Genomic DNA, 144,179 nt, shown 5'->3' with positions numbered 1-144,179 from the left:
AAAATGACCTCATCAGGTGGAAAATAGTCAAAATGACAAATTCAGAGTCAAAAGCCCAGAATGACACCCAGAAATAATACAAGTCCTGTTTTTCTGCTCTGATGGCTGTGGGATCAAAAATGTCAGTTTGAATGGGTTTCAATGGAGCATTTTTGGACCTGAACAGTCTGAATGTAACTATTTAGTTTCCACAGTGTATTTTAGACTTATTGTAGGAGCTGAGCTGCAAATTCACTGATTACACTCAAATACACAATCTGGACTACATTTAGGACACATGCATCAACACACACACAATTATCACAACCCTGAGGGGTTAAAGTAAAGATGGTCATTCTTCCTCCAGCAGCGTTAAAAAGCTCCGTAAAGCTGCAGCGTTCGATGATTTATGTCATTGGATTGATTGCTAATATAAAGTATTGATTGGTGCCATCTTTCAGTCGTATGTGTTCCTGCTCTGCATGCTGTTGGCGTGTTAATCACATGACCCCACCGTGAGTCCGTGTTCCCGTCACACTGACCGCTGCTCTCTAATCACACTGACGCTGATGTGCAAACATCTGGCTGCTTCACTTAATCCCCACAGCCTCTAATCACAGTCAGATAAGTAGCACTCTTGATTTTATCTCCATTTGTCTGATTGTTTAATCACCTCGATTGCGATTAAAGCATTAACAGGTTCGAAACGCTCGGCCTCGCTCTGAGGTGATTAAAGGGACATTTCACCGCGCTGCACAGCTGCTGCGATCTGAGAGGAAATAACTCATCAGGACGAAGCCGCGACTGTTGGTGTTTTTTTCTTGTTTGAAAATTTTAGCAAATTTAAACAGAAAAAAAATGGCAACTTTATCTTTTTCTTTAAATTTTTTTTCCTTTAAAAAGTTTTTTTCAACTTTTATTTTGAAATGTTTATGTTTTCCGCTTTAAAATTTTAAAAGTCAAATACCTTCAGTATGTACTTCAATAAAGTACTTGAGTAATCCTACTTAGTCATAATCCACATCAAGAAAATGCATCATGTGATTGAGGGTCCTCACAATGATAGAGGTACGAACAACACGTGTGTGAAGATGCTAAATCTTCTGAATGCACGTCTGATGGTCGTGTGACAGAACAGGTGATATTTACGCAGGAAGAGAAAAAAAATGGCAAAAATCCATTTCTGCCAATCGAGTAAACAGCAAACACCCAGAGCTGCTGCCTCGCTTTAAATGAAGACTGACACCTCTGCTGGCAGCCAAACGCCAAGTGGCTGCAGACCAAGAACTGTGTGTGGCGCGCGCGCGCACACACACACACACACACACACACACACACACACACACACACACACACACACACACACACACACAGCTCCCAAATACCAGATGGTGTTTCTGGATTCTGTTTCCATTTTTTTTCTTCTTTTTTTGTTTCTGTTACAATCACAAAAGAGCGAGGCTGTAAAACCACAGACACGCAAATCAACAACACACACACACACACACACACACACACACACACACACACACACACACACACAAATATCTGATCGGACAGGTGTAACAAACAACGTCGTCAAAATGTGTTTTTGTTGGAGTGATTCACTTTCAACGTTTTTTTCTTTTTTTTAATGTGAGTCAGTTTCAGAGTTGCAGGTGAAAACTCAGCCCTTGTCAGAGAAGTACTACTTAAAGATTACTTAAAGAAAGCATTCAACTCTACCAACTGAGCCAGCCACCACCCAGAATTATTATATTTTTTAAGCACTTTTTTTTGCTTTTTTTAAATTGCTATTTTTATTTCATTTTATTTATTTACTTTTATTATTATTACTATTTTTTTTCTTCTTAATTTTCAGGTAAATTTCTTGTATTTATTACTAATATCTTTCTATTTGTTTGGGTCACTTCTTCTTTGTTTGCTCATCACCTTTTTTCCATGTCTTTGAAAGAATTCCAGCCAGTTTGCTCAGGTTTCAAAGGGTTAATGAATGTTTACATGCAGCATACAAATACTGAACACGCGTTGGGGGCTGAAGTCAGTACAAACTCTGCTGACCTGCCGTGCACTACGACTACAGCGTTCGGTTAAAATGAGTCCGCCGTGACGCTTCAGAAACGGGACAGAAACTCCTGCAAACAGCAGCTGCTCCCAAAAACCTGTCAGCCAAAAACCACTGAGACCGTGTGCAGAGAACGACGCTCTCGCTTAAAGAAATCCAGTTCTGCTGCCTCCCTGTTTCCACGAGAGAGGGGGAGGAGGAGAGGGGGAGAGGAGGAGAGGGAGAGAGGAGGAGAGAGAGAGGAGGAGGAGGAGAGGGGGAGAGGAGGAGAGGGAGGAGGAGGAGGAGAGGGACAGAGGAGGAGAGAGAGAGGAGGAGGAGGAGAGGGAGAGAGGAGGAGAGAGAGAGGAGGAGGAGGAGAGGGAGAGAGGAGGGGAGAGAGAGGAGGAGGAGGAGAGGGGGAGAGGAGGAGAGGAAGAGGAGGAGGAGGAGAGGGAGAGAGGAGGAGGAGAGAGAGGAGGAGGAGAGGGAGAGAGAGGGGGAGGAGAGGGAGAGTAAAGTGAGGAGGAGAAGGAGAGAGGAGGAGGAGAGGGGGAGAGGAAGAGAGGGAGAGAGTAAAGAGAGGAGGAGAGGAGAGACAGAGGGAGAGAGAGAGAGAAAGAGAGAGAGGAAAAAGAGAGAGAGCTCATATGTAGAAACCTGCAGCGTTTGATTCACTGACTAACAGCCTCGACTCAGAGCACAGAAACAAAGCTCACTTTGTTTAACAGGATCCTTCAGGTTCAGAGAGAGAGACTTCTGTCCATACACCTGTCCCCCCCCCCCACACACACACACACACCCCCACACACACACAGAATATTCAAATATTAAATATATAAAGTATAATGTTTCTTCTTCCTCTGTGCTGTTGTTAAAAACACGAGTGAACCAAACTGTGTCACATACAGGTGTATCTCCAAAAAATTACAATATTGTGAGAAAGTTCAATTTTCTTCCTACTTTAATTCAAAAAGGTAAACTTTAATATATATTGTATATTCATTACACATACATCAAAATATTTTAAGCCTTTTTTTGTTGTAATTTTGATGATTACGTCTTATAGCTCATGAGAATCAGAAATCCAGAATCTCAGATTATTAGAATATTTCCTAAAATCATTCAAAAAGTGATTTACAGCACAGAAACGTCCAACAGTGAAAAGTCTGTTCATTTGTTTGTTATGTTATTTATATTCAGCCCTCAGCTCCTCTGTGTTTTTGGCGTAATTTTATCTTAACTCTCGTGTTAAATAGGACTGTTTGGCTTTCCGTTGTTGTGTTGACGTTTATTTATCCCATTCCTGCTTTGCTTTGTTTGTCAGAAACTTTGTAAACTCTGTTTTTAAAGGTGTTATATGAATAAAGTTATTATTATTATTATTATTATTATTATTATGTGATGGCGGAAGGTCGGAGTTTCCATGTTGATGAGCTTTGAGCTGCTGAAGTGGAACAACATGAAGCTTTTTATTTATTTTAAATATTTTATATATATATATAAATATATATTGTTTTAGGTGACTATGCATGGACAGCAGCAACATTATACCGTATTACACTTTACATTTGATCAAAAATTGATCGTCAGATTGTCAAAATTGTCAGTGTTAGTTTTCTGGCTGCTGCAGAGTTCACAGTTTGCTGCAGCTAACAGACGCACAAACTCAAATGTGACTAAAAGTCACTGAGAGCTACGAGGAACAAAACAACCAAATATATCATTTTTAGCGTCAGTTGTTGACACTGTTAACATGATTTCTGACATTTCTGACTCTGCAATATATGTATGTATGTATGTATGTTTGTATGTATGTATGTATGTATATGTCAAATTAATGAATTAGACTGTTTTGCTTTTTTAATTTGAGATTCCTTCTCACCACTAGAGGGAGCATATCGCAGTTTGAAAACCAGCATTACAGCAGCAAACGAGGGTTAATCTGCCACTGAAAAACAGTCCAAACGAAGACACTTTTTCCTCCTGTTTGTTTGACAAAACTACGATGAAACGCTGTTTGAAGAAGTTACTGATGACGCTTTTTATTTTTTTGTTTTTAAAGATCTTCAGGAGGAACCGATGGGCTCGGAGCCGAGAGACAGACAGGGAGACAGTTATCAGACAGCTATCAGAGTTTGAGTCTGAATGTCGGGAATATCAATGACATCATCATCATCATCATCATCATCATCATCATCATCGTCATCACTGTCCTATTGTTTCTCTTCCCAGCAGGGCGCACACACACACACACACACACACACAGAAACACACGCACAAACAACAACGGAGCGGCCTGAAGAAGAAGCAGCTGTCTTGGCTGGTAGCCATGTTACTCCAGGGAGGAACAGACACGGAGCAGGAGGAGGAGGAGGAGGAGGAGGAGGAGGAGGACAGCGATAGAGGGGGTGATGAAGAGGAGGGAGTTGGAGACGGATGAGGAGAGTGACAAAAAAAGGAGGAAGAGTCAGGAGGAAGAAGGAGAAAAAGGAAACATCCTTTCCCTAACTTACTGTGAAAGGAATCAGACAAAATATTCAAAAACAAAAGTACTCGGCCCAACATTTTCAAGAAGTATTATCTGTATATAGTTACTGCTCTGTGTGTGTGTGTGTATGTGTGTGTGTGTGTGTGTGTGTAGAGAGAGAGGGAGTATCTTGTATCTGTGTTTGTCTCGGTTGAGTCAGGTTGATGCTGAGGTGTCAGCGGCGGGTCAGAGGCCAGAGAGGCAGATGATCCTCTGGATACAGTAACACACACACACAGTCAACAGTAAACACACACACACACACACACACACACACACACACACACACACACACACACACACACAACTTTAGCTCTACTTGTTAACATCTATGAAGTTTTTTTTTTATCTGTTGAGTCAAAATGTCTCTTAAAATCTCCTAAAAATGTACTAAACTGTATTATTTTCAGGTATTTTTATATTAAATTTTATATACACTCTCAGTGTTGAGCTAATTTCCTTTTTACTTTTGCTAAGGATGAAGGTGTCGAATAGATCACACTCTCCAATCCAACTCACTATGAACATTGTCTTTCTATCGTCTTTAAAAAGGCTGTTTGAATACATTTGGATTTAGAATTAAAATAAACAAACGCACTGTGAGTATATTTTCATCGACTGATTTCTATTTCTAGTTTGATATATATTTAAAATACACCATACGATGAGATACAATGCGATAAGATACAAAACGATACGATACGATATAATACGATTCGATATAATACGATTCGATATAATACGATGCGATGCGATATGATGCGATACAATACAATATGATAATTATCCAGTGGGAAATTGCTGTGCAGAAGTTACAAAGCAAAGTTAGATGAGTGCAGATACAAAGCATGCAACATGCAAGGACTAAAATAATATATCAGAAAAAGCAAATGTATAGCAAAAATAAAATACAATATACAGCAAATATAAAGTAAATATTAAAAAATAAACATATACAATAAAAAATGAAGAAATAAAAATGCTATATTTATATAAATGTGAGGTTTTTTGGAAGTTTTTTTAAGAAAAGAACTCAATTACAATTATTTTTCCTTTAAATATTTGCCAATTTTAAAGCCAAACTTTTTTGCAACTTTTTTCTTAAAAAAATGGTTTTTTGTTTTTTGTTTTTTTAAAAATTATTTTTAGTTATTATTTCAGAAAACACGCCTTTAAAAATCAAAAATTTCCCATGCTGGAAATTGCACGTTCCATGACTTTTCCTTGTATTTCATGACCATACGAACTTTGAAGAGTGCATGGTTACACACAAATCAACACTAAACAGACTAAAAACAAAAACAGATAAATTCCAGGATAAAAATACTACTATTTGTGTCAGAATTTTCTGATCATCAGTGTAATCGACGCTCATACATCCATCATTTTTATACAGTCCACGGTCCAGACCAAAATGAGTCCTCTAGTATGTAAAGAAGGCTCAGTCCTGGTTTGGGAATCTGTCTCTCTGACACAGTAATCAGCTGAATTCGTTCCTGCCCCCCTCCTCATCCGTCTGGACTGACTCCAGACCAGTTTGTCTGTTTTCTCACACAAAGCTCCTCCAGCTCTTCCTCCATCTCTGCTGCTCAGCGGCCAGAGAGCCACGCTGCTGCCAACAACCCCCCCGAGCAGGAACAAAAAACCATCAGTGCTCAGGATTCACCTGCTAACTGCTTCATTCAGCTCACACAAATGAAGTTAAAGTCACATTTTACAAAGATATCCAACTGTCAGATAAACTCTTCTGACGGCAGTTTGATGCTGCAGGATACACACTCATGTTATTTTGTGTTTGTCCCTTTCCTGTTTTAATATGATGCAAAGTCAGCTCCACACCAGACCGACTAACCAGACGTGGACTGCGGCTATAAACCGACCATCGGGCTGCTGATTTTGGCCGACATTATTTCACACGGACCAGTCCACACTACATCAAGGGCAGTGCATTCTGGTAGTTGTAGGTTTTCTATCTCTTGAGCAGAATTGTCCTTTTTCTCAGTTTTCTTTGGTGATTTAGCACCAATTTCAAAAGTATTTGTGTCTTTCTGTTGCAGAGACAGAACAGTTTACTGTGAGGAGACTCTTTATATCTTTGAAATACTTCTTTAGGGACTATGTGGAGCGTTTTAGGCGCTTTTCATTCAATTTTTTTGACAATTTGTCTGTGTTCATGCATATGTCCTAAATGTAGTCCAGATTGTGTATTTGAGTGTAATCAGTGAGTTTCCAGCTCAGCTCCTACAATAAGTCTAAAATACACTGTGGAAACTAAATAGTTACATTCAGACTGTTCAGGTCAAAAAATGCTCCACTGAAACCCATTCAAACTGACATTTTTGATCCCACAGCCATCAGAGCAGAAAAACAGGACTTGATTTATTCTCGGTGTGATTCTGAAAAAATAAAAAATAAACTGAAAATAGAAAATCATATTAATGTATAATATTTTTTATGGCCTGATTTTGTGTGCAGAGCGGTATCAGGGTGTGTCACATTAAAGCTGTGTGAGCGGGTGTCAGAATCACGTCTACTGTTCAGGTGTCTACATACTTTTGTCCATGTAATACAGTATCTTTGGACTTTTAGGTCGACACTTTGGGCCACAGCGTCGCTGCTTCACCTTTTTCTCTCCACCAGTGATTCAATCACTAAAAACCACGAAGTTACAAAACTACGAACGTATGAAATAAGCAGACAGGATCCTCAGCTCGTCCTCGGGTCGGCCGGGTTTCCCTGCAGCCGCCTCGGGCTCGGCTTTCTCTCACTAAGTCCAGCAGCAGAGCAGCGGATATTACAGCCCCGAGCCTCCACTCACTTTATTGGAGCTGAAAACAGGAATAAACAAGCTGCAGAGCCGAGCAGGTTAACGCACCGAACCAACACTAAGACCTCTGACACTCATGAACAAAAATATTTCACTGATTCTGATTCAAACACAAACCAGCCCACTGCTCAGTTTCAGTTTGTTTATCAGATAACTTCATGCATCCATCTGACCACACTGGAGAGGACAAGAGAGAGACGGGAAGGATAAAAATATAAAAAGGACAGACAGATGGAAAAGAGAAGAAAATAAGTTGGAAAAGAGGAAAATCAAAAGAAAGAAAACTGTAGGGAAAAGGAAAACAGGCAAAATAAAGGGAAGGAAAGATGAAGAGTGGAAAAAAACTGAAGATAAGAAACTATAGAGAAAGAAAAAAGAACAGATGAAAGGAAAGAATGGAAAAGGAAACGGAGGGTATGAGAAGGCATGTCAAAAAAGAAAACGGAAGAGAAAGAAAAAAGAAAGAAGTGACAAAGAAACAGAAAGATTACAATGAAGATGCAATGGACGAGAAATAAGATTAAAGGAAAGATAACAAGAAAGGAAAACCAGGAGAATGAAAGGAAAGAATAAAAGGAAAAAAGGTGGGAAAAGAAAGACAAAAAGAAAGTGATGTTTAAAAAAGGAAGAAAGGCCAAAGGTTAAAAAGACAAAATGAAGAGAAGGAAATCTAAAGGAATGACAAAGGGAGAGAAAAGGAAAATAAAGATAAAAGAAATGGAAAAGGACAGAAATATTGTAAAGGAAAATAAGTACCATACTGCATCGTAACGCATCGTAACGTAACGTATCGTATCGTATCGTATCGTATCGTATCGTATCGTATCGTATGGTGTTGTATGACAGGGAAAGGAAAGTAAAGATACAATGAAGGAAAGATAAAATGAAAGATTAGGAAAGATGAAGAGGAAAGATGAAGAGAAGAAAGGAAGCAAAAAGGAAAGGAAAAAGGAAAGCAAAACAAAGCAGAGCAAAGGAAAGGAAAAGAAGATTAAAAAAAAAAAAGAAAATGGGGAACAAACAGAAAGATGTGTTGAGAAGTAAACCAAGTTAGAATACAGAGATATTAAAGAAAATTTAAAGAAAAGAAAAAAAACAGAGAAAAGCAATAGGAACAAAGAAGACAAGATAAAAGGACAGGAAAGACGTAGAGAAGGAAACCAAACTAGAATGAAGAGGAAAAAAGAAAGTTAGAATAGAAAAAACAGAAAAAGGACAAAACAAACAGAAAAAACGATGATGTACAGAACATAAAAAGAAAAACAAAGAGAAAAGAAAGGAAATACAAAAGCATAGAGGGAAAGATAAGAGGGGAAAATATTCAAGTTAAGGAAAGATGGAGAGAAGGAAACAAAGATTGACTGAAAGGATGGAAAAGAAAGTTACAAGACAGAAAAGATGAAGAGCAGAATATAAAGAAATAAAAGAAAAGGAAGGATGAAAGTAAAGAAAGGAAAAGAAAGGAATGATGGATGGAAGAAATTAATCGAGAAAAGATGAGAAAACAAGAAAATGGGAAGATGCAGAGAAACAAATCAGGGAAAGAAACACAAAAAACAAAGGACAGAGAAGAAAAGATAAACGGACAGGAGAGACGTAAAAAGATTGAATGAAGGGAAAAAGAAACAGAAAGACAAAGAGAAAAGAAAGCAAGTACAAAAGCGAAGAAAAAGGAAAGATACAACGAAGGAAAAAAATAATCAAGGAAAGATGGAAAGAATGAAAAAAGATTGAAAGGAGGAAAAAAGGAACGTTAGAACAGAAAAGTTAAGACAAAACGAAAAATATGAAGGAGAGAACCTAAAAAGACAGAAAAGAAATGATGCATAAAAATGCAAATAAAAGAAATCAAATGACAAAAAGAAAGGAAAGGGAGGGAGGAAATGAGGGAAGGAGGGATGAAGGAAAAGACGAGGAAAGGTAAAAGGTGAGCGGAGGAGTGAGTCATGTCCGTTGGACAGTGACAGCCTGAGACACACCGGGAGCTCCAGGACTCAATGTGTCCTCACACTTTCCACACCACAGGAGGACGAGAGACTGCCAGGACGAGTGGACGGACAGAGAGAGAGAGAGAGAGAGAGAGAGAGAGAGAGAGAGAGAGAGAGAGAGAGAGAGAGAGAGAGAGAGAGAGAGAGAGAGAGACACAGTGGACTCAGGAAGTTCAAGCAGACAATTCTAATCCCCCAATTTCCTCCTCTCTAATCATCTCTACCGCTCATGGCCGTCTCCAAATTGGAAACATCTTCTGCACAATATGACACTCCCTCTGCAACACACACACACGCACGCACGCACGCACGCACACACGCACGCACGCACGCACACACACACACACGCACACACACACGCACACACAAGCACACGCACACAAGCACACGCACACACACAGAGACGTGGACTCTGCGGTGCTGAAAAGGTAAAATTAGTGTGAAAATGTGACTCATTTCCATCAGCTGATCAAACTACAACTAACAGCAAGGTCACGTCTTTTTTCTTTTAAATTAAAGGAAAAGTTCCACTTTTTCTTGTCCTCTCAGACATCAGAGACTGTCCAAACGTCAGTCGGATGTGTGAGAGGACTCCTCTGCGTGTCTGAGTGTGTCGTTGATGAGTTCAGGTTGTAGAAAGTCGTCTTGACAAACAGATTTATTTAGTTTTATGCACGGAGAACAAAAACCAGTGTGATGGTTCAACCAGACTGACAAGATACAAAGATCCGAAGAAATCAGCAGTCGTTGGTTAAAGAAACTGTGCAGATTTAAACAGGCTCCAATAACGTCTCAAACAAGCTGGATTCACTTCAGCAAAGCTCTTCTTCAAACTCCACAACAGACACAGGAGGTTAGTCTACGGCAGTGATACTCAACTCACGGCCCCCCTATAGGGCCCCTGGTGGCCCCCCAACCATTTTCTAATTCACAGTAAAAATAAAATAATTCACACTGGGAATTGTTTTTGTACTTTTAGTATCCATGAGGTACGTAAAACAACATCAAAATAGAGCCTGTTGACCTAAAATCCTAAAAACATCCTAAAATCTTAAAAGATCCTAAAGTCCAAGAAATGTCCTAAAATACTACAAATTACCTAAAATCATAGAAGCTTACTAAAATTGTAGCAATGTCCTTATATCTAAGAAACATCCTAAAACAAAAAACAAACAAGGCATTAAAACATGTTTCTGAAACAAATGTAGGCTCACCATGATGCCAGCTCTCATGCTGCATCATGTTAGTTGTACTATTTGTGTAGTTAAACACCCTTTGACAATATTTGCAGACAGTTTTTTTCTCATCTTTACTTCTGACTTCAGGAAGCTCAAATGCCGCCACACTTTGATTTGAAATTTTGACTCTTTAGCTTAAATCCGCTAACATCTGACTTTTTAATGCACTGGGAATATGTACAATCAGCATTCACAACCAGGTCAAATGACTCTGCAGTAGTCACGAATATTCATCACCTCTGGCTGCGATCGGCATTGATGGAAACAAAACAACCAGATCGACACACTAATTTTAGCCCCTTTACCTGCGAGATGCAGTGACACACTGACACAAGTTACCGTCCGTCTGTATCTAAGCAGCTCAAACTCTGATCCAAACACATCTGCACCGAGTCTGAAAAACACACTGAACCAGTGAGAGAGATATTCATAGAGAAGTAACCACTGTAAAGCTTTCACTGACCTCTGTACATGCTGTTTTCTACCATTTACCCATGATGTAAAACAACATACTCGTCTGCTGCAGAGCTGTGTACACAGTTCTGCTCCACTGACAATGGACAATGTAAAAGGTCGCCTATTTTCAGTGGGTTTATCCGTGTAACAGTAAACCCTGTAAATGCACTTGTTGCTGCTGCTCTGCTGGACATGCAGTGTGTGTTACTGGAGGTTACTTTGGGACTTGTACTCTGCAGGTGCTCTAGACTGTAGTATATAATGCATGACTCTTAGTCTAAGGTGATCAAATAATATTGCTCTTTCCTGCCCTCTTTTACGCCAAATTTAGATTCAGATTCAAATTCAGACTGCGTGTTAAAACTTCTGCTTCCTGTTTTGCTCCATGTAAAATAAAAATCAGACTTTAAGGTGAGTGCTCCCAGGGTCTCCTCTGCTCTGCTGCGAGTTTCTGTCAGTCGTCCTCCAGCTAGCTCATTAATGTCGTGTTTCTGTCAGACTCGGGGGAGCAGTCCGACCCTCCTCGGAGAGTCTGGCTAATGAACTGGACCTCACACAGACCACAAACACAGAGCCCAGCCGCCGTCAGTCCGCCACGATCCGCTGGTTTCACAGAGGCCAGATTCACCTCTGCTCGCCTCCTCACAATCAGACTGACCAGAGGAGATAAACTCAGATACAACAGGCCGACGAGGAACAGCTCTGATCATCTGCAAGTCCCACACAAGTAACCAGAGTCCAACGTTTTTATCTTGAGATTTCATATTGTGATCAGCTGCCAAGAACCCAAAAACATGCATCCAAACCTATGACCTGTTAGATTTCTGTTCATTAACCCTGTGAAACGCATGCAAATTGGTTTGACAACCACGAAATTAACAAAAAATTTGCTTAAAAAAATGAAAAGAAAATTACCTAAAAACAAGCAAAAAAAATAAAATAAATAACATTATAAAAGTCCTGCAAATACAAATAATTAACTAACTTACTTACTTACTAAATAAATATTATTTGTTAATTTATTTATTTATGTGACATTTAAAATACCACCTCGTGAGCGTAAAAACTATTCTGGAATAAATGCGGAGTTATTTCCATTAGGCGTTTTTTACATTCACAATTTCAATTAGCACAGTTTGAAGGTGAATGGAAACCCGCCTAATAACTGGGCCGGGGCTGGACTCGCTGTTACGCAGCGGACTCACAGTGACTGAATCATCTGTCCTCCACACTAAACAATATATGATGTCGAGTTAGATCAGCGTAAACTAGCTGGTTAATGTGAGAGAAAGATGGCGGTTTAGAGAAAAGCGAGAAACTGAAAAGAAGCAGTGACCTCTGACACTTTACTGACCCTCTGATTCACCTCCCCGACAGATTAAATATCACAACAATCCGAATCTGCAACACCACAACAAGAGGTTACCTGTCAGGTAAATATAAACACAAACAACCAATGCAGTCAGCACACCGGGACTGCACCAAACACATTTGTACCCAAAAATTTTGAATAAAAAAACACTTTTTTCCTCTTCTCGGATACAACGTTACAGCCACACATGTGGTCTCATCCATGAAATGTTAGTAAATCTGAAACCAACACTGAATTTTTCACTAACACTGCCGTCACTCTGATTTGATGCTGGGCAGGTGTGTTTGTACATGAATGCCAATCAAACGGAAACTGACGGTCCGCTGATCAGCAAACATCCTCACCCATGAAGAGCCAGTCAGCGCCATATAGGGAGGTGATAATTACTGCGGATAGGTGCATCCTGTCCACCTGCAAACTTGCCACAAACAGAAAAAGAAAAACTTCAAGTAAATTTGAGTGAAGTGGAGTTGGAGAGAAAAAACTTAATGTTTTCTCTTAATGGTGGTGTGACAGTGACAGGTGAATCAAACACCTGGAAGGAGGTAACAGATGCCGTTACAGCCATGTCCTATATGTTGTTGGTTAGAGTTAAATAAAAACGGCTCGATATGAAACTTGATGCATAAAATGCTCAAGTGCACACACACACACACATGCACGCACACACACACACACACACACACGCACGCACGCGCACGCACGCACGCTCACGCGCACACACGCACGCTCGCGCGCGCACACACACACACACACACGCAAAAAAAAAAAACAGCTGTAGGAGGAGGCTTCTCCATCACAGCTGTCTGCTGCAGACCAGCATCCATTGGAGCAGCCAGCAAAAGTTGGATTTAAATCACCCAGTCACATTTTTGATAAACCTCAGCTGAAGCTTAAATCTGCTAACTGCCAACTGATTCAGCTGAATGTGTGTTGTGTTAATCTTTTGTCATGTTTAACTTTCCTGTTTCAGAGGCATGTGCATATTGTGAACATGCCAGAACAAAATCAGAATAAATATTGTAATTTCCTAAAATATCAAGCAATATTTGTGCATATTTCTTATTTACACTAGCACTACGAGCAGTCAGAGGCAGGTGCGGATTTTGTTGGTGCCTACGAAAAAAAATCTGAGCCACTAACATATCAATGAATACAAGTAAACATCCTGCTGCAAACAGTTTACACACAAATGATTTCTGCTCACGTTACATAAATTACACCTCTGGTATTTAACACGAATATTAATATTTATGTGTTAAGCACAAATGAAGAAGACTGCGTGATGATTCGAGTGAAGGAACTACACGTGAAGAGGATGCTGGTTTTTTAACGAACCCGCTCCACCTTGTACCTTTTTGTTACTGAGCTATTTACCCACATTTTCATTCTTGGGGCTTTGTATTTAATGTTTAATATAATATTTTTTCGGTCTGTCTTTACTGTCATCAGTATTAAAAGGACACCTGGTTAATGTGGTGTCACATGGGACAAATATTATAACGTCACAGAGTCGTTAAGGGACATAAAATAAAAGGTGAGATTTCTGGCAATTTAAGAATGCATATATATCTAAACACTTAATAAGACAATCAAGTGCAATATAAGCAAAACAAGATTTTTGTAGAGATTAACTGTTCAACAATTTTTTTTTTGTTTCTGTCTCATTACTGATTATTTTAATGTGCAAAGAAAACTTCACACGCTGTGGGGGGGGGGGGTCTGCTTACTGACAAATGGATTATGGGGCCATCACTTGTAGTGCCGCAGAAATCCCATTAACCCCTGTGGTGAACCAACACACACACACACACACACACACACACACACACACACACACACACACACACACACACACACACAGATAGAGAGAGAAAGTCAGCGCAGTTACCAGCTTCAAGGTTCGTTACTCTATCTCTGAAATAAGTTTATTTTTCTTCTTTATTTTCACAAATTTTTCTTTTAATTTTTAGTTTTAAATTGAATTTGAATATTTGTCACAGGAGGTCCACATGGACTACATGCCAATCTTAATGTAATTACAAGCTGTTTATTTATTTATTATTTAAAAATATATAAAATTTCCAGAAAAATGTCCACACAGGCTCAAACAGGCTGAGGTTGTATTATTTTATTTTTTTTAATTATTCTCTTCTAGCTGTTTCTAAGTGGGTCTGCTGGGCTCTCTGACTTCACACTGAACACATTAAATGTTAATATTAATAAGATCTGATTACACTGGAGTGTGTTTACTGTAGCGGAGCTGCAGACGAGTCGTCGGCGTGCGAAACTGGTTTCACAGCCATTTCACTGTAAGCCTGAAATTCAGGCGCAACATATACAAACTGGCAGAGATTCAAGTGTGATTATTAATGTGTTTGATTTTAATATGATTGTGCTAGTTGTGTAGTGATGCAGAGAGGCGGGAAAACATGGAGGGATTAAATGTAAATGTGATGATGCATTGATGTAAACAGAACGGACGGATAATGAAACGATAAAACCCAAAAACAGACTTAAGAAATGCAGAGAGAAGGCAGAAATTTACAACGGATTTCCTGATTAAATTTAAATTGAAATGTGATCACCCAGGTGCTATAAAACATACCTTAATACTTAATTTTTAATTTTTTATAGAAGCTAATTTTAAATTTTTGTTTAAGTCACTTGCAGCTTTTTAAAATAACAGCGCAGAGAATTAAAGAATAATGTGAAAAATGTGAAAATTTGACTAATGAGAGAATTATATACTATTAATATATTTAATTATTTAAATGAATGCAACATAATGTGTTTTTTTTAAGCCAGAATGACAAACCTGCTCCCATTTGGCACCATTAATTACGACACACATATTAATAAATCAACAGAGGAAACAAATTAAATCATCAAACATCAGGTTTTCACCGCAGTTTGTGGAATTAGAAAATATTTAAACATAAATGAGATTAAAAAAGTAAAATCCATTGAAACACTAAATTAAAAAATGGATCCGTTTCCCTGAAACGACCCGACAGAAATCATCACAGCTGCTTTTCAGATTTTAAGCAGATAATCCTCTTTGTGCTTTTAACCTTTTCTGCTGCTGCAGACTGGGACGTCCGAGCGCGCACGGATTTCTGTCCGACTAATTAGCCGCTACGGTCATTCAACAGAGGAGCGCCAGTGACATCTTAATAAAATAATACAACATGTTTTTATGGTACTGATAAATTATTTCATTTTTTGAATGAGAGAGGAGATTTTTTTTTATTTAGATTGGGAGAATTTTCTTGCACAGATCTCTGGAGAGAAATGTAGCCCGCAAAAAACTAATTAATTTAATTAATTTGACAGGAAAATGAAACTCTTTGTTTTACTTTTATATTTTAATGTCATATTTGCTTAAATCTGACAGTATTTTCTATATTATAGCTTTTTTGTGCAGCAGTTTATATCTATTTCATTAATAAAGTCCATCATTTTGTGTGAGGCTTTAAAACACTAGAAAATTGAGAAGTACAAATAACCAGAAAAAAAAAAATCAGGCTGTTTAACTTACAAGCTAAGATCACTTTTAAAATTCATATTTTTATAAAAATGCAAGACAAGTTTTTGTACACAAAGAATATAAATGTATGAATTGTAGTGCATTTAAGAAAAATGTTCAAAACACTGTGTGGCCAAAAGTAAAAACAGACTTTTAAATTTAAATTCTGCAGACAGAAAATCGTCACTGCTGCAGCTTAATGTGATTAAACATCCTATTTGAGACACATTATGGGACAGACACAACAAAGCGACGTTTACAACAACAGCTCAGCCACAGAAGACGTACTGTGGCTCCTTAAATCCTAATTATTTTGGGCTCAAAAAGGCACATCATTGCTGTGAAATTTTACTCAACCAAAGAGACTTTTCACCCACAAACAGCACAAAAAAAAGAAAGTTTTCTGCTTCTGACAGAGTGCAAATCCTCAGATTTTAAACACTAAATCAATTTTACAAAAATCAGTTTAAAAGGAATAAAACCACCAAACAAACAAATCAGTTTCAACACAAAATTCTCCGACAGCCGAGCCGGACGGCACATTCAGACCCCCCGCCCGCCCGCACACACACACACACACACTCGCGAACAAAACTCTCCCACCCACCAACTGAGCTTCCACACACACACACACACACACACACACACACACACACACACACACACACACACACACACACACACACACACACACACACTCCTCGGACCCTGAGCAGACAACCACAGCGGCCAGCAGAGTACAAAAACACCCCCATCAACATCCACGGGCTGCCCGCCGCCGTCCTGCTGCTGCGCGGAGAAAGTGTGTGTGTGTGTGTGTGTGTGTGTGTGTGTGTGTGTGTGTGTGGAGGGGGGGTGTTGGTGGTTTTGGTTTGACCGAGAGGAATTCACAAAGTTCACGGTCCTGTTACGGAGAGGATAAAGCCGCCTTTGTCTCTTTGGCAACACAACTCTTTTTCGGGAGGCTGGAGGAGGAGAGGAACCTGCACCGAAAGCGTCCGCAGCATCAGTGACGCTGGTAATAAAGTGTTAAATGTGACGGTGACAGTAATAATGAGCTGTCCTCTAACGAACCCGCAGCACTGGGAGCTCTTTCATCTCTCTGGCTCATTTGGACGAGCCGGCCACAATAGACTATTGTGAGGCATCAAAAACTCCCCCCGACCCCCTCCCCGCCTCTCAGCGGAGTCACCAAACTGCCCCTCAAACCCCCGTCTGCCTGCCAGCTTCTCCCTGCTCGGACTTCACCTCGCCCCCCTCCCGCTGCTCTCCACTTCAGCCACCGCCACGGCGACGGGGGTGTCAAAGGTCGGCTGGCCTCGCTGACCACGACAAGCTGCTAAATGTGGCCCCGGCGCTGCGGCCGGAGCCCCGGCGTGTCCTGGGACACCACCGCTGAGACGGGTGTGAGAGCGTTTGTTCCCTGGTGCGATGTAATTGCCACAGCGGCGGAGCGTCAGAGCGGCGTGATGTTCAGTTTTCGGGTGTTTTTTTCCCGCAGAAGTTTTTCTGTTAATTAGATGGACGGAGAGCAAAGAACAAAACTCCAGTCGCGGCTGCAGACCTGAGCTGGCACCCGTCCGCTAACGGGACGAGACAAGAGAGCACAGCGAGGGGGGGCGGCGACGGAGACGGGACGCTGACAGATAAGAGACAACAAACAGTCCGAGCCGGTCACAAAATCCAGGAGCTCTTTTTTTGGAAATAAAACACAAAGCTGCTGTGCAGGGCTGCCTTTTCTGAAAGCGAAGGAAGACAAGAAAGAGGAGGAGGGGAAGGTTCCTCTTTTTGGTTTTTAAGGAAAAGGGAGGAAGGAGAGGAAAGCACGAAAAAAAAAGAAAACATTGTGCCAACTTACCATCCACCAGGTCCTGGCTGAGATGTCGTAGCAGAGCTGCCATTTGATGGAGCCTTCCGAGGTTTTCCCTGCCATTACGCTGTCAGCAAGCTTCATCTGATGCGAGCGCGCTCACCGGAGATAAGACACCTAATTGAGAAAACATTTGCACTGGCATGTTGGGCAACATGTAGCCCGCTCCATACCATATGGAATCATGGGTCAAAAAAAAAAAAAAAAAAAAAAGCTCCTTGACAATGAACCAATCTCATGCAGACCCCGTGGCAAGGTGAGCGGCAGTCATCTGCTCAGAGAGGGAAAACACACACCCCCTCACACACTGAAATGCACCACACACACACACACACACACACACACAGCCGAGCAGAATGATGAGCCTTTTTTCCGCATCGCCGTACGCCTCGGGTCGCTTCTCCCTGCTTTTTTTTGCTTTTTTTTTTTCCTCGGGTATAATTAGGGCTTCATCATCATCATCACCAAGAGCAGGAGAGGAAGAGGAGGCAGCCCAGGCGAAACTCAACTGACTCCAAACTACTTTTTTATGGTCACTTTAACGGACGCAGGTAGAGAGAGAGAGAGAGAGGGAGAGAGAGAGAGGGAGAGAGAGAAAGAGAGAAAGAGGGAGAGAGCGCGCTCCGGACACATGGAACTGCTTACACACTATCATGCTATGTTTTGTTTTGGGTTTCCATCCTTTCCTCCCCCCTTTTTTTTCTCCCTCCATCCCTCCTTCAGCAGAAAACTCGTGTGTTTTGGCATAAATACCTCCAGACCGAAGGATCCAGTGAAAGCCCGGAGAGAGTGAGAGCGGACCATCACGCTCGATGAAGGGTGGACGCTGCCCGCCGTCCGTCCGCCTGAAAAAACACCACACATCAGTAAGTCTGCTTTTAAACTTCACTTACAGTTTACTTTTCTGCCTCTAGAAGAAGTAAAAGTAGCCATAGGACGGTGAGAAAACACTTCTGAACAAGAAAAACTGCATACAATAAATAAAAGTACTTATAATTCAGGAAAAATGGCTTAACATTACAAATAAAAGCACTTTTATTGACTTATAACCTGTATTTTAATCTTGTAGCTGGTGAAAACTGCTTTATGTATATTCCGGTTGGTAGTTTCAAAGTAAATCTAGTGGAGAAAAAGTCATCTTTTGAGTGTCGCTGCATTTAAATCACACTTGTTTTTGTTGGCTTTTATGTCGTTCTGACACAATAATGGTGAAAAATGTAGATATGAAAGATGATTGTCAAACTAAACTATCACTGTTTGTGGTGAACTTTTTAAAGACTGAGATCAAAACCTTTATGCTGACTGTATATTGTGACTCTGATTCTGCTCTATCGACTTTGTTTCTTCTTTAAAGAAAAAATAATAGAAAAAGTCTAATATTTGGAAGCATTTAATAATAAGAGTTTATTAATGTTGTAATGCAAAGTTATTATTTAGGGAGAGTACCTACACAAACCATAAATCCATGTTTGAATAAATTTTATTTCAGGCTGTCAAATGATTTATTTTTAGTTTTTTATCAAAATTAATAGCTAAATTTTAACAGTTAATCACGATTAATTAAATTATTTGATCACGTTTTCAATTCCATTATTCTGCATTTCAAAACAGTTTTGAAGTCCACGTTGATGAGGCGAAGCACTTCTCACCAGATTGTCTTAATTAGGAATCTTGAGGTCAGAGGTCGAGGGAGCCCCGTGAATTGGCCGTACTGTTTTTCCATCTCCAAAATTTAGCTCTAGAGCTTCATTTATCCCATTTTCCTGAGAAGCTAGTACGACATAATTTGTGTCACTGGATTCCTCAGGTCGTCTACTTTCATTTGATACCAGTTTTAAAACTCAGCCTCTTAAAGACAGAATGACAGCCTGCAATTAACACTTTTTTTAAATACGGGTAATGTACGGACCTTTACTGCATCGTGATCAACACGTTAACACCGACAGCGTTCGTTCAAATGAGACAAATAGTTAAAGAGCTTATTTTCCATTTTCTTACAATCAGATGCCTTTTTTAATGATTATTATATTACGTATGGTGCTTGTACAACATATTAAATATCCCTAGTCTTGGGTCAATAAACCTAAATTTGACCAAATATCTAAAAATACTGGTTCAAATGTTATGTTACTAAACAGTAAGTGGCCAAATGTGCACTAAATGAGTCTTCCTGAAACATTAAAAATTAAAGATGTAGCTAAAAGGCAACACAGAGGTGGTTGGTATTAATGGATTTTCAGTGATCTATAAAGCATTAGTAAATTATTTATCGATTTCTTGGTACTCAAATATTTCCTCTTGATATGTAGTGAAGTATAAAGCAGTATAATAAGTCCATGAAACTGTACTTCAAGTCAAAATTTAGTAAATGTAGTAAGTTAGAATCCACTGATGCTATCAGAGTCAAAACAAAATGTTCTGGTCCATTAATTATTAAGAATACTACATTCTAGCACTTTTTAGCGCATGCAATCATTTGTTTAATTTTTCTGTTTACCCATTTATAAAATCTCATGTCACATCAGTGTGCACATTGGGGGAAATGTTTATAAAATAATAATAACAGTGTCTTTATTTTTGTGATGTGTATTCATATAATATTATAATAATATTTATGTTAAATTGTCACACACTGCAGGAAAAATGTTTGAATTTTTCATCCAGATCAACATTATTAAGATGACAATTTGTTGGGTAAACAGCAGGGCTGAAGAGTGTAATACGTTTTTAATGAGAATGGTTTTATTTGCATACTACTACTGTCCGGTGGAAAAAAAAACACATTCATCCTCCATAAAACAGTGTTTCTTATGAGGTATATATGATCAAACACCATAAAAGATTTTATGTGCATTCTGTCCGTCTGTGCATCTCCTCCTTTCTAATGTTTGTGGAAATGCAGTTAAAGTTTAGATTATTTAAAAACGGGTTCATCTCACAGCCCACACACAGAATCCAGCCTGTAAATGCAGCTCTGTTTTGGATGTTTCATTTAGTCTTGAGAGGCTTTCTCATAAAACAGTTTGTGGTTAACCTCTTAAACTCTGCTGAATCAATCACTGACTCCTGAACGTTGCTCAAATCCATTTAACAGAATTTTAAATTCTATTGGAGACTTTCCAAAGCTGGAAAATTGGGAATTTCCACCAAAATGTTGGTAAAATGCTATAAACCTTAAAATGTATTGTGAAAACTGGTGGTTTTGTGGGTTAAAACTATCAAAACATTTATTTCACTGTTTTTCCAGAATAAACCAACTTGTTAACATTTTGCAGAACCGCAGTCATAACAACAGCTACTCATATACTCGTCCAATACCATCATTTATACCCAAAATGCTTTGTTAACATAATATTTTGGGACTAAATAACTTGTTAGGATGGATAGTTTGGCTGTTAACAAACAACTGTTGTTATTTTGGTTTTACAAAATTGTAAACGAGTTTTTACAAGAAAATAATAAAATTATTAGTGTTTAGCTAAAGTTTTAACAACAACTGATTTTCACAACAAATCTAACATTTCGCTAACATGTTGGTGGAAATTCACATTTTCCTATTGAAGTAGTTTTTGAAAGTCTGAGATCTCCCATAGAATAAAAATTTGTTTCGGTGGATTTGAGCGACATATAGCCGAAACAATGGAGCCAGCAATGGTCGAGCAGACTTTAAGAGGTTAAAGTTTCTCAAGTTAAACAGAAGTGTGAGATCCTTTTCAGACCACAACTGGTGTCATGATGTTTTCCATTTTGGTTTTTTTCAGGACAGATAAAAGCAGCGGGGCTCGTCCGAAGTGTCCCATCGTGTCGCACATCAAACATGTGCTCCAGCCTGTGAGATCATTTCACTGTCTGTTTGTGCTGCAGTTTGGGGGGGTGAGGGCGGGTGAGGGGGTAATAAAGGGCTCTGAGGGAGGTGCGGGGGGTCTGTGAAGCTCGGGTTCCTAATCAGAGGGGGAATACCTGAACCAGAGCAAAGCCGCCATCAAACAGTTCGCCCATTGTGGCGGCCAAACGGAGGAATGCGATTCAGCCGGAGATACGGAGGGACATTCGGGTTGTCGGGGGGTAAGGTACACCGGGCCAGGAGGTGAGGAAGAGGAAGAGGAGGAGGAGGGGAGGGGCTGTCTACACGTGATCACCTGAAGAATCGCACCGCTTCATCCACTGTTTTCTCGCAGTGATGCCAGCTGCATAAAATTGCTGCACAGTTCAACTTAGCCGAACTCTCAAGCAACAGGTACAAAAAGTTACAGGAAGTAACTTTTTTTCTCTTTTTCTGGCTGTATTTTGTGTTTAAAGGAAACATGCTTCAGAGGCAATTTGGGCCTTTTTTTTCTTCATTTTGGGCTATTTTTTTAAAGGAAACATTTTGGTGATTTTGTTATTCTTTAAATGTTATCAATGTTTTTTTAAGAAAAAAAAGATGACTTTTTCCCCATAAAAATTCTTGGCTATTCTCTTTTGTTCTTTAAAGATTTTTGTTTGATTTTTCAATAAAACACACCTTCCAAATCTGGTGGTTTACAAGGCAAGTTTTCTTTGAAAAAAAAAAAAACAAAAAACATTTATCATGGCCAGAAAATGTAAAAACAGAAATTATTGTCAGATTTCTGATGGTCCTAACACATCATGGGTTATTATAGAGGTTTGTGAAACAAAATTCCATTACTTTTCCAAAACTTTCATCTACATTTAGTTTTCAAAACTTTCAAAACTTTGTTGACCGTACAAACCCTGGCGTTTTTTTTACAGAGTGCACTGACCAAGAAGCTTAACCATAAAGTGTCTCACCTTCCATAAAATATAGCATTAATCTGATTTAAAATTAAATGTGTTTTTGTTTATTTACTCCCATCAGTACTACTATAAATTATACGGTGACTACTCAGCAAAGCTAACTGAGCTAAGTCCTTTGCACTGAGTTTGCACCGATCCAGTGCACCTGTACACCGCTTGAGAATATATGTTTTTAGGCCATATTTCCACTGCACAAAAACCTGCAAACACTGGCTACCATCTGGCTTTTTAATGTAATGGTAATGTGTACGATCAGCAGTCACATCCGCATGAACTTGCTTATTTTAGCCCCTAAACCAGCGAGATGTAATGACGCACCACCAGTAATTACCATTTGTCTCCTTGTACGCAGCTCGAAAAAAATCGATCCAAATTTGTCTGCACTGAGTTTAAAATAGAAACTGACGAAATCAGACATTTATATAGAGAAGAAACCACTGTTCATGCAGCTTTCTAGTGTTTACCTGTTTGCCGGCCAATACTTTATGTTTACTGTGACAGACACGCACATCAAGGCATACTCGGCTGCTGCAGAGCCGTGTACACAGCTCTTCTCTACTGGCGATGGGAAAGAAGTCTATAGACAATTTTTAGCACTTAAAAAACCTGTGCACACCTGCCAATTTTGGTGGGAAAGAGGTATTTAAACATAAATAATGTGTTTTGAACGGGAAAAGTGAAAGAAATGGGTTTTATTAAGTTGGAGGAGCAGCTGGTGTACAACCCACAACTTAAGTTGGGCTATTTTAATATTGCGTGCACTGATCAATGATAATAGTTTGGGGAAGGAATCATATAGTACATATAGTACTATAGTACAATATTATCACAATACTTAAATCATGATGCAATATTATTCCCATTTTGAACATTTTGCGATCTAATAACCAGCTAGCCAGAACTTAAATGTTTTAACTAACAACTAAATTGCTGAAACTGAAACTCAACTGTAAGGTATTCACTGCCTCGTAAAAACTGAAAACTGCTGCTTTCAGTTTTACATCGGGAACCCATATCAGTCAGACATGTAGTTTATGTGCCGAAATGAAGCTGCAGCGAATGCAAACCCCAGAACTCAAACTCATGCAAAGTCGATTGTAGATTACCTGGTTTCAGTGTGTGTAACTCCTGAACGTTTTTAATTAAAAAACATTTACATTTCACCAGGTTAATCAGACTTAATGCAACAATGGCGAATCATAAGCCCATATTCTTTAATAACATTTTATTTTATTGCTTTGTGTCAGCTTCACCCTAATGTGCAAAAAGAACAAATAAAACCTTCAAGAATGACATGCAGGTGTATATGTGTGTTTTTTATGCTGCTGTATTAACCCCTTAAAACCTGGGAAAATAGGCTTGATTTCTCTAAAAAAAAAAAAACATGTGAAGGCAAAGAGAAACTTAAGACGAAATGACCTAGAACTTTTCAAGGAATTAGTAAAAAGTAGACAAAACATTACCTGAAAATTAGGAATAAACACATGAAAGCAAAAAAACAACAAATAATAATAACAATAATAAAATAATAATAATATTTTTTATTAAAAGAAAGAAAATGACCTTAAAAAGTGCTCAACATTATTATATTTCTGTAAGATAATTTAAAATATAACTGTGATAATTACAAATTCATTGTTCTCATTTGCCTCTAGCTTTTCTAAAAATATTTTTCTAAATCTACTAATTTCTTGAAATTTGCGGGACATTTCTTGCCAAGTTGCTCTTTGCCTTTTTTCCCACTTTTGTGAAAGAAATTAATAAATTTAGTTTAAATATTTGTGAAAGGTGCCTGAATGCAACACTAGAAAAGTGATGTTGATCCAGCTTTTTAACGGTTGACAGAGGAGCTGTGTGTGCTTCCTACATGTCTGCATGTAAAATAATCAGGGATTTTGGACATTTAAGATACGTAAACGTGACACGACAACTGCTGGGAGTTGTTGTGTCACATGTTTATGTATCTTTTATTTTCCAGAGGAGACAAAGTTATGAAGTGTTGAGTTAAAATATCCAAATGTCAAAGCAAAATGTGTGACACTTACCTTTCAGTGTGTCACTTTAATGTGTAAAATAAATGATTTTATCGCATGTGTTGCAGGTCATACTATTCCTACATATAAAAACTCAATTCTCAGTGAAAATGCTGTTTCAGATTATTCATTCATCTCCCAGTAGGAGGCAGCGTTGTTTTTCTGGGTTTTATCTTCAATTTTAACTTGAAAAGGAAAGTTGAGTGAAACCAGGATGAATGTCTGTTTTTTATATTTTAACTCTGATTCTACTGAAGGTTTCTACTCACCTGCTCCCTGACTGTAGCTGACTCGTCCTGCTTTCCCAGGGAAGGAGTCTGTGTTCCTGCTGCAAAAAACCAAAAACATATAGAAGTCAGACAAGAAGTCAGAGTGAACTACCAAATTTGACCATAATTGACCCATTTGAACATAACTTGATTTAAATAACTTGTGCTCCATGTTAAGACAGAAGGTAAAAATGAGATTTATTGATTTGTTTATTTTGTTGACTTTTACACTTTACACATTAAATTCCATCTGCAATTACATGTAAAACCACAAAATGAAAACAAATGTTGCCATTTTGTCTATATGTGCAGATTGATCTGAATTTTCATCCGTATTCAAGACTTCAAACTTAACTTTATTCCTCTGAAGCCTAAACAAATGTTGGATTTCTTTCAAAAACATGAGAAGTCCATGAGCAAATTAACAAGACATGGCCCAAAAAATTGCAAGAAATCTGTAAAATCTGAAGAAAATGCACCTTAAATTGAGAAAAAAAAGAAACACACAAACAAAAAAGAAAAGACTGAAGAAAGTGCTAAGAAATGTATAAACATCCTAAGAACGTAGAAACATGTATGTGGCTGCAGCGACTGGCTCCTGGCCTCCTGTCATTTGTGGCCCTAAAGCAGAGCACGTTTAGTCTCCCTGCTGTATGTGCTCAGAAATCTTTTGTTTTTTTGTTTCAACATGATTACAGAAATAAATGCATTCAAAAATGTGAGCGGCGCGAACAAGAAGCTTGTAAAAGCATCTCATGAGGACCAAACAAAGGACACAAACTCCTGTCAGCATGTTGATGCTTCAGTCAGTTAAACTCCAGCAGTTTCCTGTCAGCAGAACAAGCCCCGACACGTTTCTCCAATTTATCCCCAAAATCCAATAACTTACCCAAATATGTGCATTTCACTTCCTTCCTCTCACTAACCGGAGAGACAGAGAGAGAGAAAAAGACCTGATTGTCAACATCTGTTTCCTCTTTTGCCCCTCTTTGTGGAGCTCGGCGGCGCCCCTGGGCGTCACAGCAGCAGCAGCGGCGGCACCCTGCCACCCAGCACCGCATCCATCCACCCATCCATCCATCCACCCATCCATCCATCCACCCGCCTGGCTGTCCCGCTGAAGCTCAGTGAAGCTAAAGTGTCCATATGAAGACACATTAACGGGGACGCCAGCTGTCCTTCAACTGCCACAGTCACCACATCAGCCATATTAAATGATCCTCTGTGTTCTCCTCCTCCTCACTCCGTCCAAAAGATCTTGTTCGCCTTGTCTCCCGTGTATTCTCCGGTTGTTCTTCCCCTAATTTTAAATGTTTAGCTCCGCAGCATCTGCACTTGCAGAACATTAGAGGATTTGGAGCACGGAGCATTTGACAAAAGCCAGGAAGCCTGCGCTCCAAACAAGAGTGTTTGTTTTCATGCATTTTTCCCCTCGTCCTGATTGCTGTCAGATGCCTTTGTGTTCCAGGTGGTTGAGACTGCAGAGGGAGAACCACACAGAGAAATAAACACCACACATCCTCCTTCATTTCTGCTGCTGTCGACGTATACATTGTACTCAGAGTGAAGTGTAAATAGGCCAAACGGCTTTGAAATCCACAACAGGAACTGATTACTCTCTCCAGGGGCCGGTGAGGAATCAGGACCATCTGACATACTGTAGGAGGTGAATGAGATCACAGAGGATTCACTGATTCACTGGGCTCGAGCTGTTTAACCTGTCCGACTCAAAATGTCTATTCGAAATACATCCATAAGCGCTTTAATGAGCTCCAGCTCTCATCTAAGGAAACAACCTAAAATCCTAGAAACGCCCTTAAATCCTAAAAACATCCTAAAATCCTAGAAACGTCCTAAAATCCTAAAAACATCCTACAAGCCTAGAAACATCCAAAAATCCTAAAAATGTCCTTAAATCCTATACATGTCCAGAAATTGTAGAATTGTCCTTAAATCCTAAAAAACATCCTTTAATCTTATAAAGGTCCTTAAATCCTAAAAACGTGCTAAAATCCTAAAAAACCTCCTGAAATCCTAAAAAGGTCCTGAAATCCCAGAGACGACACAAAATCCCTGACCCTGCATGGAAGTATTCAGGCTAGAGCAGTGGTTCCCAACAGGTGGTTCACGGTCCAAAAGTGGATTTCGGGTCCACTCTGAATGGCACCTGACTTGCAAACCTGTCAAGTTTCTTAAAAAAAAATAACCAAAACACTCTTTTTTAAAAATAAAGTGAATTTCCAATACAGAGAATTTTTTAGGTGCCATTTTCTGCTGTAGAGCGATCTCTACCTACTGCGAACATACATTTTTTTTTGTAATTTTCTAATAATTGTCACTGCATTTTAAAAACTGATTTTTCTTTGCCACCTTTTACTTATTTCTTGCAATTTGTGGGACATTTCTTACCAACTTGGTTACTGCATTTTTCTCCATGTTTCTGAAAGGTTTCAAAGGGTCTTTAAGCTTGCAAAAGGCATCTAAGGACCGCACAAGAAAACTGATATCAAGCATGGCTTTAAAGGGTTAATTATGTTCTGGGGACGAATGCTCCAGTGTACGTATTTTTCCCGTGTGCCCTGAATGCAGCGTGAGGACAGTAATACGGACCTGCTGGACACGTGCTCCGGCGATTAGAAACACACCACAGATGATCCAGCATCTGGTTCACCGAGCAGAAGAAACAAATCAGCGCAATAATGACTTCATTGTTCTCCAGCAGAGACGCTCTCCGACCGCACCTTCAGCTGAAAAATCAACCAAAATGACGAGTCGTCAAATGTTAAAAATTGTTTCAACAAGCGGTCGTGTCTCCCTGATCCAGGACCGTCATTATTCGTGTCACACTCCTTAATAAAGATGAAACGAAAAAAAAAGGTTCCAGGTTTTCTTGAAGTATTTTCTTGGGATCTAAAGGAGATTTCATAGGTTCCAGGGGTCCTTGAGGAGGTTCCTACGGTCCTGGGAGAAGTTTCAGTGATCCTTGAAGAGGCTGGGTTAGGGTTAGTTGAAAGATAACATTACCAGAGATCCCTGAGAAGAGTCAGAATTTCCTTGAGGAAGTTCCACAGGTTATTGTTGGGGCTTCAGGGGTCCTTAAAAAGCTTCAGGAGTCCTTGAGAGGTTACAGGGTCCTTGAAAATGCATAAGAGACCTTTGCATGATCTTTGAAGTGTCCCAAGGATTCTTTAGGAGTGGTTACAGGATCCTTAAGAAGGTACCAGAAGTCAAAAGGACATTTTAAATTGTCACTGGGGAAGTTTGTGAGGGGTACTTGAAGAGGTTCTTGGAGTCCTTGAAGAGGTTCCAAGGGAGGATCCAGCGGTAATGAGTCCAAGAGGGGTTACAAAGTCCTTGAGACTGTACATGATGTCCTGGAACAACCCTTAAAATTTTTCTTAGTATGCTCAAGGGATTCTTCAGGGGGCTCCTTAAAAGGGTTCCTGAAGTCATTGAAAATGTTGGAGGCCTCATTTAGAAAGTAACAGAGGTCCTTGATAAGACTCCTTTTGTCCTTGAGGATGTTCTAAGGATCCTTGCTGGAGATTGAGAGGTTTTCAAAGATGTTCATAGAGATCCTCGAGGGTTCAAGGGAATTTACAAAAAAAGACAAGATATCTTTAAGAAAGCTGAAAACATCCTTGATGAGTTTTGGGGGTTCTTCAAGGGATCTCTGAAAGAATCCTGGAGTCATGCTGGGATTCCAGGGTCCTTGAAAAGGTATCCACTGGAGACAAGTCAGGAGGAGTCAGTTACACAATTTAAATATGAGGGTTTTAAAGTGTCCTTCAAGAGGTCATGGATAACCTTTAGCAGGCTGGAAACATCATTCAATAGTTTCAGCAGTTCTTTGAGAATCCTTGAAGAGCATCCTGGAATCATGCAGGGATTCCAGGGTCCTTGAAAAGGTACCGGGCATCCAGTAAAGACTTACATTGACAATTGTGAAGATCAAGTGATCAATATGAGTGTTTTGAGGGGTCCTTGAAGGTGTTCCTGGAGACCTTTGTGGATTATAGAGAATTTAGAAAGAGGTACCAGATATCTTTAAGCAGATTGAAAACATCCTTCAGGAGTTTTAGTGGTTGTTCCAAGGATCCTTGAAGAGAATCCTGGAGTCATGGCGAGATTCCAGGGTCCTTGACAAGGTACCTTGGGTCCAGTAAAGACTTACATTGACATTTCTGAAGTTCAAAAGGACAATATGAGGGTTTTGAAGGGTACTTGAAGATGTTCCTGGAGTTACTGAGGGAGTAAACTGGTGCACGGCATCATTACTGTTGCTACGGTTACCTGCAGTTTGTTACCTCGAGTTTTGGTTGAGATCAGCTGACCAGGCTGTGAGATAACAGACAGCTGACAGCCAATCAGAGAGCAGGATTGTCCCTGGCTCTCGGCTGAAGTGGCCGCAGCGCTGAAGACTAACAGTCTGTCTGAGCAGAGACTCTGAGGAATAAACTGAACCGCTGAGGTTAATTTATTCTCCTGGAGAGTCTCCACACAACAGAGCTGACACCTCCACTGTACAACCAGCTGCTGCTGCACCATCTATACACTCCCTCTGTGTGTGTGTGTGTGTGTGTGTGTGTGTGTGTGTTTCCAAACATATTGAATGGTGAATGTAGAGGCAGCCACAGAACCCAGAGGGCTGGCAGACAACACGTACTTGAGTGTGTGTGTGTGTGTGTGTGTGTGTGTGTGTGTGTGTGTGTAGGGTTTTTTGAGCGTCGGCCATGAGCACCATCTGCCTCTCTGTCACTCAGAGCCAAGATGTTCGGTCAAACTGCTCGCCGGTGAGTTTGGACGTGGTTGTGAAGCTCGGCTCGTTATGTTCAGTTTGTTGTTTTTGTTTTTTTTCTCAGAAACAGTCGATTATCAAAAAAACGCACTTCATTCATCTGAGCGCGAGTCTCCGTCCAACAGCAGACACGCTGATGAAACACCTCAGTCAGTCAGTGTCTTAACTAAACTAAATAAATCTTTAAGCTGATTTTTTTTTGACCACAGAAGTGTCACATATGCTCATTTTAAATAACTGAAATTTTTTAATTAAAGCTGTAAAATGCGCATTTTATGAACTTTCCGTTTCCACAGACGACACTGATGTAAACAGCCCTTTCTCTGCAGCAGGGAATCAGTTACTTTGCAATTATTGTTTTTATTTTCCATTTAAAGAAAACAAATATATTTTGACAAACTGAGCCTGTTTGTGGCAGAGACGTGTACTCTGTTAACACCTGGGGACTGTTTGGCACTTATTTTGATCATTTTGGCTGTGTTCATGCATTTGGCATATATTTTGGCAAGATTGTGTATTTTTGCTCAGTCTCAGAATATCCAGCTCAGCTCCTTCAATAAGTCTAAAATACACTGTGGTCACAAAATAAGAAAAAATAAAAATAAGACTTTTATCGTCGATATTGTTGAGCTTCCGTTAATCAATATTCATTTAAATACAGAGATCGTCGCTTTGCAACCTACTTTCTCCATAGCAATCAATATATACATTATCATTTTTGAAGAAAAAAAAACAAATAATAATAAAAAAACATCTGAAAAGGACTCTAATTGGCAAAGACAATTTGACAAAAAGACCTTTTTTTCAGTTATGCAGTCTTCATGTTTATCTTTTTCTTTTTTTATGAATGATTATAGTTGTTTAATAGGGCAGAGATCTCCATAAGCTACACTTGGCTTCGGACCTCTTCTGCTTAGTGTTTTAACTTTTTAATTTTCTTTTTTGTCTTTTCTATACATGTGCAAGTACATATAAAATTAAACTAAATTAGCACCCCTGTGTCTCCTTTGTCTTTCATAAACTAAATTATGTTGGCAAAGAAGAAAACAGATAAAACAGACAGGCAAAGATAGATGGATAAAGAATTTAAAGATAAAGTATTGATTAAGATAATATTGATGAATAAATATTAATAAAAATAAAATTTCTCACTTAATCATTATTGCAGCAATATATAAATATGGTTCATTTAAAAAGCAACTGATTTTATTAAAGTAGTAGGCTACCAAAAGTTTAATTTGTATGTGCAATAATAATATTAATTAAAACACTGACACAATGCTTTATGCATGTCCCTGTACTCCTGTAAAAGACGATATTTAAAAAGGACTGAAATATGTCTGTTTCTATTTAATACATTTGGAGCTCCTCTGTGGAAATGAAAACTGAGTCACACGATTTAAAAACTTTCTAATTAAGAAGACTTGTTCTGTAAAATTTAAGGAGCTTTGAATGAGGTCACGGGCAGGAAAAGGTCACAGGGTGCTGTTTTTTTTGTCTGTTTATCTCCACCGGACGAACAAATGTCACAGGCCACCTGACAAAGATGTTTAATAACAGACAAACACCTCGGCGTTCCAGATTAATGAGGAGTTTCATGTGTCCTCTTCAGTTTTATTTCCCTCAGACGACTCCGCATGGCGCCCTTGAAGGCTATTTATACCCTGCGACCTTTAGCCGTGTCTTAATGGATTATCAGAAGGCACTCATCAATTCTGCTGGGTGAGGGCTGACGGTCACGTTGGCACCGAACATTAAAGTTTTGGAGTGATTTGTTCGGCGCTTTTTCCCGATAAAAAAAAAACAACAACACAGAGGCGGAGCGGTTCCCTCCAAACAGGCCCCGAAGACACGAGAGCGGCAGCCAAATGACACAGAGGCAGACGCCCGATGCCAAAAGTGCCGCGCTTCCTCCCCTAAAACAAGATATTGTGCAGTTCGTGCTGGCATGCGAGCGGACAGGCGGGGCTGGTAGCCAGAGAGACCCCGGCTGTGCTGATGTCCATCTTGGCACATCACAGCCGATCAGGAAGAGTGGCGGTGAGTGGCAGCCAAGCCTGTCATCCTCATGTCCTCTGACAGCCAGGATCCACCCCCGCCCCCCCCAAACCACCACCCCCCAAACCCCGCTCTCAAAACACTCAAACCTCCACGCCGCCTCCTCCTCCTCCGCAGGACCGACAGGGATTCTCTGGTATCAGCGCCAAACAGCACGCACAAACACACAGACGAGCGCGGAGGCTGAAAATAGCAGCCAAATGTAATTTGTGACTTCAGCGCCACGAGTCAGTTTTCACTTTAAAGTTTTATAGACGATATGACGTCGCGTAAATATCGAGTGTCTTCGTGTTGCAGCAACAAACTGAGAATATTTGACCCTCACATCAATTGAAAAACACGAAATACCGGGGAGACTCAACTTTCTTAGTTTGGGGGCCACTTTTGTAAAATGACAGGAGGCCAGGGGCCAGTCACAGCAGCCCAGAACATGTTTTAGGACTTAAGGACATTTATAGGATTTAAGGAGATTTCTTCAGTTAAGGGACATTTCTCTGATGTTATGAATTTTTTAGGATTTTAAGGAAGTTGCTATGATTTAGGTACATTTCTAGGAATTTAGGACTTTTTATTTTAGCGCAATTATTGGATTTTAGGACATTTCTTGGAAAAAAGGAAAATTCTTAAATTTGGGGGGATTTCTAGGATTTTAGGACATTTCTTATATTTTTTTGGCATTTATATGGTTTAAAGATATTTCTAGGATTTAAGTACATTTCTAGGAATTTAGAACTTTTCTTTGAGGGCATTCCTAGGAGTTTTTAACATTTCTAGGATTTTAGGATGTTTCTCAGATTTTATGACATTTCTGGGATTTTAGGGCGTTGGTATGTCATTGCTTTCTTTCCTTGCTTTTGCAAGAAACCATGCCAGTTTGCTTAGGCAAAGGGTGCTAATTGGCTATCTAGTGTCATAATGCTTTTCCTGTTTCCCTTTTTGAATGCAGATAATAAACGACAGTCGCCTGCTGGTTTGCAAATTTTTTTCCACTCACACAGATGCAGAACATACATGCTGGTTGGCTGTTGGCTGTAGTTTTTGCGGTGTGTTCAGGAACAACTTTTTGGCCGAGACGGGCATCATAAGGTTGGTTTTTAAATTGCCTCTGCTCTGGTTTTATTTCTGTCTGTTTGGTGTATCTGGGCCATTACGGGTTTAATGCACACCTGCTCTGTGTAATTACTTAACAACGTCAGTTACCAGGAACCATCAATAAGAAACCAAACTGCAGCTGATGTAAGAATCTATTCAAAAGACAGACAATGAGTCACTATCATCAACCTCCATTTCTGCTGGATGAATAAAGTTATATCAGTGTAAAATATCAACAAACTACATTTGAATTTCTGCATCTACTGCATGATGCACACCTCTGTGAAAGATGCAAGACTGGTGCACTTTGTAATGAAACACAGAGAGCATGAGACATCAATTAAAAAGCACCCTCAATCAATATTGATTGAGTGCTTTTGAGGTTCTTACCCTCTCGGCAGGCCGGAGCAGCCTCTCTAGCTGGCAGCTCCTCTCGTCCTGGCAGCTCTGCAGGGTTTCTCCAGCCAGCACAGACGAGCTGCAGCCAGCGGCAACACAACAAACATTTTTCCATGGTTTCTCTCTGTAAAGTGGAGGGTTCACCTGCATCAAGACAAAGAAAATCACTTCAATAAATAGTCCAAAAACACCATATTGTTTTACAGTGATACTAGCTAGGTTAAACTGGTAAGAAGCAACTATAAAACTATAACAGTATGTTTAGACGCACACTAATATTCCACTATCACAGAGAATATGGCAATATTTTAAATTTGATGTGGGTTGTGTAAACAGCAAATTCTGTTTGATTATCAAAATTAAGGTCGTTTTCCATTTTAGCATTTTCTAATGGAGACATGCAGGAAATGTAAGTATTTCTCAGGTTTTAGGATCATTCTTTGGTGAAGTATACAGCACATTAAGAATATGAGACTCAACTGGGGTTGAGACACACACACACACACACACACACACACACACATATATATACAAACACACACATACATTTTCCCCCTCCAAAAATAAGAGAAGGGCTCAGGGATGTTCTTAATTTATAACAGCGGGGGGTGGCTTTATCCTCCCCAAAGCTACAAATATTTTCCTTTAAGCACGCTTCTGGCTGTGATAAATTGTGTAGTTTTGGCATTTTTTATTTTGGCAGGCCCATGGGTTTAGATGGCACGTTTTCATTAAAAAACTGTCAAAATTAAAAATAATAATAATATTTCCTTAAAAACCCTAACCCTAACCCAGAAAGAAACAAATATTTTTAAGCAAATAAAAAATCTGAATTTTTTTAAATCACTAAACATTTTTCAAGAAAATAATAATGATATAAATGTTTTAAGGAGAAAAAAACAACTTTAAATTTTTTTGCAAAATCACCCACATTTTAAAAATGAAAACATGCCTGGTTTAAGCTGCCTAGTGAGTAACTCTGGACAGTTGCTACGTTATAAACGGAATAAACTAACAAAACTATGCAAGCTTCACAAAGCACAGCAAACTAGCTCCCGTGTGTGGCTAATATTAGTTGGCTAGCTAGTGAGTAAGACTGTTGAAAGATAATGTCAGCTAGAAAGTTGTGCCGCTATTTTAATAATATAACTTTGCTATCATTAGCTACTCAAGGTAGCCCTATAAGCTAGCTAGCTAGCTCCGTTGGTGTAGCTAGTCTTTGCGATAGGCTAGCTACTGAACAAATCCGGACAGCTGCAAGGTTAAACCTAATAACTCTAGACAACTGAAAAGTTAAACATACTAGCTAAAAAGTTGTGCAGCTAGCATTAGCCAAATAAGTATGCTAGCTGACTGGCTTATGTGGCTAATATTTGTTAGCCAGCTAATGAGTGAGGCTGAGTAAAGCTGTGTTTTTGCTCTGCTAGCTTGGTTTGCCTTAGCTAGCGCGTCACTGAAACCCGATGAAAGCTGTCATTTCAACACAGACGTTAGCTCGGAACTTGTGAAGCACCTTGAATTCGACTAACCGGAGTTACGACGGCCGTCTGACTGAAGCCCAAGCAGTCCGAAAAAAGTCCCACCGGACCAGAGGTCCATTAGCGACAAACTGCCGTCGTTACGCCAAACAGAAGCGCGTGGCTAATTAATATGTAGAACGTTCCCTCAGGGAAAGTTCCACGATGGAATGTTCCGAAGAACACGTGACCGCCCTACTCTGCCTCTGATTGGCTGCTATCGTCCAGTCAATTTCACTCAAAAAAGACTAGAGTGAGGCGAAATCACAGCAGTGATGCTGTTTTTCCTGAAGGATATTGAAATTACATTAAACTGCTCATTAATTTGACTAACTCTTAAGGCCACTTTAATATTACACGCACTCATACAGCTCTGTTCACAAATACGCTTTTTTAAAATTAAACTCTAAGAAACAGTATACACGAATATGATTTTCTAATTTCATTGAGTTTATTTTTTGCCCAACACCAGTCCTTATCATAAATATCAAATGTATCTATTTATTAATTTTAAGAATTTTAACCCCTTAAATGCCAGGGTTTTGTCATGATGCCACTATGTTTATAAATGAAAAAAAAAGATTATTTTCAATATACTACAAGCTAAGTTGTTGTTGTTTTGGGATATGTCAGAAAATAAGATTATTTTTTAAGCAACATCAATCATAATAATAAATATCAAATATTCATCAATTTTCAGAATTTGCCAGGTTGATGGTGCCACTATGTTTTTAAATGAAAAGAAACCCAAAACAAAATAAGATTGATAATTTTCAGTATGCTACTGTGAACTATTTTATTGTATGAAAGCGTAAAGCTGGTTGAATTTGTGTCTCGTACTATTAACAATTTTATATCCGGAAGGCTTTTATTTTGAAGGGTGATACCGGAAGTACAGTCTTTTTGTACTGTTGCGCATTTGTGCCAAATTAAGTTTGGATTGTCTCCGTCGCATACCGTTATTCCGTGTTATTATTTTCTTATGTTTTATTAAGTATAGGCGCAACAAACCCCTCGGCTACATTGGTGGCAGCGGTGGGAGTGCTTCCTGCTTTTACCGACAGCGACATAAGTGAGTATTAAGAGTTATAGAGGCAGTTTGTCAAAGTAGCAGCGTGTCAGCTAATGTTAGCACCCTGCTAACTCCGCTTAGCCCAGCTTTGTAGTGTAGTTAACATGAGTTGGAGAGTTTCAGAAATGGCAAATTCGACACTTTGAAACGTTTCAATACTTTTAAACCATTGCTTTGAAACCTTTTGAAATGCTTCAAAACTGGTTCCCTCTACATTGGCATCTGATGGTAGAAGCTTGCATTGCACCCATTTATTATTGTTTTTGTTGAAAGATCCCTTTTCCCCAACCCAAAAGCCTGTATAGCTATAATAACATATAGTTATATGTAGCTATATAAATCTATGCATATGTGTGTGTGTGTGTGTGTGTGTGTGTGTGTGGATCTATTTATATATAATAGTATATTATATGTATGTATTTATGTATCTGTCAATCTGTCTATCTTTCTATCCATCAATCTACTAACAACTCAGCTCAGTTTGCACAGATCTCCCTCTACTTCTTCGCCACAACACAACACCTCAAACGCCTGCATTTTCGGCGGTCTTTTAAAACTCTCTGCTGGGGTTTGCTACATGGATCTATTATAAATCTGTTTGGTACTGATCATGTGGCGTTTCGAGCTACGTGCTGAACCCAAGAAGCTAAAGATCCGTTCGACTCCACAGAGTGACGCGGGGAAAGACCGTTCGCCAGCAATGTGAGGATTGAGCTCCCGCCATCATTCACTGGGGAGGAAAAACAGAGTTTGGGCCAGGCAGTATGAAGTAGCTGTGAAAGTGCTCGTCAGAGGCAATGGAGGTGACTATGACTATAAAGTGGTCAGGATTTTGCCAACACGTCTAGCTAAAGCTGCTTTCCTCTTGTGACAGCCTGCCAGCCGCCATACAGTCTGATTATTCTGCCGTCAAAGAAAAGCTGCAGGAGGCTTTTGGACAAAAACATTTTCTCCAGTGTTTCAGAGCTAACCTTGCTGCTCGTCTCCATGCTCCATGTGAGAGTTTGGAAGTAAATGCAGCAGAAATAAGCAAACTAGTTCAAGATGCATTTCCCGGCTATGGTGACATAGCTCAGTAAGAAGAGAAGTTTTGCAGATTCTTGGCCGGGCTCGACCCTGCTTTGAGAGGTAAATGTCATGAGCAGGGGGCTACTGATTTAGAGGAGGCCCTGACTATAGCTGGCAGATGCAAAATGGCTAGAGAGACTTTAAAGATGGACTATATCAACCCCCATGTACGCCAACCTCACAATGGAAGTGAGGCTTCAACCATGGTGCACTCCATATCCGATGGAGGCGGATTATATAAAGCCATGGACAGGTTTACTGAGGACATGAGAGAAATGAGGATGGAAATAAGACGACTAACTGGGGAAAACAACCGACTCAGAGCCAGTGACTGGAAAGCTTCTCACCCCATACCTGCAGGTCAGTGTCGCTGTTCTTGTGGGGAGCAGGGCTGCCCGTCACACCAGCTATGACATCTACGGGCTCTTGTAAGGAAGAACTGTTTACCCCAGAAGCATGTGAGGTAAAAATGCATAAAATATCCAAGCTTCAGCGTACCTCATATGTAAGAGGGAGTACTGAAGGGACAGAAATCTCCATATTAGTGGACTCAGGTGCAACAGAGTCCTTTATCAGCTCTGATTTCAGCATGTCAGTTCCTGTCCTGTGCCATAGGCCCCTAAACACTGACTTCATCGCTGCGCATGCTGTAAATGCTGAGATGCTAGGGGGATGGTCAGGATGGTAGATGGATCCAACAAACCCTGGACTTTCATGCAGCAGTCCGGTGTTCTCGTCCTGTCTGAATGTGATATTTTTTTCTCCTCCTTCCATTCCTCTCATTCCTCTAATCCTAACCATCTGTGCCAGCATGTGCATTTGTTGACGTTCCAGCGTTGGTTGCCAAGTGCTTTCGTGCTTTTGTTGCCTGAACATAACCACGTGCAGCGTCATCCCTCCATGTGCTTCTGTTGACATCACGGTTGCGGCATCTGAAGAACATCCACAGCCGGAGAATACATAAAGCATGATATGTAGAGGCAGGAGTCCACTGCAAAGCGGCGACATGTGACGACTTTGAATGACATGTTGTATTTTGACTTCTCACTGAGTCATCAAATGACATATTTTAGCAAACTGTGTGTCAACCAAAAATAATCCTTTTGAAGGATATTTATAGTAAATCTCCTCAGAGGGAATCACTGGATCATTGAGGTTGACAGCGAACATCCCTGAGTCGTGTAAAAGCATCTGCATGTCTAAACTTGTGGTCATGCATGATTTGAGTTGGTGTTCCGCAGACGGACCGCAGGATGCTTCTGTTGAAACACTTTCATCCCCGGTGAAACCGGCAGAGTTTATCTGCGGATCAGAGCAGGAATGTCTTATTTACTGTCAACTGTATTGAGTGCGGAAGGCCGGCCACTTTCTACCTCCTGTAATGAGGAAGGCCAATCATTTGAAATGGTGGTTTTGGGATGTGTGTGTGTGTGTGTGTGTGTGTGTGTGTGTGTGTGTGTGTGTTCAGGGGAGGGTTGGGTGAAAGCTGGATCTAAGATTTCCCCTTCTTCGTATAATGCCTCCTTTGTTGTGACTGCAGATTAGAGACTGGAACTAAAGTTCACAGAATACCTGCTTCCCCCTGAGTGCGCTGCCTGAAAGCTCACTTTTATTCCTCCTTACCTTTTCAGAGTTTTTCTCCAGGCGGCCTCGGCGGCCGGCCCGGGCCAGGTGGCTTTCATCTGCAGATTCGGTGGAAGCCGGCGGCTCGCACTACGCCGCCTGAATTAGCCCGTCCATCTTGCAGACAATACTGCAGAATCTTCTTTGATATACGATCGGTTGCCTGTCGTGACAGGAAATGTTCAGCTGTGTTAAATAAACTCAGGTTTGAACAATCCTTCTTCTCCGAGCCCGACTTAAAGCCCAAATCTGAGATTTGTTTTCTGCAACATTTCGAAATACGTATTCATATCCTTAAGTAGACATACCACAGCATAAAAATACTTTTAGAAATTTAGGACATTTCTCAGATTTTAAGATATTTCTAGAATTTAAGGACATTTTCAGAATTTTAGGATATTTTTAGAAGTTTAGGACATTTCTAGAAATTTATGTTTCTCAGATTTTAGTACATTTCTAAAATTTAAGAACGTTTTTAGAATTTTAGGACTTTTCTTGGATTTTAGGACATTCTCAGATTTTAGGACATTTCTAGAATTTTAGGATGTTTGTCAGATTTTAGGATTTTTGGACGCTCTGGTAAACATCAGCACAGATCAAATAAAAGTGATATAAATACACATGGAGAACATAAAATAGGAGTACGTTTATTTATGAAATAGTACAACATTTCCTTTTTTGGCCACAGGAGGAGAAGTTTGTCCCAAAGTTTGCTGCTGTATTTATACCTGTCACCCTGATGGAGGGAGCGTCATTCAGCTGTGAAGGTGACTACAAACAAAGTTACACTCTGAGACATTTAGGGTCCGGTTCCTGTGGATCAGAGATCGGTGGAAGACCGGACCCATTTCAATCATTCAGGCCGAAACCAAACTCTCTGATCTCCTTTATATCTGCCTGAGCTGCAGAGAAGAGTTTTCTCTGTCTATCTGGAGAAATCGTCTTCAAAACTGAAATCTGTATCAGAGCGGGGCGGTGAGTGCGCCTCCTGCTCAGAGGAGCTGCTCCTTCCAGAATTAGACTGCTCCCTGCTGATGAATGAAGACATTAATTGAAAATGGTCGCTATAGGAGATCCCAACATGAGGCGGAGGGCCGTGCCAGCCCGATAAAGTGCTGAAAGAAAAATGAGACGCTGGGAGGAAAAATGGAGGTGAGGGGAGGACGGGAGGGAGGAGAGGGACACAAAGGACAATGTGGGAACTGAAGGTGATCTCTCTCCGTTGACTGTCTTTCTCCAAATTTTAGCACAGGGACTCACAACCTGCTCTGTTTGGGGGCCACTTTTGCAAAATGACAGGAGGCCAGGGGCCAGTTACAGCAGCCCCATACATGTTTCTCAGACTTAAGGACATTTTAGCACATTTTTTGGATTTTAGGACATTTCTAGAATTGAAGGATGATTCTCAGATTCTAGGACATTTCTCAGATTTTAGGAATCGTCAGGACGATTTGAGGATTTAAGGACATTTTTAGGATTTCAGAAAGTTTCTAGAAATTTAAGACATTTTTCAGATTTTAAGAAGTTGCTTGGATTTTAGGACATTTTTAGAATTTGAAGACATTTCAAGGGTTTCAGAACAATTTTAGGATTTTAGCACATTTAGAGAATTTTAGGACTATAAGGGTTTTTTGTAGAGTTTTAGGACATTTCTAGTATTTTAGGACAGTCTTTAGGATTTTAGGACTTTCCTAGGATTTTGGAAGGCTTCTGGGTTTTTAGGGCATTTCTTGGTTATAAAAATGTCCAAACAACTGTTTCACAACAGGGATTGTATGTGCACAGCATATTCCTTCATGAAAATGTTTTGTCCAGCAATTGTAGTTGTGTTTTGTTTTCCATGATGAGACAAATGGATACGAGACAGCGGTGTAAATTCCCGCTGGTCTCTTCCTGTCTCACCTATCGGAAGCAGCGTCTGTATGAACCCCGACAGAAACACGTTGTTTACCATGTTGTTGTTATTTCATGGAACAAGCTGGAACGTGCCACAACACTTTGCTTCATGATTCATGATAATGTTTCTGCCCTTCAGCCCTGTTTTTTAAAGAACTGGACCTGAGCTCTGACCGTCTCGTGCGGTCGTCACGGCTGACTGCAGGCTGCGATCTGTGAACGCCACCGGCCCGTCCGTTTATTTCTCAGGGAAACAATGTGGCTCAGTGCCCCCCTCCTCCCCCGGCCTCCTGCTTTAACTGCTGTTTAACATAATTAATATGATCGGCCCACAGCGAGGCTCAGTGCGCTCGAGCCTCCTGCCACTGGGAATCACATCCGCGTGCTAACCAGTTTAACGCCGGCGTGGCCGAGCAGCTCGCCGTGCATGATGAGAAACACTGAGAAGACACATCTGAACACATTATACCAGCTGCATGCTGCTGCACTCAACATGGAAAATTAACATGCATTTGAATCTGACTTTAATTTTAATGCACCTCATGGCCAAAAGTGTGTGGACACCCAAACACTGCATTGTGATTGTTAAACAAAAGCCACGTTTGTTATTGTGCTGCTGCAACAGCCTCCGCTCCTATGAACCTGCTGCTGGGGTTTGATCCCGGCCAGACACAGAAGCATCAAATGTCCTAAAATCCCAGAAATGTCCTAAAATCTAAGAAGTGTCTTAAAATACTATACATGTCCTAAAGTCTAAGAAGTGTCCTGAAAACCTGGAAATGTAGGCTACCATGATCCAAGAAAAGTCCTAACATCCTGCCAATGTCCTAATCCTAGAAATGTCAGAAAATCTAAGAAATGTCCTGAAATCCCAGAAATGTGCTAAAAGCCAATGTCCGAATATCCTATCAGTGTCCTAAAATCCAAAAAATATCCAATAATCCTGAAATCTTTCAAATGTATTAAAGTTTAGAAATCAAAATCAATTTTCCATTATTTCTTTTTTTTTTTACAGAAATCTATTAACAAATAGCATATTTTTTGCAGAATTAACTCTGAAATTCACTAAAAGCATTAAAATAAAGACATTTTTGAGTCAGCTGGCAGACAAAATGATACAGAAGCATGAAGCTGTTTGTCACAGAGGAAACCGTTTTCATTTGTCTTGTGCTCAAAGGAGGACACGCTGCAGTGGATGTGGACTCGTCCACAGCTGGAGAGATCTGATGGAGAGTCTGCTGGTGTCATAAATATAAACTCAGTGGAAACAGGACGACAGGGTGACCTCGGAGCCTCCTCCTCCTCCAGCAGCACATCAAAACTCTAAACAACTACACATCAATACTCTGTATGTCGTGCTTTTATTTTTTCCACGCTGCATTATTTTCAAGGTTTTTTTTTTAATTGCAGGGACACAAGATTGTCGTCTTTGTGGGAAGACAGCGCGGTGGAAACATATGTTGACCAACCCCCCCAGCAGATGTCCGACTCCAGGCTCCAACATGCCACTTCTGCTGCTGCTGCTGCTGCTGCTGCTGTGAGTCCAGCCTCAGCCGCCTCTTCCTGGTTCACAACACACAACAGCACGGATACTTTTAATCTGAATCTGAAAATCTGAATTTTATGTCTTTAATGAGATATTTAGACCTTTTCTTTCAAACGCAGGTGTGTGCAAAGTATCTTCAGAGATCCTTCAGTTGTTCATGAAGATCAGAAATACTGAAATGCGACTGTTCTGCACAAAATGTCCCAGATAGGATGAACGGACTGTTGAGATGTATTCCTAAAAATCACATTTGTCAAAGAAATTAGAGGCAAGAAACAACAGATTTTAAAACTTGATTTAATATCTTTATGCTTATTAATCCCTTATTGATTCCCCAATTGATTACTGATCAGTTGAACCCCCTGTCTGTTCCAGTTTCAAGCTGTAGCTATCCAGTTAAATCAAGGTAATAAACCCTATATATAATCTTTAAAGAATTAAGAGAAATTACCAACCAAACACGTGCTAATAGACCTCTGAGAATTAAAAAAAAATAAATCTGCATTAAGTCTCATAACTTGACCTTCAATTGCCATATTCTAATCAGTTCATTATTGAGTCGAAATTTACAGAAATTTCCTAGTAGTATTTTGAGATATTGCATTCATGAGAATTAATGGATACAAGGTCACCGTGACTTTTGGCCTTTGACCACCAAAATCCAGTAAGTTCATCATTTAGTCCATGTGGATGTTTTTGGCAAATTTGAAAAAATTCCCTCGAGCTACTCATGAGGTATCACATTCACAAGAAGGAGACAGAAGGGGACACCTTATACCTTAACCACCAAAGTCCACTTAGTTCATTGTTCAGTCCAAGTGGATGTTTGTGCCAAAATTTAGGATATTCCCTTGGGCTGTTCTTAACTTTGTGGCAAATTTGAGGAAATTTCCTCAAAGCATTCATAAGATAAATAACTGTGACGAGAATAAGATGGAAACTAGATCAGGCTGACCTTGATGTTTGACCAGCAAAATCTAATCAGTTCATTCTTAGGTCCAAGAAGATTTTTTGGGCCAAAATTGAAGAAATTAAGTCCTGGACCTCTTGTGATATTACGACCTTAAACTGCGACAACCAAAATCTAATCAGTTCATCTTTGAAGAAAAGTGGATGTTTGTGCCAAATTTGAGAAGATTCCCTTGAAGCATTCTCGAGATTTGAAAATGAGATGGACACAAGGTCACAGTAACCTTGCAATTTGACTAGTGATCATCAAGCTTTTTTTCAAATTTGAAAAAAATTCTTTCAGGCACTCTTGAGATATTGTGTTACGAGAATTAGATAGATGTAAGATCAAAGTGACCTTTGATACAAAAGTCCAGTCTGCTCATCATTATGTTGAAGTGGATGTTTGTGCCAAATTTGAGGAAATTTTTTTCAAAGCATTCATTAGATATTATGTACAAAAGAATTAGATTGAATGAGATCGTTGCAAGATCACAGCGACCTTTGACTACCAAAATCTAATCAGTTCATCATTGAGTAGAAGTTAGTATTTGTGCCAAATTTGAGGACAATTTTTCAAAACATTCTTGAGTTTATGAGATTAAGATAAAATCGGATGGATGCAAGATCACAGTGACCTTGACCTCTGAGTACCAAAATCTAATCATTTCATCATTGAGTAAAAGTGGACATTTGTGCCAAATTTTAAGGAATTCCCTTGAAGCATTCTTGAGATATCGCATTAAAAAATTAGATGGACGCAAGATTACAGTGACCTTAAACTTTGACCGTCAAAATCTAATCAAAATCTTGATAAGTCCAAGAAAAATTAAGAATTAGAAGAATAAGAATTTGTGCCAAATTAAAAAAATGTTCCCTCAATACTTTATTAAGATATTGTGCTCAAGAAAGAGATGGATGCAATGGATAAACTTTGACCGCCAAAATCTCATCAGTTCATTAGAGTATAAATAGACATTTGTGCCAAAGTATTTTTGAGATATTGGGTTAACGAGAGTCGGACGGAAGGACAGCCTAACAACACAATATTCCCAGCAAAGCTATCAGCAGCATGGAAGCATAAAAAATGAAGTATTTGAGTCCTTTCTGCAGACTTGTTTGTTCAAAGAAAACATTTTTATTTGGATGTAGAGACTTCACCTCTTTAGCAAAGGCTGAGCAGTGGGAGAGAAACGAGGACAAAGCCTGACTTCAGAGGGAAAGAGATCAGACAGAAGCAGCCGAGTGTTGCAGGAGGAACATGCAGTGACGTGCGGTGGTGAAGTGTTGCCATCTGCAGCCTGCCGGCCCGCTCTTGGCATCGTGTCCGTCAGCCTTTCCCGTTCCCGGCGAGCGCAGATTAACAGACAAGCTGAGCAGGCTGGCAGCCGCCTCCACCGTCCCCCCACCCACCTCCCCCATGAGAGAGAGGGAGCATTATCCCGGCCCTCTGCAGGCCCCGATACCAACGCCACTCCAACAAAACAGCTTTTCACACCCAAACACCCAGAGGAGGATGCTCCTCGTAACACTGCAGCACAGAGGACGACCATCTCCGCCCCGTCCCCGCTGCCAGAGAGCTGGGGACAAATCCAGCCCTCCACGAGGCCCATCGTACCTCGTTGTCTTTATCTCTCCTCTCCTGCTGCTGTCACCTCTCCAGCTTTCAAACCCGCAACCCCGAAACACCGTCAGCTACAGCGGAGACGATTCGGAGGTGGCTGCGGCTCAAAGTGAGGAGGCGTCTGAGGGTCAGTGGCCTGAAAACAAAGCTTGGCTCGGCCCGGGACGCCTGGCTCCGTCCTCGTGGTCTCGTCCCCCCAGGTCAGAGGGGACGACAGGGGGTGGGGGGACGGTGGAGGGGTCTTCATTACAGCCTGGCTCTGCTCCTCCTCTGGCTCTGCTGCTGAAATCTGATCCTGTAACTGTTCCCACAGCGGCCAGGTCTGGTTTTACCCCCGTTTGAACATGAAATTAAGCTGTGAGGCCACATCAAAATACACAGTTTGTATCTGGGAACGAAAAAATGTATTAACCCTTTCCTAATCAACTTGATTTTAAAGCTGGACTGAGAAGCGGCCCCCAAACAAAGCAGGTTGAGTCTGCCTGTCCGACACTCTGCTGTACGTTTACGCTTTATCAAGACGTTTAGTGCTGATTTTCACTGAGTAGTTAACGGAAAACCTTTGAATCATCGAACAAGAGATTTATATTGAAGAAAAAAAATCCATGATTCCAGACAAGATTAAAATATTCATGTGAACATATTTTCATAATCTGGTTATCTTGTGCTCGTCATTTAAATTCAGATTTTGATGAATGTTTGCACATTAAAGTGTGAGGCGGCCGCTGCTCAGCTGAGAGGAAACAGAAAATATGTCGAGTGTTAATGTTAAGCAATTCCTGGCTGCGGGCGGGCGGCCGGACCTGCTCTAAAATATTTAAATTGAATCTGGATCGGAGCCAGCGGGGCTTGTTTTGAAATCGGTGTCTGCCCTGCAGGTTTGTCACGGAGTTACCAGCCTCGGCAGCTTCAGGTCAAACATTTTCCAAAATGTAAAACTGGATGTAAATCGGTTTTGTTTGAGCGGTTAGAGGCTGCGGCGCTCGGTGATGTGCTGCCTGTGGGGCCGGCCGTGCACGTGAGAGTCATCAGTCATCGCCTGTGACGAGCACCACCTGCTCGCTGGGGACGACAATATGGAGGCCCTCGGTGATTAGCACCCCATGCTAACTGCTGTGACAGAGGGGCCCGTTCAGGGGACGAGGAGGGGGGTGTCCTGCCAGGCGACAGCGCTGATTAGTGCAGATTAATAGCAGTTAATATCATCAGGGACTTTCCTCTGCGTCGCCAGAGAACACACACTCATTAATAAGTGCTTTTAATTAGCGTCATTAGCCCGAGTTTGTCCTCTTCTAAACACTTCAGTTTGTTTCCTTCTGCATGACAGAGACGTCCCCGAGCAGCACGGAGACAAAACACCTCACATGAGCTGTCAGAGCGACTTCAGAGGTTTGTCTTCATTTCAAGTCTTAAACACAAACAGAGACGGAGGACGTCCTTACAGTTCGTCTTCTCCAAAACTTTTTACCACTGAAGTTAGAAAAAGTCGCTCCCAGGGACAAAAGTTTTAGAAAATTCTTTGAATTATGACATTTCTTATAATTTCTCCTTAAAGGTCTGTCCTAAAATCCTAGAATTGTCCTAAAATCCGTCCAAACGTCCAAAAAAATCCAGGAAACCTTTTAAAGTCTGACAAATCTCCTAAAATATAAGAAATGTCTTAAAATCCTAGAAACATCCTAAGATCCAAAAATGTCCTAAAACCATGAAAAAGTCCTACAATTATAAAAATGTCCTTAAATACAAGAAACGTCCTAAAATCTGAGAAACACTCTACAATACAATCCAAGAAATGTCCTGAAATCCTAAAAATGTCCTTAAAATATAGAAATGTCTAAAAATCCTGGAAATGTCCTAAAACCACAGAAATGTCCTCTTGGTAAAGATAAAAGTTATTCTTAAAACATCTGGGCCCTTAAGTGACTTCTGAGGTGAAAAGCTGTTAGGAATAAGGAGGAGGACTTTCGAGAGTTTCTTAACCCTTTAACACCTGGATCTCCCTCACATTTCTTTCAAAAACACGGGAACAGAAAGGAATATTCTAAGATTTATTTTTTTTATTTATTTCGCAGTTTGCCGGACTTTTCTTGCCAAGTTGCTCATTCAGTTTGGGTTTTTTAAAGAAATTTAACTTTTTACTAAAGTAAGACTTTGAATCCAGAAGTTTTACTTGAATCACAACATTTCTGCAATGTGATTTTGCTGCTGTATTTATAATTTAAAGGCACTCCTCTTGTGAAAATGATGCAGTTTGACGACACTGAGAGCCACATGTCACACTCGTGAACCACCAACATACTTCACATTTCAGACTCTCTCTTTTGGCTCTTTTGTGAGGCTCGTGTGAGGCCGTCTGACAGCTTCTGGGTGTCTCTCAGAGAGTCTTTGTCCCCCCTGTTGCTCACAGAAGTTGACAGCTGCTGGGTAATAAGTGTTTGAATGAGATAATTAACAAGGCTGTCAAACGAGCGCAGGCAGCTCTATCAGGGCTGAGAGAGACGCCGTCCTGTTAGGACCGAGCTGCACGCTGACGGAGGAAGTACTCGCATACTTTGCGCAGACCCTTGTCCTTGTCCCTTGTCCGGGCTGCGGACATGTTCGCTCTGGAGTGGGCTGTTGGAGATTTTTAGGCACTGGAACAGACTGTGGACTTGTCCACACGCTGGAGCGGGCTGTCGGACATGTTCGCTCTGGAGCGGGCTGTCGGACATGTTCGCTCTGGAGCGGGCTGTCGGACATGTAATATCATAATGAAATTAAATCACAGTAATTATGTGAACATTAAATTTGTTGTGGTCTTGACCAGACTCGAAAATCTAGAGTCCACTTTGTCCAAGACCGAGACAAGACAGAGTCATAATGGGTTTGATTCCAAGACCGAGACCCTCTAAACGTGAGACCGATCTCGAACACTACAACACTATCTAATCTAATCTAATCTGGCAAACAGCCAGAGTTCAGACGGATTTGAGGAATGCTTAGAAGACAAAAAAAAGGACAAAATTAGACAGAAATGACTTTTGTTCACTAAAACTAATAAAAAGTGACTAAAAATAAAAATCATAACCTTTGACTCCAGAGAGGACGCTGTGTCCTCCTCTCACTGAGTTACGGGTCATTTTGCGACATAATAAACTGTAATCCATGTTTAATATCTGGTTTCACACTGATGCCAGTTAAGTAAACAGACTGGAGCTGACTGGGAGAGATGGTTCAGATGAAAACCAAAGAAATCAACACCAGTTTGTCTGGCTGTAACGATGATGTCACCACTTTAGCAGCATCAGAAATATAAACGAGCCGGACGAGGAGCATCTGCTGCGTCCGTCCACGGCCAGCACGAGGAAGAGCGAGCACGTCATCATCATCATCACCACCATTACTCATCCTTCAATAATTCATGCTCACGCGGTGCCGCAGCCGAGCCGTCCTCCTGCCAGCAGAGCCCGCCGCCGTGAGCCGTGAGCCCGGGCCTGATTGAGTTTTGGCTCCGGCTGCGTTTGGGAGGATCCTCTTTCGGGAACGCCATCCAACATGTTTCTTGCCCATCAATGGAAACATTTGGAAGCATGACCAAAGGCGTCGTCCCGGTCCAAGTCGCTCCCGGCAGGGGGGTCCGCGGGGGCCCCTCAGGAGCCGCTGTAGCATCTCTGCTGTACGTTTACGCTTTATCAAGACGTTTAGTGCTGATTTTCACTGAGTAGTTAACCCTTTAGGGACTGTTTGTCTCATTTATTCATTCTTCATATTTTGATAATTGTGTGTGTGTTGATGCATGTGTCCTAAATGTAGTCCAGATTGTGTATTTGAGTGTAATCAGTGAATTTGCAGCTCAGCTCCTACAATAAGTCTAAAATACACTGTGGAAACTAAATAGTTACATTCAGACTGTTCAGGTCCAAAAATGCTCCATTGAAACCCATTCAAACTGACATTTTTGATCCCACAGCCATCAGAGCAGAAAAACAGGACTTGTATTATTTCTGGGTGTCATTCTGGGCTTTTGACTCTGAATTTGTCATTTTGACTATTTTCCACCTGATGAGGTCATTTTGACCATATTTGGCATATGGAGGAAATACATGCTATTTCCACTAGGTGACCTGTCACAGTCAATGTAGCTGCTGATCACTGACATATCCCAGACTGTCAGCAGCTACACTCACACACTGACATATCCCAGACTGTCAGCAGCTACACTCACACACTGACATATCCCAGACTGTCAGCAGCTACACTCACACACTGAGGAGGAGGAGACTGAAAATATTTTTTTTTTAAATCTAAAACTTAGTGGCATCATGACAAAAACCTGACATTTAAAGGGTTAAAATTCTGAAAATAAGATATTTGATTTTAGGATTATTAATATATATTAATAATATATATTAATATATAATAGTTTTTAAAGCCTGATTTTGAAAAGCACTTTTCATGTGCAGAACGTTGAGTGTATTTGATACTGAAAAATCACACATTACGTGGTGCTTACTGAACACTACAAGACTATAAGCAACTTAACAAGAAATGATCCAAAAATTAGCAAGAAATTGGTAAAATGCTACCAGAATATTGCCTGAAAAATAACACAAAAAAAAAGACCTGGAAAAAGTGCTAAAATTAAAATAAAAAAAGAAAGTCTATTCTACTTTGAATATAAAATTCTAATAATTATAAATATATTTTCTGGATATTTTCCCAGTTTAAAAAAAAAACACACTATTTTCTGTGTTGTTTTCTTGTCACCTTTTACGAATTTCTCGCAGTTTTTTCATTTTCTTTTCCTGTGTTTTTGAAGAGAATTAAATCTTTTTGCTCAGGTTTCATTAGTTTAAATACCTCTTAAAGGTGTGTGAACGCAGCACAACAAAAACTCATGTCCCTCCAGGTTTCAAAGGGTTAAACATCCCTTACAATATATTTAGTAAACCCCTTTTTTTCTACGCCTTACCATGTACATGCCCCAGGTGTGGTTTCCATGTGCTGTTGTGCCTAAACATGACAACGTACAGCGTCATGCCACCAAGTGCTTATGTTGTCACGGTAGCGGCGTTCTGGAATGTCAACAGCAGACGCAGAAGGATACTGAGAGCGTGATATGTAGACGTGGGCGTCCCCTGCAAAGCGGTAACGTGATGAGTTGGGATGAAACATGTTCTTGTATATTTGTTGTGCGCGTCTGAAGATTCTGTTTGTGTTTTGGGGTCACAGTTTGGACGCTCTCAGCTTTTTCGGAGAGTTTTCGTTGTTTATTTCCTGCTGAAAGTCGTCAGCCGTCGTCAGTTTGAATCATAGTGAGCAAAACATCAGATTTGCCTCCCGCTGTCTGCCGAGAGTTTGCTGTCAGAGGTCGGAGTCCCCGTCTCAGCTGCAGTGTCAGACTCTCACTGTCTCCGTCACAAGGGGACAATGTGAGTGACTGATGTGTCTGTTACTGGGGGACAGTGATGTCTCTGCAGACAGCTCCCAGTCTGACGCTGATGTTCTCCTGCAGGCTGCGATGAATGGGAGGTGCTGGGAAGATGGCTGACCCTCGGCCTGCACCGAGAGTGTGGTGTGTGTGTGTGTGTGTGTGAGAGAGAGAGAGATGAGCAGCCACACACACACACACTCACACACACACACTCACAGTTCTCCCAGTTGGTTTCCATTTGTGAATGATAGAAAAACAAAAATACCACCAACAAAATGGATTTCAGCTGTCTGGTTGGCAGCCGCTGGCACTTGGCAACGTGTGTGTGTGTGTGTGTGTGTGTGTGTCTGTGTCTGTGTCTGTGTCTGTGTGAGTGTGTGTGTCTGTTTCTGTCAAACGGTCTGAAATGATTCCTATTGTGATATTTTTTTATATTTTGTTCAGACACCTTTAACAAGTATTTAAACCTTTGAAAAAAAATTTTGATGACACTGGAGATGCTGAGTTGTGACGTTTGCGTGACGTTTTAGCAGAAATGTCAGAAATCATGTTAACAGCATCAACAACTGACGGTAAAAAATGTTATATTTGGTTGTTTTGTTCCTCGTAGCTCTCAGTGACTTTTAGTAGAGTCACATTTGAGTTTGTGCGTCTGTTAGCTGCAGCAAACTGTGAACTCTGCAGCAGCCAGAAAACTAACACTGACAACACGCTGAGTTTACAGCACGAGGCGCCGACGCCACGTCACAAACGCACAAACACGGAGGGAAAAGTCAATGTGTGGTCAATGGGAAGAAACTTTTGAGTTCATGTATTAAATATCTGTATAAAAATATATGTAAAATAAATATATGTATTTTTATCACATGTAAAGTGTAATACGGTGTTAATGTTAACTGCTGTCCATGCATAGTCACCTAGTATAAAAATATAATGTATGAAATAAATCAAAAATAATATAAAATGTAAATAAAGTGGAAACAGCTGTCAGCCTCTTGTTTAAACGCTCTCAGCATTAAAAGTCAGCCCGTCTTCTTTATAGCTTCGTGTTGTTCCACTTTATGACCTCAAAGTTCATCAACACAAACAAGTCGGAAGAACGACTTCCAAACTGGGAAACGCCGACCTTCAGACGTCACCTGAACGCAGCGTTTGTCTCCTGAAAGAATTCACGTGCAGCGAATCTGCATCAGAAGCTACGAGCAAATTTTGTTTAAACCAATGTATAAAACATCAAGTTTATATTTAACGCTTCTGCAAACAGTAACACGTCTCCATGCAATACATGTCCATATGTTCCAGATCTGTGTGTGTGTGTGTGTGTGTGTGTGTGCGCGCGCGCAGCAGCAGCAGTGTTTGCATGCCATCCAGCTCTGCACCAGCAGATCAATTAAAAATGGTGAATGAATAAATGAACGATGTTTGGGGCCGTTTAGGCTGAGTTGTCCATTCAGCTGAAAACAGAGACCAGGCTCTCTGGCAACATCTGGACTCTCCCCCGTCCTCCCCCGTCCTCCCCCCTCATGCATGTATAATAGATGTGTTGGCCCTGTGAGCGTCCTCAGGTGAGAACAGTCAGCTCGCTTCACTGTGACACTCAGCTTCTTTGACATTTTTTAAAAGACTGTAATGACACATGGCTGTCTGACAGAAAGGAGCGGTCAGTTTGAAATACAGGCTTCGTTTAAACAGATTTTTTTAGGTGTCTAAGATACACCATCCACAGCAGTACATTTTTTAGTGTCTGTGTTGCTGTCTGCTTCTCTAAACTGGGCACGCCGACCGGCATCAGGTAATACACTCTGTATGTTTATATGATGTTAGAGAATGTTGAATAATTCTGACTAAAACTGGATTTTAAAAGTAGTCCGACTGAAATTTTACTATTTCTGGCAGTGAGACAAACACACCTCGATGATGCTGCTGGGGGTCGATTTCCTCTTTCATGTAAATTTCCATAGACTGTATATAAGTGTGTCCCTGCTTATACAATTACTTACAAAATATCCCAGATACAGCCATGTCATTCGGAGACAGCGTCTGCGCAGTAGTGTTATCTGTGGTGGAAACACCTGTCTGACCAATCATGAGCAGGCCCGTTAAATGTGAGCGCACGGATTGGCTGTCACAGCTGTCAGTCGAGGCAGAAAATCCCCTTTTTGTAGAATTTAATAACTCATTAAAACCAAAATTATCGTCAAAATGATCACTTTATCAAGCATCGGGGTGATGAGGGCCACCTTCAGTGACAGAAACCATTTTTGAGAAAGAAAGGTTGGAGTGTACTTTGAGTTTTTAGTTTTATGTCCCATTCACCAACATGGGGGGCGGGCTTTATGACCTGTACTGCAGACTGACACCATGAGGCAATCTGGATTGAAAAGTTAGAGTTTGGGGGAGCCATCATGTCGTCCATGTTTATATACAGTCTGTGGTCGGTACTTCTGTCTGCTTCTCCAAACTGGGGGCGTGCTGACTGATGCGTGTGAGCTTCCAATGACAGCGCGGGAAGCCATCTACGTGACGTGCTTTGCGTTCAAGTTGCACGGAAACATGGACGATAAAGTCAGCGTTTAAATGCCACCGAGACTAACAACTGAGCAAGCTGGTTAGATATACACATCACATACTGCAGGTAATGCAAAGGCAGAGCGTCCGAAGAAAAAGATCAGGCCACTGGGAATAACAACATTTTATTTACATAAATATTATAAAATCGCGAAGAACGACTCCATACAGCTGAAATACAAATATGTTAACTTGCTGCTCATTCTGAAGTTGTCAGAGGCCGCCGTTTTTGTAGTGAGTGAAGCCTCACTTAAAATGCTGGTGTTTTTTGGGGGCACATCTCGTAATGTAAAGACAGTTTGTAAGATAGATTTTCACCAGGAGACCAGTCCCAGCTGATCAGGCTGTGTCCTTTTTAAAACCTTTTTAAAAACTAAATGATAAAGTAAAAGAATCTGTGTGTTTTCTGCACTCTGATTAAAGATCTCTTCCAACACTTTTTTATTTTTTGGGGTATTTTAGGATCCAGATGAAGCGGCCTCGGGCTGATCTGTGACATCGAAAACGTGAAGCTGAAACCAGAATCAGCTGCTGGTTCACACTGACTGGTGAGTCTGAAAATTTAACTTACAAATGAAACTCGAGGAATCAGAGATGCATCTTGAACTCTGTGTGTCCGTGTGTGTGTGTGTGTGTGTGTGTGTGTGTGTGGCAGCTCCCACCCTGATCATACTGAGTGTCCTCGCTGTCATCTGAAACTTCACCAGCAGGGGGAGAGCTCTGCCCTTAATGCTGCAGGGCAGCACACATACACACACACACACACACACACACACACACACACACACACACACACATACATACACACACACAGAGGTACAGCTGTGTTTCCAGTGTGTAGTTTGATGCTGAAGCTCTGCAGAAAATCTGAAACTTTTTAATTATCATTTTAATCATTTGCCCCATTTGTTTGTGTTTTTTTAACTTTCTTTTTCTTTCCGCTCTGACTTATTTGTTTTCAGTCGTTTTCAGGTTGTATTCTTGTACTTTTTTCTTTTTTTTAAATTCCAATTTTTTGCAAACTTTTGGGTAATTTGTTCTTGTGTTGCTCATTTTCTTCTTCTTGTGTTTTTTTTTCTTCTTTTTTTTAAAGAAATGAAGCCAATTTGTTTAGGTTCCAAGGGATTAAATAATCAAATGAGGAATAACCTAATTAAATCTGCACTATTTACATACATTTTCAGAACAGAGATCTGGACTAAAATAAACTTCTGCATGTGTATGTTGGATGTTGTTTTTTTTTTCCACAAATTTAAAAGAAAACATAGAAAACTATATTCTTCATGCGTTACAGAAACTTTGTTGAAGGTTTTGATTTAAAAATGGCAAACTGTAAGTGTGAGAGTAGTTTAAAGGTTAAATGATGAAACAAAGAGCGTCTCCGCTCGGCTCGGGGTCACAGAGCTGCTGATGAACAGCCACCAGTAATTGATTAAATTAAGGACTACATTAACATAATTTAACTGTTTTTATATTGTGAGGCCCAGAGCTAATACCCTCTCTCTGTGTCTGTGAACACCATCCATCCATCCATCCATCCATCCTGTCCGTCAGTCAGGCCGTCCGCCCTGTCAGTCTCCATCAGTCTCCTTGACGACGGGATGCTGGTGGTAACCCGCGGTGATGGGAGGCCACTCTAATATGTAAAGCAGGCCGTCTGGACGCGGGCCGAGCTGTCAGGCGTCCCGGCTGCCTGTAGCTGCGAGGGAGGCCGCCGCTCGGGTCAACCCAAATCTATGCTAATTTGACATTTCCAAACTCATTTGCATATGTACACATCAAAGTTTTTTTTTCCTCTCTCTGTAATCTCCTCGTTTTTTTTAACCTCCCTCTTCTGTTAAAGGCGTTCACACGCGTGTAAAAACGTTGTTAAGTTAAGTTGTTTTGAAAAACGTCACTCAGACTGTCCGACACAAACCATCTACAGATTTTTGATTCATCAAAAGCTGAGCCTACAGTGCATCAAAATGTAAGTGCCACCATAAACATAAACTTGCAAATTCTTACCACATAAATCTTCAAGTTTCATGAAAAAAAGACAAAATTTTGCTTTCACGGTAGATAAAGTGTGAAACATTTCAGAATTATATCTGAGAAACTGAATTTTTGACAGTATGTTGAATTCTGCCCTCATGTAAACTGTTGCAGTCTGTGGGAAAATGGCATCTTTAAACATCAGTTTTTCACTTATGGAGCAAATCAATCTTTGTAAAAGCTCTCTGGGTGGATCAAGAATATTTGATTTAAGAATTTTTTTTTGTCAAAAACTGAATTTTTGACAGCATTTTGAATTCTGCCATCTTTAAGGATACATTTTTCAATCAATCTTTGAAAAAAATACATTTACAATAACAGAGTTTAGACTTGATAAGTGAATTTTTGGCAGCAGTTTGAAATCTGCCTTTCTATGCACAGACAGCTGATATCCTGCCCCCTGCTGGTCGGCTCCGTCATAGCCGTCGCTGGTTTCTCTCTCTGTATGGAGATCACTGGGAAAGTGACTTGGTGTCTGAGGTCATGAGTTCAAGGCTCGTGATGCAAAACGCCCGTTCTCAATTGTTTGTTGTCTTCGAATTCGTCTGCTGCTCACTGTTGAAAATACCTGACCCATTGCTGCGCAGCAGCTACAAATGAATTTGTGTTATCACACACAAAAACATGGAGCCGACTGTCGTCACCCTTTACTGGCCGAGTGCACAGCTCCTGCACATGGAAGAAAAGTGCAAAGAATAAATTCTGTCTTCTGTTATTAATATAAAAACGTGTTATTTCTTTTACTTTGTATTGGCTGTCAGATGAAAATATGCTCTTTATATAAAACACCAGAATTATCCTTTATTCTGCAGCACGCCTCCCTTCACAATAAAAGGCCGGCCGATTTGAATATGACCTGAAAACATCCTGATAATGTTTCCTTTAACCTCTGCTGTGATGTGGTGCGCTACAGTGGACAGCGCTGCATAATGAGCCTGTGAGTAAACAGTCGGGGGCTTCGCCGCTTTAATCCTGCGTGCTCGTGTTCGACCTCCGCGCGGTTACAAACATGATCACGGCTCCGTCGTCATGTCTGTTTGACATTCAGAGGTTCATTCAGCTGCACGCCGCCTCAGGGCGACCAGCTCACCACAGTCAGTGCGTTAGCATTCATTAAGATCAGCACAGTGCCGACAGAGGCGCTTCAGCGGGCCCCGGTGAGTGCGGGCCCCCAAATACCAAAACTGACTCTGTGATCTGCTGTTTCTGTGGAGTCAGCGGGGTTAATCTGACACAATCAGCGGTGGAAGTAGCCTAAACGGAGCAGTACCACAGTGTACAAATACTTTGTTAAAAGTCCTGCATCCAAACTCGGAAATCAAACTGTGTCTCTTACTGTGCTGGACAGTTTCAGTTTTTTTTTCTTCATTGTTTAATTTTGTCTTCTGTTTTTCTTTTCTTTTGGTTTGCTTTTCTTCTGTTTTTCTTTTGTTTTTTTGTCTCATGAATTTGTTTTTTTTTTGTTTGTTGTTTTTTTATCTTTTGTTTGTTCTTCATTTGTTTATACTTTTTTTGTTTTTCCCTTTGATTTTCCTTTGTTTTGGTTTTTGTTGTCTATTTTGTTTTTATATTTTGGGCCGTCATTTTTGTCATTTCTTTTGTTGTTTTTTTTCATTATTCCTTTATTTTCACTTTTTTCGGTTTAGTTTTGCCATTATTATCACTTTATAAAGTCAGACTGGTGATCAGCTGATTAATAATATTTACTCTCCTTTCAGCTTTTGTTTTGTCTCTGAGGTCTCGGTAATATTAAATGTAGATGGTTTTTTAAACACTGTAAGTTGATGCATATTTTGTAAAACATCAAATAAAAAACACACACACACACACACACACACACACACACACATATATATATATATATAATTTTTTAAATTTTATTTCATTTTCTCCTGTATTCGAAATATTTTATGAATGGTCTGGATGATGTTTCCTCTCGGACACAAAGCTGCCGATTTAACAACAAGAGAATCACAGAATCACTGGGGATGTAAATGTGACGTCGTGCAGCTGCTGCGTTTTACCGGCCAAACTGTCATCATGAGATGTTTTCACACCTTAAAGATCCTGTTCACACACACACACACACACGCTGGCACAGAGCTGCTGTTTGCGGCTGCAGAGTGTCTGGGGAGAGGCGGTGGACGGACGGGTCACCCAGCTCGGTTGGCAGCTCGGCTCCGGCCTTGGCTCGTATCGTCAGCGCCGTCTGCAGCACTCATGGTGTTGGCAGGTCACACTCAAACCGCCACCGCCGCCGCCACCACCCTCTCCTGGCTGCAGATTACACACCTACATGCTGGACGGGAGGTGAGGGGTGGAGGAGGAGGGAGGGAAGCCCCAACTCCCCCAGCACCTCCCCCCTCTCCTCCCCACACACAGTCCTGATGTCAGCTGGCTGTGAAAGGCGGAGGCTGACCGCTCGCTGTGATTAAGCACCAACTGGGCTCCGGCCAGCGGACTGGAGGCTCGCCATGCTGCCCCGTCCCGCTCCTCCACCAGCCAACATCCTCCTCCTCCATCTCCTCCTCCTCGTCGTCTCTGAGGACATGTCCACGCTCAGCTGGCTGAGTCTGAAAACTCATCTTTTCTTCTCTGCTACGACCTCACCGAGTGTTTCACACCCAAGAGGAAGAGGTTTCTGCTCCTCAGGGTGTATTTAGAAAGTGATGGTCACCGTGTGAAGAGGGCAACTCTCTGTCTCTAACCCCCCCCCCCGGTGATGACTCATCTTTGAGACCATCATAGTTTTTACACAGATGGTGCCATGGAGCTGCTATTAAGTCCTGTCTTTATGCCTCCTTTGCATTATTACCAGAACAAAACGGCGACGGCATCATGACACTCCAGTGTGTGATTTTTAGACAACATACCGGCATCACAGACACAAAATAGGCTTGACCTTTAACCCTACGAAACCTCTTTATTTCTTTAAAACAGGTAGAGGGCAACAAGCAACTTAACAAGACATGACAAATAAATGAGCAAATGAACTGTAAAAAGTAAAAAGAAAATTACCTGAAAATAAGCACAAAAAAATAAAGCTGCTCCCTCCCGGCTTCCTTGTAACTTTAAGTAACTCCAATGCTACACTTCACTCTGACACTGATTAACAGACTTTGAACAGCCGTGACGCGGAGTGATACATGGAGAGTTAAAAGTTAACAGTCCCAGTGATGTTGTACTGTATATCAGCACTCATGCTATAACTTGACCAATCAAATTGCTTGGTCGGAACTAACTGTTTATTATTTTAATGTGCGAGAGTTGGTTATGATTGGGAAACAGTTTTTGACCCATTTATCAACCCCAACTCCTCTCTTTGCCGATTACGTCGCTCTCTAACGTCGCCGAACTTCCTCTTCTGCTCCGTTACGCGACCATGAGACCTGAACGTAAACATCTGCTAAAACTAATGATGCTGTTCAGTCTCTAAATTAAATTAAACCAGAACTAACGTTTATATCCAGGCAGAGAAATATGATCAGAGCTTCACTCTGATGACCAGAGTCACTGATCTATTATTCAATCAATATGAGATCAATCAATATGCATCAGATCAGATCAGAGGTGAAATATGAGAGAGAGAAAGATGGCTTCCTGTTCAAAGCACAAACACTGAGGACTTTAGCCCAGCTCCAAAGATAGAACACACACACACCCACACACACCCACACACACACACACACACACACACACACACACACACACACTCTCAGCTGGACAGGACTCTGGCTGATGATGCATGAAGTCCGGACTGCAGCCAACTCCTCTCCAGCCTCAGCGGGCTAATCTGAAGCTACTGCTCGCCTGCTGCTTCACTGAGCGCGCTCCGTGGGATGCACGCCATCCAGCCCACTGCCGCTGCCGCTCCGCCTCGCCCAGCCCGTAGCCTCCAGTCCATCCCTCCATCCCTCCATCCCTCCATCCATCCATCCATCTATCCATCCGTCTATCTGGGCCGGGTTAGCCTGAGCCCTCGCCACCTCCAAACACGCACAATGGCCGGGGACTCAGCAGGACCCCTGGGGACGGATGGAGATCACGGAGACGTCACGTCAGAAGGAGTTTGTGGTGAAATCGACTTGAGACTGACGAGTGAATCATTTGTGAGGAGATGACATGAGGTGAAGAGTTTTTAACATCAAATAGTTCACAGCAGGGACCCTAAACCTGCTTCACAGGGGGCCACTCTTAACAAAGTGACAGCAGGCCGGGGGCTGCAGCAGCAGGTGGAGAATGAAAGCTGAGGAGACATTTGGACACACCGGTGGGGACAGTGGTGGGGACACCGGTGGAGAATATGAGCGAAATGGACACTGGTGGAGGCACCTTTGGAGACACCGGCTGAGAAAGAGGATGGACTGACACTGGCGGAGACACCGGTGGACAATGGGAGCGAAGCGGACATTCAGAGACACTGGCGGAGAATGAGAGCGGAGTGGACACCGGCGGAGCAGACAGTGGTGGACAATGAGAGCGGAGTGGACACCGGCGGAGCAGACAGTGGGGGACAATGAGAGCGGAGTGGACATTCCGAGACACCCGCGGAGATACTGACAGAAAATGACACTGATGGAGAAACTGGCGGAGAATGACAGCGAAGCAGGCATTTGGAGACACCAGCAGGGACACCGGTGGAGGATGAGGGCGAAATGGACACCTGTGGAGAATGAGAGCTGAGTGGACATTTGGAGACACCGGCGGAAAATGAAAGCGGAGCGTACATTCGGAGACACTGGCAGAGACACCATCGGATAATGAGAGTGGATCAGACACCCCTGGAGACACTGGTGGAGAATGAGGGCGGAGCGGACATTCAGAGACACCGGCGGAGACACTGTTGGACAATGAGAGCAGAGCGGATCAGTCAGCTTCAGTATCTCGTCCCTGACTTTGTCTCTCAGTCCGCAGCGCCGTCAGGTCTCAGGGTGCAGGCTGGTCAGAAACAACAGGGGCGCTGAGTTTCGGATTATTTCTCTCCTGATTTGTTCATTTGTTATTTTCACGGCAGAACATGAAGAAAGGGCGCGAACGGGCGCAGCTAATTATCTTTTTTTTGTTGCTGTTTTTTGAGCGCGACCAGCGGCTCCTCCAGCGTGTGGCGCTCTACAACACACTCTGATATTAACCCCTGCGTGGTGATGGTGAGCGCGCCCTAACCTAAACTCTGAGCGTGGAGCCGCAGTGTAATGACACCGTGGAAAATGAAAAAATAAAGACTTAAAAATAAAGAACAATTAATAAATTTGACTTGTTATTCTGTTTTCATTTCCTTGTTTATTTGATTTTTCCTTTTAGGCAAAAAATGCGAAAATACACATTTTTCCAATATTCGGTTTATACAGAAAAAACGAATAAACGAAATTCTCTCTTGTTTTTTGGGTTTTTTTCCAGGCGGAACTGAATCACTGAATGAACGGATGAGACACGGACCGTGCTCTCAGTCCACCGGTTTTCCAGAGTTTCCAGGAAGTGTTATTATTTCGGAGTGTCCCTGAATGCACCAACAGGAAGAGTTTCGTGTCTCCACCTGCAGCACGTGGACAAACGTCAGAGTCTCATGTGACTGCGAGGGACAACCTGCAGGACTCAGTCTCTGCTGAGCGGGACGATTTGGAGCGTCAACAGGAAGTAAGTCCGTCTTCATGAGTTTGATATTTTGAGTGATCGGATCAAACGCAGCTGGTTGAAATCTGACTTCAGCAGGTGTGCACATCCTGCAGAGCAACGCTGACTGAGCTCTCTGACCGTCTCCTGACGTCTTTAAACGTTTTCACCGTGTTAGCAGACGTGCATCTCTTTGATCCGCGTTTCGTCCTCAGTTTGGTTCATTCATTTGTTTGTTTTGTCCTGTTTAGCTTTTGTTTTCCTCACAGAGAAAGACGTTTTTTAAAATCCCTCTTTTGTCACAAAGTGTTTGGCTCTTCAGATGTTGTGTTTCTGCAGCTGAAGTTGTTGTTTTTTAACATTATTAAGGCTCATAATGCTTCAGTATTAAATTTTAAAACTGGTAGTTTAGTAACATAGAAAAGCCAACTATTTTATTAAAGCAGTTTGTACCAACGCAGAAGTGAAAATGAATCTGTACAAAAGACTTTTTAAAATATTTTTCAAAAAAATAATCTTTTTCAGAGGAAAATGTGAAAAAGGATGAAATGTAAAAGTGAAAAAAAAATCTTCAAAAACAAACAAACAAAAAACACCCCAAAAACTAAAAATTTTGAAAAAAATAGACAAAAACATCCCCCCAAAATGATTCAAGAGAAAATAGAAAAGTACCCCAAACCTTAAAATTATAGAAAAGAAAAAAACACCCTCAAACTCAAAGTCATTACAAAAGAAAGAAAAAACCAAAAACAAAAAAACCCACAAAATCTCAATATTATAGAAAAGTAAAAAACACCCCAAAACCCCAAATTATTACAAAAGAGGCAAAAAATCAAGATGATAAAGAAAAAAACACCCAAATGTCAAAATTCTAAAAAAGAACAAAAACAAAACACAAACTCAAAATTATTTGAAAACAATAATATTTTTTTTTACATTTTTTTTTATCTGTAGGCCATAATTAAAAATTTGAATAGAAAAATGCTTGAACATTTTTGTGTGTAGAATATATTAATATTTCCCTTTCTGAAATAACTGATGGAAACTCTTGAACTTTGTCACAATATTCAGATTATTTTTAGATGCGGCTGTATTAACTTTCGTTAATAAAAAACGCAGATACAGATAAAAGTCAATTATGTGCTTCAATAATCGGCCGATGATCTGTGGACCCCTGCGGGGCAGCGGCTTCAGACTCCACTCACCTCTCTAACCTGCCGCCGTGGTCGACCCCTCTGCTCTGCGCTGGTATCAGATTCAGAGTTTTGGCGCCTCGTCGGGTCTCAGCGGGTCTCTAAAGGCCTTCAGCTACAGGATCACGACCCAAAACCACTTTAACATCGTGTGTGTTTGGTTTTGTGCCCAGGTTATCCTGAGAGCGGGCCGCCAGAGGGCCCCTGGAGGCCCCTGAAGGCTCCTGGTAGCTCTCACTAACCCGCTCTCATGTTAATCAGATCCGTGGACTCCGTCAGAGGTCGATGACTGGAGCTCTGTGTGTGTGTGTGTGTGTGTGTGTGTGTGTGTGTGTGTGTGTGTGTGTGTGTGTGTGATGTGAGAGGAAAGGTCAGAGGTCGTCACTCAGAGAAAGAGGAGGAGGAGGACGAGAGGCCGGCTGTCCTCGCGGCAGTGAACGCGCCGTCGAGCCGCTTCCTCATTTCATGTGGAAAAACCAACTAATTACGTGGAAATATGATAATGTATAACGCTGGGGGAGCCCCCCCGCCCGGCGCCGCTCATTACCCAGACTCCCCTGCTCCTTCCCTCCCGCCCTCTCTCTCTCCTGGTATTTCTCCCAGGGAGTCTCGCCCTTTCACGACTGGAGAAACATCAGCGGCCAGTCCGGCTTGTTTTGCATCAAGACGACGGCTCATTTGCATAATCTGAGGATGAGCTCCGCCCTCCTCATCGCTGCCAGGGAAGGTCACCCCCTCCCATAAAAACACTCCCCTCAACACCCCCCCCATAAAAAACACTCCCCCAAAACACTCCTGTAACACCCACAAACTTAATTAACCACAAACGTATTACAGATCTGCAGCTTTTAATGTAATAATCCCAAAAACGGTACTCACAATTTCAGATACAAATGACCCCTAACCCTGCAGAAAAAGACACGTATGTGACGTCCAGAAAAGACATCTGTGTGACGTCCAGAAAAGACGTGTGTGTGATGTCCAGAAAAGACGTGTGTGACAGACATAAGTAATACGCAGGTCATAAACATGTCTTTTCAGGACGCGATAAAGGTGTCTTTTCTGGACATTAGTAGGAAATTTCGTTTTACTGCTGTTATGTTTGTGGTTTATTACGTTTTCGGGTTATAAAACTCCCTCCTCCTCTTCCTCCTCCTCCTCCTCCTCCTCTCTTCATCGTCTCGTCCATCACGTCCTCTGGCCTCACCTGATACTGCCAGCCCGGCCTCAGGCAGGTGTGTGTGTGTGATCTATTTCCTGTTGTTGCCCCCCCGCCCCTCCAGCTGACATCACTCCCTGCTCTCCTGGGGGGCGACAGGAGGAGGAGGAGGAGGAGGAGGCGGCTGTCAGTCACTCAGTGATTCTGACTGATTGAAGCTGACAGATTCCCAGTGACTCTGAACCTTCACTGGTCACCAGTATGAGTCTTTAATGGGACCAATGAGCCCCAGAGCTGATCGAGCTCAACTACACACACACACACACACACACACACACACACACACACACACACACACACACACACACACACTCACTCACACTCTTAGGGGTTGTTTACACGGCAACAGTTCTCGTATAAAGCGTAAAACTTTTGTTGCGGTTTGGCGTTTTTCGGGGTCTTTTGAAAACGCTGCCCCTCCTGTTGCCGTGGGAACTGGGTAATCCTGTGAGAACGTTGACATCACGGCTGCACTTCACGCAGGCGCGTGCTTTTCTTCTAAGGTGTGTCATTTCAAAGTTACACCGCCAACTACTGGCTTGGCGTGCATACTGCAGCGTTTTCGGTTGTTTTTGTGGACGCGTGTGTGCGAGGACCGTTTCCACAGCGTTATCACATGAGCGCAGATTTTTTTTGTAAGTGCAAAGGAAAAAATTGAAATGGATGCATTTTGAGAGTTAATGGAAACTCACCTAAAGAAGCAGAATGTTAAAGATGTTTTCGGATTTCACGCTGTAGACTGTTATTAGTATGCTGATTATTGTTTTTTCTATTTATGGGTTAATTTTGTCAGTAAATGCACATCGTCTTTTTCGTGCCACCACTTTGGCGATAGTATTGGGCAGAATGTTTTCTGTCCGGTTCTCGTGAATGTGATATCTCAACACCTTTAGGGAATTTCATCAAATTTTGGCTCAAACATCCACTTGAATTTTGAGCGATGAAACAATAACATTTTTCTGGTGGAGGTCGTGAGTGAGTTGGCACAATCGTCCACTTGGACTCAAGGACGATCTGATTCGATTTTGGTGGTCATAGGTCAAAGATCAAGGTTGCCGGGACCTCATCTGTCCCATTCTTGTGAACGTGATATCTCAAGCACTCCTGTAGGGAGTTTCTTCAAAATTTGGCTCAAACATCCATTTTATATCAACGATGAAATTATCCGATTTTTGTGGTCATAGGTCAACGTGTCTGTGACCTTGTGGTTGTCTCATGTCTTCATTGTCTTCATTTTCATGAAGGCCTTGAGTGAGTCTCCTCAAATTTGGCACAATCGTCCACTTGGACTCAAGGATGATCTGATTCAATTTTGGTGGTCAAAGGTCAAAGATCAAGAGAGAGATGAGATGATGAGAAAGATGAAAAATATAGATAATAGTGATAATCATAATATTGTTAATAATAATGATAATAATGATCAAATTATGTAAATAAATAAGAAAAAATATTTAAAAAAAAATAAAATAAATGAAGGAAGAGAAAGAATATTTTGACCGCTTTGATGGTTTTTAGTTGCGTAAGTCATGAAAATATCAGCTGTAGAAAGGAGCGTGGTTATTTGTTGTGCGATGAAAAAGGCGATGATGTTGCATAAACTCCAAAAACCTGATCGTAACCGTTTGGATGTGAAGAAACCTGAAATCATTTGTCTTCTTCTTTGCTGCGGACAGGAAGTGTAACTGTGCACTTTGTGTTGTTTTGGCGCACACAGACCCTGAGCAGGCGCTAATGATGGAGGAATATTCGAGTTTCACTGTGAATCTCTGAATAAAGACGTCCTCCTCTCGCTGTCGGAGGGAGGGAGGGAGGGAGGGAGGCAGGGGGACGCTGCCGGTGGACTCTGGATCTTCGTGGGCTGGTGCCACCGAGCTGAACGAGTGCCACGAGGCTGGCAGCGGCCCGGCGCTCTGATTCTGCTGCCAACACGGCGCCGGTGGAAAGGCTTCAGTGGACGGAGCTGCTGCTTTAATCTCTCGCTGCAGAAACCGTCGGCTTCGACAGGGAGGGAGTCGTACCTGATAATTACTCATCTCCAGAAAACTGTCTTTCAGAGCGGCGCGGGCCGATCCTCCTCACTTTCTCGGCCAACAGATCTGTTCAAAGGCGCCAGCAGAGGGACGGCCTGTAGTCTCCGGCTCCACCTCTGCAGATTCAACACCCAGAGAATCCGGCGCTCCGTCAGCACGAGCACAAAACGTCCTCCAAGTTCAGGCCGACAACAAGAATCTTCTGGTTTCTCTCCTGCCTCCGCTCGTCAGCACAGGCTGTTCCAGGATTTAATTATGGGTCAGTGAGAAAGGGAAATTAATTTCAGGCGGTGGAGGAGTCACGGCGTCAGGCTGACAGGGGCCCCCGGGGGCCGAGTAGGAGTTGGGCAGGGGGCCAAACGCCACGGCAAAGTCTCGAGTCACCACGCAAAGGGTAGCAGTCAGAAGTGATCAGAGAACGCCGGACGGTCGGCTGGAAGTCAGTCAGAGCCGCAGCGACGTTTCTGGCACCGAAGCCTCCGAATGAAGCTAAATGCAGAGTGACAGACGGCCTCAACTTCACACAACTTTCTTTAAGTGACCTCTGACTGCTCAGGTCACAGCACACAGACGCCTTTTTCATTTCTGCCTCTCTGCCGTTTTATTTTCTGCACAACAGAGTCACAGTGAAGTCGTCCTTTCAAGTGTAAAGCTGATGTTGTTGTACGTAAATACATCTATGTAGAGTTCTCAAAAATTACAACACAAACCCATCTGACACACGTGAGTTGAAGCCCGAATCTGGCCCGTCTGAGATCATCACATAAAACACTAAACCCGAGCCAGACCACCCAAAAAAGGCACGAGTCGGCTTCTTACGCCCAGGACACATCGGCCGTGTGGCGCTGCGAGCCATGCGTGCCTCCTGCAGAAAATGGACCAGGTCTCCCTCAGCAGCCATACAGTCATACGTTTTTCCCCGTTTCCCCAGAGAGATATCGGAATAAATGATTGAAGATCTCCCGATAACAACTTAAAAGTGACAGGCCTGAGATTTCCGTCACGCGTAACGTGTCATGCTGACTGATGGATGCCCTGGACAGATGTAGATAGTTGCTTTGTGCTTTTGTGCTTTATTTTCTAAATATGTTTTAAAGAAATGAATGAGTGATTGTTACAGCACGAATATTAACGTTAGGGCAGCTGTCTGTTGAGCTAACTTGACGGCTCGGGAGCTCATGATGCGAATCAGTCTGCTCCTCTCACTCAGTTTGTCAAAACTGCTCACAAACAGCCACCACGCCGTCCCTCCACATGCTACACTGAACGATAAAAAAAAAAAATCTTTCAGTGAATAATCCACTACTGCCGTATTGTTTTGTTGTCTAAACCTCTTAAATGAATTCTGTTGTTGTCTCGGGAACACACGGTGAGTTATCCTGAGATCTCAAGTCCAAAACTGATGACTTTTGATACAGGACGTCAACAAAAGCACATGCTTAGAATGAGGCAGCAAAGCGTGTGAACACGTCCGGTGCCATCCAGCCGTCCGGTGCTGAATAATAACTTTAGGCGTCTATTCGTTGACCCTTAAATTAAGAAAACTGAAATTGCAAATATAAAATACTCCTAATGGAAACACATCAGTTAAAAAAAAAAACCTCACATTTGATACAGCTGTTTTGCTCCACTGCTGAGGTAGCGCAACTCCGTAACAAGAGGCTGTTGGTGCCTAAAGTCCCGTGTGCTGCAGATTAAACATGCTTTTGCCATCCAGCAGACTTGCTTCCTCCCGGATGGATTTCCCAGCGATGTTCAGACCCTCCACAGATAACATGTGTTTAAACACTCAGACTCCGAGGAGGCTCTCTGACTGCTGATCTGCACGCTGCAGCTCAGAGAGGAAGACACTCTTATCAAACCTCATCCAGATCTATCAAAAAAATCTACTGACCACATTCCCAGAAAAAAACCCTCCGACCCCCGACTTTTCCTCTGGTGTTGAATTCGCAAGAATGATCAAAATCTCCTGCCACCTTTTCACAGGCTTTCCCCTCCAGAAAAAACACGCTCTTTAGGCAGGATGTTAAAGCTGTGCACAAGCGGGATGTCCACGTTTGCAAGGCAGTTTTTTGATATTTTAATTTTGACTTTTGACCACCAAAATCGGATCAATGGAGTCCACATGAATGTTTGTGCCAAATTTGAAGAAATTCCCCTTAAGGTGTTTCAGGGATATTGTGTTCACAAGAATGTGACAGACGAGGTCACAATGACCTTAAACTTTGACCTTTGACCTCCAAACTATAAGGAGTTCATCATTTAGTCCAAGTGGATGTTTGTGACAAATTTGATGAAATTCCCTCAAGCTCTTCCTGAGATAACATGTTAACAAGAACAAGATGGATACAGTGTCACAATAACCTTGACCTTTGATCACCAAAATCTGATCACTTTATCGATGAGTCCATGTGAACGTTTGTGCCACATTTAATGAAATTCCCTTAAGGCGATCTTGAGATATCACGTTCACAAGAATGGGATGGGACAGACTGATCAAAAGCCCAAAAACGTCATAAATTTAAGAGCGAAAATAAGATTTCTCATTCAACCGGGAACTGAGGAAATTCTGCTTTCTGTGAATGGAAACACTAAAGGCGGGATAAAACCTAAAGATAAAAGATAAAAAGAAGAAAGAACTGATATAATATTAATCATAATTAAAATAAATTAATAAATAAATAGATTTTTTTTAAAAAAGAAAAACATAACAAATAATAGATAAAAATGTTAAAATAAAAAAAAACACAGCATCTAGTTTAACAGACTAAAATTTCTAAATAGATAGTTGATAAATAAATAGGTAAAGTTCAGTTAAAAGCCAAATTAAAAAGGTAGATCTGGACTTTTCTAAAAAAAAAAAAAAAAAAAAAAAGAAGCTTAATGGAAACGCGTCATAAGAGATAATGCAGTCGCCTGCGCAGAGGCAAAACGAAGGCATCAGTTAGGTGCAAAAACTTTTAGGACAGCAGCGATTATAGCTCTCTTAATCAGAGACGTGATGGTGAGTTTATGGAAGAAACAAAGTTACGATGATGTTAAGAAATTAGGGCTGTCAAAATAACTTGTTAATTTTGATTAATTAATGACAGAAAAAATAACTTATAACTAATTGTGCTCCGTGGTGTGCTTTGACCTGCTGCATCATTTAGGGCCACAGTGGTTTTGTAAGATGAGTTTTTGTACCATCCGAGTACTTCAAGCCTGAAATATTATTAAGTGTTTGCAACACTGCCATGTCAAATTCGTCTTGTGTCATGCTACCTCCCACTGTCTGTAAACAACCAATAAATACGTGATCACAAAAAACAACTTTCACAGCAAAAATTGATGCAGGCAATTCATTTCAATTAATTAAGCAGAGCATGTAATTAATTCAATTTTTTTAAATTGCTTGACAGCCCTGAAATAAACACGTTGTAGCATCATGTGACCCGTAAAAGCCAAAAAAAAAGTCTTTTCCTTGCAGTTTTGTGAAATACGGCTTTCTCAAATCGCCTGAAATGCCACTTCATACGAGCGTAAAAACGTATTTGCAATACATGCACATTTTTCTCAAAATTGACGTGCTCCCAACTGACATATTTGATGTTCGCAATTTCAATTTGTGCAGTTTTATGGTTAATGGAAACTCGCCTGCCGTGCGTACAACTGTGTGTGCATGACGTCCTCAGGCAGTTCAGGTCTAGTGGGTCAAAAATGAGAACAAAATCTGGATTTTCACAGTTTTCACAGAGGAAGAAATAATGACAGAGAGAGCGAGAGGCAGTGAGCGAGGGGGGCTGTAAAAATAAAACTCCTGGAAACCTCTCAGCACATTTCCTGTCTCTGTCTCTCTGTCTCTGTCTCTCTGTCTCTGTCTCTGTCTCTCTGTCTCTGTCTCTCTCTCTCTCTCTGTCTCTCTCTCTCTGTCTCTCTCTCTCTGTCTCTGTCTCTGTCTCTCTCTGTCTCTCTCTCTGTCTCTGTCTCTCTCTCTGTCTCTCTCTCTCTCTCTCTGTCTCTGTCTCTGTCTCTGTCTCTCTCTCTGTCTCTCTCTCTCTCTCTCTGTCTCTCTCTCTGTCTCTGTCTCTCTCTCTGTCTCTGTCTCTGTCTCTCTCTCTGTCTCTGTCTCTCTGTCTCTCTCTCTCTGTCTCTGTCTCTGTCTCTGTCTCTCTCCGTCTCTCTGTCTCTGTCTCTCTCTGTCTCTCTCTCTGTCTCTGTCTCTGTCTCCCTCTGTCTCTCTGTCTCTCTGTCTCTCTCTCTCTCTCTCTCTGTCTCTCTCTGTCTCTGTCTCTCTCTGTCTCTGTCTCTGTCTCTCTCTGTCTCTGTCTCTGTCTCTGTCTCTCTGTCTCTCTCTGTCTCTGTCTCTGTCTCTCTGTCTCTGTCTCTCTGTCTCTGTGTCTCTCTTTCTGTCTCTGTCTCTCTGTCTCTGTCTCTCTGTCTCTGTGTCTCTCTTTCTGTCTCTGTGTCTCTCTGTCTCTGTCTCTCTGTCTCTGTCTCTCTCTTTCTGTCTCTGTCTCTCTGTCTCTCTGTCTCTCTGTCTCTGTCTCTGTCTCTCTGTCTCTGTCTTTCTGTCTCTGTCTGTCTGTCTCTGTCCTTGTCTCTGTCTCTCTGGTTTTTGGTTTTAGGACAGACTGAAGGAAACTCGCTCACCCTTTGTTCTCGCTATCTCACAGTTTACCCTCTCTCTCTCTCTCTCTCTCTCTCTCTCTGTCTGTCTGTCTGTCTGTGTGTGTGTGTGTGTGTGTGTGTGTGTGTGTGTGTGTGTGTGTGTGTGTGTGTGTGTGTTGTTGGATGCCAGACGTCTCGGGTTGATGGCGAGCTGTGGAATTGAAGGGGGGGTGCAGTGTGTGTGTGTGTGTGTGTGTGACAGCATTCCTCGTCCTTTGAGCGTGTGCAGAAGGTGAAGAAGACGAACAGAGAAGCTCCAGCAACTTTGAGGTAGGTGCCAACCAGCTTTCACACACTCGTGGTTTGTTGCTCTCTCGTGCCGACACACACACACACACACACACCTCCAACAGGCCTCAACCAACACGCACACACACGCGCGCACACACACACACACACACACACACACACACAAGAAAGACAAAGTGCAGGAAAAAGAGGGGATTTCCTTCCTCTTCATCCTCTTGTTCTTCTGTCTTTTGGCGTCTTTCTGATCTAAAACTACTCGTAAACACAGTCATTCATGGAAGTGTGTCCCGTCAGTTTTACAGGCTGAGGATGTGATTAGAGCAGCAGGAGTTTGGTGGAAACTTTCTCTGCAGTGTTTTCTTGCAGCGTGTCGAGCTCCTGCAGGGCTGAAGCTGCTACCTGCTGCAACGACACAAAGCTGCTGCAGACAAATAAGCTTTCTTTGTGGGCACAAACGCATTTTATGGACATTACAACTCACAAATAAGTCGTTGGACCAGCAAACATTTAAATGTATGAACAGATAAATTCACATAAGTTAAACAGATGAAGTTACAAACAGAAAGATAAACTCTTGAAGGAACAGACGACCACACATACGAACATAAACTCACGTTTGGACAGAAACAAAAAACAAAATCACGTACGAACAGATGAACTCCTGTATGAACATAAAGATATAAACTTACTTCTGAACAGATACACTCACATACGAACAGACAGATAAACTCACACAGGAACAGATACATTTAGGTACGGGGAGATAAACTCATAACAACAGATGAACACTAAAACTTCATATGGGCAGAAACACTCATAACTTACGTACGTATGGATCAATTCACGTAGGAACAAACTTGCGTATGAACATGAAACCTTATGTACAAACACTTCAAACAAACAATTCATACTAAAACAAACATAAGGTACACGGTAGATTTATATGTCTGTTATTATTATGTTTAGTTAAACTATGTTTTAAAAAACTGAAATTAAAAATGTAGATAAATATATAAACACATAAAGATATAAACTTGTGCATATAAATAAACCTTAGATATGAACAGATAAACTTTTGCACAAACATAAACTTGCGTATGAACCGATAAAGTTATGTACAAACATAAACTCACATGCGCACAGATAAATGTGTCGACACAGATAATGTACAAATAGAAAGTTTTGTGTGGATATATAAACTCACAACTGAACAGACAATCTCAGTTACGTATAAACACATGTACAAAACACAAAGTTATGTGCGAACATAAAGTATGTACAGACAGAGAAACCTCATCCGGAAAGACAAACTCATGAAGAACAGAAACGATCAAACAGAAAAACTCACGTGGGCGCGGACAAACTTGCCTATGAACGAATATACTCATGTAGAACAAAAAATATATGTATAGAAATATGAATTCAAGTAGGAACAAACAGACACACACGAACAAATATCCTAATGTACGAACAGATAAACTCTCATCGGATCAGATAAACTTACTTGTAAACAAATGACGTCATTTACAAACAGATAAATTTATGTTCGGACAGATCAACTAAAGATAAGCTGTCGCATGAACACATAAACTCACGTATGAAAATGTAACCTTGTGTAAGCGCAGAAAGACTAACGTATGAACAGATTAAGTTACATCTGACATTCTCCGCCTCCGCCACGCCTCTGCAAAACGCCGCTCCTCTCTGCACATGACGTAAACAGTCTCGTTGACAACACATTTAATTGTCGATTATAACCGATTTTATCGCTTCGTTGTTGCAGCCCTACAGAAAACCATGAAGATAAACAGATAAACTTCCGCATACAGATAAAAGTTCGTACGGACAGATTAACTCATGTAAGAACAGATGAACGTATGAACAGATAGCAGTGTGTACGGACTGATAAACGTACTCAGGAACAGAAAACGATACGTGTGAACAGATAAAGTCACATAGGAGCAGATGCACGTATATATAAACAGATAAACGTAGTGCGAATATAACTTTTCGTACGTACATATAAGCTTGCCTACGAACAGTTTAACTTGAGTATGAACTAATAAATTCTCTGTTCAGATAAGCAGATTTTCTCAAAATAGAGGAATTAATTAGCAAAATAAGCCGCTAATACAACAATATTAGTTCAATGGCCCGGACCACCAAATAATATTTTTATAAAGCATCTGACATTCAAGACCATCCTTTGATTCATTTATTTGTGTTATGTTTGTCCACTGTCGGTGAAATCAGACAAAAGTTAATTTAGTTAAGTTCATTCCTGCATCATTTTCTTTTGTGGCTCATTTTCGATGTAGATAGTCGTAGTAAAAGTCGTAGTAATCAGTTATTAAGTGGTAGTCCCTAACACAACAGTAGTATTGGTAGTGGTTGTAGCATGTGTTACTGTGGTATTTCCAGTAGTTGTAGTATTGTTATTCGGTGTTTTACTGGAGACTCCTGTGCTGCATTTGTGAATAAAACATGGAAATCTGAAGGAAACACTCGGTATGTTTGGAATGAAATGTGGGCAGTTACCAGCCAAAGACTGTCAGCATCGTGTTCGGAGGCCTGCGTGGGTCCGCCTGTGGTCGGATCTGAGCTTAATGATCACGTTTCGTGTCGGTTCACCTCAGAGCTGCAGAGTGTTTCCCACTCAGCAGCGGTGAGTCACTTCCAGCCGTCGCAGCAGCTGGCGGATCATTTAACAGACGTCCTGCCTCCTCGGCTTCAGTCCTGCTGTTTGGATCAGTCATTTCTGCAGAGACAAGAACGCCAGATCCTCAGGCCGCGAGGCATTCCTCCGTTATCTGCCTGAAGAACTTTTGGTAAAAGACTTTATTTTTAAGGCTTTACTTGAAGGGGCCTATTGTAAAGATGTGCACTCTGAAAATAACAGCAACATTTCTCCACATTTAGCTCCAAAACATATTTTCAAAAGAGGTGTGAATTTTGAAACTTAGTATTAAATGTTAAATCTAAATGTTAACTATTATATCTAAATGTTAAAACTTAATATTGAATGTTAAATATAAATGTAAACTGTTATATCTAAATGTTAAAACTTAATATTAAACATTGAAAATTAAATGTTTAAATTTAATATTAAATGTTAAATCTACATGTGAACTGTTATATCTAAATGTTGAATATTAAATCTAAATGCAAAATAATTAATCTAGGCTAAATGTTAAATGTTGATTCTAAATGTTTAATGTTAAATCTAAATGTTTAATGGATTTTAGGATGTTTAGGATCTTTTTTGATCATCCAGCTCTATTTTGATGTTGCTGACACCTTATGGAGACCAAAAGGACAAAAACAATTCACAGTGTCAATCACTTTATTTTTACTGGGAATTGGTTTGGGGGCCACCAGGGGTACAGTAAAACATACAAAAAATATGGCACATATAAATATGGCAGAAGACATAACGCAAAAGTCCACCACAATGACAATAGTAAAATACCAAAAGTATTTACTACCTCCAAAAATGAAATAAAAAGAAAATGATATAAAATAAATAAATAAAACCCATACAATTTAGTGCATCCGTCACTGTATGGGGAACAAAAGGTTAAGAGAAATAAATAAAAACCCAAATCCAAGACAAAACCAGCTCCTGAAAGTTTTCAGAGAGCTGTGGTCTTTTCTGTAGCAGCCTGATGAAGATCACACCCGTCCAGCTCCATGTAAGGTCCGATTATTCACGTCGCGCTGAAACCTCAAACTAACGAACCGACACTCGTCTGGCACGATGGGAAGTGACACGCCGGCTCCAGTTGGTGCCCTGCTTTGATCCTGAAAACACCCCCCCTGCCCCTGCTCTCCTCCCCCTGCTCCTCCTGTCCCATGCCTTTTCCAGCACCTCTGCAGGGTCACGCTGATTAACCCCTTGTTTCCTGCAGTGTAGCTTTGGTTTTGAAGTGAAATGGAGGGTGAAAGCGTTTTCCGGCTGGGAGTGTGGAGCGGTGGAGGGGGGAGCGGGGCCGGCCAGCTGCATGCTGGGAGTTTTTTTGGAGGATTTGGAGGAGTTTCAGGGCAGCTGCAGGGATTTAGAGCGGAGCAGCTGATCGTTTTTAGCATTTTTTGAGGAATCAGCGGTGACGCAGGAGAAATTTTGGAGCTGATCAGGAGTTTGTGAGTATTTTGAACATCGTCAGATTCATTAGAGGAGTTTATGTGTGAAGAGGTCAAAGGTCACAGCTGTTTGTTTACTTTTTACTGTCACTTTAAGGTCCAGGCTGTTCAAATTTAGGGGGATTGAGTGTCGTCTAGCGGTGAGGGTTGCAACCAACTGAAACATCTCCCGGTTAAAAATCCCTCAGTTTTTATCGTTCAGGAGGTTTTTAGCGGGAGCTGAACCATCCAAAACAAACAGACCGGATATTTTAACCCTTTGAAACCTGAGCAAATTAGTTTGATTAACACGGAAAAAGGCAATGAGCACATTAACAAGAAATGACCCAAAAATTAGGAGGAAATTACTGAAAACTACCCAAAAAATAAACCAGAACCAGACCAAAAAAAAAGTTTAAAAAAAATAAAAAAAGACAGAAACAAACATTAAGTGCAAAGAAGAAGAAGATATTAATAAAATAAAATATTCTGTCTGCAACATAATTTGAAATACATAATTATTATAATTAGACCAACAGTTTTTTGGGCATTTCTTTTCTTTCTTTTTAGTTTTTTTGGTGGTTTTTAAACAATATTTTTATCTCTCTATAACCCAAAAATATGGAAGAAATTATTAACCCTTTATAACCAGGATCTAAATCAGTTTTCCTGTGCTGCATTTAGACGCCTCTCACAAGCATTTAAACCTCTGAAACGTGAGCAGATTGGTTTGATTTCTTCTAAAAACAACAATTTGGCAAGAAATGTCCTGCAAAAATGCAAAAAATTTGTAAAAGGTGAAACAATAAATATCTAATTTTATTATTATTACTCTTTTTTGTTTTTTTTCTTTTTAACTTTTCCCCATGACATTTCCTTTTTTGTGTGTGTCAAAATTTATTTTATTTTTTGGATATTTTTTTATAGGGTTAAAAATAGGAAAAAAGGTATTGAGCAACTCAACAAGAAATGTTGGGAAAAAAATTTAAAAAGGGAGGAAAAAAGAAAACAAAAGTAAATTTAACATTATTGAAATTATTTATTAAGCAGGAAGTAAATTCTTGTAATTTCAGGTTTAAGTTCCTCATTGCCTCCTTGCAATGTTTTTGGAGGAATTGAAGCCAGTTTGCTCAGGTTTGAAAGAGTTAATGACAGTTTGGTAGCAGTTGAGTTGTATTTTTGTTTTTAGTGAATTTAATTTAACCCCTCCTGCAGGTTGAGACACCGGACCGCAGACGAGGATGTGGGTGGAGGCAGACTGAATGGAAAACACGTCAGTCTTTGCTTCCAAACTTTTCGGCTGAACCTGAGCGACGAGGAAACTGCTGATCCCACATGGCTGCTGTCGGCGTGCTGCTGCTGCTGGCGGCGGCGACGGTCTGCGGCGGCAGTCTGGTGGCGGTGAACTCGGGCGTGGAGGTCACCAGGGGTCGGTCGGTGTTCGTCACACAGAGGGAGCTGAGGATCAGCGTGGGTCCAGGCGCGGACTGTAAGGTGGAGGTGGTGATGAACGAGCCCGTTACTCAGAGGGCGGGGAGGCTGACTCCGCAGGTGAGCACACACACCTGCGGTACGCGGACAGGTGTAAACAAACAGGACGTGTGTGAGGGTTTTACTGGTGTTTGGTTCCCTGCAGGTGTTTGACTGCAGCTTCCTGGAGGACGAGGTGAAATACGTCCACAATGGGAGTCCTCTGCTGGACGAGGACACGGTGATGCTGAGAGTCTACAGGTCAGTGGACACACGGTTAACATCAGTAACAGTAACAACAGCAATTTCTCACCAAAAACAACAACAAAAAACTGTCAGATGTTGACAGTGAAGTAATTATGTGGAGTAATAATAATATTAATAAAGTTTTTAAGAGTAGGAGCACTTTTCCACAGCAGTCAGTGTTTTAAAGTAAAACAAAGCTAGAAGAGAAACAGTTAAATTTGCTGAAATAATCACAAAACAAAATAAGATAAAAAAATGTAAAATGTTTATTTTTTATTTAAACAAAATGATACAAAGGAAAAAGTAAACACAAACACAAGAAAAAAATGTAAAAATTAAACAATTAAGACTTAAAAAATTCAATGAAAAATAGATTCCAGTCCATTAGACTCGACATGATGGGAACTAAGGCAGTGAAATCCCACATGCCAACTCAAAAAACGCCCAAAACACAAATATCAAAAAATAAATAAATTGGTCTTTTTGGATGAAAAGAAAACCCCTAAAAATGAATGATGTTGAGTGTCCTCCTCCTCAGTGTGTGAGTGTAGCTGCTGACAGTCTGGGATATGTCAGTGTGTGAGTGTAGCTGCTGACAGTCTGGGATATGTCAGTGATCAGCAGCTACATTGACTGTGACAGGTCACCTAGTGGAAATAGCATGTATTTCCTCCATATGCCAAATATGGTCAAAATGACCTCATCAGGTGGAAAATAGTCAAAATGACAAATTCAGAGTCAAAAGCCCAGAATGACACCCAGAAATAATACAAGTCCTGTTTTTCTGCTCTGATGGCTGTGGGATCAAAAATGTCAGTTTGAATGGGTTTCAATGGAGCATTTTTGGACCTGAACAGTCTGAATGTAACTATTTAGTTTCCACAGTGTATTTTAGACTTATTGTAGGAGCTGAGCTGCAAATTCACTGATTACACTCAGATACACAATCTGGACTACATTTAGGACACATGCATCAACACACACACAGTTATCACAACAGGAAGAAGACAAGAGACGAAAATGAGACAAACTGTCCTTGAGGGTGTCTGGAATGACGCATTTAAACGAACGTGAGAAACTGTCTTTAACGTGCTGTCTGGTGTCCGTTTGGAGGTTCACGTCCTCGGACACACTGGTGGAGACGGTGGTTCTGCCGGTGCGGGTGGTGGACTCGGGGTCTAGTGTGGTGGAGCTGGGCAGCGCTCCGCTCGTGGTTCCTCTCTTCTACGGCTTATCCAACGCCATCGACGCCTCCGTCCTGAGCATCCGCACCGCGGCGGACCAGGTCTGCAGCGTTCGGCTGATGACCACCGACACCAGCGTCCCTGCTCTGGGTCAGCTGGTGAGGGAGGAGGACTCCACGCAGAGGAAGGGTACGCCACATCTGGGCACACCACAGTCCTGGTACAAGGCGACAAACAATACCAGTTTCTGATTGGCTGACGGATTAATTACAGCACGAAACTCCTGTTATCCGGATATTGTTGCCGGCTCCCCTAAACTAATCAATGTTTATTTGAAAATTTTATTTTATTTAATTAGATTTTTAAAAAAAAATATATTCTGCTAATTGAAAATAAAATAATGTAGAAATTAAATTTAAATAATTTCAATTTAATTCACATTTAATTAATGTAGAAAATAAAGAAAAACAAACAAAAATATACCTCAAATACACAAACACACACACACACCTATAGATATATATATATATATATATACACACACACACACATTGTTAAACAATTTAACAATAAAACAATAATACAAATTAAAACTTATTTGAATACATTTTACATTTTATTCCTAGTAAGTAAATAACACTTAACAGTAAAAAAAAGGCATTACAATAAAACAACAAAATTAAACAGAACAAAACAGTACAATGTGCTGAAAAAATCAGGTAACAAAAGAAGATAATATGAAAGAAAATATAAAGATAAGACAAAAAAGTAAAAATTTTAGAAGTTAAAAAAATTAAGGAAAAGTTCAATGTTAAATAAAATATGAAATAAAGAAAAATAAAACAAAAAATAAACCTCATTTAGAAATATATAAAAAAAATGAAATTGTGAAACAAATGCAGAATTTAAAATAAAAAGCCGTGTTCGCTTGTTGTTTTCTGCAGGCACATTTGAGACTTCAGACCTGCTGCATCTCTGCAGTTACATTTGTTTCTAAACCGTCTTTTTTCTGGCGTCTTTCAGGCAGAGAGACGTCGGCGCTCTGTCCCGGCAACAAACCGTGTCTTCACGACACCAAAGAGGTCCGCTTCCTCAAAACCAGCTGCCAGGACTTCCTGAGCTCCGGTCTGAAGTACCAGCACCTCAGCCCGCCGTCGCCGGAGATTGACTACATCCCCATCAGGGTGGAGCTGAGGGAGCAGGCCACCAGGGCCCTGCTGGAGGTACAGGCAGCACCCAGAAAATTAACGCTGATGTAATTTCTATGCAACATTCACTCAGGCGTCATCAAACGTCTCGTATGAATGCGGCTCAGAAAGCGTCTAATTAAATAAAGTTGATAAACTGCAGCTTCAGTCAAAGTCAGGTTTTTTCCGGAGGAGACGAGCGTCACAGACGCTTTATTGGCAGTCAGAAGGCGATATCGCAGCTTCTCAGCTCTGTGGATGTGGAAGGAAGTTAAAAAGCTAAAAAAAAATCACAAAAATCACATAAACAGTGTCTTTATTGCAGAGACCTGTCATGTCTAACACGTCTCTTCATGGGCTTTCTCTTCGACACCAAATATAACAGCAGAAGCTGTTGCAGTACGTGTTGATTTCGACGTGATACATGTTGTGTGAAAACATACATGTGTCCCAAAAAAAGGAATCTGTTGAGGCTTAACATCGCATAGGAGAGGTGAAAAAAAAAGAATGGAAAAAACATTTACAGTAAAAAGAAAAAAGCATAAAATTAATGATAAAACAAATTAAATAAAAATATAATAAAACTATTATTCATTTAAGAAATCAGAGAAAATAGAAATAAATTTTTTTTAAAAATAGTTTAAATGAAAACAAATAATTGAGAATAAAAGATTAAAGAAGTTAAATTATAATTAAAATTAGAGTCGAATTAAAACAAATAGTAAAGTAAAATCAAAATAAAAAATTAATTGAAAAGAAAACAGTTAATGACTGAAAAAAATAAAGATTAAAAAAGTAACAAAGGATAAAAAATGAAATTGAATAAAAAAGAAGGGCAAATGAAATAAAAACCTGTAAAAGTAAAAAAAAACAACTGAAATTGAAAAAAAAAATAAAAGCAAAAAAAAAAGAATTCAGTGAAAAATACAATAAACAACTGAAAAATAAAATTTAAGATTAAAATAGTTGCATTAAGAATAAAAATAAATTTGAATAAAATCTATGGTAAATAAAAATTTAAAAAACAGTAAAAAGAAAATTAAAGATTAAAAAAGTTACATTCAAAATCTAAATAAAACCACACAGAACTGAGAGGCGCTCACTGGAAAAAATGTCTTTATCTTTCGTCTCTTTATCTCGGCGCAGGCAGAGTCGGTTTGGATACCGGTTCTGATCCACGGAGCGATGCAGAACCAGCCGCCGCAGGCCGCCTTCATGGCCTCCTTCATCCTGGAGGTGGACCAGTTCATCCTGACCCCGCTCACCACCGCCACCCTGGACGCCAAGGACCACGAGACGCCGCAGGAGAGGCTGGTCTTCAACGTGACCGTCCCGCCCGCTGAGGGCTACATCACCCACCTGGACGACCACACGAAGCCCGTCACGTCCTTCACCTGGCTCGACCTCCACGAGATGAAGGTGGCGTTCCAGCCGCCCAACAGCAGCCAATCACATCGCAGGAACTACGAGGTACTGTATGTTCTGAAACACAAAATGCAGGAGGAATTTCCATTCCCGACTCCTTAATTAGAAAACAAAAAAAAACCAAAACAAGATTCTGTTCATTTGTATGATCACACTTCTCAGATGTTATTCATCTTTAAGCCTTCTGTGAGAACATGTTTTCACGCTGTTCAAAAACACTTTATTGCAGCACTTTCTTCCATGAGTTATCTGGTCTGAAGGTTTATTGTTTACAGACGTTCACGTCATGATTTGAAACTTTGGCCACGTTTAATAGAAACATTAAAAACTGCATCATTGGACAGACAATAAGGAAAAGTGTGATAGGCCTTTTTTATATCGTAAATATGTTTCCTCTGAGGTCAAATATCATGAATCTATATTGTGTTCTTCTGTTTTATGTAAGGTGGAGTTTCAGGCTATAGACGCCTCCTACATGACCAGCCCGCCCATCATGGTCCACGTCTCCATCAGGGCGGCCGAAACAAACGCACCCCGAGTCTCCTGGAACATGGGTACCAAAGTGATATACATCTCTTTTTTTCCCATAAAAAAATCATGTAATCAATTTATTTAGAAACGATTCTGTCCTCACATTTGTTGTCCTCTGTCTCCAATGTCTCAGGTCTGGACCTTCTGGAGGGTCAGTCGCGACCAATCACGTGGGAGGAGCTGCAGATCGTCGACAACGACAACATCGATGCCGTCTACCTGGTGGCCGTGGATGGACCTCTTCACGGACGCCTCAGTGTCAGAGGTGAGGTCAGAGGTCACGTGCTTTACTTTAAAATTATTATTATTATTATTTTTTTTAAATAATATAAAAAAATTTAAAAAAATTAAAAATTGTTAAAAAACAACAACAAAAGCACACGGGGCATTTCTCTAACCTGTGAATATTTAATGCTTTTGAGTTTCCTCATAAATCAAATGCTCTTTCATGTTGTGGTTAAAATGTCTCTTTAGATATATATATATATTTATATTTATATATATATATATATATATATATATATATATATAATAGTAATATTATTTACACCTAATCTTACCTTTAATAAAGAAATTACATATATGAATAAATTAAAAATTAATTAAAATAGAGAAGAAAAAACAAAACAAAAACTAAAAAAGAAGGAAAACAATAACAGTTGAAAAAAACTCATGCATGCATTTCTCTAATCTGAAAACATTTATTGTTTTTAAATTTCTCCATGATGACGGATGGCCGTTAAACAGACGTTTGTGTCTTTTATGTACATGCAGCGTACAGATGGGAGTCCCATTACTGTAAGACAGAGCCCCACTTTGATCCTCCGTCCTGGTTTGTCGGTCCTTTCTGTCCCGTGCTGGTATTCCGACACGCACACCGCCCTGGGAATTCCCAGAGAACGTCGTCTGGCCTTTTCCGCCTTTTTTGCTCCATGTGTTGCCCATCCGTCAGGGACTGTGGTGTGGCTGGGGAAGCATATGTCTAGCGGCCCTGCATGTGTTTCCTAATCAGGTGTAAAATGGGGCCGCGGCCACTTTGGCCGGGGGGGTGGGGGTGGGGGCCGTGGCAGCGTCCCTCTCCCTCTCCGTCCACGTCTGTCCCTTCCAGCCCAGCGCGTCGGGAGGACGGCCTCTTTGTCTGCGGAGCGAGCAGATTGGAGAGGATTTATGCCATTTCATGCCGCCGTGCACAGGGAGCAGATGCACTGTCCCCAAACAGGTTTTCATGCTACCAGCTAGGAGGGGGGGGGGCGAGGTGGCAGGAGCGCAGGAGCGCAGGCGCCCTGAGGGCTTCACGCAGGGAGTTAACCTTTCATGGCTGCTTTAGACGTGTAGGAACAGAGGAGAGCTCAGAGGGAGCAGAGGTGTGTTTTCAGCCGATTCTCCAGCTCCTTTCATCCAGTTTCCGCCGATATTTCAAATCTCTAATTTAGACACAGTCACCGATGGTGACCTGCAGGAGGAGCGCCCTGCAGGAGGAGCGCCCTGCAGGAGGAGCATCCCCGCTGCAGGAGCGCCCCGCTGCAGGAGCGCTCCTGCTACAGAAGCGGCCCGCTGCAGGAGCACCCTGCTGCAGGAGCGTCCTGCTGCAGTGGAGGCTCCTACAGCGGGGCGCTTTGCCCAGGAAATCCGGGTTTGGAGCTTAATTTAGCATCTGGAGAGCAAACGCTCCTGAAACTCTGACAAACCATCATAAACACCAAAAATCACTGATACTCAACCTGAGCCCCGATAGGGTCCCTGGTCGCCCCCCCAGCCATTTTCCAATTGACAATAAAAATAAAGTGATCCACTCTGTGAGCTGTTTTTGTTTGTTTTGTGTCAGAGTGCATAAAACAGCATCAAAATAGAGCTTGTTGATCAAAAAAAGAGCCTAAAATCTGAGAAACATCCTAAAATCCTAGAAATGTCCTAAAATTCAAGAAATGTCCTAAAATCCATGAAATGTCCTAAATTTCTAGAAACACGTTTAAGTTCTAGAAATGCCCTAAAATGTCCTAATGTCCTAAAATCCTACAAATGTCCTAAAATTATAGAATCAGCCTGAACTCTGAGAAATGTCCTAAGATCCTAGAAACATTCTAAAATCTGAGAACTGTCTTTAAATCCTAACCCCTGTCCTATCATTTTTAAAAAGTGGCCCCCAACCAAAGCACGTTATAAAATACTTTTATTCACTTTTCTATGTATTTTTAATTTATTTGCTTATTTTTGCTAATTTTTAGGTAATTTTCTTTCTTTTTACTTATTCCTCCAAATTGTTGGATCTTTCTTTTTTTTAATTCTCATTAATTTCTAATCTTGTTTTATGAAAACAACAGGCAGATTAAAATCTTTTTTTTTTTTTTGCCACCAACTATCAGAACCTGCACTCACACACACGCAGACACACACACACACACAAACACACACGCACACATACACACACAAACACACACGCACACACGGACACACACACACACACAGTGCAGTAGTTGGATGGATGTTGAAACTTTTGTCCCACTCGGCGTGTTTCCTCCTCCTCCTCCTCCTCGGCGTTGGACAGCAGCACCTGCTCCAGCGTCACTTTTACCTCACTTTCTTGTTTATCTGCCGCTCGTTGTTCAGAGGGAGTTAAAAGTTTGGCTTCATTCTCCACACATGTGTGTGTGTGTGTGTGTGTGTGTGTGTGTGTGTGTGTGTGTGTGTGTGTGTGTGTGTGTGTGTGTGTGTGTGTGTTTGTGCGCGCGTCTGTGTGTGTGTGTGTGTGTGTGTGTGTGTGTGTGTGTGTGTGTGTGTCTCATATGTATGTCGGGGGCCCGCAGGACGCACCGAGCGGCTCCTCTGGTGGAGGTGTGTCTCTGAGGAGGGCGCCGCTGACCCTCCACTCTGCGACAGTCACTGCAGGCTCCGTCCAACGCCTTCAGCCAAATGGATGGCTGCCTGTCCTGCTGCACACACACACACACACACACACACACACACACACACACACACCTCCCATCCCATCCCATTCCCGTCTTTATGGGCCTGCTGCCCAACGCCACCTTTGGGCCCAATTACCAAGTTGTTTCCATCACTTGGACCAGTAGCCGCCTTCCCTCGGTAAAGTTGCTAATGAGGTTCGGGCTCGCGACCGCTCGTCTCTCAATCTGTCTGCTGACCTTGCCCTTCTGTCTCTCTGGCACGTGCAGGGAGACAGGAAGCCCCCCCCTCCCAAATCCTGGCAACCGGGCGGCCACCGGGAAGGACGCCATGTTTTACCCCACCGGTGTTCGCAGCACGAACCCCAGCCAGCGCCTCGCGGTGCCTTCAGGCGCTAAGAGAAACTTGTTATTTCCAAGTGACAATGGGAGAAAAAAAACACGGTGCATGTGTTGGCGACGGTAATTGAATCAAAGTGCGAAGCTTTGGCTGGAAACGGAGCCGTTCTCTGACAACAACACATGTCCGACAGTAGGCCGCTCTGCAGAGTGGTTAGCACGAGGCGGAGAGCGCGGGAGGCCAGCCAGCAGCAGCGCGCCGACAGATGGACGCGGCCTACATTTCATTAATGTAGGACGCACAAGTTTCTCATGTCCGCTCCAACTCTGCACGCCGAGTCTCACGCCGCCGTTTCTGTGACACGACGAACGTCATCTGGTGCAGCGAGAACTGAAACAAATCTAAAAAATGTAGATACCATGAAACTGAAATCACTGACCTCAGCAGGCTTTTATTTTCTTTACCACAAACTGTTGCTCAGAAACATTATTTAATTCTTTGAAACCTTGGCAAATTGGATTTATTTATTTACTTTTCATTTATTTATTTATTTTTAAAAAACACGTGAAGAAGGTAATGACCCAAGTACTAGAAAATTACCTGGAAATTTTCCCAAAAAAATGAGAAATGACCTTAAAAAAACAATCTTAAGAAAGTAAATTTTATTAATCCTAAAAGACGAAAAGACCCAAGTACAAGAAAATGAAAAATTTTCCAAAAAAACTTTTAAAAAAAGCCTCAAAAATGAGGAAGTCAAACAAAACATCAGAAAGTAATTTTAAGAGAATAAAGACTTTTTGAAAAAATGAAAGTGGATATTTTATTACGGAAACTTACGGAGACTTTTGTTTTCATAAAATTCCAACTTTTTTCTTGTAAAATTCCGTCTTTTTTCTCGTAAAATTATGTCTTTTTTTCTTGTAAAACTACGACTTTATTCTCGAAATCTCAAAAAAAAAAATCCTTAAAGCTCCAGCGTAACGTAGTATCTGCACGTTTATAGTTAATTTTTTGTTTATAATTTATGTAATTTTTTAGTCTCTCGCAGCTGCTGCGCTGTCTGATGTGTTTCCTGTTTCCTGTCTGCCAGGCGGAAAGGCGTTCATGTTTCGTGTTCGTGACCTGAGGGACGGCGCCGTCGTCTACCATCACTCCGACAGCGACACCACCCGCGACCACATCGTCTTCCGCATCAGCGACGGCCGCCATAGCATCCGCCACAAGTTCCCCATAAACATCCTGCCCAAAGACGACTCCCCGCCGTTCCTCATCAACAACGTGGCGCTGGAGGTGCAGGAGGGCGCCGCCGTGAGGCTGGAGGAGTACACGCTGCTGGCGTCCGACCTCGACTCCAGCGACGACTACATCCTCTACCAGCTGGTGTCCAGCCCGAAGGCGGGGCGGCTGCTCAGGAAGACGGCAGCCCACGAGGACGGTGAGGAAGTTTAATATCTACAACGGAAATGATCTCTGCAGAAGATCACGAGATTACGGTTATTACGAGTATTTTGTTTGTTTGTTTGTCTCCTGGTTAGAATTCCTTCAGTTTTCAGGAGGTTTTTAGGTTTTTAGGAGCCGAATTATCCACAGAGACTATTTAACCCTTTAAGACCTGAGGTAATTTGCTTCATTAACACGGAAAAAAGGCAACAAGACACTTAAAACGATATAACCCTAAAATAAGGAATAATTCCTAAAAAAACAAGAAAATTTCCTAGAAAATAAATTAAAACTATACACAAAGAAGTAAACAAAAAAACAAAGTAAACATAAGCACTGTATATGTAATTTGTAAATCACAGTGTAATGGGATTACTTCCACTGACAGCCTGAAGCGTCGAAACGTTGATTCGCTGAACGTTCCTCTAAATCGGCGCCTGAACAAACGCAAACTGTATTTCTTGCAGATTGAGGTTTTTGTGTCGATGCTTGGGATTTTGTGACGCAGCTGCTGCAAAATATCGACGGTGCGTTTGCTGTCCTTGCAGGAGATCCGGTGGACAGTTTCCTGCAGAGGGATCTGGTCCAGGGTCAGATCTACTACCAGCACTCCGGAGAGGAACTCTTTGAGGACTCCTTCGACTTCACGCTGTCCGACAGCCACCAGCCGCCCAACCTCTCCCAGACATACGTGAGTCAAAGTTTCCTCTCTGCAAGTTAGAAACGTTTTTAAATCTCCGGTCGCACTGACGCCTCTCCTCCGGTCTGGGTCCAGACCGTGGTGGTCCACGTGTTCCCGGTGAAGGACCAGCTGCCGGTGGAAGTGTCCGGCAGCGTCCGCTCACTAACGGTGAAGGAGACGGAGGTGGTCTACATCACGCAGGCTCAGCTCCACTTCACCGACAGGGAGGATCCAGACACGGACCTGAGCTACGTGGTCACGCAGCCCTGCTTCAGCCCACTGCATCCTGGGTAAGGACAGGGGCGGGGCTTCCTCTGCGGTCTGCAGCTCCACATCCTGTAAAGCCGAAAAGTGATAAAAATAATCATCACGTCTCTTTCTTTCTGGACGGCTGGATTTCTGTCAAAAACAAGGGAAGAAGAAATGACCCGATAATTAGCAAGAAATTAATAAAACTTACCAAAAACTTACCCGAAAAGTATGTAAAAACAACAACAAAAAAACAAAAAACCCAACCCAAAAAATTACCAAGAAATTAGTAAAAAGTAGAAAATTACAAAAAAAACCTAAATGTGCAAGAAATAAGTAAAAAGTAGAAAAAATGACCTGGAAATTAGTAAAGATGATGTTTTAAAACTAAATTTAAAAACAAGAACTGACCTGAAATAAAATGCTTTGAATATTTAAATATAGTTTTTCCTTTTCCCGTAGCTTTATTATTATTATGTTTGAATCATTTAAAATCTCCTAATTTCTTGTCATTTCTAGAACATTTTCTAATTTTCCCCTATTTTTTTTTTAGTTTACAAATTTCTTGAAATTTGTGGAACATTTCTTACCAAGTGTGTCATTGCCTTTAACCTGCATGAAAAAAACAGCACAAGAAAAGTGATGTCGCTCCAGGTTTCAAAGGGTTAAATGATGTTTTTAAACAGTCTGAATCTTTTTGAATGTGATTTATTAAAAAAACACAGCAGGCGAGAGGGGCAAGACAGAAAACTGAAATAATAACTTTGTTCATGGGTCCTTGAAAAGTCATGGTAAAGTCTGGAGATTTTTTGAAATGCGCGGGGACTCTGGATTTACACAAATGTATTGTTTGATATGTTTTTTTTAGGCTGATGGACGCGGGACGTCTGTTCTACACGGACAGCGCCGGCGCCATGAAGAGAGACCACATGGTGCCGGTGTTAAAGGCCTTCACGCAGGTTTGAGACACAAACAGTCGCACACAGCTTCGTTTTGGGGAAATGAATTCGCTGCTGATTCAAACTGTTTTGAGGAAAAGTATTCGAGTAAAAACACGGCGTTCTTCTTCTTCTTCTCTTCCTGTCAGCATGCAGTGAACCACATGAAAGTGGCCTTCATGCCTCCCGTGGAGGACATCGGCCCGGAGCCGCTCTTCGTCCAGTTCGTCTTCTCCGTCAGCGATCACCACGGCGGCGCCGTCTCCGGCCTCCTCTTCAACATCACCGTCACCCCTGTGGACGACCAGAGGCCAGAGGTCAGAGGTCAAACGCAGCCTTAGCTTCCTGTCGATCTGAACTGACTTTGGTGGTTTTGACCTCGTGTGAAGACCTCAGACGGGAGCTTCTGTCGTCCCCGTCAGATCTGAACTAAAAATGATACTTATGAAAGTATATTTAATGTTCGGCACGAAAAACCTGTCTCAGCATTTTCAAAAAAAAAACAATTTCCAGGCCTGGAAAAGTTTCAAAAACTTATTATAGTATTATAGTATTATTATAGTTTTGCTAAAGTCATGAAAAAAATGTTTTTATTTCACAAACCTTTATAATAATATACGATGTGTTTAAAGATCATCAATAATTTGAAAAGATAGTTCTATTTTTACAATTTCTGGCTGTGATAAATGTCATTTTTGAGAGAAAACATGCCTTCCAAACCCCCGGGCATGTTCAAATAAATAAACAAGTTTTTATAAAAAATAAATATAAAACACTCACATCAAAAAAATGTTCACTGAAAATCACCCAAATTTGTAATAAATAAAAAAATCACCAAAAAGTTATTTTTAAAAATCACCAAAAATGAAAAAAAGCCAAAGTTTTGCTTTAAAAATCACAATTTTTTAAAACAACCAAACAGACAAAAAATAAATACAAAATACAGCCATTTAAGTTGTATGCCCCCCCATCATAAGTCCCTCGCCAATGCATAAAAAAATATTTGACATGCCCCCCCCCATAAATAACAAACAGTCCCTAAGTTGTATTTTAATATTCAGTTTTTATACCTGCTCTGAATTCATTCTGGTATTTTTTAATAATATATTTTTTTAAGCTGTTACACTGAAAAAGAACCGATAAGGGGTATTGATGGTCGTTTCAGAGAGTGTTTGGTGTTTAAAATTTGCCGAAAAATCCTGGAAACATGTCGGTAAAAACGCGTATGAAGCCTGTTTATTGTCACACGGACACTTTTGTTTTAGTTTCGATCATTTTCAGACACTTGAAGGTCCGGGTTTGCTGACGTTCTCTCTGCGCTCGTCAGGCCTTCACCAACCTGCTGCGGGTGGAGGAGGGCGGGGGGGCCTTTGTGACGGAGGAGCACCTCCTGGTCCGGGACCAAGACAGCCGGGACGAGGCCCTGAGGGTGGAGGTTCAGAGGACGACTCGCCACGGCCGTCTGGAGCTGCAGGGCCGGACGCTGCTGCAGGGGGACGGCTTCACGCTGCAGGACCTGAGAGGCCTGCGGCTCAGGTCAGAAACAAAACCTCTTTACCTGCGAAACTCCGAACAAAGTCGCTTTCTGAGCCTGTAGAGCCCCAATGTGAACCCAGAAATGCCGAATACCCCAAACTTTTATGTCAGAAATGTAAATTTTGGGTCCCCAACATTAAGAAAATGGCCAAAATGAGCCAAAAATAATGTCCTCCAAACCTATGGGCACGTGTTTAAAAGCTGGTGGTGAAATAAATAAAATAAACAGCCACTGAAAATGGTAATTTTTTTAATTATCTAAACAAAATTCAAAATGTTCTTCCTAAAATATACCAATCAAATTTCATTTACATTTTAAATAAATTTAACAATTTAGCAAGTGTTTTCTTTAAAAAGCACCAAAATTCTTCAAAGGAAAAAAAAATGAGCCAAAAAAAGGCCTTCCAAACCCGATGGGCATGTTTCCTTTAAAAGTTGGTGGTAAAGTTTAAGCCAAAAAAAATTCTAGGTTATATTTAGTTGTAATTTAAAGGTTATACGAGTTCTGTTCGAATATTCAGTTCTAAATGTACTATTTTTAAAAAAATATATTCACAAAAGCTATTAAATAGTGACGAGAGAGAAGTGACGGCGTGTTTGGGACAGATGGAGCGTGACGCTCTTTGTGTCGCAGGTACATCCACGACGACTCTGAGACCAGCGAGGACGCCGTCGCTCTGAAGGTGACGGACGGTCTGAACTCAGCGGACGTCGTGTTGCACGTTCAGGTGAGCGACCTGCCGCCAAAACACACAATAATCCAGGATTCCCAGGAAAACCTGGAAAAGCCGTGAAACTTCACCATCACATTTTCTAAGCCTGGAAAAGTCATTGAACTAGTGAAACCCATTGAAAGTTTTGGAAAAATCTTGGAAATATATTGTGTGTCATATTTGAATGACATTAATGCAAAATAAAGGTGAATTAATTTTCTGTAGCTGACGACAAAACGTAGTTTTAATGTGTCGACGTGACGATAATTCTGCTGCTTTTTCATTTGTTAAGAAAGTTTCTTCATCTGTCCTACGAGACATGTCGAATAGTTTTTTAAGCATTTTTGGCGACATGGGAGAACGTGAAATTATTTTACTGCCCATTTTTTTAAAAATGAAAAAAGTTAGATTTTTTTTCTTTATAGAAAACTTTTTTTTCCAAATAATTTTTTGTGCTTATTATAAAAACTTAAAGGTTTGGGATCTTTTTTTTCTTACATTTTTGAAAGTGGTGTTTTCTTTAAAAGTTGCCAAAACGACAGCTAAAAACTAAAAACAGAAATTATTGTTGGATTTTTAAAAATCCCCGATGGTTTAACGCATCATGTGGGTTCCTGAAACTACATTTGAATAGAGTTTGAATCTTATATGTTGAGTTTTCTGAAAGCAGTGAACCTGAAAGAAGGACGGTTATGAGTTGTGCGTGTGGGGGGTCAGGTGCACCTTCTGTTAAAGACCGTCATTAGAAACTGGACTGGCTGCGGTCGCTGCTGTTTCTGCGGTCGCTGCTGTTTCTGCTGTATTTCGTGGCTTTCACCGTGTCTTGATCTTATTGTGAATTTTAAAAAATAGTGAGAGAAAAAAAGAAAAAATCGGGCAGGTGGCGTAAAGTAAAACTAAAATCTGGGTCCTTGAAAAGTCATGGAAAAGTTTTGAGATTTTGAGCACAACAGAGTGCGGGAACCTTGAAAACACCATCGACCCTGAGCGCGTGTTCGACGTCTGTCCCGCCGTCCTCAGGTCCTGCCCATGAACGACGAGCCCCCCCAGCTGGGTGGGGGTCTGCGCGGGGAGCTGAGCTGCGAGGAGGGGGGGCGGGTCCAGGTGACGGTGGACTACCTGTCGGCCACGGACCGGGACAGCGACGACTCCAGGCTGACCTACATGCTGGCCCGGAGTCCGGGCCGCGGGGAGCTGCAGAGAGCCGGACTGAGCGTGGACAAGTTCTCCCAGCAGGACCTGCTGCAGGGACACATCTACTACATCCACACAGGTGAGGAGCATCATGGGAGACGACGCCACGTTTGGGGAAAAGCCTGCGCTCGCTTATTTCTCCTCAGTCGGACTCTTTTATTATTATTTTTTTAAATTTAATAAATAAAAGCAAAAACAAATAAAGATGGAGAGGAAGAAGAAAAAATAATGATCATTGAAATAAATAACAAAATAAACGTTCTGACAGACTTAAAGCCAGTATTCAAAGGGTTAATGACATCATTAGGAGTTAATTCAACTCACGGCAGCTTTATTTAAAGAGCAGCTTTCACACAAACATGCAGCTCACAGTTTAAAGGACACAACATCGTCATTACGACGAGAAACTTTCAACAATTAGACAAAAAAATATTGAAAAACAATTGAAAATCTAATGAATAAAAAAAGAATGAATCAATAAAGTACAATGCAAATAAACAATGACTAATCTTAAAAATCAGCTTGAATGATACTCCAAATTAAAGAATCCAGATTAAAAAGAAGAAAATTCTGGTTCATTAAAAGAGTATTTTCATGTTACAGGATAACGAAGTCAGTAATGTTTAGTTTTTGGTTTCTGTGTTCAGGAGGAGAGATCGGAGCCGAGCCGGCGTTCGACACCGTCACCCTCATCATCTCCGACGGCGAGGCTGGAGGATCAGAAGGCTGTTGCCATGGAGACGCCCCGCCTCCACCTGTACCGCTTCACGGCACGCTTCCTGTGTACGACCTCAACATCACCATACTTCCTGTCAACAACAAAGTCCCCGCCGTCACTCTGGGTGAGACATCACACGGCGAGCGACACACACGGCGAGCGACACACACGCAGGACGCCGGGGACATGACTTAGAAAAAGATGTTTAAAAAATTTCAAAAAATTATCAGATTTAAAAAATACTTTTTCAAAAGCTAGGGAAAAATGTCGAGGGCAAAATAAGACAAAACTTGGCAAAACTATATTTCAAATTAACATCATCACATATTTAAAATTATATTACATTATTATTAATATTAAAAATAACAGTAATTATAATAAAACTTGATCACATCGCACTTTTCATACAGGACATGCAGCCCAACGGGTTTTACAAGAAAGAAATTAATGCAGCAAAGTGCTTCACATCAGATCAGAATCAAAAGCACAGAATTCATCTTCACAGATCAAACCTGCTTTAAAATACGAGTAAACGTAAAATAAAATAAGGATAAAAACCAAATGCATTGAGTCATTTCATCTTACAGATTTAAGGGCGTTTCTAAGATTTTCGGATGTTTCAAAGAAATGAGGACATTTTGTGGATTTTAGGACGTTTCTCAGATTTTCGGACATTTCTAGTATTTTAGGACATCAGTGTCTCAGCTGTGTCCTCTGTCGGGGGTGTGGGGGATCCTCCTCTGGCTCTTTTTATAATCAAAAAGCTCTATTTTGATGCTGTTTTATGTCTCTGACACCTTACGGAGACTAAACTATTCACAGAGTCAGTCACTTTATTTTTACTGTGAGTTGTTTGGGGGCCACCAGGGGCCCTATCAGGGGCCAGATTTGGCCCCTGGGCCATAAGTTGAGTATCAGATTTTGGTCGGTTGGATGTAAAACAGATGTTTTAGTTTGAATTCTGTGCTGTTTGAAAAGGTCTTAAATTTATTCTTTTTTTTTTACTTGGTCACCTGAATTGTTGCTGTTAGTCATGAAAACTAGAAGATGTGAGAACATTTTCCTGCTCAGTGAAGTGTGTGTGTGTGTGTGTGTGTGTGTGTGTGTGTGTGTGTGTGTGTGTGTGTGTGTGTGTGTCTGTTGACTGCCAACAATCCTCTTAATGCAGCGGAGCAACTCTGACCCGACAACACACCATCACCTATCAGCCTAACACACACTCTGCACGAGGGGGGGGTAACATACACTGTATGTACACACACACACACTCACACACACACACACACACACACACACACACACACACACACACACACACACACACAGGCTCTCCTGGGGAGGGTGACAGTTCTCGCTGGAGTTGGTGCCAAGAAGAGGGATTTGAGGAGCTCTGTGGTTATCAATAGAGACCAGTGACCACTGGGACTCACACTGGGATGACTGGGAGAGGGTTTGTGTGTGTGTGTGTGTGTGTGTGTGTGTGTGTGTGTGTGTGTGTGTGTGTGTGTGTGTGTGTGTGTGTGTAAGTAATTCTCTTTTTTTATGTTCAGAAGTGCTAAAAACCTTAATTTTCTCACCAAAAAATAAAAAAAAAGTCATCAGGACAAAATAATTTCACTTGTCCAAAAGAAATCAGTCATTTCAGGAAAATTATCAGACTGTATTTTCTCAGTGTCAGTGATCTTATTCTGTCTTATTTTGAAGGTTAAAAGGGTTAAAAAAAAAAAACAACCACAAAAATGTAAAAAAAAAAAACACCATTAAAAGCAAAAGTGCAAAAGTTTTGTAAAATAATTTGAATATAAAATAAGAGATAAAAACTCCTGCAGCACCTCTCAGTCATAACTGCGGTTTTAAAGTGTCAGAGTGTTTCTTGTTTTTCTGACCGACTCCGAGATGCTGAAGCTGATTTTATTAAAACTTCCTGAAACTTGGAACAAGTGGGATTATTTCTCATTTTAAACAATATAATCTATTAATATTTAACTTCGAGTTTAAAGTTAAATCTCAGACTGAAATAGTTCCCGACGTGTTTCTTGAAGTGTGCGTTTAGCTGCGGCCGAAGTCTCATTGTTTGCACATTGCATTGTGGGTGATTTTGTCTGTGTGTGTGTGTGTGTGTGTGTGTGTGTGTGTGTGTGTGTGTGTGTGTGTGTGTGTGTGTGTGTGTGTGTGTCTGCCGGGCTAACGAGGTTGGCACCGACATGTTTTAAGTGAAATCTGCCTTTTGTCTGCTGGTTTTACACACACACACACACACACACACAAATACAGACACAGCTGGGTGAGATTATCACTCTGCTGTGTGTGTGTGTGTGTGTGTGTGTGTGTGTGTGTTCCCTAAGAGACGGTGGACAATGTGGGTCTTTTCAAAACAAAAGCAGAGAGAAGCGCATCCCTCGGTCACAATAGCCGCCGTGTACTCGCCGTCTCGCTCGCCGGATTACCGCGGCGCTACCAGCGGCAGGATAACTCTAATCCTGCCAGCATATCTCGCCATTCATTGAGCAGCGGCGCTGCCACACAGCGCAGGGCGTGTTGAGGGGTGGGGGGGGGTGTGTATGTGGTCTAATTAATTAGCAGCGAATAAAGACGCAGAGTAAGAGCATTAGTGCCGCGAAACACGAAGAATCCGGCTTTACGTTGTTTTTCTTCTTTTAGTTTATCAGCCAGATCCAGGACTGTCCATCGTTAATGCTCACACACACTCACACAATGTAAACACACACACACACACACACACACACACACACATGATCGTTACGGACACATGCAGTCCGGCAGTATGGATCCAGGTCCAGAGGTGACTGAGTTTGTTAATTAACACGAGTGTAAACGAGGATGGAGAGTGACGGATTTATTAGCAGCTAACAAGACGGAACATTTCACAAAACAATTAAAACAATAAAACATTTAAAGAAACACAACATTAGAAAAATATTTCACAAAACAGAACTTTAAAAAAAACATCACAACATTTAGAAAAAACAACATTTCAAAAACCAAACATTATAGCAAACATTATATTTCAGAAAACAGCAACTTTTCACAAAATACAGCATTTCGCAAAACACAAAAACATACTGGAAACAATTTTCTGCAAACAACAATTTTAATTAAACACATTTTAAAAATACTACGCCATTTCAAAAAACAAAAAAACTGCAACATTAAAAAACATTTAAAAAACAGTATTTCAAAAATACATTTAAAAAACAAAATACATTTTCAAAACACAAATACAAAATAACACAACACCATCAGCAGAAACAAACAGTTAAAAAATCACATTTCAATAACACATTTTAAATTAAATTTATTTAAAATTAGAAAAATTAGAATATTAAAATAGATACATTTCAAAAAACAAAAAAAATGCAACATTCAAACAAACACAACAGTTCAGAAAATACATTTTAAAAAGAAAGCATTAAAAAAACAGTAAAAAAATATCACAAAACAGCATTTCCTTCTCAGGGCTTCCGTAGTCGTAACATACAAAAACAAAATAGAAGAAAATCAGAGAGTGGAAGTTTTACCTCAGTGACAGTGGAAAGAAACCACAGCACTCCTGAAGAAACAGAAGAAAGGATTTTGATTTGTAAGCGTGAACCAATAAACAGACGGCGGCGCCATAACGAGCGCTGAGAGACGACCTCTGTCCCTCCGCTCTGCTGTCAGGTCACGTGTGGGACAAACGTCATTTAAAAGTGTGTCATGTGACTGCTGTTGTCTTGTTGTCTTCGGGCAGGTGGGTCCATGCTGGTGGTGGACGAGGGCTCCTCTGCCTGTCTCTGTGGGGGGGTCCTGGGGGCCTCGGACCCTGACAGCCCCCCCAACCAGCTGACCTTCCACCTGGAGACTCCTCCTCTGCACGGCTTCCTGGAGAACACGCTGCCGACGCCGGGCTCCGAGAAGAGCAACGCCGGGGTCCGAGTGGGTCAGTGTGTGTGTGTGTGTGTGTGCGTGTGCGTGCGTGCAAGTGTGTGTGCGTGTGCGCGTGTGTGCGTGTGCGTGTGTGTGTGTGTGCGCGAGTGTGTGAGTGTGTGTGAGTGTGTGTGTGTGTGTGTGTGTGTGTGTGCATGTGTGTGCGTGTGCGTGTGTGTGGCGAACAGTCGACCTGACCCTGCTGAATCTCGTTGTCTCAGAATCCTTCAGTCTCATCCACCTGACCGCCGGTTTCATCAACTACGTCCAATCAGAGAGCAGAGGGGTGGAGCCGACGGTGGACCAGCTGTCTGTCAGCGTGAGTGACGGGCTGCACCGCTCCGCCCCCGTCCCCTTCTACATCATCATCAATCCGACCAATGACGAGGCGCCCTCACTGCTGCTCGCCAACTTCACCGTAAGTCCAGCTTTTACCCGACGAGCGGGAAAAATATGAAGCTTAAGAGCAGCGATACTCGGCTAACGGCCAACAGGTCACATCTGGCCCCTGATAGGGCCCCTGATAGGGCCCCTGGTGGCCCCCCAACAATGTTCTAATTGAGCTTTAAAAAAAGTGGTTGACACTAAATTTGTCCTTTTAGTCTCCATAAGGTGTCAGAGACATAAAACAGCATCAAAAAAGAGCCAGAGGAGGATCCCCCACACCCCCACCAGAGGACACAGCTGAGACACTGATGTCCTAAAATACTAGAAATGTCCTAAAATCCTAAAAATGTCCGGATATTCTAGGATCTTCTTAAAATCCTAGAAACATCCTTAAATTCGAAAAAAAATGTCTCAAAATATGAAAAATGTCCTGAAATTCTAGAAACATCCTAAAGTCCTACAAACATCCCAGGTCTTAAAAATATCCTTAAGTCCCAGAAATGTACTAAAATTCTAGAAACATCTTTAAATGTCAAAATGTCCTAAAATCAGAAGAATTTCCTAAAATCCTAGAAATGTAGTAAATTCTGAAAATGTCCTGAAATTCTAGAAATCTCCAAAAATACTAGAAATATCCCGAAATCCTAAATATATCCTTAAATCCTAGAAACATCCTTAAATGTCAAAGATATCCTAAAATCCTAAAAATGTCCTAAAACTGCAGAAACATTCTTAACTGTCAAAAACGTCCTCATATCCGAAAAACAACCTGAACTCCCAGAAACGTCCATAAATCCTGAAGCGTGTTTGGGGCCGCTGCGCGTGGCCCCTGGCCTCCTGTCACTGCTGAGGAGTAACTCGTGTTCTCGCCTCCTGCAGGTGAAGGAGGGCGGGATGAGGGAGCTGACGCCGTCCGTGCTGAACGCTTTCGACCTGGACGCTCCGCCGGACGTCCTGACCTTCACGGTGGTGCAGCCGCCGGCTCACGGCAGCCTGATCAACGGCATCTACGGCGCCGAGACGAGCCGCTACAAAGAGATGGGAGCCGAGCTCCTGCAGAGGAGCCTCCCCATCACCTCCTTCACCCTGCAGGAGCTCCGACAGGGTGAGAGACGCCGGCGGGCCGCCACGTCCCGAAAAAATGACGCAATCCACTGTACTCTGCAAAGAAGTCATTAACCCTTTAAAACCTGGTCATGATTTCTTGAAAGACGTGAAAGAAGGAAATGAGAAACTCTACGAGAAACAAGCCCAAAATTTGCAAGAAAATGACCTGAAATTATCCAAAAAAAGAAAAGTAACAAAAACAGAAAATGACCTTTAAATAAAAAATACTCAAATAAAACAAAACATAATAACCATCAATAATATGTAATTTTCTCTCTTTTAAATATAGAATTTAATTATCATAAATATACTTTTCTTGATATTTTTCCCTTCTTGTCCTTAATTATAATTTTCTGTTTTTCCAGCTAAGTTTTGGGTCTTTTTTTTTAATTTTAAAGTCTGAATTCTGATATCTCCTCCTCTTCCACCTCTTCATCCTCTTCCTCCTCCTCCTCCTCCACCTCTTCTTCCTCCTCCTTCTCCTCCTCCACCTCTTCTTCCTCCTCCTTCTCCTCCTCCACCTCTTCCCCTCTTCCTCCTCCTCCACCTCTTCTTCCTCCTCCTTCTCCTCCTCCACCTCTTCCCCTCTTCCTCCTCCTCCACCTCTTCTTCCTCCTCCTCCTCCTCCTCTTCCTCCTCCTCCTCCTCTGCAGGCATGAAGATCGTGTACATGCATGATGACACAGAAACCCTGAAGGACGCCGTGTCTCTGCGGCTGACAGATGGCGTCCACACAGTCCAGGGGACAGCTCAGGTCACCGTGCTGCCGGTCAACGACGAGGCGCCACGACTGCTCAAGTACACACACACACACACACACACACACACACACACACACACACACACACACACACACAGCTGTGGTCGAGTATGAGGATTTAATATGACATTACAGGAAGTGTGTGAGGTTTCAGGTCGAAATGTTTCCAACAAACATGCACAAGTTTTTTCTTCCTACATAAACGTGTGACGTTGATTTTTAAGCCTCGGCGCCGCCAATAGCCGAGGACGAGGGCGAGAAAGGGGACGGGGACGGGGACGGGGACGGAGGCATCACGATTACGGGTTGTCTGTCTAATCAGACGTACGGCTGTTCTTGTGAATACGATATCTCACCGTGACCTTGCCTTCACCTGGCGGCACAATGGCTCAGTGATCAGCGCTGTTGCCCCCCCAGCATGAAGGTCCTGGGTTCGAGACCCGGTGTCTGAGGTGCTCCAGACAATAGAAATAAAGAACAAAATAAAAAAGAAAGAAGAAAACAATACGATAATTCATACCGAGGACGAAACGTAATCTGAGCTGCATAAAGTGCATGATGCTTAATCTTAACATTATGTTACTCAGGAAGTTCATCGGGTCCCATTATTTTTCTTTATTCCTCCTTTTAAATTGAATAATATTTGAGCTGCATCAGAAGTCATTGTCCAGAGAACGTATACAGTTTGACTCCATAAACTGAGACACACATCTGCTCTAACGTGAGCGTGATGACTTCTGATGTTACTTCTTCTGTGATCTCGTCGCTGGATATTAATATGAACAACCTCTGTAAGTTTTTGGGTAATAATCTAAAAACCTGTAATTGTTGTGCATTTGACAAAAAAAAGACCTAAAACTGGACATGTAATGATGGACACAAGTCGAAAAATAAGGTTTCAAAGTGAAAGAGACACTTTGATGCGATGGAGGGAAAGTTTGTGTGAGAGCAGCTTTTTCCGGCGGGATCCTGGAGGTCTGGGTGGTGATGTCGTTGGGTGGTGGTGGTGGTTTTTCGGGGGGGTGAACATCAGAAAGCGTCTGGCTGCTTCCTCACTCGGAAGTAAAATCCACGCAGGAGAGGAAGCTGCCACGTCCATCCTGCAGGAACACAAAAACAAGGAGGCCGGCATCTGCCAAGTCTCGCCGTTACTTCTGCCCCGCTGCTCTCTACAGCACCAGCTCGGCCTGTGCCAGCGCACCCACGCACACCAACCGGCGGTCTGGGGACAGCACACATGTGGACGGGGGGGGGGGCAGGGCAGCATCGGGAACCCACTGAAGGATGCAAATTCTCAATCACTCGTTCAAATGAAAATGTTATGGGTGGGGGGGTGGAGGGGGGGTGGGGTCACAGATTTGCTCTGTAAACACTCAGTCAAGCAGAGCGACCCGCCACATGTGCACACGCCCCCGTCCCGTGTCCACCCCCTGACCTCGTCTCCTCCTGCTGAGCTTCTCTGCACACACTCCTGATGATCGAACACAAGACCACTGATACTCAACTTACGGCCAGCGGGCCAAACCTGGCCCCTCATAGGGTTCCCAGTGGCCCCCCCAACCATTTCCTAATTCCCGGTTAATAAAAAAAGATTGACAATGTGAATAGTTTTTGTCCTTTTAGTCTCCATAAGGTGTCAGAGTGCAGATCCCCCACAGCCCCCACAGAGGTCCTAGATAAGACACTAATGTCCTAATATGCTAAAATCTAATAGATGTCCAAAATTCTTAATTCTTAATTCTTAAAATCCTAAAAGTGTCCTAAATTCCTTGAAACGTTGTAAAATCAAAGAAACATACTGAAATCTGAGGAAGGTTGTAAATTCCAAGAAATGTCCTGTAATCAGAGAAACATACTAAAATCTAAGAAATTGCATAAAATCTAAGAAGTGTCCTAAAATCTTAGAAATGTCCTAAATCAAGGAAATGTCCCAAAATCCTAAAATTATCCAGAAATCCTAGAAATGTCCCACAATACTGGAAATCTCCTTAAATCCTAGAAACATCTTAAAATCATATAAACATTGTAAAATTATAGTAATGTCCTAAAATCGTATAAACGTCCTGAAATCCTAGAAACATCCTAAATCTTGGAAGGATCCTAAATTCCTTGAAATGTCATGAAATCCTTGAAATATCCTAAAACCCTAGAAATGTCCTTACATTCTGAAAACACGCTAAAAATAAATGTCCTAAATTTATAGAAATGTCCTTAAATCAGAGCAACATGCTAAAATCGATAGTAACATCCAAGAAATGTCCTAAAATCTCAGGAATGTCTTAAAATCCTAGAAATGTCCTACATCTTGGAAGGGTCCTAAAATCTGAGAAATGTCCTGAAATCGTGGAAATGTGTGAACATTCTAGAAACGTCCACAAATCCTAGAAACCTACGAAATCCTACGAATGTCGTCAAATCCTTGATATGTCCTTAAATTTCAAAAACTTGCTAAAATCCTCTCAATGTCCTAAAAATCCTTGACATATTTTGGGGGCTGCTGGGACTGGGACCTTGTATCCGTCTCATTTTCGCGAATGTAATATTTAAAAACAAATTTTGTGACACATTCAGCTGAAACTAACCTCAGCTCTAAAAGCTCACAGCGAACATGTCTCATGATCGTCGTTTTCTTCTTCGTTGGTGTCTCCAGGAACGCTGGGTTGGAGGTGGACTCTGGGGAGCGCAGGGTGATCTCCAGCGTGACTCTGGAGGCCGAGGACCTGGACACGCCCCCGAACCAGGTGTACTACTTCCTGAACGCCGCGCCGCGCTTCGGAAAACTGCAGCTCAGGGTGAGGAAACTACTGTGTGTGTGTGTGTGTGTGTGTGTCTGTGTCTGTGTGTGTGTGTGTGTGTGTGTGTGTGTCTGTGTGTCTGTGTGTGTGTGTGTCTGTGTGTGTGTGTGTGTGTGTGTGTGTGTGTGTGTGTGTGTGTGTGTGTGTCTGTGTGTGTGTGTGTGTGTGTGTGTGTGTGTCTGTGTGTGTGTGTGTCTGTGTGTGTGTGTGTGTCTGTGTGTGTGTGTGTCTGTGTGTGTGTGTGTGTGTGTCTGTGTGTGTGTGTGTGTGTGTGTGTGTGTGTGTGTGTGTGTGTGTGTGTGTGTGTGTGTGTGTGTGTGTGTCTGTGTGTGTTTATGTGTCTGTGTGTGTGTGTCTGTGTGTCTGTATGTGTCTGTGTGTGTGTGTCTGTGTGTGTGTGTGTCTGTGTGTCTGTGTGTGTGTGTGTGTGTGTGTGTGTGTGTGTGTGTGTGTGTGTGTGTGTGTGTGTGTGTGTGTCTGTGTGTGTGTGTGTGTGTCTGTGTCTGTGTGTGTGTGTGTGTGTGTGTGTGTGTCTGTATGTGTGTGTGTGTGTGTGTCTGTGTGTGTGTGTGTGTGTGTCTGTGTGTGTGTGTGTGTGTGTGTGTGTGTGTGTGTGTGTGTGTGTGTGTGTGTGTGTGTGTGTGTGTGTGTGTGTGTGTGTGTGTGTGTGTGTGTGTGTGTGTGTCTGTGTGTGTGTGTGTGTGTGTGTGTGTGTGTGTGTGTGTGTGTGTGTGTGTGTGTGTGTGTGTGTGTGTGTGTATGTGTGTGTGTCTTTCATATATTGTATATTCATTTCAAACATCTAAATGCGTGGATGTTTGGGTTTATGTAATGAGAACATATCACAATTTCTTAAACTTAAATAACTGATGGAAATTCTTGAACTTTTTCCACAATATTCAGAAACGAAGGAAACGAAAACAGAATAACAAGTCAAATTTATTAACTGTTCTTTATTTTTAAGTCTTTATTTTTTCATTTTCCATGGTGTCATTACACTGCGGCTCCACGCTCAGAGTTTAGGTTAGGGCGCGCTCACCATCACCACGCAGGGGTTAATATCAGAGCGGCCCTTATACGAGATACAGGAGGTCAACTAGAGCGCCACACGCTGGAGGGGCCACTGGTCGTGCAAAAAAAAAAAAACAAAAACTGTTGTTTTTTTGTTTTTTAGTTTGCCAGTCAGAATTGAATAATTGAATAAGTTAGTATAATATATATATATATAGTTACAAAGTTACTATATTAATCTATGTAGTTAATATATATATGAGTCTTTGTAGTTACTATATGAATTCATATTTGATTTTCTTTGTTATTTATGATTTAATATCATTTCGACAGCTCGGGGATGTTCAAGCAGCCGCCTGTTTATGCACTTTTAGCTCTGCTGTCAGTGAGAATCTGTTTCTGTGATGAGAGAAAAAAAATATATTATTTCTGTTTTTATCTTTCAAAATCAGATTCATTGAAAAAATAATCAACCGATTAATCGATTATCAAAATAATCGTTAGTTGCAGCCCTAATATATATGTGTGTACTGTATATACAGTAAATATATGTAAATATAAAGTTGCTAATGTTTTGAACATCCGTCGCCGTGCTTCTCGGCATGTTATCACCAGAGGAGAAGTCGCAGATATTCGCTCAGTGGAAACGCTTTCGTCTTTTAACCACATTTCCAAAACAGCTCGTTTTGCAGCAGTCTGTGATGGAAACCCGTCTGTTCACTGGTTTGAATCCTGTAGCCTCGAGCCGGGTGCTCACGCCTCGTCCTCACGGGGAAGCGTGACGTCGGGGGGCGGGTAGTGTTGTGATATTTGTGTCTCTGCAGACGGAGTCGGGTTGGTCCGAGCTGTCGGCCGGTCTGAACTTCACTCAGGACGACGTGGAGATGAACCGTCTGTGGTACGCGCACACCGTCAGCAACAGCAGCAGCGCCGCCGGGTTCAAGGGTCACGACAGCTTCCGCTTCACCCTCAGCGACCTGGACAACGAGACTCCCGCACAGAGCTTCTTCATCTCCGTCCACGCCGTGCTCAAAGGTCAGAGGTCACCTCAGTGGAGGAGCTTTATTTTGTCCATGTTTTTTTGAGTTTCAGAGTTTCGTCTTTTCCCTGCTAAAGGTGCATTCAGTGTTTTTATACTTTGAAGCGGACGCGGGCGACGAGTCCGTTCAGTGCTCCAAAAATAAAACTACCATCAACAATCAACAGAGAAGTTTGTAGCGTCCACAGAGGCGTCGTGATTTTGGGTTTTTCTGGACATACGGACATACGTATGTCCGTACGTGAAGCCTCAAATTCAGCACAAACGTTTACTAAGACTCAAGGAAGAACTGATGATATTGTGGTGATCAAAGGTCAAAGGTCACTGTGACCCGAACTGTCTCACTTGTGAACGTGATTCCTACGACACCACAGGGGAATGTTTTCAGATTTGGCACAAATTTCCCAGATCCCACGTGGGGAGTTACGGGAGTGAATGGAGTTATTACTTCTTCTTCTCCTGTACTGATAAAATGCGCTCGATTCTGTAATTACTGCGGGAACTCCTCAGTTTCGCCGCTCAGGCTGATCCGGCTGATCCGGCTGATCCGGCACCCAGACTGTAGCCGGTGGGAGCTGACGGATGAGGGAGCAGCTGAGCAACGCACATGCAAGCGGTGGAAATCCAGAGTCGCACAGCTCGGCCCTCTGTGGCCCCTCTGTGGGCCCCCTCTGTGGGCCACTTCTGTGCGGCCCTCTGTGGCCCCTCTGTGGGCCCCCTCTGTGGGCCCCCTCTGTGGCCCCTCTGTGGGCTGGTCATGGTTCATGTATTATTGAGACCCTCACGGTTCCACCTTTGCCAGTCGGGTGAACACGGCAGTGTGTCGGGGCGTCGGCCCCTCTGGCTCTGGGCCCCGTGATCCTGGAGGAGCGGAGGTGAGAAACGACCAGCCTCCTCAGCCGGTGAATAATTAACGGAGGCGAGGTGGAGCAGCTGTGGAGGGGCGTTGGCTCGTCTCCTCTGGGTGCTCCACCACCTCCTCCTCCTCCTCCTCCTCCTCCTCCTCCACCTCCTCCTCCTCCTCCTCCTCCTCCTCCTCTTCCTCCTCCTCCTCAGCGCTCCAAAAACACAGACACTTTTTTATTGTGTTTTCTTGCCAAGAAGTGAAATCATTCGTCTTTAAAAAGAAAATAAATAAATTAAAAGAAAAATAAATTTCACTTTAACTCCTGCCAGCTGATGGAGACTTTAATCCCGAGTCGCTTACATTAAAAAAAAAAAACCTTTTATTTTTAGTTTCAGCATTTCAGTTGGGAATTTTAAAATCTTTATTTATTGAAGGCTCCCGAACGCTTTTCTACAGGGACGCTCACGCAGTTTCACTGGACGTAGACGAGACAGCGTTACTGTGGCGGCACCTCACCTGTCATGCATGTAAAGGATTTCACTTTTTAAAGTTTTTTTGCAAAGAAAATTGTTCCAGTAAATGCGGCGTAGTGAGATTTTGAGAGTAAAGTCATCACATGCTGTAAAAGTTTTAACAGGCAGCAGGACGTCTTTTCTCCTCTCTGCTTTCATCAAGTTTGGACACAAACAAAAGGGAAGCTGCAAAAAATCCTTTTTACTCTCCTGAACTGTCTTTCTTATACACATCGTACTGTTTCTGAGTGGCTTGCTGGTATATACGTTTAAAAAAAGCTTTCTTATAAATTAGCAAAATATTTTAAAACAATCACCAAAATGTTTTCTTTAAAATGGACAATTAAATAAAAACACCAAAATGTTTCTTTAAACAATCAACAGATATGTTTAATTTAAATTACCAGAAGGTTTTCCTTAAATAGTTCCCCAAAAAACTGCCAAATAGTTTCTTCAAAAATCACACAAGACAAAAAAAAACAGCAAAATGTTAAATTGACAAAATGTTGGTTTTTTTTAAATCACCAAGGATTTTTAAGGGGAAAAAAATGCCCAAAAAGTTTTCCTAAAAAATAACACAAAGTTTTCAACTAACAACAAAAAAACCCCAAAATGAATTATTCCAAATATGCCAAAAAATGACTTTAAACAATCGCTATAATGTTGTTGTTTCTTTGTAAATCACAAGCAAAATGCTTTTCCTTAAAAAAGTGTTTTTCCATAAACAATTGCCAACAATTTGTAAAGAAAAATAAAATAGCCAAAATGTTGTAGGAAAAAAAAGCCTTCCGTGTTTTCTTTTGAAGTTGGCGGTAAAATAGATTCAAAATAAATCCATTACAATCGTAAGTGTCCCCCCAGTGCCGAAAAAACCATTTGTAAGTTTAGTAATTAATTAATTTTACCGTGTCCCTCTGTGTTTGACCGTGTCCCTCTGTGTTTGACCATGTCCCTCTGTGTTTGACCGTGTCCCTCTGTGTTTGACCGTGTCCCTCTGTGTTTGACCGTGTCCCTCTGTGTTTTGACCGTGTCCCTCTGTGTTTGACCGTGTCCCTCTGTGTTTGACCGTGTCCCTCTCTGTTTGACCGTGTCCCTCTGTGTTTGACCGTGTCCCTCTGCCCTCCTCCAGGTGACTTGGTGCTGCTGACCAAAGCAGTCCACCTGACGGAAGGGCAGCGGGTCGTCCTCAACACCGACGTCCTGCTGGCGTCTGATTCGACCGGTCGTCCAGAGGAGCTGGTCTACACGGTGTCCTCCCCGCCGCGGCACGGCCTCGTCCACGCCGTCCAGCAGCCGGGCGTCCCTCTGTTCACCTTCACACAGCTGGACGTCGCTGCACATCGAGTGTGTTACACCCACGACAACAGCCGCCACGCCGAGACCGACTCCTTCAGGTCAGAACACGCGCTCACTTTACGGCCGGGGACTCGACCTGCTCAGGGGCCACAAATGACAGGCCAGGGGCCAATCACAGCAGACCCATACATGTGTCTATGATTTTAGGACATTCTTCTGATTTTAGGACATTTTTGACATTTAACGATGTTTCTCGGATTTTAGGACATTTCCAAGATTTCAGGACATTTTTAAGATTTAGGATGTTTTTAGGACTTAAGGACGTTTCTAGGCTTTTAGGACATTTTTGACATTTTAAGATGTTTCCAGGATTGTAGGACATTTCTAGGACTTTAGGATGTTTCTGTTATTATAGGACATTTCTTAGATTTTAGGACATTTATAGGATTTTAGGACATGTTTAGGCTCTTAGGAAGTGTCTAAGTTTTTGAACATTTCGCGGATGCTAGAACGTTCCTTTAATGTAGGGATATTTCTCTGATTTTAGGACGTTTCTAGGATTTAAGGATTTTTTTATAGGATTTATGATGTTTCACTTTTTTTAGGAAATTTCTCAGATTTTAGATATTTCAAGGATTTTAACACGTTTTCCAGAATTTACAACATTTCTAGGATTTTAGGACTTTAGTGTCTCAGCTGTGTCCTCTGTGGGAGATCCTCCTCTGGCTCTTTTTTGCTCAACAAGCTCTATTTTGATGCTGTTTTATGTCTCTGACACCTTATGGACACTAAAAGTACAAAAACAAGTCCATCACTTTACTTTTATAGTCAATTAGAAAATGGTTGGGGGGCCACCTGTGACTCTGACAGGGGCCAGATTTGGCCCTCGTTTGATATCACTGCTGTACATAATAGTCTGCGGCTGCTGATATGAAACTTTCAAGAATGATTAGTCCTGTGAAAATAATATTCATATAGAGAAAATAAGACAGACAAAAGTGTGATTCCTGTTTTCTGGTTGTGTGATCTGCTGTGACTGTGACTTCGGCCCTCTCGGTTCACTGAAGCTGCGTTTCATGAAATTCTGCACACATCTGGAGAATAAATGGCGAATGATCTGCCTACATATTGTGAGAAGAAGACATTTCTGTCAAAAAAAAACTATCACACACAACATTTGGCCGACGAAAGAAAAACTGGGCAGCGAGACGAGAGGGCGTCAGGAGACGAGAAGCTTCTCTGCTGCAGAATGTTTATCTGCTTTTCCAGCCAATTTGGCAGCAGCGGGGTTTTTGAAGAGGGGGAGGACGAGGACGGGAGGAGGGGGAGGACGAGGGGAGGAGGGGGAGGACGAGGGAGGACGAGGGGAGGAGGGGGAGGACGAGGGGAGGAGGGGAGGACGAGGAGGGGGAGGACGAGGGGAGGAGGGGAGGAGGGGGAGGACGAGGGAGGACGAGGGAGGAGGGAGGACGAGGGGGGAGGACGAGGGAGGAGGAGGAGGGGGGAGGACGAGGGAGGACGAGGGGGGAGTAGGGGAGGACGAGGGAGGACGAGGGGAGGAGGGAGGACGAGGAGGGGGAGGACGAGGGGAGGAGGGGGGAGGAGGGAGGACGAGGGGGGGGGGGTGACCTGGACTGTGTGCAGACCCCGAGTTTGTCACCCAGACCTCTGCTGCGCCGACCGGCTGGATTTCTGGCTCTGAGAGAGACGGACAGATCAGAGCCAAGACTCAGAGACGGACTGAAGGACAGAGAGACAGAGAGAGGGAGACGGGTGGACAGAGAAAGAGAGGACAGACTGACTTTTTCTTTTTCTTTTCAGAGACAAGTTCTCAGAGAGAAAGACAGAGAGGGAGACAAACAAACAGAATGTCAGAGAGACAGATGGACAGACAGAGAGACGGACTGCCAGAGAGACAAGTGAAGTCCACCTCTCTCTGACAGCTGTCCATCGTCTCATTTGTCCATTTTCTTTTCTGCTTCCTGTCTTTTCTGCATCAAGAGACTCTGCAGGTCAGGGAATTCCTGAAAAGTTCCTGAAATCAGAACAGCTGTTTTCCAGGCCTGGAAATGTTTTGGAATTAGCAGAAAGTTATACGTATATACACGTACACATTATTTTGCTTATTGTTTGAAAAAAGTTAATAAAAATCCCCAAAACATGTCCGACATTACGGCAAAGATGTTATATTTAAAATGTAACGCTGCGGTGCGGGATGAATAATCGGATCATCAGGTTTTCTGTCCCGTAAAGAGAGACGTGTCCTCATTGGGTTTTTTCCACGTGCAGCTGGTTTGTGGCAGATTGTGATTTTATGAGAATAAAGTTGTAGGTTTACTAGGAAAGAGACGGTAATTTAATGAGAATAAACTGGAAATATTACCTGTGTGTGTGTGTGTGTGTGTGTGTGTGTGTGTGTGTGTTTACAACATGTGTGTGTTTGTATGAGGACTGAACACGTTATGCAAACTCAGGTGTGGCCGTGTCCGAGGAACACACACCTGTGCATCATTTGTGTGTGTGTGTGTGTGTGTGTGTTGCTGTGACAGCAGATGATGAATGGGCATTACTTGAAGAATAACAACAGCGTTGGCACGGCGATGGTGGCCAGAGCAACGGCCACAGACGGCCGTCCCTGGGCAAATATGGCCGACATCAGAGCCAGATGTTACAGCAGGACCTGCCTCAGAGTGTGTGTGTGTGTGTGTGTGTGTGTGTGTGTGTGTGTGTGTGTGTGTGTGTGTGTGTGTGTGTGTGTGTGTGTGTGTGCACTCGCGCATATATATAACAGGGAACATACTCATCGTTACACAGTCACCAACAGGGAACAACAAAACTAACAGGGACATTTTTAAGTCCCCACTTGGACATGCTCTAATTCATCATAAAATCATGTGTTATGGCTTCTGGTGAAATTTTTCAGATTTTGCCAAGAGGGGACCAAAGTGTGTGTGAGTGTTTATATCCATATTCAGAGCTCTCCCTCCTGGTTGGAGCTGGTATTTGAACGACCCATTCACACACGTCGCTTTTAACACTCCTCTCCCCAGCAGCCTTTCAGACTGCAGATGGGCCGTTAAACAGGCTTTAGTAATGTTAATGTGGGTGACATGAAGGCCACAGAATGTAATGTATCAAATATGATACAAATAGCATGATAGGGTTAATAAAGACACCAGTCTCCTGAAAAGTGATTTGTTATTAGTCTTTGCATTAAAATTCAAGGCTTGGCTTTAGGTGATTTCATAAGTTTTAAGCTCTATACTGTATTAAAAATAAAGGGCTACCCAGAAGGCAGGAGAAATCAGTATTTTAGAGCCTTAAAAAGCAAGAAAACTATAATCCAAGCAGAATAAACCTTTACATAAAATGATCAGCAGTAAGATTTTTTCTTTTAGGTTTAATTATGTAAAATGATGTAACATCAGACCTTGACTAGACCTTTAAAGTTGTTCAGTCCCTAGCGATACTGACCTGACCAGTTTTCACGAGCACTGAATGTCAATCAGTTTTTCAATATACTTCAATATACACTCTCAGTCTGTACGCATAGAAATGTAATTTGTTTGTGGGTGCACATTATAGAAAACATGTCCAAACATAGGATAATGCAACATGAGTCCACTGTTGGCTGGTACATAATGACAATTAGTTCCCTCTTGGATAGCATGGAGTGACGTTCACACTCCACCATGTAAAGAATAAATAAAAAGAGATTGATAAGACTTACACAAAAGAATCTCACCCTAAATAATTCAAAAAATTATTCCTCAACTATGATTACAATGACTGTGATTATTATAATTATAACTAATATTTTATAACAAACTATAAAGGCTCAGTTTTAGTGGATGGCTTAACCATCTAGCTTGACACTGTTTTACAATACGGCTTCCCCAGAGGGCAAGGAAATATTTTAAATCTAAAGAAAGGAGAAATAACAATAACAACAACAATAATAATAATAATAATAAGGGTAGGAAGAAAATGTGGAGAGAAAATACCAGCAAGATCTTTACTAATTTTAATGAATTGCTTAAATTAGTTTATTATCAGAATTTAACTTAACCTTGAGATTAGCTCAATCCTCCAAAACTCCCTTTGAGTTTTAGATGCACTAGAAGCACTAGATTTCTGTCAATCTTACAATGTACATATGTTTTTTTTCTCTATAATCACAGGAATGCATTTTATTTGCTGATCTACTCTACAGGCAAAAGAGGTCCACACTTGTGTAGTATAAAGCAACAGGGGTCCACAGTTGGGTGGTACATAATGACACAAGTTACTTGTAAATATATCTAAACTAAATCATGTAATTTTTTTTTGCTTCTAAAAGGATCTGTAAGTATGTATTTTTGTAACTGAATATAAAGGCTCAGCCGTTGTGGATGTCTTTACCATTTTATAGCTTGACACTGTGTTTAAAAAGGAGCTACCCCAGTCCATTCTCATTGTTAACTTTTCAAATACATTCCCTCTGTCAGTGCTTTTGGTATACCTGCATCAATCTGGATCATGGCAGGATGATGTGAGATGAGAACATAGCTGGACAGAGCCAGCGGCATTGTTATTATACGTCAGTAGACAGCCAGACAGCACGAGGCACATCTGCATACATCTTGCGTGGCTAGCATCACTTGAGAATATGGATGGACGTACTCAAAACTTCCATTTAACAGTTTTTACAAGCAAAAAAAATGCCATGCAAGTTTTAGGTTTTATTTTTGAGGATTTAAAGTTTTTTCTATTGGGAAAAGAATATTAAAACAAAATGTTATTTTTTTTTAAAAAGGAATAAAGTTTCATCATCATTGAATGATGCCTTTTTCAGAGCCAATATTTGCATAAAATGAAGCAAATAATTTAAAAATAGCTTTGCTGGTCCAAAGTCTTCTTTGTAAAACATCAGAGCCACTCAGAAATACTTAGAGGGCATCTGAGGAACTGAGGATTAGTTGTGGCAGACAAACAGTGAAAATCAGATTTTAACCGGTTTAAATAGTTAAGAATTCTGTATAGTTGCAGTGATTTGACAAAATTGCAGGGTCTCCCAGAATTCACAGGAATCAGCTGAATTTGGCATTTATTGTTATGGTTGAAATCCAATGTATGTGTGCCCATCTATAGGAATCCATTTTATTTGTCGCTCCACATTACAGAAAAGAGGTCCACACTTGAGTTGTATAAAGTGACATGAGTCCACTGTTGGCTGGTATATAATGACACAAGTTCCATCTTAGATATATAGTATAGAGGACATTCCCATTTCAACATGGATAAATGACAAGAATAGGAAAGAAGTTAGATGCATTATTGTTCAAAGAAAATAATCTTACAAAATGTAATAATAAAATTATTTATTTTTTAGGAAATTGAGATAGAAATATCATTTTAGTTTTTAGACATTGCTTTTTGAATCGTGCACCTGAATAAGTTTTTGAGTTGCTGTTTAAGAGTGTGCTCCTTTTACCTTGTGTTGAAACATTGACAACCATGATGATATAAATGACTAGAGCAATCTTTAATGGTATTTATAATATGGGAGGTTTTGTGAGCAATCAGTTTGTCTCAGTTACAGGGGATAAGTCAGTTAGAGGAATGATTAACCTCTGAAACCCTCTGTTCAACTGCTGAGATGAACTATTTCAAATTCTATAGGTTTTTGGCTGTACTTTAACTTTAAATTCTAAAAAAGGAAAGTCAGTCCACACTTTGTCCCCTCTTGGCCTGTACAAAATGACACTTCTTGTTTTGTTTTGTTTTTTTTTGTTTTATATTTTCTCCAATGTTTTAAATTAATCTTAAATCTGCATTAGACAGACAAAATTGTATATACACATTACTAGATCTCAAGAAAACCAAAACAACTACAACTACTAAAACAACTAAAGAAATATAAAACAGCCAACAATACAAAAACTGCAGAACTAGGATCAAAATAGGGATTCACTTTCAAGTAAAATAAAAAAATAACGCTGAGAGATTTGGATTGGATTGTCTGCTGTGTACGACCTTTAAAGTCTTCTGTTGTAGGAGAGGGAACTGAGAGTTTTTAAATGGGTGTACTGGCATGCAAAATTACCAGCACATTTATGGATTGTGTCTTTAACAGAGGCTGACTACTCATTTTGTATTGGATTAAATGATTTGCCATCTCTCTGTGTGCATGCTGCAGTGACCAGAGGGACTTATTATTATTCAACACAGTTTTGGTTTATATGAAGAATTTCAAATTCCTTAAAGGGTTTTTAGTTTATGATGTAAGCATTAAACAATCCTCCACATTGACTGAGTGGAGTGTCCAGCACCCATGTGCCTTTAAGGTTGCCTCTGAGAAATGAGTGACTTGGAGAGGGTGAGGGGTCAGCGTGTGCAGCTCTGTGCCAGGCCTTGATTCTCTGCAGTGTGGGGGTTGGTTTCTTTGTTGTTGACGATGGTCAATAGGCCATTCCACATTAAGCTTCAGAGATGCTAATTTATATTAGCTAGAATGTTACATCCAACTCTGACTGCCTGAGACATGGGTCTGTCCCTGTCCTGGGTTAAACAAGTGGCACACAGTGCTTATTTTAGCTGGTACAACATCTCTGGATTATTGGGAAGAACATCCTAAAAGTTTACAGATTGGGCATATAATTCTCCCACTCAAATTCCCACTAGCTTGAATACTGATACAAAAGTAGTACTTTTTTACTGGATAGTTAAATATTTGAACATATTTAATCACCTAATAATTACATGAATTTCATGGCAAACCATTGTGATGTTACATAGTTTATTGTGCCAAGTTAACATTTAATTGTTCTAATCATAATAAAAGGTTTGGTTTCAACTATAGGAGTAAAACAAAACTAAAGAGTAAGAGTGATCGTCTGATCATCATGTTAAACATATTCAGGAAACAGAAATAAAATGTCAGAATGCAACATTGAGCCAAAGAAAAAACATGGTGGATTATTGTAGTTTTGTAACATAGGTTTTGTTATTGATCTGTAATGCTGAATTTATGTAGTCCATTTTTCACCTCCTGAACCCTTTTCATTTGAGCTGCAGTGATATAAATTTAAAAGGTTTGGTCATAAATCAGTTTGAACTTATATATGAAAATAAATAGTTTTCTAACCTATAAAACATTTAATGGGGGCAAACGTGTATGCATGCTTAACACAAGCGCTGAGAAACAAAGCATTTTTAAGTGACTGTAAGATTTAAAACAGCAAATGCAACTTTAAAATGGCCTCCCAAATATATATGTCAAGATCCACTACATGGTATTTTTAACAGTTTAACAATATACCATCAGTAGTGTATCAGTGTATCAGCTGCACTACCATCAGTAGTTGCAATTTATTTTATTAGTTATCAAGTAGTATTGACAAAAGTGAAATTAACAGTCTGTTAACAACCAGCATAGGAAAGATGACACTGACATGTAAAATTACAAGCACATATATGGAGCGAAATGCCATCCTAAAGGAGGTTAAATATTCATTTGTTTGTGAAAAAATTGTTGTTTCATCTCTCTAAGATGTTAAACATTTGATTCAGTGGTGCTCTGCATTATTAAGTAGCAATCACATGGTGTTATAGATATTGTTAGATTTATGAGCCTTCAGTTGATGAAGCTGACAAAAATATGTAATTTCCTCTACACTGAAGAGGTGGAGTGACCAGCACCCATATGATTCTCAGATCCTAACTTTGAATGTTGAACAGTGGAGACTGCTGCCACTGAGAAGTGAGTGACCTGCAGTGAGTGAGGGGTTTGACTCTGTGCAAGTCAGTCTGTGAAAATCTGTCAGGCCTTGATTCCCTGCAGTCGCGGGGATGGTTTCTTCTAGCTGACGATGGTCGTTAGCACATGACACATTGAGCTAAGGGGTTGCTAACTTCTCATATCCAAGATGCTGTATCTGATTTAGACTGACTGAAACGTGGCTTATTCCCCCATCCTGGGTTTAACAAGTAGCACACACTGCTTATCTTGGTTAGTACAACATCCCTGGATTATTGGGAAGAACACCCCTGAAATTGTAATGGAGTAGGCATACAATTCTCCACTTTAATTCCCATTTTAAATACTGTTTTTTTTTTTTTTTTCAAAACTTGTACTATTATGGATATTTAAGTAGTTGAACATATTCAGTTACCTAATGATTACATCTGTTATTTCATGACATACCATTTTGATGTTGCACAGGTTATTGCCTCAAGTTTACATTTCATTATTCTAATTATAATAAAAGGTTCTGTTTTAACTAAAGAGGTAAAACAATACTACAGAATTAGATACTCTGTAAAGCATCTACAAACATTATTTAGATAGTTAAAATGTTGTCAATGGTTATTGATTGTATGGAGTAAAACTAATTTGGCCCTTTTAAATGTTTTATAAGTTGACTACATAAAGAGTACATGTTTGTGTCCTGATTGTGTGATTATCATTTTAAACACATATATGAACAGAAAGTCAATGTTGACATGCAACTTTGAGCCAAAGATAAATGTAGTGGGTTATTGTTGTTTTGCAACTTTTGTAACCTATTAAAATTTAATGAAGAGGCAAACATGTATGTATACCTTACAAAGTGCTTAGAAAGACATTATTTATTAAGTGACTCAAAAGATTTAAATAGCAACTGCAACTTTATAATGGTCTTCAAATAGTATTTCAAGATCTGCTACATGGTATTTGTTAACAGTTTAACAGTTTATTACCATTAGCAGTTGCAACTTTATAGAAACCATCCAAACAATGTTTATAAACAGTTTTCAAACCAACTATTAATAGTTAACAAAGTGTTATAAATATTTGGTCTATCTATCCAAGAGATATTTATATTGTATAATTTACTTTTTTTGTTTTTACGAAGGTTTACAAATTAGTTGGAAACCATTAATACTTAGTTTATGTATTTATACAAGACTGTATAAGTCTTGGTATTTGACTAATAAAATAACAATCTATAACATTACTTATAATGGGTAAAGTTAATTAGTTATCATTTCTTCATTGGTTATCAAGGAGTATTGACAAAAGTATAATTAACAGTCAGTTAACAAATTATTAATGATGCCTATAATACAGTATTGCCAGCTTCAGAAAGATGATACCGACACGTAAAATTACCACATTTATGGAGTAAGATGCATCCCTAAAAGAGGCTGAGTATTCATATGTGTGAAAAAATGTTATTCATCTCTGTATGATCTATGTACATTTGATTCAATGGCTTTGTGCATTCTTTAGAAAGCAATCTGTCTTTATTACATTCACACACAGTTTTATAGATATATTTTTATATTTACTTGGCCTTCAGTTGATGAAGTGGACAAAATATGTAATTTCTTCTACACTGAAGAGGTGGAGTGACCAGCACCCATATGATTCTCAGATCCTAACTTTGAGTGTTGAACAGTGGAGACTGCTGCCACTGAGAAGTGAGTGACCTGCAGTGGGTGAGGGGTTTGATTCTCTGCAAGTCAGCCTGTGAAAATCTGTCAGGCCTTGATTCCCTGCAGTGCGGGGGATGGTTTCTTCTAGCTGACGATGGTCGTTATGGTCGTGAGGACATTACACATTGGGCTTCAGGGTTGCTTACTTCTCATATCCTAGATGTTGTATCTGACTGAAACATGGCTTTTCCTCTTTCTTGTGTTAAACAAGTGGATGTTGGGTAAGATAATGTTAACCGGTAAAGAGTAGAAATACAAGCAGAATTCCACATTTGCGTCAATTGCACAATTGACTACAAGCTATTCAAAAAGGAGTTAAACATGTTTTCACATGAAGAAACATCTGCTGGGAAGTGACATAATAACCACATGTATGTAATATCACTGAAATAATTGAAAGGTAATTATTTATTAAGTGGCCCTCTAAAGCAGTAGGGCATCTTGGCTCTCAGTGGCTCTGTTTGTCTGAATTTTAAATTTAGCATTGGCCATCAGAAACACATTAACATTAGTTAAACTTTAAGTGCTAAAGAGTTGTTTCAGTTGACAACACTGGAATGTAAAGACCTGTAAAGCTGAGTGTCAATGTAAACTTATTTTAGCAATCTCACATGCCTTCATGCACACTCTCTGTGCCGCAGTGACAATGCTGTATACCAGCCCTGTATTTGCCAACTAATTTACAACTCTATGTGTTACCAACTATAGTTATCAAACAACCAAAAAATAGATATAACAATAATAAAAACTTAGTTCTGGGTTGCACAAACCTCTTTGAATGGGGTCAACAGAAGATAACTAGTGAAGGCCCATTCATAGATGTGTATCCTGCTGTGATGGTTTTGAGATGAGGTGTTGGTGGCTCATCACCATTTCAATGCCCATCAAAAACACTAACATACCAGTTAAACTTTAAGTGCTAAAGAAAGGTTTTAGTTCACAATACTGGAATTTAAAAGTCCTGTAAAGCTGAGTGTCATTGTGAACTTATCGTGACATATATTATTTATTATGTGCCTTTCACTCATGCATACACTCTTTGTGCACTGTGACAATACTGCATGCCAGTGTGTGTAGTATATGTTATAGACTGTAGTCATTAAAAAACAAACATCTTTGAATGGGGTCTAGATTAGATAATGCTAAAATACACTTACAAACACAGGTGTTTCATCCATCACTAAAAATCTATTCATGTTGAACACAATGGAACACATTACAAAACAAGATATTTGGTGTTCAAATCCATTACCTATCATAATAGCATGAAAAGACCTTGAGAAATACATAAAAGAGACAAGGCTAAAACCAAAAATGAATGGCCATGACCTTTGACCCATAAAGCTGCACTGCATTAAATACCAACATGACTGAAGGATATCACAAAATGAGCTCGGGGACACTAAAACCACTGACAGTGGACACAGTTTATCACTGTATCTATAAATGCAAATTAAGACTTAACTATGCAAAGTGAAAGCCAGATATCAGCAAAATCCAGAACACTGCCAACTTCCCGGACCTGAGCTCATCTGTCACGTCACAGTGAATATTAAGACAAGTTATAATTGTGTGTTCACATTATAGCCTTTATTTTAAAAAGCTACAATGGCAACATTTCTGGTGCCAATTTACTAAACAATGAGAAGCTTTACTGAATAGATACATTTTTTGTATTAGATATTTTCTCTTTACAAAATGCACCTTTCTATTTCTTTTCATTAATCTATGGTGGAGTGTGAATATCACTCTGTCCTATCCAAAAGGGAACTTGTGTCATTATGTACCAGCCAACTTGGGACCACACGTCGCTTTTATTCTATATGTGTGGCCCTTTTTCTGTAATGTTGATCAACAAAGAAATTGCATTCTTATGCATATAAATTGAAAGCACGCACATACATTGTAAAAAGAGATCCTGCTTGTAATAACTCTTAATGGGAATTTCCAGTAAAAGTCTGATAATAAATCTATTTTTATGATTAATCAGCAAATACTGTTGCTGACCTTTATATCGTTTGGTCCTTTCTGGGAAACCCTTCATTGTAAAGGTGAACATCTAAAGTAGGAATTCCAGTATGTTTTTTCCATGGCCAAGGGATCAGCCAGTATGTGTGATATCTCTGATCTAGACACTAGAGAAAGAAGTCTCAGACTTGTAATGTCATGAAGTATAAAGTCTGAGCTGCTCCTTCTGCTCATCGAGAGCCTAATTTTGGGGACCAACAGAATGTTTGTTATCCCTTAAACCCAAATGAACTTTATTATATTGGTGTTGTCAGTTCTGTAACAGAAAATGTTCCCATATACTTATAACATTGTTCTGGCTGTTCTCAGTGTCATCTAGAAAATCTTTCACAATTTCCTTATCAATGGAGCAACTCTACACTTTATATCACATGACATCCACAAGCACTCCAGTTTTTGGATATGGGGAGCGAGTTGCCCATGTTTACTAATGTTTTAGACTGCCTTAGATCATAGAAATAATATGTATGTATTTTAGAAATGGGGCATAATTTCCCATTAATACAGTATCAAGCCATAAAGGTTAAGCCAGCCACTAAAGTTGAGCCTTTATATTCTGTTACACAAACATACTAACAAATCATATTTGAAGAAGAAATGTAACATTATTTCAGATGAGATTTTTTCACAAGTATTATTAAATATGTTTGTATGTGCTTTACATGGTTGAGTGTGAATGTCAACTCCGTGCTATCTAAGAAGGAACTTGTGACATTATGTACCAGCCAACAGTGGACTCATGTCATTATATCCTACTCAAGGGTGGACCTTCTTCTGTAATGTGCACCAACAAACAAGTTGCATTTCTTAAGTACAGACTGAGAACACAAGTATATTGAAAACTTGATTGACATTCACTACTTGTGAAAACTGGTCAGGTAAGTATTTTGGAAATTGAACAATTTTTAAAGGTCAAGTCAAAGTTTGATGTTACATAATTTTAATTTAAAACTCCTTTTTTAGTTTTCTTACAAAAGGAAATGGAGTGTGGACATTTTTTTCTTTTAGAGTGCAAAGTTCAAAGAGTACAAACAGAAGTTGACTTATGAAGGCCCATTCATAGATGTGTATCCTGTTGTGATGGTTTTGAGATGAGTTGTTGGTGGCTCATCACCATTTCAATGCCCATCAAAAACACTAACATACCAGTTAAACTTTAAGTGCTAAAGAAAAGTTTCAGTTTACAATACTGGAATGTAAAGTCCTGTAAAGCTGAGTGTCATTGTGAACTTATCGTAACATTTATTATGTGCCTTTCACTTCACGCACACTCTCTGTGCACTGTGACAATGCTGCATGCCAGTGTGTGTAGTATGTGTTACAGACTGTAGTCATTAAAAAAACAAACATCTTTGAATGGGGTCTAGATTAGATAATGCTAAATACACTAACAAACACAGGTGTTTCATCCATCACTGAAAAACTATTGTGAACACAAAGGAATACATTACAAAACAAGATATTTGCTGTTCAAATCCATTAACTATCTGCCATAATAGCATGAAAAGATTTAGAGAGAACCTTAGAAATCTCTGCATAAAAGGGACAAGGCTAAAAACCAAAATGAATGGCCATGACCTTTGACCCATAAAGCTGCACTGCATTAAATACCAACATGATATCACAAAATGAGCTTGGGGACACTGAAAACCACTGACAGTGAACACAGTTCATCACTGCATCTATAAATGCAATTTAAGACTCTACTATGCTAAGTGAAAGCCAGATTCAACAAAATCCAGAAACGCCACTGACTTCTCTGGACCTGAGCTCATCTGTCATGTCACAGTTTGATTTCTTTCTTTTGGAAGCAAACAGCTTTTAAGGATTAGTCACAGACTTGTGTTAAATCATTTTATAGTGATTAACTAATTAAAATAAATATATTATTTATTAAAATAAGTAATTATATTGCTGATCATTTTATGTATAATGTTACTCGCTTATAGATTTATTTTTCTGAATTTTTTGGTGATACATTGGTAGTTACAATTGGTCTGGTCTAAATATACATATATATATATATATATATATATATATACATATATAAAACAAAGACAACAATAAAGTTATTAACAGTAAATAGTAAGATAAAACTGAATTCACAGGATTATGGGAGCCTTCTTTAAAAGATATACTTTGCTTTGGCAAGTATTATTTCTGTAATATTTATTTTCACAAAAAATGTTGATATATTGCAAGCAATAAAGTTTACATACCCATTTTTAAAGATACAAATGAAGTTTTAGTGAAAAAGAAGCACTCTATAGGTGAGAGAACCAGGATAAACCAGTTTGACTGCAGTATATGGATGTCCCCCCCTTTGATAGGCAGATCGCGTAAGCTCAAGGCTTCAGGTCCCCTCTTGGCAATTTCTTTAAAAAATTGTAAAAATCACATTTGCAGTAATATTGTGAAAGAAGACCTCAAAAGTAAATTTTCAATTCTAGTTTTGTATTTTTAAAATGACTGCTAATAAAGGTTCCCTCTTGGATAGTACACTTAGATAGTCCCCTATTATTCATGTTCGCATGTATGTGTGTGTGTGTGTGTGTGTGTGTGTGTGTGTGTGTGTGTGTGTGTGTGTGGTGGCCGGTGTGCTGAGGCCCGGGGCAGTTAGTCAGCTGCAGGGCTTAGAGGCAGATTGTGTTGGCAGAGGACTGAGACAGAGGACAAAATGCACACACACACACACACACACACACACATACACACACACACACACATACACACACACACACACACACACACACACACACACACACCAAATTTTTCAGGTCCACTGCGCTGTCAGTTGTCACTGTTGTGTGTGTGTGTGTGTGTGTGTGTGATTGATGGAGTCGGTGTTCCTCATGAGAACGTTGGGAGATTAATTACTGTAAATATTTCATAATCAAACTGCACATCAAGAGACTTTTTATTGTTTTCTTATTTATTAAAACGTTTTTTTTTTGCAAAAATTATCAGAAAGGAACAAAACAGTATTTATGTCGACTTTGGAACTGCAGCGTTTAAACGAAATGTTCACAATACAAATAATCCGTCATACAGCTGAGCGCCGCCTGCTGGTCCGGAGAGTTACGTCCTCTCGTGCAGGCGAGGAACCGACCTGCTGCTCCGCTGTCGGCCGCAGCTTCCTGCTGTGTTCGAGTGCAACTTTTTTTGGCCGAGACACGGCACCCTGAGGCGACCCAGCAGTCGACTTTTCGTCGCCGCGAGTGCTTTGATGAAAGCCCCCTGCTGCGTCGCCTCAACAAACCGAACCAGCACGTACGATCTGCACGCTGAATCAGCGAGAACAAAAAAGGGGACCAGCAAGTGCAGGAGACGCCGCAGGGACGAGGACGCCGTCAGGCTGGTGTGTCAGGGCCCGTAGACACACACACACCTGCTCACACACAGAGTCTCACTTTATTTTTATTGTGTATTAGAAAACGGTTGGGGGCCACCAGGGGCCCTGTCAGGGGCCAGATTTGGCCCCTCGGGCTGTAAGTTGAGTGTTATTACGTTATGGTAACGACCTTTGTCACGTTACTCCCCGTCTCTGATGACGGTTTTTATGTCAGATCTGTTGATCACTAAATCAATTTGTGTCTCGACAGTTTCGTCGTCACTAACGGCGACTCCTCCCGCAGCGGCGCCCTCCACTTCACCATCGAGCATGGCGACCGCATCCCGCCGACCCTCCACCACAACGCGGGCCTCCGGCTGCAGGACGGCTCCACGGAAACCATCACTGCGGAGCGGCTGCAGCTCACCGACCCCGACACCGCCGCCGCCAACCTGAGCTACGTCATCACGCAGCCGCCACGTTACGGCAGACTGCTGCTGAGAGGAGCCCCGCTGTCACCGCCGCTGAGGTTCACGCAGACGGACGTGGACGAGCTGAACCTGGCGTACCGGCACAACCTGGGCAGCCCGGCGGACATCGACAGGTTCTACTTCCTGCCGAGCGACGGGAACAACAGAGGATACCTGGAGTTTGGACAGCTGAGGGCGGAGCCTGCTGTCTTCAACATCCAGGTGAGCAACACAAAAAAATACGTCACACGAACACGACTGTCTGCTCAAAGTAATCAGATACTTCACTCAAGTTAGAGTACTTTGAAAATACTCCACTACAAGTAAAAGTCCTGCATTTAAAACCTTGTTAGAGTAAAAGACAGCGTGTGTCAGGATTTAAGGATTTTAAAATGTTTCCAGGTTTTTACCACATTTCTAAGATTTTAGGATTTTTTCTTTGATTTTAGAACATTGTTAGATGTTAGGATGTTTCCAGGATTTAAGGATGTTTCCAGGATTTTCGGACATTTCCAGGATTTAAGGATGTTTCTTAGATTTTCGGACATTTCCAGGATTTTAGGGCTACTGTGCCTGGATGAGTCGTCCCGCTGCATTAGTGTGTCGGTGTCATTTTCCTGCTGTAGGTGTTTCAGGTTGTGCACATTTTAACCCCTTTATGTCCTGTCAGGTTGTCAGGTCATCACGTTTGTAGCACGTCTGTCTCTTGAGAGCCACGTAGCTCTTAAAAGTCAGAGAAAAAAACATTGCTGCTGATGATGTTCATGTTATATCTGTCCTATGTAACAAAAAAATTCTGTTTTCCGGCTTTGCGACGGTTAGGGATGGGTATTAATTTAAAAAAAATGATGATATGTACATTTAAAGTGAAAAAAATAGAGTACTTCAGGGATGGAGGGAGAGAAAAAAAGTTACGACACTGATTTTATAGCATTGCAGGGAGCTGTCAGACAAATGTAGCGCAGTAAAAAGTACGAGATTTACCTCAGAGATGTTGGAGGACGGAGCATGAAAAGGGAATATTAAAGTACTCGAGTACTTGTACTCCCGCTGAGCTGCTGTCGACTCTCAGCTGGACCACCGAAATACACAGATAAATATTTGAAGCAGAGAGCAGCAGGTGAGCCAAGAACAGCCCCCCATTGCATGCTACCTGCTCTGAGGAGGACACACACACACACACACACACACACACACACACACAGAGAGAGAGAGTGAGAGGCAGCCAGGTGGCTAACACGCTGTCCTGAGACTCTGAGAAACTGGAGGCTGTTTGTGATTGGATGATGTGTTTGGTATTATTTGTGTGTGTGTGTGTGTGTGTGTGTGTGTGTGTGTGTGTGTGTGTGTGTACACTATGTGTATATTGTTTCTTTGTGTGTTTCTGTGAACGTGAAAAGATTTTAGTTTGTTTGTGTGTGTTAAAGCTCATTCTGTTTATATGTATTCAAAGGTTTATGAATATTTTGTAAAAATTCGAAGTTTTGTCAGAAAATGTGAAGGAATAATGATAATAATAATTATTATTGTATTTTTTGTTATTTATTATAATATAATTATTTTGTAATCATCTCTGCATTTACAAAATAATAATAATAACAAAATAACAACAATAATTATAATGATAACAGTTCAAAGTAACAGTGAAAGATGGTGATAATTTAAGAATTTGAGAAAAGGGGAAACTTAATTAAGCTCAGAGAAAGAGGAGGAGGGAAACAGAAACTGAAACCACATGTGAGCGTCATGTTTAGTGATGTTGAGTTTTTCTCTCAGCTGATTCCAACATGTGACCGCGGCGACATCCAGCGGCCCAAACGGAGAGCTGCGCCTCTGACGCTTCCTCCTCTGTCTGTTTGACGTCCTGCTGCCGAGCGTCTCGCAGAGGCAGCAGGACAGTTTTGTCCGTCTTTTGTGAAAAAGTACCTCTGAATTCAGGTGCAGCTGTGCAGTAAATGTAATTTAGTGAAACTTTGCTTCTTTGATATAAAAACCCCCCAAACAGAATAACTCACACTGTCTGACTCCACAGCTGCAGCTCAAAAAATTACAGTACCATGAAAAAGTTTAATTTTCTTTGTAATTTAATTCAAAACTTTAATGTGTTGTGTAGTCATTTTTACTTTCTTTTTTCACATCTTTCTAGCTTTAAGCCACAAAATTAAAACAGAAAAATGCTTGAACATTTGGTTTATGTAGTGAGTCTTAGAATATATCAAAATTTTGCTTTCTTAAATAACTGATGGAAATCTTTGAATTTTTCACAATATTCTAATTTTTTGGGGATGCAGCTGTATTCTTGCTGCACTGAACATTTTGTAATGAAAGTCCTCCTGCTGTGTTCAGGTGGATCGGGTGGACAGGACGCCTCCCAGTCTGACCACCAGGCGGAGTCCCAGCACCGTGGTGGATCTGGGCGCCGGGCGTTACGGCATCTTCATCACCTCCAAACACCTGCAGGCCTCCGACCCCGACAGCAACACGGAGGAGCTCGAGTTCTCCATCACCAGGCCGCCGCTCTTCGGCTACCTGGAGAACGCTCTCACAGGTACGCCGTCTGCTGCTTTAAAGAGATATTTTGGGGTCAGAGTGGAGTTTTATGAGGTTACCTTGAATCAGGGTACACGGTAGATTTATTTGTCATTTTTCTTAAACGTGGTTTAAGAAGAAATGCGTGAAATGAAATGAGTGTCCAGGTGCATCTTAGAAAATCTAACTAATATGAAAAAGTTCAAGATTTTCCATCAGTTATTTAGGAAGGTGAAATTTTAGTATATTCTGGACTCATTACAGAAACCAGAATGTTGAAGCATTTTTCTGTTTTAATTTTACTAATATGGCCGACAGTGAGAAAAATGCAAAAAAAAAGAGAAAAAAATCAAAATATTAGAAACCCAAAAATACAGATGATCTGAGAGCCGCTATCAAAGCACCCTGAGGATATGATGAAGAGACTTTCATTGTTGGACATTTCTGTGCTGTAAATCACTTTTTGAATGATTTTAGGAAATAATCTAATGATCTGAGAAACTGGATTTCTGATTCTCGTGAGCTATAAGACATAATCATCAAAAGTAAAACAAAAAAAGGCTTAAAATATTTTCATTCAAGTATAATGAATATACAAGTTATGAAAGTTTACCTTTTAAATTACATTACTTTGAAAAATGAACTTTTTCAGGATATTCTGTTTTTTTGGGATGCAGCTGTGCAGCAGATGTCCGTCAGCGTGATGCCGGTTTGGAGAAGCGAAGCGAAACTGAGCGAAGATTTTACAGTTTTTCTTGATTGCTGAGAAACGATAAAAGAAACTGGGATCCACTTGATCCTCGTCATCCTCTCAGCGCTGAATAAGTCGCCTCTTATTAATGTTTTTGACACGTTTTCATTGTTTTCACACTTTTTTCAAACCCTTTTCAAAACAGTTCATACCGACCTCATAAAAAGACCCAGAAAAACTTTGACTTTGGCTTTGATGAGAGCCGAGATGAGGAACTGAAACTGTTAACGTCAGCTGGAAATGGCTCTCTGACAGAGAATTAATGTGGTAAAAATACTGTAAATATAGCGTATGCTTAACCTGTAGACTTTTTTTGGGCAGCTAAAATCTGTTTTGTCACTGACTCGTCCGCAGCAGCACATCACTCAACTTCTGCGTCGCTTCTCCAAACTGGAGTCCTGCCGACTGACACACACACACACACACACACACTGTATGTAACACACTGACTGTGGATAAATGTCTCATGCAAGAATCTGAACTATCCCTTTAACCCTTTGAAACCAGAATCGCTTTGATGTCTTTCAAAAATGGGAAGAAGGCAATGAGCAACTGAAGAAATGACCTAAAAATGAGCAAGAAATTAGTTAGAAGTTACCAAAAAGTAACTTAAAAAAAATAAGCCAAAAAGGTCAACGAAAAAAGAAAACTGGAAAAAAAAGAATTTTCTTATTTATTTTTTTAGGACTTGAAAAAGGATTTTTCAGTTTGCTCATTGATTTTTTTTCCCACGTTTAAAGAAACTGAAGCAGTTTGTTCGGGTCTCAAAGGTTTTAAAACTTAACGCTGCACAAGAAGGCAGCTGCAGATCCAGGGTTAAAGGGTTAAAGCTGCAGTGACGGATACATACGATGTGCTCAGTTGGATGAAACTTGCCGTCCTGCCAGGAGCTTACATCAGAGGACGTTTCACCCAGCGGGACGTGGACCGCCGTGCCGTGGTGTTCGTGCTCCCGGCCGACGTGGAGGTGACGGCCGACAGCTTCCAGTTCCGCCTCACGGACCCGGCGGGAAACAGCCTGCTGCCCGAAATGTGGGTTTGTAGGAGGAATGATCCGACTGACGACAGCACAGGAAACCAGGCTATTGCCACTAATAAGACAAAACCCAAATGTTTTTGAGGCATTTTTATATTTTAATTTTAATAATGTGGCTTTAAAGCTGGAAAAATGTTTTAAAAAAGAGTAAAATGAATATACAATATATAAAAGTTTACCTTTTTGAATTAAATTACAAAGAAAATTAAACTTTTTCACGATATTTAAATTTTTTGAGCTGCACCTGTAGAGACAAATCCCAGCGAGGGGCGGACTAAACCATTTTGCTCCTTTAAGGGGTGAGAGTCACCTCAGAGAGTTCGACTGTTTTTCTGCACAGTGAACAATTTGATAAGAAATATCAACAAATCGCAGAAAAAAAATAATGGATTTAGGAAATCGTTACAAATAATAGTGGGAAAGATGCCCCTAAAATTAGTAATTAGTAATTATCATAATTATATATTAAAAATTGTTGCAGAATTGTTATTGTTAAGCTTTTTTCCTCAAGTCATCTCCTTTTTTCTACTTTTTTTTTGCAAATTTTCATAATTTTTATTGTAATTTTTTTCTAATTTCATGCTAATTTTTGGGTGATTTTCTCTCAAATTGCTCATCACCTTCTTCCCATGTTTTTGGAACAAATCAAGACAACTTGCTCAGATTTCAGTGAGTTAAACAAAAGAAGCTCGGTGTGGAAAAGAAATTATTAAAACATTAGAATATAAACATTAAATTACTTTTTACTTTTTCATTTTGGTGCAGGTGGAGCTCATCTTAACAAGTTTTTATACTGCAAGGTAGTTTAGTCCAGTGGCTCCCAACCTGGGGGCCGGGCCCCTCTAAAAGGTCTCCAAGTTGATCTGAGGGGTCTTGAGTCGATAATTAAAGACAGAAGAAATCTGATAAATCTGCATTTCCTAATCTTTGATTTTTGGTGAAAGATTGGATGGTTGAACAGTAATTGAAAGGAGACAGTGTGAGCGGTTCGGAGGATTCAGCTGCGTGTCTCCTGCAGACTCGAGCTGTCCTGGTCTCGGGTGGAGCTGTCGGCGACCTGCTACAGAACCTGTGAGACGGCGGGGACCCTTCAGATCCAGATCCAACGCAGCGGGAGGAGCGTCGACCCGGCGTACGTCGCCATCCAGGTCCGTCCTCCTGCAGCGGCGTCAGACTCTGAGACTTTAAAATAAGATTGAACGTGTTCGGTGAATAAGTTGGCGCTCGGTTTGTGTGTGTTTGATTTGCGCAGGTGGAGGAAGGATCGGCCAAACCCGGCAGAGATTTCACTCACAGCTCAGCCGGCCTGATCCAGTTTGACCCAGGTCTGACTTTATTGAACGAAGACACTTTCCTTCACTAACAAAAAGCAAAGATCCAAAAGTCATTCTGACTGTAGGAGAGGAGTCAACTACAAGTCCCAGAGAGCACTGCTCTCAGAAACATCCACAACATTGAGTATTTTGGATAAATTCAGCAGCTGTGGTTACTCGAGGGTTAAGATCTGAACGGCAGCGAGGCGCTAATTCCTGTCCCTCGTGTTTCCTGTTTAGGAGTCGGAGTGAAAACCTGGAACATTTACCTGACAGACGACGGTCTGGAGGAAAACCACGAGACCTTCACTGTCACACTGAAGAATCCCAAAAACGCTGTTCTGGGACAGAGGACGTCCGCTACGGTCGAGATCGTCGACCCCAGAGGAGGTACGACATTATCAGCAGACTTTTTTTAATTAGATATATTTCTATTTACAGCATTTCTTTGTCTCCTTTTTCTAACTTTTTTCTCTCAGGAAGGTGCGATCCAGACGACCTGAGGGTGGAGGACGATGAGAAGCGGCTCCCACCTCCTCCTCCTCCTCCTCCTCGCCTCCCTGACCCTCCCAGGCCGGAGGAGGACGAGGACCCCGTCACCGACATCGAGGCGGAGCTGCTGTGGGAGAACCAGCCTCACCCGCCGCGAGGGGACGTCCCCAACCGCCGGCACTACCTGGACTACGCAGAGGGGGAACCACAGGACCAGGCGGCCCCCGGCAGCTACAGCCACGTCCGCCAGCACAGCAGGCTGCTGCCAGGGGCCGGCACCGGGAGCACCGGGAGCACCGGGAGCACTGGGAGCACCGGGAGCACCGGGAGCACCGGGAGCACTGGACACCGGGTCAGACATGGAGGATTAAAGGTGAGTGTTTTTTTCAAAGCTAATTTTCTGGTAATTGCTTTGTCATCATTTACAAATTTCTTGCAATTTGTGGAACTTTTCTTGCCAAGTTGGTTATTTCCTTTCCCTCCAGAAAAGATCTGAAACAAACGTTTCACCGACCCCGTTAAGCAATGGGCGTTTTTTTTTTTTTACCTTAATATTCAGACGTTCAGGAGGTTTTTACTGAGAGCTGAATTATCCACCAGCTGATTTAACCCTTTGAAACCTGAACAAAGTAGTTTTGATACCTCGCAAAAACAGAGAGAGAAATCAATGAGAAACTGAAGACAGCTCAAAATAAGTGCGAAACTGTCCAAAAGTTACAGAAACGTACCTCTTACAGGATCGTGTTGTAACTGTTGAACTCAGGAGCTCTGCAGAGGCGTCACAGCTGCAGCGGCGTCAGCGTGAACACAGCGGGCGTCAAACACGCTGCAGATCGCCGAGGTTGCCGTCATGCGCTGCACACGCGTGGAGGGTTTCAGGAGTTAAATGTACTTAATTAGTTATTTAGTTTAAATGTGAATCTTCTGTAAAATGCCGATATTTTAGTGTTTGACCTTTGAGCTGCTTTTCAGGTCCATCTGTCAGGAGAGAGGAGGGCTGAGGAGAGAGTGTGGACGGTAAGACTCAGTGTCAGGTTACACACACACACACACACACACACACACACACACACACACACACACACACACACACACACACACACACACACACACACACACACACACGGTCTGATGTCTGCCTGGTCCTCCCTCAGTTCCACAGTCTGACTCCTCTCCGGCTGGAGGAGCTGAAGCCGGGTGATGCCGGGTGGAGCTCGCCGCCTCACAGTCGCCTCCTGCAGGACTTTGCAGTCGGAGATCCTCCTCAGATGGATCATCCCGAACCCCGACAACACCCGGAGCTACGCCAGCGCAAGGTACACACACACACACACACGCACACATTTTCTATTATAACGTGAACTAAATCTACAATAATCGACCCTCAAGACCTGACTTTCCAAAAAAAGAAAATACATTTACTCACATCTAAATAATGATTAAAATTAAAGCAGAAAAGTGCTTTATGTAATGAGTCTAGAATATATTAAAATTTCACTTTCCTAAATAACTGATGGAAATTCTTGAACTTTTTCCACAATATTCTATTTTTTGGAGATGCACCTGTGCTTTCTTCACTGCATTTATTAATAATTTTAGTTACTTTACAGGTTCACATTTAATTTGAAAATAAATTCTGATGAATTTTTATAGATTAAAACTTAATTGTCCTCTTGGTAAAAATACAAAGCAAATACAAATATGAAGTTGTCCCAGCTGGTTGTGTTTGAGTTGATGACAGAGAGGTTTGGACCTTTAAAATATGCGATTTTTCTCTCTTTGTCTCGTCAGACGGGGAAGTCGGTGAGCAGCTCCTGTCCCGACGGCTGGACTCACTACAGGAGACGCTGTTACATCGTGGGCTCGTCTGTGGCCAGCTGGGCCAGCGCCGAGAGGACCTGCTCGCTGCTGTGAATAACACACACACACAAATCACAAGTTATTGAGCATTACAAAAAGCTAGAGAAAAAACATCCACTTTATTTATAATTACTATAATTTTAGAATTAAAGTCATGTTGTGGAAAACTGTATAAATATATACATGTATTTTTTATTTTCAGCACTTATTTTAATACTTTTACTTTTTTGTTTATTTTCAGGAAACTTTCTTGTTGCTTTTTATTAATTTCTTGCTAATTTGTGGGCAGATTCTTAGTTGCTTATGTCCTTTTCTTCACGTTGGAGAGAAATCAAACCAGTTTGTTCAGGTTTCAAGGGGTTAACAGGCCAGAAGGAGGCGCAGCTTTTTCAGAAATCTTCTCTGTTAAAAACAAGTCTAAAGAAGCCTCACTGTCTCAGGACTCATTTTGGCCTTCACTGTGGCTCAAAAACTGAAGTCCATAGAAGCGATGGAAATGACTTTCCTGCCAGATTTTGGAGAGCTGCAGATTTTCTGAATTTGGCCATTTTTTCTTCATATGACGGCTCATTTTTTTTTTTTTTACACCTGAAAGTCTGAACCAAACTTTTCGTCATCAGAGGGGCAGAAATCAGTTTAATCTGCCACAGAAGTTTATTATAAGCTGAAGTCTAAACCTGAGTTTGCTAAAGTTGTATTTGTTTGTGTGAACGCAGCTTTCGATGTGTCTGACTGTGATTCCTTCAACATTTTCAGCTTTAACAGCAGCCTGACCAGCGTGCGCTCCAGGAGAGACATGACCTGGCTGTGGAAGTTTGCAGGGAGGAAGCCGTTTTGGATCGGTAAGTGGCTCTTTTTTTCCTTCTTTGAGAGATGCATCCAAAACGTGCACTTAACCCTTTGACACTGTAGCAAATCGGCCTTATTTTCTTTTTCAAAAACGTGGAAAAAGGGTAAAGAGCAGCTAAACAAGAAATGGCTTCTAAATGGAATGGTCTCTAAATGCAGATCACAAGAAACCTGATGTTGATTCAGGTGTTAAAGGGTTAACCCTCTGCAATATTGACACCTTTTTAACCTTCAAAACCAATGTGATAACGCACCTTTTCAAGCCGGCATGTTTGGTCTGATTTTATGGTGACACACAACTTGATTGATTGGTGATGATTTATAATGTTTTTATACGTATTTTTTTCTGACAATGATTTTTTTCTAGTTATTATATTAAATTATTATAATTATTATGTTATTATTTTTAGTTGTTTTTTAAAGTTTTTATTATTTATTATTTATTATTTATTATTTATTATTTATTATTTATTTTTTATTATTTATTATTATTTTAATGTTCAAATTACTTCCCAAATTCCAAATTACGGTTCTTAAGATTTGTTTAGAAGCAGCACGTGAACGATGGGACTCTTGTGTCTCAGGTCTGTCTGGAGGTCCGGGTCGCTGGATGTGGGCTGACGGTCGCTCGGTGTCCTTCTCCCGGCTGAGGGGGGCGCCGCCGGGCCGTGGCGAGTCCAACGTTGGCTCGGACTGCGTGTTGGTCGAAAACCCCCGAAGCTGGATCTCCACAAGTTGCTCCCCTGAAACCCAACACACATTCATCTGTTCGTCGCCGGCTCACACTCACTGAGAGACTCATATTTACCCGCCGCTGTCGTGACGAGCTCTGTGAACACCGAGTTAAGTCATATTTAAAGATACGCACCGATGCTGCTCTGTACATTAGTTTTCATATTTTTGTCATAATAAAGATCGCTGCACATATGGAAATATGAGTCGTAACTTTAGATGAGGATCAGCAGTTTGACGAGTTTTTATGCACGTTTAACCCTTTGAAATCTGGGCAAAATGGTTGGATTTCTTTCAAAAACACGGGGAGAAGGCAAAGAGTAACCTGGGAAGAAATGAACAAGAAAAGTACCTGAAAATTTGTAAACAAAAAAACTACAAAAAACAGGATTTGATTTTTTTTTTTACCAAAAAAGAAAGAAAAATGATCTGGAAATAAACATAATTCTGTAATTAAAATTAAATTAAAATTAATTAAAATTAATTGTCTGATAATTCTGTAAAATAATTGTAAACATTTTATGATAATAAGCAATACAGTTCTCTTGACCTTTTCACCTAGCTTTTTTTTTTTTTTTAAAAAAAAAAACCAACTTTGTAAATCTACTAATTTCTTGCGTTTTGCCAAACATTCCTCGCCAAATTGCTCACTGAGTTTTTCCCATGTTTGTTCAGGGTTCAGAGGTTTAAATAATTGTGAAAGGCGTCTGAAATGTGCGGAAAATGCAGATCATAGTCAACTTAAAAATCATACAAAGTTCTGGCTTTGTGATCAAATGTGGAAGGAGAGCATTTTCTGCCTCTGAGGTAAGTTTTTATTATTCATTTTAAAGTTACTGTCAAGTCTTAACTGTACCAATCCCTATGCATTTTTAATTTTTAAAATTAGCTGGTGTAACATCAGTCTGAAGCACACACGAGTGATATTACTGCACTTGCACGTTGCCCATCTGACTGTTTGGTGATTTTGTTTCTCTCAGGGATGCAGAGCAGCCAGCACACACCAGTCTCACGTTTGCTGTGATGTAACGGGAAAGTACGTTCACTCAGCTTCTGTTCCTCAGCACAGTTTTGAGGTAATTAACTTGAGTATTTGCATTTTATGCGACTTTATACTTTTACGCCACTCTCTGGGAGATATGATGCACTTTTTCCATCACTAAATTGACTTTTAAAGCTTTAGTTACTTAACATTAACCCTTTAGAGCCAACTTTGATATCACACAAACTTGTATTGCTCTGCGCACAAAATGCACCTTTCAAAATCAGGCATTTTTTATCACCACATCCTGGGATATGTCAGTCATTAGCAGCAGCACTGAGTTTTGTACATAATATTTTTTGTGTATTTTTACAGAAAAATATTATACATTAGTGTAATTTTATACTTTAACTGAGTTATTTTTTAAACCAACATACGTCCTGATCATAAATATCAAATATTATCAAGAATCGTCCACAGATTTGTAAGCTACATAGGAGGCTTAAAATGTCGTCTTGTTGTGTTGTTGGGTGCAAGAAAAGACGGAGTTTTGGCTCCGAACTGACATTTTCATCACGTCAGCTGCCACTGCCCACCAGCAAAAAAAGGACAATTATGAGTTTTGGACTGACAGAGGTGATCGTCAGGAACGGAGAGGGCGTACAGCGGAAAGTTCGGGAAAGGCCCGTACGGCTCCGGCCCCTCAGGAGGCAGAATCACTTCCCTTATCTTGAAGTCCCTCAACACAACAAAACAGGAAATGTCATTTGTTTTGATGAGGAACAGAAAATGATGATTCACTGTGAACTAAAGCTTATTAATAATAATAAAGCGCAGCATAGTACTAGTTACTAGTAAAACTGGTTTGAAATAAATTAAGTAATTTGGCGAGGATTCAAATATTTAAATACTTGTGAAAGGCATCTGAACCCAGCACAAGAAAACTGATGTCAACCCAGGTTTTAAAGAGTTAAAACGATGGAGAACAAAAAGTTTCAATCTTGTTTTAAACCATGGTGAAAGCAACTTGATAGCATTTATTTGCATTAATTTAGCTCACCTTACATTTGCATTTTCAGGACATTTTGGGAAAGATGTCACCCCAAACGGCTAAGTAAAAAAACTAAATCTTATCTTCCTCTTCTCTTTCAGTCAGCAAACAACAAAATTGTGCAAAACAGCAACCACATGGACAGCGGTGGGACTGACTCGGAGAGATTTTGGTGCCAAAAAACATCAGTGAGTTAAAAATCAGTTAAATAAATGTTTAGCCTTTTTTTAATGTCCAGCCGCCACGTTAAATCTGGTTATTTGCAGCACGGCAAAGTCATTTTGACATTCATGTTGAAGCTAAAAGAATTTCTCTCCTGCGTTTTCTTGTGTTTACATCTGGAACAGGACGATGAGTCGGACTTCACTGTGTCCTCCGTGTCCTCCTCTTCGTCACAGCATTTGTAACGGAGCTTCTCTTGATCTGTATGAATAAATTAATACGTTTATGAACAAACTGCTGTTTGAAAAGTAATATCCGGATCAGACAGGAGGAATCTGAAGGCTTTGCTGCAGTGAATCATCACTCAGCTGCATGTACAGTCATTTTCTTACCCGTGTTTCCGTCCAGCTGTGAAACAAGCTGACGCTGACTCATTCTTTGGAGGATTTTCTTTGTGATGTGTAAAGCCTCATCATGTCCATAGTGGTCAGTCACCAGCGTAGCGACGTCAGTGGTGTCCTTACCTTCCAGTTTGCCCCAAGGAATGGGTTTGCACCCTGACTCGGTGTAATATCTTAGCTGGAAATAAAAAGACCTGCGATCATCTGTAGAAAGTTTATCTAAGGTGGTTTTGATCAGCGGGGCAGGACTCTGCAAAAGAGATTCAAAATTAGAAAATAAAATATTAAAGTCTGACCTGGATTGAAAAGATTGCCAGAGTGAAGTTCACACCAGTGATTGGAGGCTGTGTGCAAGTGCTGCCCATAAATATAACACCAGCTGGCCGGATGCGGGCACTAAAATTAAGGCCCTAAAAATTAGAGATGAAAAAAAAACAAACACTCCTGCCACTAAGAGACCAAGGTAACATTTTCTGAATGTTTGGAAAAACTTTTTTTGGCATCTCCTCCTGAACCGTTGACTCAGTTTGGAACAAAACGTTCTGTGGATCATCATTGGACGAAGCTTTTCAGATGTTATTAAAAGCTTGTTGATATCTCATTGTGTTTTGAAGATATTGATCAATTAATTTTAGAGGGGGCGTGGCGGGGTCCATAAATAGAGCTAACTCCATCACCGTTACACCGATCATCACAAATTTGGCAGGAAATGTCTGAAGAGGCCCTGAAATATCTTCTCAACTCAAAGCATGTAGCAGCGGCGCCGTGTTAGCGGCTCAGGAGCGTCTCAGCTTCCTGTCAACTGCAGCACAGCGAGAGAAACGTTTCCCGCGTGCTGCGTGTGGTTGTCAGCAGAAACAGACAGTGAACATCGTGTTTTTATGATTATATTGACTTTTTACCACCTTTTACCTCAAAAAGTCTGTATGTGCAACAGAGATGAGGAAATACCTCTGAGAAAAACCTCCGTTTACTCAACCTGTCCTGCTCCCCTTTCAAAATAAAAGTCCTCTGACAACATCTCAGTTGACAGAGTCACATCAGTTGTTGACACAAGGCATTTTATTTTGAAATATTTCCAGTCATAGTGTATTGCTGTTGACAATGCAGGAGCTGCATGAAAGGGTGAAATTTGTGCTTATAAATGTGAAATGAATTTTTAAAAATACTTTCACAGCAAAATGTGATTAATGCATTAATTTCAATTAATTATATATATATGTATATGAATCTGACACCATGTCCTGTGGCCGCAGGAATCAAACCTGCGGCCACAGGACATGGTGCCCTGGGACGCAGATGATTCTGGACAATCATTTTTATTCTTTCACGTGAAATATAAATATAACAACAGAGAGTTGAACAAACTGCACTGAAGTTTTACCTCAGCAGTTTCTCTCCACTTTGTCTCCTGCAGCTGCGCTTTGATCTTCTTGCTTTCTTGCTTATTTTTGGCCCTTAGGGACCATCTGAAGGGGCGGCTGACGGGCTGCGGCGGCGACTCTTCCTTTTTCAGTCGGTCGAGCTCTTTCATGATCTTGACAGCGGGGCCCTTTTTCAGCTCCAGATCCAGAAAATCCTGCTTGTCGAAGCAAACGAGACAATCTCCGGACACATCTTCCTCTTTGAACCGTTCTGCTTTTTTATCGTCCACCTTCACGCTCTGCAGTAACCACCGGGCCACCTCCTCCTTTGTCCAGCTTTCCACGTCCGCTGGGGACTGTGGTTCAAACTGAGATCCCTCTTTGAGTCTTTTTAGATGAGATGTGATTTTGACCGCAGGGCCGTGTTTTATTCCTATGCCTAATAGTTCTCTCTTCTCAAAGTCAACCAGATATCGTCCAGACACGTCCTCCTTCATGAACGTGTCGGCGCAACTCTGATCGACTTTGACCTCTGTCAGCAGCCAGTGTTGGACGTCCTCTTTGGTCCACGTTTCAATGTCAGGGGGCGACTCAGTGCTGGACTCGCTCATCTTACATCAACTAAAAACGAAACAAACAAACAAAAACAGCATAAAAAGGCTGAAGGGCCAAAATGGCAAACATGCAAAATCCAGATATCATCCAAATGATGCATCGAGATACATATCACGTTAACCCTTTGAAACCTGGATCAGCTTCATTTCTTTTTTGCTGGTTTCAGACGTCTTTAACAAGCGTTTAAACCTTTCAACAATCTGCAAAGTGGTTTGATTTCTTTAAAAAAAAAATAAAAAATACAAGAGCAAAAAAGACAAGAGCCAGAAAAAAACTTGGAATTACCAGAATTACATATTTAAAATTATGTTATTGAATTAAAATTTATGGAAGTTTTTTTTCCAAGTCTGTTTTTTCTTTCTTTTTGTTTTTTTCTCTTTGTTTTTCTTTCTTTCATGTTTTTTTTAATTTTCAGGGGATTTTTTTGTACTTTTTGCTAATTTCTTGATAAGTTTTTGACCATTTTTTTTCTTCACTGCTCTTTCACTTCTTCCCATGTTTTTAAAAGAAAGTTAATATTTTTTCAGGTTTCAAAGAGTTAACACCAGAAGGAGATGTAGACTTGTATTTGAACACTATTTCGAACCAACGATCACCAGAAATTATTGCAGCACAGCTCATCAGTCAAATCATAATTGTTTGATAAAATGATTTATTTTTGAATTATTTAAATAAAGTCTTTGTGGTGAGCTCTCTACTGCAGAGACAGACCAGTTTTAGTGAACGGCCATCTTCCCGGCAGGAAAAAAGTTGTAAAAGTATTAATTAGCAAATATAAGCATGCGTGAAGGTTTCAAACATTATACTTCCTTACAGTCGGATGTTAGTATTGTTATTGTCTGCATTAGCGTTTAGCTCAAACCTCCACTCGTCCTCAGTGTGGCTGTAAACTGTAAGTTTCGTTCATTCTCCACATAAATATTTCTGTCCCTTTTCATATCGACAACTGGGTGCAGTTTGAGCCTACCTTCGAGTGCGGCCGGCCAGCGCAGCGATGATTTCACTTTGAACCAACTAGTTTGCTAGAAGACAAAGTCCGGCCTCACGTAGGACGCAGCATCACTTCCCCTCTTCCAGCCTCATCTTCACAAAACAGGAAGTGTTTAAATAAGGAACAGGAAATGTCGATCTACAGTAAACAAAGGCTCAATGACAACATTAACCCTTTCACACCTGAGAAAATTGGCTTAATTCCTTTTTAAAACATTGGAAGAATGTAATGAGCAGTGCCAGAAAAAAAATGACCGAGAAATTAGCAAGAAATTAGTAAAAAAGTACAAGAATTTAACCCACTGAAATTGCAGAATTCTTAGTGCACAGTTTCTGTGGCACTTTCAATGGTTGTAAATGACCGTGATCGCTTCCTTTTATCGACATTTCCATGTTTTTATTGCAGTTTTCGGTGGTTGACTGAGCGCGCTCCTTTTAATGACACCTTTTGTTGACTTTATTTGACATTTGAACATCAAATTTGATTGTTGATCGGGTTGTGTGCCGCTTTGATGCTCTATGTGCTATGTGTTTATTGTATTTTAAATTGTTTGTGGCGCCAATCTGCAGACCAGATTTCCTCTTGAGGGACAATAAAAGTTCAGAACTGAACTGAACTGAAAAGTAAAAAAATAAAAGAAGGTAAAAACAAACAAACAAGGCAAAAAAAAAGTAATATTTATGTAACATAATTTTAAATATGTAATCAGGATCATTGTAAATGCAGTTAACCTTTTCATTTTCTCTAGCCTGTTTTTTTTAAATAAATGTTTAAATGTATTCATTTCTTGCACTTTGAGGAACATTTCTTACAAAGGTGCTCATTGCCTTTTTTTCCACGTTTTTGAAAGAAATAACACCAGTTTGTTCAGAGTTTTCATCTGAAAGTAGCACGAAAAGTGATGTCGCTCCAAGTTTCAAATAATCTGTAAAAGCACAGCATTGCACAACGACTATAATCTCTGAATCGGTGAGTGAAAACTGTAACAGCAAGTTTATGAGACATGTTAAACACAAATTAAAAGTCTAAATAGAATTTTTTTCTGATTCTGAAAAGATAAAACCAAAAATAACCTTTTCAACCTGGTTTAAATGATGGTGAGACTGTGATCTCTAACAGACCTTAGTTTACATTTTATTGGTGTCAGAAAGATCTTTCTCTTCAATAAAACCCCAAACAAGCAGTAAAAAAACCCATCTCATCGTTTTTTATCTTCTCCCGCCTCTTTTATTCAGCAAACAACACAGTGCGGTGCTACCACCGTGTGGACAGCAGTGGGACGGACTCATTAAAGCTTCAGTGCCTAAAAGGTTTGAAAAAGTTTAACCTTTTAATATCCATAATGAAAAATTAACAATGGAAAAGAATTCTTTGCATTTTTTAAATTTTCTTGGGGCTATATTAACATTTTTTAAAATGAATTTTATTTATTTGTTTTTTGATTTTACTTTAAGGACCTCTTTTATTTATTTATTTTTATTTAGATATAGACCTTTATCAAACATAACACTAATTTGTCACTTCATGGTAAAACAAAGAAAAAAAATTAAAATCATAGTATAGCTTCTCGTCATCCAAAAAAATGTCTAAAAGAACGTCATACTGTAATATGTTGTTCATAATAGCATAAAAAAATCATGGTATTGTATGTTTTTCAAAACAGTGTAAAAAAAACCCAAAACTATAGTTTGTTGTCTGAAATAATATTGAAAAATCATAGTGTAGTATGTAGTCAATAAAAAACCCTAAAAGGGTTATAGTATGTCCTCAAAAATGCATTTTAAAAAGACTTAGTATAACATGCCATCTAAAATAGTGTAAAAATAAATCATACTACAGTATGTTTTTTTTTTTTTTAATGTGACCCATAATCTCCACAGTGCAACTGAAAAACAAACCGAAATCCTTTAAAAAGGGGGGGAAAATGACCATAAAAAACTAAATGAATACCCCTTAAGGATTTCAGTTTGTTTCTAAATTGCGTTGTGCAGGCTACAGGTAACACTAAAGGTGGAAAAAGTTCTGAAGGGATTTTTCTTGGTCTCATTGTTTTACACCAACAACACTTGCATTTAAACAGGGGTGTGCAGACCTTTTATATCCACTGTAGTATGTCGTCCAAAATGTGGTAAAAATGTCATACTATTATTAGTTTATTGTCATTTGTGCTCACAATGAACAATAAAATGCAATATTTCAATCAAAACGTAGAACAATATCTATATATGAACTTGAAAGTTGTAATAAAACAAAAATAAATATATAAATTTATATAGCAAATTGTTCATGTAAGTACAAACGTGTACACAGAAATTCATGCTCATACACACCATATATCTTACATTTGAATACAACTGTGCATACATATGAAATACATCAAACTTTTACATACAACCATACGTTTGACAAGCCATTCAAACAGCTACATGCAATGATGCAACATTATACAGTGAAAGAACCCGAAAAACTGAAGTTATTTATCTTTGGTCTTATTCATTTCTGTGTGATACAGTCTGCAGGGTCGCTGCTTTCAACCTGTTAATGCTACACTGGCTGTGTTTGCGAGGTTGCTGCAGCTCCACAGCTCTGTTTGCATTGTCTGCTCGTGTCTGTGGCAGCCGACTGGACATGTCTGTCATGTCTCAGAGCTGCTGCCTGCTGCTCTGAGGGCATGGGAGGCTGCAGAGGCGAGCTGCAGGATGCAGGGTCTGAATATGATCCTGAAGGCTTTTATCTGCATCCTCTAAAAAAGTGCATCCGCTCTTCCTGAGGTTTCTTCCTCTTTTTTTGTTCCCCGTTACAGGGGTTCTTCGGGAGTTTTTCCTTGGCTGATGTGAGGGGGGGGTGTCTAAGAGCAGAGGGATGTCGTACACTGTAAAGCCCTCTGAGGCAAACCATGTTTTGTGAAAATGGGCTCGATCAATAAAATTGACTTGACTTGACTTGACTGCAGCCTAAGAGAAGGTCACTGCCCTATACTGTGAAGTTTTGGGGTCATTAGTGACAACATACTGTAGTTTACTATGACATTTTTACCATACCACTTCTTTTTTAAAGCGACCATCACGTTTTTATGGTATTACTGACATGACTTGATGATGGCAAGTATGTCGTCAAAAATGACCCAAAACCTCATAATATAGTATGTCGTCAAAAATGACAGGTGGGTGCCTGGTGCCTCAGTGGTTAGAGTGGGTGCCCTATGTATAGCTGCTGTGTCCACACTGCAGCAGCCACGGGTTTGATTCCGGCCTCGGCACTTTCCTGCATTTCCCCCACACTGTAGTAGTGCAAGTCTTGAAAGGCTATTTTAGGTTGTTTAATGTGGTTTTCAGCTGTTTTTGGGACAGGTCATATTTTGACATTATTGCCATACTATAGCCTGTTGGTCATTATATGGATATGCGAAATTATGGTATTTTGGGCCCTTTTTGGACCTTTCTATGCTATGGCATGTCTCAGAAGGTGGTTTTATGTGGTTTTCAGGTGTTTTGCGGACAGGTCATATTTTTACATTTTTGCCATACTATAGCCTTGCATTTTCGGTCGTTTTTCGGATATGCAAAGTTATGGTGTTTTTTGCCCTTTTTTCAACAATCTATGCCACAGGTCAGAAGAGGTACAAATATGACTCGAAACAAATCTTTACAGTCACACTGTAAGTTTAATGTTTGCAAGTAAGCTCAGACATTCTTTACAGGTCATACTTTTGTAAAGCAGAAACAAATATAAAGTTCAGAGTCCAAGCTTGTAGTAAAAGCAGCGTGTTGATCCATGGAGTGGCTCCTGTCTGACCCCGTTGTGTCCAGGTCATGTCCTCATGTCGGCGTGTGTTACCATGGTTAACAAAAACATGTAAAGAAACAGTACAGAGAAAGGCAGATATTACAGCATGTCTTTGCAGGCTATTTTATGGTGTGTTGAGATTTTTCCAGCTGTTTTTAGAACAGGTCATATTTTGACATATGAAATTATGGTGTTTTTGGTCATTTTTGATACTTCTATGCTATGGCAAGTCTCAGAAGGCTATTTTATGTTGTTTAATGTGGTTTTTAGCTGTTTTGGGGACAGGTCCTATTTTGACATTTTTGCAATACTATAGCCTTGCATTTTCTGTCATTTTTTGGATATGTGAAATTATGGTGTTTTTGACCCTTTTTGCAGCTTTCTTTGCGATGGCGTGTTTTGGAAGGCTATTTTATGCGGTTTTACATGGTTTTCAGTTGTTTTTGGGACGTGTCATATTTTGAGATTTTTGCCATACTATAGCCTTGCATTTTCGGTCGTTTTTCGGATATGCAAAGTTATGATGTTTTTTGCCCTTTTTTCAACAATCTATGCCACAGGTCAGAAGAGGTACAAATATGACTCGAAACAAATCTTTACAGTCACACTGTAAGTTTAATGTTTGCAAGTAAGCTCAGACATTCTTTACAGGTCATACTTTTGTAAAGCAGAAACAAATATAAAGTTCAGAGTCCAAGCTTGTAGTAAAAGCAGCGTGTTGATCCATGGAGTGGCTCCTGTCTGACCCCGTTGTGTCCAGGTCATGTCCTCATGTCGGCGTGTGTTACCATGGTTAACAAAAACATGTAAAGAAACAGTACAGAGAAAGGCAGATATTACAGCATGTCTTTGCAGGCTATTTAATGTTGTCTTATGTGATTTTCAGCTGTTTTTGGGACAGGTCATATTTTGACATTTTTGCCATACTATAGCCTTGCATTTTCTGTCATTTTTTGGATATTCGAAATTCTGGTGTTTTTGGCCCTTTTTGCAACTTTCTTTGCGATGGCATGTCTTTTAAGGCTATTTTATGTTGTTTTATGTGGTTTTAAGCTGTTTTTGGGACAGGTCCTATTTTGACATTTTTGCCATACTATAGCCTTGCATTTTCGGTCATTTTTGGATATTCGAAATTCTGGTGTTTTTGGCTGTTGTTGCAACTTTCTTTGCTATGGCAAGTCTCAGAAGGCTATTTTAAGTTGTTTAATGTGGTTTTAAGCTGTTTTTGGGACAGGTCCTATTTTGACATTTTTGCCATACTATAGCCTTGCATTTTCGGTCATTTTTTGGACATGCGAAATTATGGTGTTTTTTGCCCTTTGTGGAACTTTCGATGCTATGGCAAGTCTCAGAAGGCTATTTTAAATTGTTTAATGTGGTTTTCAGCTGTTTTTGGGACAGGTCCCATTTTGACATTTTTGCCATACTATAGCCTTGCATTTTCGGTCATTTTTTGGACAATCGAAATTCTGGTGTTTTTGGCCCTTTTTGCAATTTTTGATGCTATGGCATGTCTTAGAAGACTATTTTATGTTGTTTTATGTGGTTTTAAGCTGTTTTTGGGACGGGTCATATTTTGACATTTTTCCATACTATAGCCTTGCATTTTCGGTCATTTTTGGATATTCGAAATTATGGTGTTTTTGGCTGTTTTTGCAACTTTCGATGCTATGGCAAGTCTCAGAAGGCTATTTTAAGTTGTTTAATGTGGTTTTAAGCTGTTTTTCGGACAGGTCATATTTTGACATTTTTGCCATACTATAGCCTTGCATTTTCGGTCATTTTTTGGATATTCGAAATTCTGGTGTTTTTGGCCCTTGTTGCAACTTTCTTTGCGATGGCATGTCTTTTAAGGCTATTTTATGTTGTTTTATGTGGTTTTAAGCTGTTTTTAGGACAGGTCCTATTTTCACATTTTTGCCATACTATAGCCTTGCATTTTCGGTCGTTGTTTGGATATTCGAAATTCTGGTGTTTTTGGCTGTTTTTGCAACTTTAGATACTATGGCAAGTCTCAGAAGGCTATTTCATGTTGTTTAATGTGGTTTTTTGCCGTTTTTGGGACAGGTCATATTTTGACATTTTTGCCATACTATAGCCTTGCATTTTCGGTCATTTTTTGGACAGGCGAAATTATGGTGTTTTTTGCCCTTTTTGCAACTTTCTATGCTATGGCAAGTCTCAGAAGGCTATTTCATGTTGTTTAATGTAGTTTTTAGCTGTTTTTGGGACAGGTCATATTTTGACATTTTTGCCATACTATAGCCTTGCATTTTCGGTCATTTTTCGGATATTGAAATTATGGTGTTTTTTGGACTTTTATTGAAACTTTCGATGCTATGGCAAGTCTCAGAATGCTATTTTAGGTTGTTTAATGTGGTTTTAAGCTGTGTTTGGGACAGGTCCCATTTTGACATTTTTCCATACTATAGCCTTGCATTTTCTGTCATTTTTTGGATATTCGAAATTCTGGTGTTTTTGGCCCTTGTTGCAACTTTCTTTGCGATGGCATGTCTTTTAAGGCTATTTTATGTTGTTTTATGTGGTTTTAAGCTGTTTTTGGGACAGGTCCTGTTTTGACATTTTTGCCATACTATAGCCTTGCATTTTCGGTCGTTGTTTGGATATTCGAAATTCTGGTGTTTTTGGCTGTTTTTGCAACTTTCGATGCTATGGCAAGTCTCAGAAGGCTATTTCATGTTGTTTAATGTAGTTTTTAGCTGTTTTTGGGACAGGTCATATTTTGACATTTTTGCCATACTATAGCCTTGCATTTTCGGTCATTTTTTGGACATGCGAAATTCTGGTGTTTTTGGCCCTTGTTGCAACTTTCTTTGCGATGGCATGTCTTTTAAGGCTATTTTATGTTGTTTTATGTGGTTTTAAGCTGTTTTTGGGACAGGTCCTATTTTGACATTTTTGCCATACTATAGCCTTGCATTTTCGGTCGTTGTTTGGATATTCGAAATTCTGGTGTTTTTGGCTGTTTTTGCAACTTTCGATGCTATGGCAAGTCTCAGAAGGCTATTTTATGTTGTTTTATGTGGTTTTTAGCTGTTTTTCGGACAGGTCATATTTTGACATTTTTGCCAGACTATAGCCTTGCATTTTCGGTCATTTTTTGGACATGCGAAATTATGGTGTTTTTTGCCCTTTTTGGAACTTTCTATGCTATGGCAAGTCTCAGAAGGCTATTTTAAATTGTTTAATGTGGTTTTCAGCTGTTTTTGGGACAGGTCCTATTTTGACATTTTTGCCATACTATAGCCTTGCATTTTCGGTCATTTTTTGGACATGCGAAATTCTGGTGTTTTTGGCCCTTTTTGCAACTTTCTTTGCGATGGCATGTCTTTTAAGGCTATTTTATGTTGTTTTATGTGGTTTTAAGCTGTTTTTGGGACGGGTCATATTTTGACATTTTTCCATACTATAGCCTTGCATTTTCGGTCATTTTTTGGATATTCGAAATTCTGGTGTTTTTGGCCCTTGTTGCAACTTTCTTTGCGATGGCATGTCTTTTAAGGCTATTTTATGTTGTTTTATGTGGTTTTAAGCTGTTTTTGGGACAGGTCCTGTTTTGACATTTTTGCCATTCTATAGCCTTGCATTTTCGGTCGTTGTTTGGATATTCGAAATTCTGGTGTTTTTGGCTGTTTTTGCAACTTTCGATGCTATGGCAAGTCTCAGAAGGGTATTTTAAGTTGTTTAATGTGGTTTTAAGCTGTTTTTGGGACAGGTCCTAATTTGACATTTTTGCCATACTATAGCCTTGCATTTTCGGTCATTTTTCGGATATTGAAATTATGGTGTTTTTTGGACTTTTATTGAAACTTTCGATGCTATGGCAAGTCTCAGAATGCTATTTTAGGTTGTTTAATGTGGTTTTAAGCTGTGTTTGGGACAGGTCCCATTTTGACATTTTTCCATACTATAGCCTTGCATTTTCTGTCATTTTTTGGATATTCGAAATTCTGGTGTTTTTGGCCCTTGTTGCAACTTTCTTTGCGATGGCATGTCTTTTAAGGCTATTTTATGTTGTTTTATGTGGTTTTAAGCTGTTTTTGGGACAGGTCCTATTTTGACATTTTTGCCATACTATAGCCTTGCATTTTCGGTCGTTTTTTGGATATTCGAAATTATGGTGTTTCTGGCTGTTTTTGCAACTTTCGATGCTATGGCAAGTCTCAGAAGGCTATTTCATGTTGTTTAATGTAGTTTTTAGCTGTTTTTGGGACAGGTCATATTTTGACATTTTTGCCATACTATAGCCTTGCATTTTCGGTCATTTTTTGGATATGCGAAATTCTGGTGTTTTTGGCCCTTTTTGCAACTTTCTTTGCGATGGCATGGCTTTTAAGGGTATTTTATGTTGTTTTATGTGGTTTTAAGCTGTTTTTGGGACAGGTCATATTTTGACATTTTTCCATACTATAGCCTTGCATTTTCGGTCATTTTTTGGACATGCGAAATTATGGTGTTTTTTGGACTTTTATTGAAACTTTCGATGCTATGGCAAGTCTCAGAATGCTATTTTAGGTTGTCTTATGTGATTTTCAGCTGCTTTTGGGACGGGTCATATTTTGACATTTTTCCATACTATAGCCTTGCATTTTCGGTCGTTTTTTGGATATTCGAAATTATGGTGTTTTTGGCTGTTTTTGCAACTTTCGATGCTATGGCAAGTCTCAGAAGGCTATTTTATGTTGTTTTATGTGGTTTTAAGCTGTTTTTCGGACAGGTCATATTTTGACATTTTTGCCATACTATAGCCTTGCATTTTCGGTCATTTTTTGGATATTCGAAATTCTGGTGTTTTTGGCCCTTGTTGCAACTTTCTTTGCGATGGCATGTCTTTTAAGGCTATTTTATGTTGTTTTATGTGGTTTTAAGCTGTTTTTGGGACAGGTCCTATTTTGACATTTTTGCCATACTATAGCCTTGCATTTTCGGTCATTTTTTGGACATGTGAAATTCTGGTGTTTTTGGCCCTTTTTGCAACTTTCTTTGCGATGGCATGTCTTTTAAGGCTATTTTATGTTGTTTTATGTGGTTTTAAGCTGTTTTTGGGACGGGTCATATTTTGACATTTTTGCCATACTATAGCCTTGCATTTTCGGTCATTTTTTGGATATTCGAAATTCTGGTGTTTTTGGCCCTTGTTGCAACTTTCTTTGCGATGGCATGTCTTTTAAGGCTATTTTATGTTGTTTTATGTGGTTTTAAGCTGTTTTTGGGACAGGTCCTGTTTTTACATTTTTGCCATACTATAGCCTTGCATTTTCGGTCATTTTTTGGATATTGAAATTATGGTGTTTTTTGGACTTTTATTGAAACTTTCGATGCTATGGCAAGTCTCAGAATGCTATTTTAGGTTGTTTAATGTGGTTTTAAGCTGTGTTTGGGACAGGTCCCATTTTGACATTTTTCCATACTATAGCCTTGCATTTTCTGTCATTTTTTGGATATTCGAAATTATGATGTTTTTGGCTGTTTTTGCAACTTTCGATGCTATGGCAAGTCTCAGAAGGCTATTTTATGTTGTTTTATGTGGTTTTTAGCTGTTTTTCGGACAGGTCATATTTTGACATTTTTGCCATACTATAGCCTTGCATTTTCGGTCATTTTTTGGATATTCGAAATTCTGGTGTTTTTGGCCCTTGTTGCAACTTTCTTTGCGATGGCATGTCTTTTAAGGCTATTTTAAATTGTTTTATGTGGTTTTAAGCTGTTTTTGGGACAGGTCCTATTTTGACATTTTTGCCATACTATAGCCTTGCATTTTCGGTCATTTTTTGGACATGTGAAATTCTGGTGTTTTTGGCCCTTTTTGCAACTTTCTTTGCAATGGCATGTCTTTTAAGGCTATTTTATGTTGTTTTATG

General features: G+C 40.7%; 4 protein-coding genes and 1 long non-coding RNA gene across 13 annotated transcripts in view; 2 read left to right on the top strand and 3 right to left on the bottom strand.

Moving 5' to 3' along the window:
• Window positions 1-18,060, bottom strand: part of nfia (nuclear factor I/A) — a 212,588-nt gene extending 194,528 nt beyond the window's left edge. For 2 of the 6 annotated variants that reach the window (XR_015776693.1, XM_088078171.1), the window contains exon 1: window positions 17,822-18,057. Coding sequence is in view for 5 of the 6 variants with exons in the window: in XM_088078171.1 (XP_087934297.1) it covers window positions 17,822-17,917 (96 nt within the window). In the remaining variant the exon portion in view is untranslated. Of the gene's footprint in view, window positions 1-17,821 lie in introns of all 6 variants that reach the window. The other 4 variants (XM_088078172.1, XM_088078173.1, XM_088078175.1 and 1 more) reach the window with 4 other exon arrangements.
• A 6,851-nt stretch (window positions 18,061-24,911) lies between these two features.
• LOC148189623 (uncharacterized) lies at window positions 24,912-34,936 on the bottom strand. Its single transcript, XM_088077266.1, has 3 exons — window positions 34,809-34,936; window positions 33,271-33,423; window positions 24,912-24,991 (listed from the first exon to the last, which is right to left on the bottom strand). The coding sequence occupies exons 1-3, from the start codon at window positions 34,876-34,878 to the stop codon at window positions 24,912-24,914; spliced, it is 303 nt and encodes a 100-aa protein (XP_087933392.1). The 5' UTR covers window positions 34,879-34,936.
• Window positions 34,937-35,688: 752 nt separating this feature from the next.
• Window positions 35,689-44,636, top strand: LOC148189622 (uncharacterized). Its single transcript, XR_015776694.1, has 5 exons — window positions 35,689-35,868; window positions 38,568-38,764; window positions 41,633-41,765; window positions 41,866-41,992; window positions 42,121-44,636. It is a non-coding gene; the product is annotated as an uncharacterized LOC148189622 (long non-coding RNA).
• A 15,429-nt stretch (window positions 44,637-60,065) lies between these two features.
• frem1b (Fras1 related extracellular matrix 1b) lies at window positions 60,066-129,146 on the top strand. Of its 4 annotated transcripts, XM_088078162.1 has the most exons (38): window positions 60,066-60,222; window positions 69,421-69,560; window positions 74,874-75,209; window positions 75,295-75,389; window positions 76,488-76,747; window positions 77,582-77,781; window positions 78,892-79,215; window positions 79,616-79,724; window positions 79,835-79,966; window positions 84,035-84,379; window positions 84,933-85,075; window positions 85,160-85,356; window positions 86,184-86,274; window positions 86,403-86,570; window positions 87,581-87,789; window positions 88,424-88,517; window positions 89,523-89,775; window positions 90,344-90,538; window positions 94,166-94,354; window positions 94,563-94,759; window positions 95,608-95,833; window positions 96,489-96,633; window positions 99,246-99,387; window positions 101,226-101,436; window positions 103,929-104,193; window positions 119,185-119,605; window positions 121,730-121,931; window positions 123,551-123,695; window positions 124,718-124,847; window positions 124,952-125,024; window positions 125,253-125,402; window positions 125,492-125,813; window positions 125,850-125,877; window positions 126,477-126,521; window positions 126,659-126,820; window positions 127,296-127,414; window positions 128,121-128,206; window positions 128,798-129,146. In XM_088078162.1, exons 3-38 carry the CDS (start codon window positions 74,994-74,996, stop codon window positions 129,004-129,006), a joined length of 6,498 nt encoding a protein of 2,165 aa, XP_087934288.1. In that variant the 5' UTR covers window positions 60,066-60,222; window positions 69,421-69,560; window positions 74,874-74,993; the 3' UTR covers window positions 129,007-129,146. The 4 variants fall into 4 exon arrangements, with proteins under 4 accessions (XP_087934288.1, XP_087934285.1, XP_087934287.1 ...); XM_088078159.1 differs by having other exon boundaries at window positions 125,492-125,877; XM_088078161.1 differs by lacking the exons at window positions 60,066-60,222; window positions 69,421-69,560 and adding an exon at window positions 72,248-72,367 and having other exon boundaries at window positions 125,492-125,877.
• Window positions 129,147-130,944: 1,798 nt separating this feature from the next.
• Window positions 130,945-134,620, bottom strand: LOC121941070 (uncharacterized). The gene is made up of 4 exons (XM_042483785.2): window positions 134,488-134,620; window positions 132,926-133,526; window positions 131,533-131,791; window positions 130,945-131,401 (listed from the first exon to the last, which is right to left on the bottom strand). Exons 2-4 carry the CDS (start codon window positions 133,514-133,516, stop codon window positions 131,235-131,237), a joined length of 1,017 nt encoding a protein of 338 aa, XP_042339719.1. The 5' UTR covers window positions 133,517-133,526; window positions 134,488-134,620; the 3' UTR covers window positions 130,945-131,234.
• Window positions 134,621-144,179: the final 9,559 nt, after the last annotated feature.

The sequence above is a fragment of the Plectropomus leopardus genome, chromosome 5 (assembly GCF_026936395.1).
Source record: "Plectropomus leopardus strain MGB_pleo_1.0 chromosome 5, ASM2693639v1, whole genome shotgun sequence".
Taxonomy (NCBI): Eukaryota; Metazoa; Chordata; class Actinopteri; order Perciformes; family Serranidae; genus Plectropomus; species Plectropomus leopardus.
Note: the sequence above shows the minus strand (reverse complement) of the source record. Positions and strands in the feature narration are given on the sequence as shown.

What these genes read in the sequence shown, in the direction of transcription:
- LOC148189623 (XM_088077266.1), bottom strand. Translation starts at nt 34,878, where the DNA reads ATGGACCTCTGGTCCGGTGGGACTTTTTTCGGACTGCTTGGGCTTCAG. An exon ending in AGACGGCCGTCGTAACTCCG is followed by an intron (nt 33,424 to 34,808) that starts GTTAGTCGAATT and finishes GTCTTGATGCAG; the next exon opens with GTGAACCCTCCACTTTACAG. An exon ending in TGCTCCGGCCTGCCGAGAGG is followed by an intron (nt 24,992 to 33,270) that starts GTAAGAACCTCA and finishes GGTTTTTTGCAG; the next exon opens with CAGGAACACAGACTCCTTCC.
- frem1b (XM_088078159.1), top strand. Translation starts at nt 74,994, where the DNA reads ATGGCTGCTGTCGGCGTGCTGCTGCTGCTGGCGGCGGCGACGGTCTGC. An exon ending in CCGAGTCTCCTGGAACATGG is followed by an intron (nt 79,725 to 79,834) that starts GTACCAAAGTGA and finishes CCAATGTCTCAG; the next exon opens with GTCTGGACCTTCTGGAGGGT. An exon ending in GATCGTCGACCCCAGAGGAG is followed by an intron (nt 125,403 to 125,491) that starts GTACGACATTAT and finishes TTTTTCTCTCAG; the next exon opens with GAAGGTGCGATCCAGACGAC.
- LOC121941070 (XM_042483785.2), bottom strand. Translation starts at nt 133,516, where the DNA reads ATGAGCGAGTCCAGCACTGAGTCGCCCCCTGACATTGAAACGTGGACC. An exon ending in AGTGGAGAGAAACTGCTGAG is followed by an intron (nt 131,792 to 132,925) that starts GTAAAACTTCAG and finishes TCTCTTTTGCAG; the next exon opens with AGTCCTGCCCCGCTGATCAA. An exon ending in ACAGCTGGACGGAAACACGG is followed by an intron (nt 131,402 to 131,532) that starts GTAAGAAAATGA and finishes TTATTCATACAG; the next exon opens with ATCAAGAGAAGCTCCGTTAC.